Source organism: Capricornis sumatraensis, chromosome 14 (genome assembly GCF_032405125.1).
Source record: "Capricornis sumatraensis isolate serow.1 chromosome 14, serow.2, whole genome shotgun sequence".
In the NCBI taxonomy this organism is placed as follows: Eukaryota; Metazoa; Chordata; class Mammalia; order Artiodactyla; family Bovidae; genus Capricornis; species Capricornis sumatraensis.
In genome coordinates this window covers 14,571,967-14,708,060 of record NC_091082.1, presented here as the reverse complement: position 1 = coordinate 14,708,060, position 136,094 = coordinate 14,571,967, and the positions used below count along the sequence as shown (strand labels likewise).

At 38.1% G+C, this 136,094-nt stretch overlaps 1 protein-coding gene and 1 pseudogene across 2 annotated transcripts; both read left to right on the top strand.

The window, feature by feature from the left end:
• The first annotated feature begins 21,874 nt into the window (after nt 1-21,874).
• Nucleotides 21,875-85,106, top strand: LOC138090487 (complement factor H-like). 2 transcript variants are annotated; one of them, XM_068986106.1, is made up of 14 exons: nt 21,875-21,993; nt 27,533-27,721; nt 28,142-28,318; nt 45,333-45,509; nt 47,985-48,170; nt 48,281-48,460; nt 50,950-51,129; nt 56,461-56,643; nt 64,584-64,793; nt 65,490-65,663; nt 67,406-67,582; nt 68,640-68,813; nt 84,076-84,258; nt 84,693-85,106. In XM_068986106.1, the coding sequence occupies exons 1-14, from the start codon at nt 21,939-21,941 to the stop codon at nt 84,887-84,889; spliced, it is 2,442 nt and encodes an 813-aa protein (XP_068842207.1). In that variant the 5' UTR covers nt 21,875-21,938; the 3' UTR covers nt 84,890-85,106. The 2 variants fall into 2 exon arrangements, with proteins under 2 accessions (XP_068842207.1, XP_068842208.1); XM_068986107.1 differs by lacking the exons at nt 84,076-84,258; nt 84,693-85,106 and adding an exon at nt 68,994-69,184.
• A 47,344-nt stretch (nt 85,107-132,450) lies between these two features.
• LOC138090143 (ferritin light chain pseudogene) lies at nt 132,451-133,025 on the top strand (annotated as a pseudogene).
• Nucleotides 133,026-136,094: the final 3,069 nt, after the last annotated feature.

Sequence of the window (136,094 nt, the reverse complement as noted above, 5' to 3'; positions counted from 1 at the left end):
TGTTCAATAACCCCAGAAGAATCTTCTGCAGGCAATCCTCTTCATCAAACCCTGACCTCTGAGAACCATTAATTTGGCTTCTGTGGCTGTAGTTCTGCCTTTTCTGAAAAGAACAGCCACAACCTGGGAATAATTTAAGTGTCACAAAATGATCGCATCTTAATTTGATTGCATCTGTTAGACATCTAATTGCAAATAAAGTAAGACTTTTAGGTCTTGGCTGTAAGGATTCTAAAAACTCTTTGAGGACACTGTTTGACACATAACAGTACACGCTGCAGCTTCTCAGCTTCCTGTCTTTCCCAGCTTCCTGTCTTTCCCAAATGTCAAATATATTCACTCAATCCCAACATCTCCCAAAGTTTTCACCCTTTTCAGTGTTAAATCTAAGGCCCACATTTTATTAGATGTCTTCCAAATAAGCTATGGGTGAGACGCACTTTCTTGTCCATCCTTGGGAAAAATTCCTATTCACGTGTGACCCTATGAACCAGAAAACAAGAAATGTGCTTCAAAAGTACAATGTTAATACATACATAGAATAGACATTACCATTCAAAAATGGAGAAGGAGAAAGAGGAAAAAAAAATGAGTCTCAAGTCTTAAACTCAAAACCCATGAGGAGAAATCTCATTAGATTTCAATTGAGAAAACACATCTCTATGAAAAAAAAAAAAAAAAGTGAATGGGGGACAGCCACAACTTTTCAACCCACCAGAGAAGTGAGCCTACTTTCTCAGCTGAAAGAAGCCTTGTTATCAGAGCTCTATCTTTGGAGGCATTCTTCCTCTATGTATATAATGCCTGTCCCTTTCAGTCCATGCTGAATGCATTTCTGCTAATATAAAGTTCTCAAAAACCTTTTCAGTCTCTTGTGCTTTAATATGTATAAGTTCTTAGCCATGTGGATAAAACACAGATCATCCCTGGATAACAGTATCTCTGTTTCTGTCTTGTTCTGTGCCATGCTAAGTCACTTCAGTCGTGTCCAACTCTCTGTGACCCCAGGAACAGTAGCCTGACCAGGTCCTCTGTCCATGGGATGCTCTAAGCAACAACAGTAGAGTGGGTTGTGATTTCTTTCCCCAGGGGATTTTCTCAACCCAGGAATCAAATGCCTATCTTTAAGTCTCCTGCATTGTCATGCAGGCTCTTTACCACTAGCTCCACTGAGAAATTTTGAATTATCTCCCACTGACTTCTTACTGACTGATGATTCATTCTTCCATTTACAACTCATCTCATGTATTTTATGCAAGCAGCGAGAAGAAATTAGATGAATCTTCCATAATTGGGTTGGCAGTCTCCTGAACTAAATATCCAAGTTCACCTTAGATATTTTGTATAGTGGTTAATTTGGTATCAACTTGGCCGAGTCATAGTACTCAGTCGCTTGGTCAAACCAGTTTGGCTGTTTCTCTGAAGGTATCTTAAAGATGTGATTAAAATTTAATCACAGATTTTGAATAAAGTAAACTACCATTCATAACATGGGTGTACGTCATCCATTCTGTTGAAAGTTTTAAGAGAAAACACTGAACTCCTTCCAGGAAAAAGGAACTCTGTCTCAAGGCTTCCAAAGTAAAAACTGCAACACACACCCTTCCTGAATTTTCCAGACTGCCACCTACCATGCAGGTTTCAGACCTACCAGTCATCACAATCACATGAGCCAGATCCTTAAAACAAATCTCAATCTCTGTGTGTGTGTGTGTGGTGGGAAGATTGGGAACTGTGTATTTTCTGCTCATATTTGCTATGAACCTAAACCTGCTTTAAAACATAGAGTTCATATTCTAATGAAGTAATTTGAAGAATTATGTGTGTGATTTCTTAATCCATTCTCCACTATATTCTTCTTTATTTTAGAGTTAGGAAATCGCAGTTTGTATCTGGAGATATGACTTGCTAGTGAGGATTACGTTTCTATTTTCCCTTGAAGTTTGTATCCCCAGGAATGTTTAGTGGTAAGATAATTGCCTAAGAAGATATCAAATTAAGAAAAACTAAGTTTTCATAACAACTGAATACTTATCTATACTACATTTCAAGATATTGTATAATTAATATGTGTGATCTTCACAAAGGGCCTTATTACTGGGTATGGTGGTGGTTTAATTGCTAAGTCATGTCTGACTCTTGTGACTCTATGGACTGTAGAATGCCAAGCCCTTCTGTCCATGGGATTCTCCAGGCAAGAATACTGGAGTGGGTTGCCATTTCCTTCTCCCAGAGATCTTCATAACTCACGAACTGAACCTGGATCTCCTGCACTGCAGGCAGATTCTTTACCAATGAGCTATGAGGGAAGACCATAGAAAGGAAGCTCATATGCTGAGTATATGATTGTAGATATTTCGCAGATGAGATGGAAGTCACACAACTCATAGTATGTCACTGAAGACCTCACATCTATCCCATTGTTATGACACAACTTAAATTCTTATTAGTCTGTCTCTAAATACTGTGCCATTTACAAAAATGTTATGCTACTTCTTAAATGCACAGGATATTTTATATAGAATTCTACACAATTTTATATAATACAGCAATACATAAAAAGAAGTAGAAAAAAATGGCAGAGGAGTAAGATGGGGAGGTTTCCAGCTTCCCCACAAATACACCAAAAACTCATCAAGATATTGAATGATGCTTACAAAGCAGCCTCTAAGAGACAGCAGAAGACCCCAGGCCTCCATGGTGGCAAACTAAGCTCACTGGAATGAAGTGGGACAAAAGATAAGACATAAAAAATGAAAGGAAGAGATGGAGAATTTCAGGATGGGAGATTGTGCCTGAGACGGAAAAACTGAGGTGGGAGCATTGAGTCCAAGATCCGAGACTGCTAGAGAACTCCTAACTGCACCTGCCCTTCCCATGGAAATTAAGGAAATTAATTACTGAGAAAATCCATGAAGGCCTAGAACTGTAAACAGAGCCTGGTATCACTGGGCTGCCAATGGCATAGTCTGAGGACACCTTGCCCAATCAAATGGCAAGACAAAAGCACAAAAACAATATCAGCCACAGGATTCCCACAGACACTCCAAATTATACCACCTCACACAGCCTTCTCCATCAGGAAAGATAAATAAATAAATAAAACAACTCACTTCCTCCACTATGACACAGGCTCAAGTCACCCCTAACAAGAAATGAACACAAACCATGGAAACAACCTTTCCCACTGAGAGCAAAAGCCAAAAGGAAGAAGGGATACATCCCTAAAGTCTGGGAAAAGGAGACTTCAAATGGAGCAGAAAACACACGGAAATATAGAAGAAATGAAGAAACAAGGTAGAAACTCACAAGACCAAATAAACAAGGAGGAAATAAGCAAATTACCTGAAAAATAATTCAGAATAATGACAGTAAAGATGTTCCAAAGCCTCAAAAGTAGGATGTAGACTTTGCAAGAAACAATTAACACAATTAATACGATTACCAAGGACATAGAAGAAGTAAAGAATAAATAATGAAGAGAGATGAATAACACATTACTGAAATTAAAAATACTGTAGAAGGAACCAATAGTAGAGTAACTGAGGTATAAGAACAGATAAGTGAGGTAGAGGACAGAATGGCAGAAATAACTGCTGAAGAGAAAAATAAAGGAAAAAGAATGAGAAGAAACTTATGACAGTATTAAACTCACCAATGTTTGAGTTATAGGGGTCTCAGAAGAAGAACAGAAAAAGAAAGGCACTGAGAACATTTTTGAGGAGATGATAGTTGAAAACTTCCTCAACAGGGGAAAGGAAATAGTCAATCAAGTCCAAGAAGCACAGAGTCTAACACAGGATAAACCCCAGGAGAAAGATGCTGAGACACATACTAATCAAGCTAACAGATATCAAACACGAAGATTAAAAGCACAAGGTATAAAACACAATATTAAAAGCATCAAGGGAAGAGAAACAAGTAACACACAATGGAAAGCCTATTATACAAGTAACAGCAGATCTTTCTGCAAGCCAGCAGAAACTCTGCAAGCCAGAAGGTAATGTCAGGATATATTTAAAATACTGAAAAGAAAAAAAAAAAAATCTACCATCAAGTCTACTCTATCTAGTAAGGATCTCATTCAAAACTGATGGAGAAATGAAAAGCTTTACAGGAAAGCAAAATTTAAGAGAATTTAGGACCACCAATCTAGCATTACAACAAATACTAAAGGGACTTATTTTATATACATTGTAAACAAAAGAGAATGGAAAGACCTACAAAAACAATTAAGAAAATATCAATAGAAACATATATATCAATAATTATTTTAAATGTAAATGAATTAAATTCTCCAACCAAAACATATAGACTGGATGAATGGATACAAAACCAAAACCCATATATTTGCTGCCTACAAGAGACCCATTTCAGACCTAGAGACATGTACAGATTGAAAGCAAAAGGATGGAAAATGATACCCATGCAAATGAAAATCAAAGGAGGCCAGAGTGGCAATTCTCATTTCAGATATAATACTCTTTAAAGTAAAGAATATTGCCAGAGATAAAAAGGACTGTATATAATGATCAAGGGATCAATCTGAAAAGAAGACATAACAACTGTAAATATCTATGTATCCTAACAGATATAAAAATAGAGCTCGAGAAGAGCAAAATAATAGTAGGTGGCTTTAACACCCTGCTTATACTAATGGACAGAGCATGAAAAACAGAAAATCAATTAGAAAACACAAACCTTAAATGAAACATCAGGCCATTTGGATTAATTGATATCTTCAGAATTTTCCATCCAAAAATGAAGAAGAATACACTTTCTTCTCAAGTGCACATGGAACATTCATTCTCCATGATAGACCACAGCTTGGGCCACAAATCATGCCTCAGTAAATTCCAGGAAATTGAAATCATACCAAGCAACTTCTCTGACCACAATGCTATGAGACTAGATATCAATTACAGGGAAAGAACTGCAAAAAACACAAAAACAAGGATAATAAGCAATACATTTCTAAATAATAAAGAAGTTATTGAAGAGATCAGAAGGGAAATCAAAAGATTCATAGAAAGAAATGACAACAAAAACACAATGACACAAAACCTATGGGATGCCGCAAAGCAGATCTAAGAGGGAAGTGTATAGCAATACAATCCTACTTGAAGGCACAAGAAAATTATAAAACAGAGAACCTAACTCTACACCTAAATCAGCTGGTAAAAGAACAACAGCAACAACAACAAAAAGCCAAAAACAGTAAATGGAAATAAATTATAAGGATCAGAGCAGAAATAAATGAAAAAGAACTGAAGGGAGGCAGTCCTAAGATGGCAGAGGAATAGGACTGGGAGACCACTTTCTCCCCCACAAATTCATTGAAAGAACATTTGAACGCCGAGCAAATTCCACAAAACAGTTTCTGAATGCTGGCAGAGAACATCAGGCACCCAGAAAGGCAGCCCATTGTCTTCAAAAGATGGTAGGAGAAAATATAAAAGATAAAAAGAGAGACAAAAGAGGTAGGGACAGAGATCTGTCCCAGGAAGGGAGTCTTAAAAGAGAAAGAAGTTTCCAAACAGCAGGAAACACTCTCACCACAGGTCTGTGGCAAGTCTTGTAACCTCAGAGGGCAACATAACCAGGAGGAAAAATAAATAAATAAATACTTAAAACCCACAGATTACAAGCCAATGGCAACTCCCAACGGAGAAGCAGCCCAGAGGCTCACATTTGCCATTAGCAAGCAAGGGCTGGACAGGGAGGCACCAGCTGCATTGCATAGGGTAAGGCCTGGGCCTGAATGCCCTGAGGGCAATCTGAGGGAACTAAGGTAAGAAAGCAACCCAGACTGTGGGATAGCCAGAGAGAGACAGAAAAAGAGAGAGAAACTATCCCGTGAAAAGCCCTAACTTAAGACTCTGCCAGGCCTGCTCACAGAACAGAGAACTAAGCAGAGCTAGTGGACTGGCCCATCCCCCACCAGAGACAGGCAGGCGGGGGCAGCCAGAGTCAGAAGGGGGCAATAGTGGCCCCAGAGAGGCATCATCTACCAAACTGCCGGCAGGCTTTGTTGCTACCCAAGACTACTTGGGATTCTGCATGGCCGACATCTGCAGGGAGGGTCACAGCCAGAGATCAGCTCCCCAGAAGAGACACCTGGCACACCTGAGAAGGCGCGTCCATTGTACACTCAGAAAACCGAGCAGCTGGGATGGGGGAGGCGATAAGATGCACCTCCTACCTGGGAGTGACTGTGCTCGCCAAGGACCTGGTCACCTGAGCTGCTTGGACCTGGGAAGGGCACCAAACGAAGGCCCAACCAAGTCTGCGCCTTGTGGAGTACCCGAGAACCTGAACCTGAGCAACTTAGACCTGGGAAGTAAATGCAACCCAGGGCCCGCCTCAGATAGTTCCCAGCAGAGCAGCATAGAGCCTGAGAAGTGTAGAATGAAAGCACACACGCAGCGAGCGGGGGCAAACCCAGGGCGGCTGAAACCCTGTGAGCACTTCCCATACACGCCAGTGGTATTTGTTTGCAGTGTTGCTCCCTCCTGACAGCACGACTGAACAAGTGAGCCTGAAAAAGTGACCACCATCACCCCCTTGTGTCAGGGCAGAAATTAGATGCTGAAGAGACCAGTAAACAGAAAAAGCTAAAATAAACAGAGGAATCCGCTTTAGAAGTGACAGGTGCAACAGATTAAAACTCTATAGTTAGCACTGACTACATAGGAAGGTGCCTATAGATCTTGAGAAGAAGTATAAGCCAGATCAAGGAACTATCTGAAAATGAATTGACCCCACGCTGTCAACAACAGTGCCAGAAAAATTCCTAGATATATTTTTACTATTATAATTTTTTAATTAAAAATTTTTTAATATAAATTTATACATTTTAATTGGAAGTTAATTACTTTAAATATTGTATTGGTTTTGCCATACATCAACATGAATCTGCCACAGGTATACACATGTTCCCCATCCTGATTCCCCCTCCCTCATCCCTCCCCATACCATCCCTCTGGGTCATCCCAGTGCACCACCCCCAAGCATCATGTATCACACATCGAACCTGGACTGGCGATTTGTTTCATATATGATATTATACATGTTTCAATGCCATTCTCCCAAATCATCCCACCCTCTCCTCTCCCACAGAGTCCAAAAGACTGTTGGAATTTTTTAAAATTTTAAAGTCCTCTATTACTCCTTTAATTTTCATTTTTATAACCTACTATTTTTATAACCTTGCAAAAAAAAGACCATATTTTAAAAGAAAACTTCATATATATATTTCATAATTTTTTGACTTTGGTTTTTTTTTAATATCATATTTTTGAGAATCTAACCTCTACTCTAGATTTTTAATCTTTGCTTTTTGGTATTTGTTATCAATTTGTATCTATAAGAACCCAATACTCAGTACCCATTTTTACTTGGAAGTGAGATTACTGGCTTGATTACTATCTCCCCCTTTTGACTCTGCTTTTTCTCCACCAGGTCGTCACTATCTCCCCTCTCCCCCTTCTATTCTCTACCCAACTCTGTGAATCTCTTTGTGTGTTCTGGACTGTTGAGAACACGTAGGGAACTGATTACTGGCTGGATCTGTCTCTCTCCTTTTGATTCCCCATTTTTGCCTCCTGGCCACATCAGTCTCTTTCCTCCCTCTTCTCTTCTCTGTGTAACTCCATGAACATCTCTGAGGGATCCAGGCTGTGGAGAGCACATAGGGAAGTGATTACTGGCTAACTTGCTCTCTCCCCTTTTGATTCCCCATCTTCTCCTCCTGGTCACCTCTATTTCCCTCTTCCCTCTTCTCTTTTCCATGTAACTCTGTGAACCTCTCTGGGTGTCCCTCACTGTGGTGAATTTTTTCATCATTAACCTTTCTAGGTTAATTATCATTGGTGCTGTATAGATGGAGAAGTCTTGCGGCTACTGTAAGAATAAGACTGAAACCCAGAGGCAGGAGGCTTAAGTCCAAATCCTGAGAATACCAGAGAACTCCTGACTCCAGGGAACATTAATCAATAAGAGCTTACCAAAAGCCTCCATACCTACAATGAAAACAAGCACTACCCAAGAGCCAACAAGAACCAGAGCAAGACATACCATGAAAATTCTCCAGCAACACAAAAACATAGCCCTGAGCTTCAATATACAGGCTGCCCAATGTCACACCAAACCCACTGACATCTCAAAACCCACTACTGGACACTTCATTGCACTCCAGACAGAAGAAATCCAGCTCCACCCACCAGAACACTGACACAGCTTCCCTAACCAGGAAACTTTGACAAGCTACCTGTCCACCCCCACCCACAGTGAGGGACATCCACAATAAAGAGGAACCACAAACTGCCAGAGTAGGGAAAGGCCACCCCAAACACAGCAATATAAACAAATACTCAGCAGGTAAAGGAACAGGATAAATGCCCACCAAGCCAAACAAAAGAGGAAGAGATAGGGAATCTACCTGATAAAGATTTCAGAAAAATGAGTGAAAATAATCCAAAATTTTGAAAACAAAATGGAGTTACAGATAAATAGACTAGAGACAAGGATTGAGAAGATGCAAGAAATAAAGACCTAGAAGAAATAAAAAAGAGACAATATATAATGAATAATGCAATAAATGAGATCACAAACACTCTGGAGGGAACCAACAGTAGAATAATGGAGGCAGAAGATAGGATTAGTGAGGTAGAAGATAGAATGGTAGAAATGAATCAGAGAGGAAAAAAGAAAAAAGAATTAAAAGAAATAAGGACAACCTCAGAGAACTCTGGGACAGTGTTAAATGTCCCAAGAATCGAATCATCAGCGTCCCAGAGGAAGAAGGCAAAAAGAAAGACCATGAGAAAATACTTGAGGAAACAATATTTGAACACTTCCCTAAAATGGGTAAGGAAATAGTCACCCAGTCAAAGAAACCCAGAGAGTCCCAAACAGGATAAACCCAAGGCGAAACATCCCAAGACATATATTAATCAAATTAACAAAGATCAAACACAAAGAACAAATATTAAAAGCAGCAAAGGAAAAACGAATATAACACACAAGGGGATTCTCATCAGGATAGCAGCTGACCTTTCAATAGAAACTCTTTAGGCCAGAAGGGAATGGCAGGACATACTTAAAGTGATGAAAGAGAAAAACCTACAACCCAGATTAGTGTACCCAGCAAGGATCTCATTCAAATATGAAGGAGAAATCAAAAGCTTTACAGACAAGTAAAAACTGAGAGAATTCAGGACCACCAACAGAGCTCTCCAACAAATGCTAAAGGATCTTCTCTAGACAAGAAACACAGAAAGGGTGTATAACCTCAAACCCAAAATAACAAAGTGAGTGGCAACGGGATCATACTTATCAATAATTACCTTAAATATGAATGGGTTGAATGCCCCAACCAAAAAACAAAGACCAGTTGATTGGATATGAAAACAAGACCCCTATATATGTTGTCTACAAGAGACCCACCTCAAAACAAGGGACACATACAAACTGAAAGTGAAGGCCAGGGAAAGATATTTCATGCAAATGGAGACCAAAAGAAAGCAGGAGAAGCAATACTCATATCAGATAAAATAGACTTTAAAGTAAATGTTGTGAATAGAGACAAAGAAGGACACTACATAATGATCAAAGAATCAACCCAACAAGAAGATATAACAATTATATATGCACCCAACACAGGAGTACCACAATATGTAAGAAAATGCTAACAAGTATGAAAGGAGAAATTAACAATAACACAATAATAATGGGGGACTTTAATACCCGACTCACACCTATGGGTAGATCCACTAAACAGAAAATTAACAAGGAAGCAGAAACTTTAAATAATACAATAGACTAGTTAGACCTAATTGATATCTATAGGACATTTCACCCTAAAACAATGAATTTTACCTGTTTCTCAAGTGCACATGGAACCTTCTGCAGGATAGAGCACATCCTGGGCCATAAATCTAGCCTTGGTAAATTCAAAAAAATTGAAATCATTCCAAGCATCTTTTCTGACCACAATGCAGTAAGACTGGATGTCAACTACAGGAAAAAGAAACTACTAAAAATACAAACATATGGAGGCTGAACAACCTAGATGTCCATCAGCAGACAAATGGATAAGAAAGTAGTGGTACATATACACAATGGAGTATTACTCCGCCATTAAAAAGAATACATTTGTATCAGTTCTAATGAGGTGGATGAAACTGGAGCCTATTATTCAGAGTGAAGTAAGCCAGAAAGAAAAACACCAATACAGTATACTAACACGTATATATGAAATTTAGAAAGGTGGTATCAGTAACCTATATGCAAGAGAGCAAAAGAGACACAGATGTATAGAACAGTCTTTTGGACTCTATGGGAAAGTGCCAGGGTAGGATGATTTTGGAGAATGGCATTGAAACATGTATATTATCATATGTGAAATAGATTGCCAGTCCAGGTTTGATGCGTGAGACAGGGCTGATGCACTGGGATGACCCAGAGGAGTGGGAAGGGGAGAGAGGTGGGAGAGGTTTCAGGATGAGGAACACATGTATACCTATGGTGGGTCCATGTCAATTTATGGCAAAACCACTACAATATTGTAAGATCATTGGCCTCCAATTAAGATATATAAATTTATATTACAAAAAGAAAAAGAAGTGAAGGAAACAATAGTAAAGATTGATAACAAAAAGCAGGTTCTTTGAGAAGATAAAGAATCATTAGCCAGGCTCATCAAGAAAAAAAGGGTGAAAATAAAATCAACAGAATTAGGAATGAGAAAGGAGTGGTCACAACAGACAATGCAGAAATACAAAAGATCATAAGACTAATAAGAGCAACTGTATGCTAAGAAAATAGACAACCTAGAGAAAATGGACAGATTTTTAGGAAAGTTCTACCTCCTTCAATTCAAGACTGAACCAGGAAGAAATAGTAGTTATGAATAAGACAATTAGAAACACTGAAGTTTTGCCATACATTGACATGAAACCAATACAGTAAATAATAAATAAATAAATAAATAAAGTAAAAATAAAAATTAAAAAAAAAAAAGAAACACTGAAGTTGAAACTGTGATCAATAATCTCCCCCAAGACAAAAGCCAAAGGCCAGATGGCTTCACAGGTGAATTCCATAAAACATTAAGACAAGAGCTAATACCTATCCTTCCAAACTTTATAAAACACTATAAAACTCTTAAAAGAACACATAGGCAGAATACTGTATGACATAAATAACAGCACGATCTTTCATGACTCACCTCCTAAAATAATGGAAATAAAACCCAAAATAAATAAATGGGACCTAATTAAACTTATAAGATTTTTCACAGAAAAGGAATCTATAAACAAAGTGCAAAGACAACCCTCAGGATGAAACAAAATAAAAGCAAAGGAAAAAATTGCTGAATTATTAATTTCAAAAATATGCAAGCAGCTCATACAACTCAATACCAGAAAAACAAACAAGCCCATCAGAAAGTGGACAAAAGACTTAAACAGACATTTCTCGAAAGAAGACCTCTCAGTTCAGTTCAGTTCAGTCGTACAGTCGTGTCCTACTCTTTGTGATCCCATTAATTACAGCACTCCAGACCTCCATGTCCATCACCAACTCCCAGAGTTCACTCAAACTGATGTCCATGGAGTCAGTGATGCCATCCAGCCATCTCATCCTCTGTCGTCCCCTTTTCCTCCTGCCCCCAATCCCTCCCAGCATCAGAGTCTTTTCCAATTGGTCAACACTTCGCCTGAGGTGGCCAAAGTACTGGAGTTTCAGCTTTAGCATCATTCCTTCCAGAGAAATCCCAGGACTGATCTCCTTCAGAATGGACTGGTTGGATCTCCTTGCAGTCCAAGGGACTCTCAAGAGTCTTCTCCAACACCACAGTTCAAAAACATCAATAAACCCATGAACATCACTCATTATTAGAGACATGTTAATCAAAGCTACTATGAGATATCACCTCACACCAGACAAAATGGCCATAATCAAGAAATTCATAAAGAAGAAATGTTGAAGAGGGTCTGGAGAAAGGGAACCTTTCTGCGCTTCTGGTGGGAATGTAAATTGACACAGCCACTATGGAAGATAGTATGGACATTCCTTAAAATAAAACTAGGAATAAAACCACCCTATGACCTAGCAATACCACTACTAGGCATATACCCTGAAGAAATCAAAACTAAAAAAGAAACCTGTACCCCAGTGTTCACTGTAGCACTATATATGATAGACAATGCATGCAAACAACCTAGATATCCATTGACAGTTTAATAGACAAAGAAACGATGGTGCATATATACAATGGAATACTACTCAGTCATAAAAAGGAGTGCATTTGAGTCAGTTCTGATGAGGTGGAAGAACCTAGAGTCTATTATACAGAGCGAAGTAAGTCAGAAAGAGAAAAACCTATATAGTATATTAATGTACTTATAAGCGTGGTACTGATGAACTTGTTCACAGAGCAGCAATGGAGATACAGACATAGAGAACAGGCTTATGGACAAGGGTGGGGGAGAAGAGGGAGAGGGTGAGATGAATGGAGAGAGCAGCATGGATGCATATACACTAACATATGTAAACAGATACCAACAGGAATTTGCTGTATGACTCAGGGAACACTAAACCAGGGCTCTGTGATAACCTAGATGTGGTGGGAATGGGTGAGAGGTGGGAGGGAGATTCACGAGGGAGGGGATATATGTACAACTATGGTTACTTCATATGGAGAAGGCAATGGCACCCCACTCCGGTACTCTTGCCTGGAAAATCCCATGGACGGAGGAGCCTGATGGGCTGCAGTCCATGGGATCGCTAAGAGTCGGACATGACTGAGCAACTTCACTTTCTCTTTTCACCTTCATGCATTGGAGAAGGAAATGGCAACCCACTCCAGTGTTCTTGCCTGGAGAATCCCAGGGACGGGGGAGCATGGTGGGCTGCCATCTATGGGGTCGCACAGAGTTGGACACGACTGAAGTGACTTAGCATGGTTACTTCATGTTGATGTATGACAGATTCAAACCAATATTGTAATGCAATCATCAATCACTTAAAACAAATAAATATTTTTTAAAAAGAAAATAAGCAGGAAGTTCTCCCCTAAAACTTTAAGAAGTGGCACAGTTCAGTTACTCATACAAGGTCAGCTGTCAGGTTTGCTGTTGATCAATCACTAACCAGTGTCTGACTCTGTGACCCCATGGACTGTAGCACGCCAGGCTCCTCTGTCCTCTACTGTCTCCTGAAGTCTTTCATGTCCATTCAGTCTATGATGCTATCTAACCCATCTCATCCTCTGCCACCCCCTTCTTTTGTCTTCAATGTTTCTCAGCATCAGGGTCTTTTCCAACGAGTCAGCTCTTTGCATCAGGTGGCCAGAGTATTGGAGCTTCAGCTTCAGCATTATTCCTTCCAATGAATATTCAGGATTGATTTCCTTTACAATTGACTGGTTTGATCTTACACTTCAAAGACTCTCAAGAGTCTTTTCCAGCACTGCAATTCAAAAGCATCATCTCCTCAGTGCTCAACTTTCTTTATGGTGCAACTCTCAGATCCATCCATGACTACTGGAAAAACCATAGCTTTGACTGAATGGGCCTTGTCAGGAATCTGATGTCTCTGTTTCAGTACACTGTCTCAATGACTGCAGCCATGAAATTAAAACATGCTTGCTCCTTTAAAGAGGGTTGCAACAAACCTAGACAGGTGTCAAGTTAGTAAATGGTACTTAGGAAGGACAGGGAAGCCTGGTATGCTGCAGTCCATGGGGTTGCAAAGAGTCAGACATGACTGAGTGACTGACCAACAACAACAACAACAACAACCATATATGACGAAGACAGTGGAGGGAAGACAAGAAGCATAATTGAAACTGTGCAAAGTTCAGTTTGTGAAACTGAACATTTTCAGTTACCACACTTAGCTGTAAGTTTATTCCCACTGAGGACAAGTATTTGTTATCCCAATTGAAATACACTATTCAAGTAGTTTGATGATCTTTTCTATCATGATGTGTATGTGTATGTTTTCCATACATCCAAGCAATTCTCCAACACAAGCTGAGTATCCTACAATTTAGTACATACTATTATCATCTACCTGAAACAGCTTCAGATCCCAGAGGTTAAGGGCTCAGTCCCACAAACATGCCACCCTTCCCACTTCAGAAGCTGATGACAAATCCATGAGACCCTGCACTTCTGGTCTAATCATTAAGATTGGATGTAGCTACAACTTCATCTTCAGGTTCAGTTGCTTTGCTAGTGTGGCCCCTGGAACTCAAAAGAAACTCACTGGATTAACTCATGACCAGCCAGATGGAAGGGAGGCCCAGGGCAAGGTGTGATAGAAGTTAGTAGAAGACAGCAGGAAGCTACTAAGTGCAGAGCTTCCATGCTCTGTCAGGGCTCCACACTCTGAGTTCCTCTAAGCTATGAGTCCTGGAGGTTCTCAAACCAGCGCATCACTACATGGGCATAAATTATTTATTTATTCACCATTGCTAACTGATGAAACCTCCAGTCCCTTGCCCTTCGCTAGACATCAGGAGGGTAGGATCGTGGTTTTAACCATCTAGTCATATGGTTGGTTCCCCTGGCAACTAGCCTCCATCATTAGAAGATTTCTAAAAGTCACTGTATTAACAAAAGTGTTAACATATTAACGTAACAAAAGTGTTAACATATTAACATAACAAAAGACATATAGGAAATTCCAAGAGTTTCTGGAGTTCTGTGCCCAAAATGGGGATAAAGACCAACTATATCTTTTTTTATTGAAAATCACAACATCACAAACCCTAACATTGCTGCAAATTTGTTAGGATGGTACATATTGGCACTGTATCATATCAATGGCTGTATATTGAACAAAGAAAATTTCTATTTGTCTTTGCAATAACTTGATTTCTTGTATTTCTTTTTTACCAAGTATTAGTGTTTGTGTTAGTATTAGTATTAGTGTTAGGTTGTCTGCATTTGTTAAGATGTACAATCACTAATAGCATTCTTTTTCCAGGCTTACAAATTCTTATTCTGCCAAAGTGCAAGGTTTAGGTCATAGTATAAGATCTTTTCACCAGAAAAATGGATATTTCCCTTTCCTGGAAGTGGAAAGTAACTATCTGTTGTCTTAAGCCTTTTATGTCATTGAACTGTCAGGAACAGAAATCGATATGAACACAGGCTGGGGACATTGAACTCAGCCACCAAACGGCCATTGTCTATTGCTACATGATGTGGCCAGGAAACTATATTTGGATAAGGATATTCTCTGAGGCTTCTCCCTTGCACACTTTTCAATGTTCATATTAAGGTTAATAGAAGACAGCAGGAACCGATTAAGTATGAGATCCCTCTAGATTCTGACCACTTCGAAATGAAGTTTAAGTTAACCCCACAAGGTAAGGGACATGGACTTTTCCATTGCCAGCTGAAGACAAGGCAGATATATTATCAGGTGTATAAAAATGAATTTATAATTTCAACAGAGTCTACTTTTGAGTCTGCTTTGAGGATTGTTTCATTGTGCTTTCTAGTTTGACTCTTATAAACATACTTGTAAATTTTTAACCACATTTTCCTCTTTGACTTTATGGTTTTAAAGAAAAATCATTCCCTTTTTCAAAATACAAGACACCTGTGTGGAGTTGTGACTAAAGTAAAAAGGTAATAATGTCACCAAATAGAAATAAGGTGACTCTTGGAAGTTTTAACTTCAGTCTATAGAAAGAGAACAAAGGAATCTTCATTTTAGGAGACAGATTTAATATTGTTATGTAGAAGCATCATTGTTGTTATTGTGGTGGACAATGGTGAACTACACTGATTATTCACTGGTGTTGCCAAGCACCACATCCACCTTCTACACACTGCTATGCCCTCGTAGAGGTTAGCGCTTATAAACTGTTTCAGATTCTTTTGGTTTTCAGGTTTTCCCTGAGTTTTGCCCATAGATTGGAGTGGGAAATCAGAAACCAGAAGACTTCTCCAGCTCTACCAGTGAGGCAGATGCCCACAGTAGTTAGAGACAGAAATCTGGTGAGAGATCTCCACGTGGAGATGTGGTGATCCAGAGGGAAAATCCTGTTAGATCCCTGCTTGCCTGTTCCTCTTCTTCTCTAGACCCAGAAAGTGAAAGTGAGTGAAGTCACTCAGTCGTGTCCAACTCTTTGCCACCCCATGGACTGTAGCCTACCAGGCTCTTCTGTCCATGGGATTATCCAGGCAATAGTATTGGAGTGGATTGCCATTTCCTAGACCCAAAACTAACTGCAAAACCGTATCTCCAACAACAGAGGGGTGGTTGGAAGCTGAAGGTACATCCAGGAGCAGTAGAACCTCGTGTTTCTGGATCTAGCACAAGTTTCCCAGCCTGGTAAATCTTTATTGTGATTTGGACTTTTTGCATTGTGCAGTGTCCTTTGTTTCTCTGTGTGCTTGGCCGTGAGCTTATTCTCTCAGTTCTGTCAGACTCCTTGCAACCTCATGGACAGTAGCCTGCCAGGCTCCTCTGTCCATGGAATTCTTCAGGCAAGAGTACTGCAGTAGATTGGCATGCCCTCCTCCAGGGGATTTTCCCGAGCCAGGGATCCAACCTGCATCTCCTGTGTCTCCTGCATTTCAGGTGGATTCTTCACCTGCTGAGCCATTTGTTCCATTCAGTTCAGTTCAGCCGCTCATTCATGTCCAACTGTTTGCGACCCCATGAATCAAATTTACGGTCATAAATTTCCTTCCAAGGAGTAAGCATCTTTTAGTTTCATGGCTGCAATCACCATCTGCAGTGATTTTGGAGCCCAAAATGTTCTTGTTAAATCTCAATTCTGTCTTACCTCATAATACTCTGTCTTACTCCCCACGTCTCACCCTGTCTCTTTCTCCTCCAAGCCTGGCCAATTGCAGTGCATAAATCAGGTTTAGTTTCCTAGGTCACTCTGATTAGGTGTGCTCCTTGTATAAGGACAGAATAAAGTTAAGTCAGTTGAAGGACCCTTTCTTTAATAGACAGTTTCACACTGTACATGCTTATAAATATGACTCATGTTTGGTGGAAACTGCTATAGCATCTTATGTTGAAATATATACACTCCTCTTTCCTTTTGTGCTTTTACATTTACTTTGTTATCTGCAAAAGCTTTGTGCTTTTCTATATGTCTAAACCTGTATAGTACATTTCATAGAACACCATTCCTGTTTTCATTATACTCCACCTTTTGACATCTTACTACCAGTTGTTAAGTGGAATGTTTGAACACTCACCTACTTCTCAGTGGTCAGTGTTTTTATTCCACTCATCTCTTCCTTCTCCTACCAGGATTTGGTTACATTCTTTCTACTTTCCAGAATATTTAATTCATACAAATATAAGTCTATCCATGCCCCATTTCTTATTTCAGTCTCAGCTCTGGAAAAAAATATACAAAATGTTTAACATCATGACATTGCCTATTTCCCACATCATCTTTTGAAATGTATATTAAAGCAAAAAGAGTCTCAGAATCTTCAAGGCTCCTTCCTTCCTTGTCCACAGAATAATTAAAACAAACAAACAAACAACAACAACAAAAAAAAACACCTTCTTTAGAGGCTGAACAGTGCTATCTGGTGTAATAAGCTTCATTTTGTTGTTCAGTCACTTTTGTCCCACTATTTGCAACCCCTTGGACAGCACCTCACCAGGCTTTCTTGTCTCTCACTATCTCTAGGAGTTTGCTCAAATTCATATCCATTGGGTCAATGATGCCATCCAACCATCTCATCCTCTGTCAACCCCTTCTCCTCCTTTTCTCAATCTTTCCCAACATCAAGGTCTTTTCCAATGAGTTAGCTCTTCACATCAGGTGGTCCAAGTATTGGAGCTTCAGCTTCAGCATCAGTCCTTCCAATGAATATACAGGGTGGATTTCCTTTAGGATTAACTGGTTTCATTTCATCGCCCTCCAAGAACTCTCAGGAGAACACCACTGTTTGAAAGCATCAATTCTTTGGTGCACAGCCTCCTTTATGATCCACCTCTCACATCCGTACATGATTACTGGAAAAACCATAGCTTGAATATACAGGCCTTTTTTGGCAAAGTGATGCGTTTTAAAATTCTATCTACATTTGTCATAGTTTTCCTTTCAAGGAGCAGCTTTTTTTTCTTTTTAATTTTGAGGCTGCAGTAACTCTTGTCAGTGATTTCTGAGTCCTCAAAAATGAAATCTGTCTCTATTTCCATTGTTTCCCCATCTATTTCTCATGAAGTGACGAGACTGGATGCCATAATCTCAGCTTTTTCATGCTGAGCTTTAAGCCAGCCTTTTCACTCTATTTTTTCACCTTCATCAAGAGATTCTTCAGTTCATCTTGGCTCTCTGCAAAGAGCTGGTGTCATCGGCACATCTGAGGTTGTTAATATTTATCTGGCAATCTTGATTTCAGTTTGTGAGTCATCCATCCCAGCATTTCACATGATGTACTCCACATAAAGTTAAATAACAGGATGACAATATACAGCCTTGATGTACTTCTATCCCAATTTGGAACTGACTCATTGTTCTATGTCTGGTTCTAACTATTGCTTCTTGACCTGTGTACAGGTTTCCAAGGTGGTCTGGAATGCTTGTCTCCTGAATTTTCCACAGTTTGTTGTGATCCACAAAGTCAAAGGCTTTAGTGTAGTCAATGAAGGAGAAGTATATGTTTTTCTGGAATTCCCTTGCTTTATCTATGATGCAACAGATGTTGGCAATTTTCTCTCTGGTTCTTCTGCCTTTTCTAAATCTAGCTTATAGATCTGGAAGTCTCAGTTCAGTTCACATACTTTTGAAGCTTAGCTTGAAAAATTTTGAGCATTATATTGACAATATGTGAAATGAACATAATTATATGATAGTTTGAATATTCTATGGCATTGTCCTTCTTTGAGATTAGAAAGAAAACTGACCTTTTCCAGTCCTGGGGCCTCTGCTGAGTTTTCAAAATTAGATGGCATATTGAGTGCAGCAGTTTATTGCCATTATCTTTTAGGATTTGAAATAGCACAGCTGGAACCACATCAACTCCACTGGCTTTGTTTGTAGTAATGCTTCCTAAGGCCCACTTGACTTCACACTCTAGGATTTCTGGCTCTAGGTGAGTGTCACACCATCATGGTTATCTGGTTCATTAAAACTTTTTTTTTAATAGGTTTTTTTAAAAACTATATTTTACTTTACAATACTGTATTGGTTTTGCCATACATCAACATGAATCCACCACGGGTGTACACGTGTTCCCAATCCTGAACCCCCCTTCCACTTCCCTCCCCATACCATCTCTCTGGGTCATCCCAGTGCACCAGCCCCAAGCATCCTGTATCCTGCATCGAAGCTAGACTTGTGGTTCGTTTCTTATATGATATTATACATGTTTCAATGCCATTCTCCAAACCATCCCAACCTCTCCGTTTGCCATAGAGTCCAAAAGACTGTTCTATACATCTGTGTCTCTTTTGCTGTCTCGCATACAGGGTTATCATTACCATCTTTCTAAGTTCCATATATATGTGTTAGTATACTGTATTGGTGTTTTTCTTTCTGGCTTACTTCACTCTGTATAATCGGCTCCAGTTTCATCCACCTCATTAGAATGGATTCAAATGTATTCTTTATAATGGCTGAGTAATACTCCACTGTGTATATGTACCACAGCTTTCTTATCCATTCATCGGCTGATGGACAACTAGGTTGCTTCCATGTTCTGGCTATTATAAACAGTGCTGTGATGAACATTGGGGTACACGTGTCTCTTTCAATTCTGGTTTCCTCGGTGTGTATGCCCAGCGGTGGGATTGCTGGGTCATAAGGCAGTTCTATGTCCAGTTTTTTAAGGAATCTTCACACTGTTCTCCATAGTGGTTGTACTAGTTTGCATCCCCGCCAACAGTGTAAGAGGGTTCCCTTTTCTCCATACCCTCTCCAGCATTTATTGCTTGTAGACTTTTGGATCGCAGCCATTCTGACTGGTGTGAAATGGTACCTCATTGTGGTTTTGATTTGCATTCCTCTGATAATGAGTGATGTTGAGCATCTTTTCATGTGTTTGTTAGCCATCTGTATGTCTTCTTTGGAGAAATGTCTATTTAGTTCTTTGGCCCATTTTTTGATTGGGTCTTTTATTTTTCTGGAGTTGAGCTGCATAAGTTGCTTGTATATTTTTGAGATTAGTTGTTTGTCAGTTGCTTCATTTGCTATTATTTTCTCCCATTCCAAAGGCTGTCTTTTCACCTTACTTATAGTTTCGTTTGTTGTGCAGAAGCTTTCAATTTTAATTAGATCCCATTTGTTTATGCTTTTATTTCCAGTATTCTAGGAGGTGGGTCATAGAGGATCCTGCTGTGATTTAACTTTACATTTTATTCTGAAAATGGTAATTTTTAAAGCAATGTTAAACATAGAAATAGCTAAACACCTAAAGTTAATCTTAATGATAATTTTTTTAACACACATGTATGCCTGTGTAACTACTACCCAGGACTAAATTGAGTAAATGTCCAACACCTCCTCAGGTTTCCTTGTGTCTCTTCCAATTCTGTACCACACGTTACCTCATAGGCACCACCTTCATGATGAGGTTTTCAACCTTTCGAAAGCCTACCAGTGAAATTATAAGATATGTACTTAGTGAGTGTGTTTGACTTTTTTCCATTTACAAGAGCTGTGAGATTATCCCAAATCACTGTCTATCACTTTCTAAATTAGTGTGTATTAATCAGTCATATGAAAATGCTACAAATGTTTTATCCATTTTCTCAATGTTCATGGGAACAATTGCATTTTTGCCATTTATGAATAAAGCTGCAATGAACAGTTCTGTATGTGTCTTTTTAAGGGATGCACTCCAGATCCTCTGGTGAGGGAGAGATTAAGGGGAGAAACTTCCAGGTGCAAAATAGCTGAGTCATAAACATGAAATATTCAGTGTGGAGCATTTAGTCAATAATTATGCAATTTTTAAAATCTTGCTAGATTGTAACTAGACTTACTGTGGCAATTATTTTGAAATGGACAGAAACATGGAATCACTACACTGTGTAACAGTAAGTAACAGAATGTTGTAGGCCAACTGTACTTAAAAGAACAAACAAATACTTTGAAAAATAAATCTCATTTGTGATTACCATAGGCTAGGCCTGGAGATAGGGGAACTGGATGAAGCCAGTCAAAAGGTACCAACTTCCTGCTCTGAGATAGATTAGTACTAAGAATGTAGTGTACAACATGATTAATATGACTAATTCTGCTGTATCTTAAGTATGAAAGTTAATAGGATGGTAAGTCCTGAGTTTTCATCACAAATTCTTTTTTCTTTACTTTTATATCTGTATGAGTTGATGGATATTCACAAACCTTATTGTTGTAATCATTTCAGGATATATGTAAATTATATCATTAGGCCATACACCTGAAACTTATGCAGTGCTTTATGTCAATTATATGTTAACAACATTAGGAAATTGATAATCATAAAACCCATACATAAATAGCATGTAAATGAAGGGATTGTGCTATAATTTATATGATTGTTTTTAAGCTCTACTATAATTTTTTTTTTAAATTTATTCACTTTCCCCAGTCCATGAAAATATGGATGACCCAAATGGCTGGTAAAAACTTCACCTACTCTCTTGAAATATATTATTGAAAGTTAGTATCTGATTTACGGCTTTGGAGCTAGTCCGTATTAGCCACAGAAAGTTGTGCACATAGATAGCAGGTGATGAATACAATAACTTATTGTGAAACTACCAACAGAAACAAGTTAGGGACATTTCAAAACTTTGAACTTTGATATTTACTAAATGGCACTAATTAACTAGCTTCATTGTAATGCATAAATTCAGTCACACTAGGTGACTGCAAATGAAGCAGATTTTTGAACCCTAAACAGTGCAACTGGAGTATTTGCGTGAATGTACCATTGGGAAAATCTAACATGTTGTTAATCAATGTCCTTCTCACCTTGTGGTTTTACACTGCTCATGGACAGGGTAAGTTGAAACAGATGTGAACACTCAGCCTTCCTTCTAAATGTAACTATCTACTTTCCTTTGTGTGTATTTTTGATTGAATAAACTGGTTGAAATAGTCTGCACTGTGAGATAACCATAAGAATAACTTAATGGAAAAATGATCAGACATTCACCTAAAAGGGGAAAACAAAATGAATACTTTTCTATGTCATCTGAGTTCCACAGTGCAAAAAGGTACTCTATGTAGATTATGGGGTCATGTGAATATGCTCATGAAAATGTGAATAGAAAATGTGTCCCAGAAAAGTAGATTATAATTCCAGAATGTTTAGGAGAGTCTTACTTGTAATATGAGAAAGCTTTGGAGAACAATGGTTATTTTTATACTTTTACATATGGTGATTTTTACAGGTTCAAATCTCATTTTAAATATATTCAGTTGACTGTATTGTGATTATAGCTTAATAAATCTATTAAAGGTCATTAACATCACGTTAGTTTTTAAAAACCAGCTTAGGTACAATATATATTTTCCTTTTACAAAATGTGAAATACAGTCTTAATTTCCAGTGTAGTGTCAATATATTTAGAATTCTTTTCAGAGAGAAATGTAAATGTTGACAACCTTAAAAAAAACTTGTCACTTTTATTTTTAAACTTATAAGTTGTTTTCATTAGTTATCTATTTTTTACACTCCCCATTTCATCCCTCTACTCTTGGGCCCCCTTGTATCTATACATCCATTCTCTATGCCTGTATCTCTATTTTTGCTTTGCAATAAGTTCATCCATAGCATTTTTCTAGATTCCATATATAAACAATATTATACAATATTTATTTTTCTCTTTCTGACTTGCTTCACTCTATATGACAGTCTCTAGGTCTGTCCATGTCTCTGCAAATTGCACAGTTTCATAGCTTTTTATGGCTGAGTAATATTTCATTGTGTATATGTACCACTTCTTCTGCATCTATTCTTCTGTTGATGGACATTTAGGTTGATTCCATGTCCTGGCAATTGTGGATAAAATAGATAACTAAGGAGAACTTACTGTGTATCATAGGCAGCTCCACTCAGTGCTCTCTGGTGACCTAAATGGGAAAGAAATCCAAGAAAAGGGGATATATATATATATATATATATATATATTCATATAACAGATTCAGATTCGCTTTGATGTACAGCAGAAGCTAACCCAATATTTTAAAGCAACTCCAATAAAAATGAAAAGCAAAAATCAACTTATATACATGTATTAATATAAGTAATTAAATCATATTGAAAACAAAGATTTTACTCCCAAATATAAAACTTATATGTTTTTCATTATGATATTTTTGTCTTTCATTTTCTTAATAATCCATTTGTCTTCAAGTTTTTGTAAATGAAAACTCTAATGAGTTTTATGATCCCTCGTGACATTCAAGGTGTGAATAGAATATGCATCACTCTGCATTATTCATCTCATAATTTGTTGCATGCTATTTTAGTCCATTTGGTAATTTTCTACGTGAACAACATTTGCAGCACAATAAAGCTCCCTGTCTAGTCCTTAGTGTTACAATTAAAAGCAGCTCGGGCCCCAGATCACTTATAAGAAAGGCTGCATCACCATTATTCTTGCTGAGGAGCAGGCAGACATGAATTGTTTCTCCTGATTCTCAGGTACATGAATGATGGTTTATTAATCAGCTAGAATATGATTACTGGAGAAGGCAATGGCACCCCACTCCAGTACTCTTGCCTGGAAAATCCCATGGGCAGATGAGCCTGGTAGGCTGCAGTCCATGGGATCGCTAAGAGTCGGACATGACTGAGCGACTTCACTTTCACTTTGCACTTTTGGGCATTGGTGAAGGAAATGGCAACCCACTTCAGTGTTCTTGCCTGGAGAATCCCAGGGATGGGGGAGCCTGGTGGGCTGCCGTTTATGGGGTCACACAGAGTCAGACACGACTGAAGCGACTTAGCAGCAGCAGCAGCAGAATAAGACTACAGGCATATTTCCAAACAAGAGGAGAAAGAGTACACAATATGAAAGAGAAATGTGAAACTTTGACAAATCTTCACCAGATATTCCAGTGCAACCCTTCTCTTCTCATTAACAACTGAACTCTTTCCAAAAGTGGTCTTAAAGCTAAATGTTTGAATATTTAAGCAAAGTTTTTCTTCCATAATTTATGGGTGCACTTATGAAATTTTTAGCATGCAAAATAATTGTAATATCAGATTCAAACCATTAAGTAAAACTCACATCAACTAACACCTATTGTAGATACCTGCATGCCTGCGTGCTAAGTCGCTTCAGTTATGTCTGACTCTTTGCCTCCCCATCGGCTGTAGCCCACCAGGCTTCTCTGTCCATGGGATTTTCCAGGCAACAATACTGGAGTGGGTTGCCATGCCTGCCTCCAGGGGATCATCCAAACACAAGGATCAAACCTGCCTGTACTATGTCTCCTGCATTGGCAGGCGGGGTCCTTGTTTACCACTAGCACCAAGTGGGATGCCCATTATATTAGATACATAGTCCTAATTAACAAATTTTCCAGAAAACATTGGCTTAAGATAATACACCTCCATATTCTTAGAGCTCCTGTGGGTCAAGAATAAAGAAAGGGCTTCTCTGGCTAGTTATGTATCACTCTGTTTGGGAGGCAACTGGGTAATGGCCTGGGCCGCTGTTACCTGGACACTCAGCTGGGCTGGAGGCGTTGCTTCCAAGTTGGCTCACTCTCTTGGCTTTTGGGGGAGGCCTCAGCACCTGACCACGTGGTCATCTGCGCAGGTTACTTGAGAGATATCTAGCTTTCCTCAGGGCCAGTGACAGCAGACAGGGAGGAGGAAGCCGCCACCCCAGGTATGAGTTTGTCACACTGTCAAATCAGTCATGTGTAATCATGAGAAATGGTCACTAAGTCCTGGACACTCAGAGGACTTAGGCTCTAATATTTGGAGAGAGGAGTGTGGAAGGCGCTGTGGACTTTCCTAAAACCATCACATATAGAAAAATGTATTTTCTGGGGATGCTTCCTTTACTTCTCAACTTCTTTCCTGCCTCTTTTGTAACAATACTCTTTTTTCTAACAGTATATCATAAAATTTTGGCAAACTTAAACCAGTTATTACAGGAAAGAAAACTGTAACTTTATAAAACATGTCAATGACCTTAATAGCAATTGCAAGCATAAATCTAAAATGATTTTTCAAACCACAATTTCTTTTAAAATGAGAGTGTTGACAGTATTAAACAGATTTCAATCTACATAAGACTTATACTAAAGATATTTAAACTTGTTTAAGATGGATTTATGAAAATGGTGCTGTGTGCTTGGTCCCTCAATCATGTCCAACTCTTTGCAACCCTTTGGAGTATAGCCCTCCAGGCTCCTCTGTCCATGGAATTCTCCAGGCAAGATTACTGGAGTGGGTTGCCACTTCCTTCTGCAAGGGAATATGATTGACCCAGGGATCAAACCTGCATCTCCCTTGTTCTCTGCATTACAGGTAGATTCCTTACCCACTGAGCCATAGGGAAAGCCTATGAAAATGGCAGATCAACCCAAATGTATTTATATCACAGCAAAGTTATCCCACAACGGACCTTGTAAAGTTCATGTAGACAAGATGAGGAAATTGGCCAGTTAAATAGCTTATCAGATATTCATAATTTCATTAAATAAGCTGATTATCAGATGCAGGATTTTGTTCTCAGGCCTGCTCCATTGCTGTTTTGTATCATCAATCAGTTTAATGGAGCAAAGGAGATGTGCCTGGAATGATCCTGAGGTACTGAAAGTGAACCGACATTAGGACAGGTTCATCACTCAGAAAGATGCCCATGTGTGAGGTTGGACTCAATAACGTGATATTTAGCTGTGATAATTGTAAGAGCCTGGGCCTGGATCATAGGAATAAGCAGCACAAATACAGAAAGACTAGAAACACTTTTAAAACTTAGTGAATACTTTTCAGTCAATTTTGAGATCAATCTGAGCCAACACTATGATGGACAGCCAAGCCTGCTCATGAGACCAGAACTTATATTGGTAGAAGTGTGAGAGGAGAATGAGGTTGTTCTGAGTCCTGACAGAGTCACTGCCACTCTGACCATAGTGGACTATGTATGTGCTTCAATAAATGATCTGGTTAGAGAGACAAATACAGATTCACATGTGCCCAAATAAAAGAGAGGAGGAAAAGAGCTCAGGGCAGTGACAGCAATGATGTTTACTTTTAATTATGCCCTCTTTGTGTACCTTTTGGAAGTTAACCTCAGTGGATTATTGTACTAATTCGTGTTCTATGAGGCGTCAAAATGAGGTGAATAACTGTACTAGATCCAAACTCAGATAATCAGGACTCAAATCTCTCCTCTACAATGTAATGACAAAGTTAGTTGAGTTCTTTTCACTTGAGTCCTGGAAATATAAACACTCAAGCTTGCCCAACATGGTATTATTGTTAAATACACATATCTTGACACACATGGTGAAATTTGTAAAATTCAAGGATTAAGAGAAAGTATTCTAATCTACAGAAAGTAGTGGGAAGAAACCTAGACTGTTACTTAAGAGGAATCAAACTAAATAAGCATTTCAAACTAAAAAATGTAGAGAAGCTTCAAAAAAGTGTGGGAAATCCATCAGTGATGAGAGATGCAAGACTATAGGCCATGAGATTGTATAATTGACAAGTCTTTGTTAAAGGGATTAAGATATGCAAAAATTCAAAGTTTATAATTCACTTAGCATATAAGTGACAATTACTCAATATATATTAAAAATAAATTGTAATTATGTTATACCTCATTTAAAATATTTGTAAGAAATACTGAAAAAATGCATCATTCTCCAATTAAAATTAGACACAAGCATTCAAGGGTTTCCCTTAATCTTAACCATTTGGAAATTAAGAATTATTGATTGTCCATTTCTCCAATTAGACAAGCAAGGGAAAAGATGCCTAATATCTAGTTTGAGTGATAAACAATAATGTTCCTTTCCTGTGTGGTTAGAGCCATGAAAATTATTGTGAGTCTCTATATATATCACGTTTCCAATAAACAGAAAATTAAACTAATGAACGTTAATTGGAAAAGCAACAACACTGTTCTTTCTACGTTGATTTGGTTTGAGAAGAAGTGTCAGGATGTTGGTTTCTGATTAGAATGGAAAAGCAAGAAAAAGAAGTCAAATGAGCCACAAGATAAAATCTGTACTTTCATCTCTTGACTAAGATGCTAATTTAGTCAACTATGGTTAGCACTTCTCTATTTAAGGAGAATTCATTTATTAAGTCTCTATAGTTTTCAGCCAAGAGAATCTACATACAAATTTTATATGATATGACTCACAAGATATAATTTGACCTTCAATATCAAGGACCTCTTTATGTATTTCAATCATCTGAGTTTTCTATAACCTCTTTTCCTAGAAATCATAATGTAGTGAGTGTAATTAACTGAACAAGAATGTAATTCATAGAGATAATGTTAATTTCTTATATAATTTAATAATAAGGTAAAGCATTATTTCTACTTTTTTTACTCCAAGGGAAACACTGTAATTATCCAGTAATAAAACATGGACGGCTTTATCATTCATACAGAGGACGCTTTCCAGCACGTGTAAATCAACAGTTTCTCTATAACTGTGATCAGTATTTTGTGTCTCCTTCACAATATTCCTCAGATTACCTGACTTGCACAGCAGAAGGATGGTCTCCAGAAGAACCATGCCTCAGTAAGTAAACCTATTTAAGTTTATATGCATAAAGCTTTGAAAGAGTGAAGAGACAAAAGTAGACAACTGAGTACAGTTAAGTGTTGTGTAACAACAGTAAGGCCAAGGGATGAGTTCTATGAAAAAAAAAATCCAAATAGATCTTCCCTTTACTAGAGGCTCTTCATGTAAATCCTGTGAGATAGAGACTTTATAAGAATATATGCATCATGTATACATACTTTAATCGTAAATGAAATAAAAATAATCTGGAATGTTATTTTCATTTGTAACAATGGTGGTAGTAACTTTCATTTTTATTGTTACATATCATATTTGAATGCTAGTGCATTCACATTTAAATTCTAGAAGGTTAATCTTTAAGGTTCTATTTTAACAAATTTATGTTTTTTTCTACCATATTATTTTTATGATCCTTAGGAGAATGTATTTTCCATAATTTGGAAAACGGATATAACCCAAGTAGTGAAAAAAAAGTTCTACAGGGTGAAACTGTAAGGGTTCGCTGCTATCATGGCTACAGTCTTCAAAATTATCGGAACATAATGACCTGCACAGAGAGTGGCTGGTCTCCTCCTCCCAGATGCATCCGTGTCAGTGAGTAAACTGGGCTGAGATCCCAGTATGTTCATAATTTTCTAAGACTCAGCTGTTTTATTCACTCTAAAAGTTTATATCAACCTCTTGTTTTGCCAAAGGACCTATTTGATTTTATTTTTTACAAGTGTCTATGAGTGTACCTATGGACTTCCTGATAAGTATATAACAAAATACATGTACCTATTGATAGACATTGCTCAAGAAAATAGGAAAAGATCCACAAAGAAGAAACCTGTAATAACAGAGTGAGGTCAGAAAGATGTCAGGAGTCTCACTGTCTCTCCTGATATAAACACAGACTTTGACCGTCATTCGTGGATAAGAGAATCTTTGTGGGGGTCCAGGAGCCTAGCAGAGACACGACAGCATGCTGCTAGAGCACAAAGATGGAAGACTGCACGCATCACTGAGGGTTAGAGCAGTAGCCTCATTTTGCCCCTGAGGTGGCGCTGCTTAGTGCCAAGACAGACCCCTCAGCACAGGATTTTACCTGTGGGGAAAATAAGAGCATGTGAGCAAGTGCCGTGTCCTCATCTTCCAGCCCTCTTCTCTCTCCCCTTATCCAGGACACTGAGGTCACCTGCATGGCTGGGATGGGGAGAGGCCAGGAGCACAGCATCCAGGGCTAGAATTCTTCAAGGGACATGGGTTCTACTGACCATGTGGAGACCCCACCAGGGAGCCCCAAACTATTGCAGACACTGTGCTTGCGGTTCTGCTCACCCCTGGGCCCCTCATCTCATCCACATCCCCTCCCCAGGGCCAGCTCCCTGTGTAGGTCCCCATGGTGGCACCTAGACCTTTGCAGATGGCCTGTGGGACATCTAGAAGCCATCCTGTCCCCGTGGGTCTGTGAGAAAGCACACGAACGTGAGCATTTGGCATTGCCCCAGGGAAGCAGCCAGGAAACTGTCAGCACAGAGACTGTCTTTGCTGCGTTGGTAGAAGCATACGAGCTTCAGAATTCTCTCCTAGGAGGAATTGAGTACATGGGACAGGTGTGTCCTAAAAAAGGTCTGAAAAAGTCTCAAAATCCCTATCAGTGTGACAGTGTACTTCCCTCCCCAAGTGAGTCTGTAAAGACAGGAGGGAGTGACTGCTTTGTTAAATGCAAACACAGCTACCTGAGACTTTAAGGGACACAGACATCAAAGGACTAAAATGTCAACAGAGAAACACGATAGTTTTTCTGTTACTGCCCCCAAATAATGGATATGGATGATTTGTCTGATAAGTCAAAGTAATTGCTTAATAACTTCATTGAGATAGAAGACAACAGTGGAGAAGGAAATGGCAACCCACTCCAGTATTCTTGCCTGGGAAATCCCATGGACAGAGGAGCCTGGTGGGCTACAATCCATTGAGTCTCAATGAGTCAGACACAACAGTATCTACTTAGCATGCACTCATGCAGTCCTTTATATTTAGTGTAATTATTGATAGATAAATGTATTAATACTATCTTTTGTAACAGAATGTTTTATAGTTCCCTAATTCCTTTCCTCTGACTGCTTGCCTTTGTGAATTCATGATTTTTGTTATAGTAGTGTATCAATACTACTGTAATTTTTGTTATAGTAGTATGCATTTAATAAACTTCTCTTTACCATTTGTGAATCTAGTATGGATTCCTGCTTTGTTTACCATGAGATTTGCATCAAGCATCTTTCAGAGAGAGCAGTGTGTTTTATGCTGATAATATATGAACACAACCATATATTAAATCTCCTTCCTTTTTCCCTTCTCCATTTTATCTTTTTGATGTCATGATTTGCCTCTTTTTATAGTCTGTACTTAATTAAAAAATAATTGTAGCTATAGTTACTTTTATATTCTGGCACTTTAACTCTTAAATTGTTGTGTTTAACATTCCATATCAAAGTACTATAGTGTCCTGAGTGTGAGTGTGCACTTAAATTTACCAGTGTACTATGTACTTTCGTGGAATTAATTAACATTATTTTACTTTAGTTTGAATAATTCCTTTTAGTGTTTCAGTAAGAAAGGTCTGTGTGCCTGCTCAGTTACCCCAGTGTCTGATTCTTTGTGACCCTATGGGTGGCAGCCTGCCAGGTTCTCTGTCCATGGGCTTCTCCAGGCAAGAATACTGGAGTGGGCTGCCATGCCCTCCTCAAGGAAGGTCTAGCTGTGTTCAATTTTCTCAGTATTTTTTGGTCAGGTGAAGTCTTTATATTGTTTTCTTTTCTGAAGGATATTTTCAAATATTCTTCTTTGGCAGTTTTTTCTTTCAACACTTGGAATATGTCATCCCACTTTCTCCTGGCCCACTAGGTTTCTGCTGAGAAATACTCTTACATCCAAATGAAAGCTCCTTAGCAAATTCCAGGTCAGGAAGCAACATTTAGAACTGGACATGGAGCAACAGACTGATTCCAAGTAGGAAAAGGAGTACGTCAAGGCTGTATATTGTCACCCTGCTTATTTAACTTCTATGCAGAGTACATCATGAGAAACGCTGGGCTGGATGAAGCGCAAGCTGAAATCAAGATTGCTGGGAGAAATATCTATAGCCTCAGATATGCAGGTGACGCCACCCTTATGGCAGAAAGGGAAGAAGAACTGAAGAGTCTCTTGATGAAAGTGAAAGAGGAGGGTGAAAAAGTTGGCTTAAAGCTAAACATTCAGAAAACTAAGATCACAGCATCTAGTCCCATCACTTCATGGCAAATAGATGGGGAAACATGGAAACAGTGGTTGACTTCATTTTTGGGGGCTCCAACATCACTGCAGATGGTGATTGCAGCCATGATATTAAAATATGCTTACTCCTTAGAATTAAAGTTATGACCAACCTAGACAGAATATTAAAAAGCAGAGACATTACTTTGTCAAAAAAAGTTCCATCTAGTCAAGGCTATGGTTTTTCCAGTGGTCATGTATGGATGTGAGAGTTGTACTACAAAGAAAGCTGAGCGCCAAACAATTAATGCTTTTGAACTGTGGTGTTGGAAAAGACTCTTGAGAGTCCCTTGGACTGCAAGGAGATCCAACCAGTCCATCCTTAGAGAGATCAGTCTTGGGCATTCATTGGAAGGACTGATGTTTAAGCTAAAACTTCAATACTTTGGCCACCTGATACGAAGAGCTGACTCATTTGAAAAAACCCCGATGCTGAGAAAGATTGAGGGCAGGAGGAGAAGGCGATGACAGAGGATGAGATGGTTGGATGGCATCACCGACTCAATGGACATGGTTTGAGTGAACTTCAGGAGTTGGTGATGGACAGGGTGGCCTGGCGTGCTGCGGTTCATGGGGTCACAAAGAGTCAGACAAGACTGAGCGACTGAACTGAACTGAACTGAAGTAGTAAATTACAAGGTTTTTGTTTTGTTAGCTTGTTTGTTTTTTCTTCATGCTGCTTGAAGGCTTCTCATTTTTTCTTTGATTTTTGCAACTTTATTATAACATGTGATGTAGAGGATTTTTTAAGTTGACTTGATTTGGTCACCTGTAAGCTTCCTGAACGTAGATATTCAAATATCATCCTTGATTGGAGAAGTTCTCAGATGTTACTCCTTAAATATGTTTTCTGTCTCATCTCCTTTTCTCCTCCTAGAACTTCAATAATTTGCAAATTGTTCTATTGACAATGTTGCATAGATCATGCAACCTTTCTTTGTTCTTTTTCATTGCTTTGTTATAAGATATTTTGTTTTAATTTTAATCTCCTTTGACAGGATAACTTTGATATGTCATCTGTCTCACAGATTCTTCTGCTCTTTTCACTCTGTGGATGATGCTCTTTAATGAATTTTTTCATTTCATTCTTGGATCCTTCAGCACCAGAGTTTCTGTTTTTTTATGATTTGTACATTTTATTAAACTGTTTTGTCCATTGTTTATTGTTCATTTGTTTAATGTTTTCATGCTTTTGTTCAGTTCTCATAATGTTTTTTCTGTAGCACACTGAGTTATTTAAAACAGCTATTTTGAATTCTTCCTTGGACAAATCACAGATCTCCAATCTTCAGATGTGAATACTGAAGATTTTTATACTTTGTTGGTGTCATGATACTTTGGGTTCATGTTCCTTGAAGTTTTGTGGTGCTGTTTTTCTAATTAAAGTACCAGTCTCCTTTGGATGAGAGGTAACTTCCTTCAACCTGGCTAGAGACTCTGCAGCTTTCTCAGATCTTCTATAGTGGCACCTGCTGACACTTCTCATCCCTGTTTTGTCAGAATTACTGTGCTTCATGTCTTGTCTAGACACATTAGTGCACCAGAAATGGTACTGACAGCTTGTCATTTGTTTTCCCCAAAGTAGCACTACATCTTAAGCTCGTGTTCCTGTACTTGGTCACAGATTTAAGCCAAATTTCTGTGCAAACTCACTGGTGGCCTGTCAAAGGTTGCTCTTCCCTCTGAGTTAGTTGTAACCACAGGGATCTGGCCACTGGGTAGAAGGGTGTGTGAATGAAGCAGACAGAGGTCCTCCTGTGAAAACCTGGAATTTCACGGAAGGATTAGCTCCATGCATGAATTTTAAAGATAGGTTTTCCAGGACTCCTGAAGTGCAGCTGAGAGGGAATTGAGATGGTTCATGAGCCACTGTAGGCATCTCAGTCAAGACAGAGATCTGTCTGCCTTTTACCTTTTGCATGCATGAGCAAGGCTTCTCCTGGGCCCCTTGGCATATGGAATTTTGGGGTGGGTGGTTGTTTATTTTATATTTATTTATTTTTAATTGAAGGATTTACAGTATTATGTTGGGTTCTACCAAACATCAACAAGAATCAGCCATAGATTTACCCATGTCCCCTCCCACATGAACATCCCTCCCAACTCCCTGCCCATCCCACCCTTCTAGGTTGTTCCTGAGCTCTGGTTTTAGCTCCCTGATTCATACAGCAAATTCCCATTGACTGTCTGTTTTACATATGGTAGTGTAAATTTGCATGGTAACCCTCTCCATACATCTCACCCTCTACTTCCTCCCTGCCAGCCATGTCCATCAGTCTGTTCTCAGTGTCTGTGTCTCTATTGCTGCTGTGCAAATAGGCTTATCAGTACAATATTTCTAGATTCCATGTATGTGTGTTAGTATACGATATTTGTTTTTCTCTTTCTGACTTACTTCACTCTGTATCCTAGGCTCTATGTTCATCCACCTCTTTAGGATTGACTGAAGTGCATTCCTTTTTATGGCTGAGTAATATTCCATTGTATATATGTAGCACAGCTTCTTTATCTATTCATCTGTCAATGGACATCTATGTTGCTTCCCTGTCCTAGCTGTTGTAAATGGAACTGCAGTGACCATTGTGGTGCATGGGTCTTTTTCCATCTTGGTTTCCTCAGGGTGTATACTTAGGAGTGGGGTTGGTGGGTCTTACAGTGGTTTTATTCCTCGTTTTGTAAGGACTCTTCATACTGTACTTTATAGTGGCTGTATCAATTTACATTCCCACCAACAATGCAAGCAGGTTCCCTTTTCTCCACACCCTCTCCAGCATTTATTGTTTGTAGAATTTTTGATCATGGCCGTTCTGACTGGTGTGAAGTGACATCTCATTATAGTTTTGATTTGCATTTCTTTAATAGTGAGTGATATTGAGCATCTATTCATATGTTTATTAGCCATCATAGGTCTTTGGACAAATCTCTGTTTAGGTCTTTTTCCCACTTTTTATTGGGTTGTTTGTTTTATTGGTATTGATTTGTATGAGCTGCTTGCATCTTTTGGAAATTAATGTTTTGTCAGTTGTTTCATTTGCTGTTTTTTTTTTCCATTTTGAGCATTGTCTTTTCACCTTATTAATAATTTCTGGATAAGCTTTTAAGTTTAATTATGCCCCACTTGATTATCTCTTTTTTTTTTTTTTCCGACTACTCTAGGAGGTGGGTCATAGATGATCTTGCTGTGATTTATGACATAAGGTGTTCTGCCTGTGTTTTTGTGTATGGTGTTAGGAAGCAGTCTAATTTCATTTTTTTTTCTTGTAGTTGTCAAGCTTTCTCAGCAGCACTTATAGAAGAGACTCTCTTTGCTCCATTGTATATTCTTGCTCCTTTTCAAACATAAGCTATCCATAGGTGTGTGGGTTTATTTCTGGGCTTTCTGTCTTGTTCTATTGGTCTCTATTTCCATTTTTCTGCCAGTACCATACTGTCTGGATGACTATAGCTTTGTAGTCAGTTCACAGTCAGGAAGGTTGATTCCTCTAGCTCTATTTTTCTTTCTCAAGATTGCTTTGACTATTCAGGTCTTTTATGTTTCCGTATCAATTGTGAGCTTTTTGTTCTAGTTCTGTGAAAAACACCATTGGTAATTTGATACAGATGGCATTGAATCTGTAGATTATATTTGGTAGCATAGTTATTTTCACAATGTTGATTCTTCCGACCCCAGATAATGGAATAACTCTCCATCTGTTTGTGTTGTCTTTGGTTTCTTTCCTCAGCGTCTTATACTTTTCTGTATACAGCTCTTATTTCTCCTTAAGTAGGTTTATTCCTAGGCATTTTACTCTTTTTTGTTGCAATGGTAAATAGGATTGATACCTTAATTTCTCTTTCTAGTGTTTCATAGGGATTCAAGTGATTTTTGTGTATTCATTTTTGTTTCTTTCTTTCTTTCTTTATTTTTTACTTTACAATATTGTATTGGTTCTGCCACACATCAACATGATTCCACCACTGGCGTAAGCATGTTCCCCATCCTGAACCCCTCTTCCACGTCCCTTCCTGTACCACCCCTCTAGGTCGTCCCAGTGCACCAGCCCCAAGCATCCTGTATCGAACCTGGACTGGTGATTCGTTTCTTATATAATATTATACATGTTTCAGTGCCATTCCCTCAAATCGTCCTACCCTCTCCCTCTCCCTCTCCCACAGAGTCCAAAAGACTGTTCTATACATCTCTATCTCTTTTGCTGTCTTGCATACAGGGTTATTGTTACCATCTTTCTAAATTCCATATATATGTGTTAGTATGTATATATATAGTGTTTTTCTTTCTGGCTTACGTCAGTCTGTATAATACATTACATTTTGTATCCTATCACTTTGCTAAATTCACTGATTACCTCTTGTAATTTTCTGATAGTATCTTTTGGGTTTTCTATGTGTTGTATCATCTGTGTGCAAACAATGAGAGTTTTGCTTCTTCTTTTCCAATCCGGATTCCTTTTATTTCTTTTTCTCCTCTGCTGTAGCTAAGGTTTCCAAACAATGCTGACTAATAGTGGTGACAGAGGGCACCCTTGTCATTTCCTGATCATAGAGGGTATGCTTTCAGTTTTTCACCATTGAGAATGATGTCCACTCTGGTTTTCTCATATATGGCCTTTATTATGTTGAGGTAGTTTCCCTCTTTGCTCATTTTTCAAAGACTATTTGTCATAAATGGGTGTTGAAAATTTTCAGAATTTTTCTGTATTTATTTTGATTACCATATGAATTTATCTTGCAATTTATTAATATTGTATATAACATTGATGGATTTGTGTATACTGAAGAATGCTTGCATCCCTGGGATTAACCCAATTTGATGGTTGCTATCATGGTGTGCTGCTGCCACTGCTGCTGTCACTTCAGTCATGTCCGACTCTATGCGACCCCATAGATGGCAGCCCACCAGACTCCCCCATCCCTGGAACTCTCCAGGCAAGAGCGCTGGAGTGGGTTGCCATGTCCTTCTCCAATACATGAAAGTGAAAAGTGAAAGTGACTTAGTCGTGTCCAACTCTTAGCTACCCCATGGACTGAAGCCCACCAGGCTCCTCCATCCATGGGATTTTCTAGGTAAGAGTACCGCAGTGGGGTGCCATTGCCTTCTCCGTATTATGGTGTACTGTCTTTTTAATGTATTTTTGAACTCTGTTTGCCAGTGTTCTGTTGAGGATTTTTCCATCCATTTTCATCAGTGATTTTGGCCTGTAATTTTCTTTTTTGTGTTGTCTGTGTCTGGTTTTGGTATAAGAGTAATGATGGCCTTGTAGAATGAGTTTGGAAGTGCTTCTTCCTCTGCAGTTTTTTGAAAGAGTTTTGTAAGAATATTATTAGCTCTTCTCTAAATGTTTGAGAGAACTCACCTGTGAAATCATCAGGCCCTATGCTTTAATTTTTTGAGTTTTTTTTGTTGTTGTTGTCACATTTTCAATTTCAGTGCATGTAATTGGCTTGTTCATAATTTCTATTTCTTCCTCGTTCAATCTTGGAAGATTGAACCTTTCTCAGAATATATCCATTTCTTTCAGGTTGTTCACTTTATTGGCATATAGTTGCTCATGATAGCTTCTTATGGTCATTTGTATTTCTGTTGTAACCTCTCCTTTCTCATTCCTAATATTATTGATTTGATTCTTCTCCTATTTTTTCTTGATGTGTTTGCCTAATTGTTTGTCAATTTTGTTTATCTTCTCAAAGAAGCAGCTTTTAGTTTTATTAGTCTTTACTATTGTTCCTTCCTTTCTTTTTCATTTATTTCTGCTCTGATCTTCAGGCTTTCTTTCCTTCTACTAACTTTGAGTTTGTTTTTTGCCCCTCTTCACCAAGTTGTTTTAGGTGTAAATTAGGTTGGCAATTTGATGTTTTCCTTGTTTCTTCCTATAAACTTCCCTTTTAGAACTGTTCTGCTGCATCCTATAGGTTTTGAGTTGTTGTGTTTTCATTGTCATTTGCTTCAAGAATTTGTTGATTTCCCTTTTGATTTATTCAGGATCCAGTCTATTATGTAAAAACATATTGTTTAATCTCCAAGTGTTTGTGTTTTTACCATTTCCCCTCTATTTGACATCTATTCTCATAGTATTGTGGTCAGAAAAGATGCTTCATATGATTTCAGTCTTTAAAATTTACTGAAGCTTGATTTGTGACCCAAGGTATGGTCTTTCCTGGAAAATGTTCCATGCACACTTGAGAAGAAGGTGTATTCTTATGCATTTGGGTGGAAAGTTCTGAAGATATCAATTAGGTCCGTTTGGTCTAATGTTTCATTTATGGTTTATGTTTCCTTATTAATTTTCTGTTTTGATGATCTGTCCATTGTTAACATCCCTTACAATTATTGTGTGTTAACATCCCTTACCATTATTTTATTGTTGTCAATTTCTCCTTTTATGTGTGTTAGTTATTGCCTTATGCATTGAGGTGCTTCTATGTTGGGTGCGTAAATGCATAGAATTATGTCTTCTTCTTGGATTGATCCCTTGATCATTATATAATGTCCCTTCTCTATTTCATATAATATTCTTTATTTTAAAGTCTGTTTTGTCAGAAATGAGAATTTCGACTTCAACTTCCTTTTGGTTTCCATGTTCATGGAATATGTTTTTCCATCCTTTTAATTTCAGTCTGTATGTGTCTCTAAGTCTGAAGTGGGTCTCTTGTAGACAGCATATATATGGGTCTTGTTTTGTATCCATTCAGCCAATCTGTGTCTTTTGGTTGGAGAGTTTAATCCATTTACATTTAAAGTAATTATTTATATATTACTATTAGCATTTCTCTGTTATAATATAATATAATGCTATATGTTCCAATTAGCATTTTTAAAGTATTTTGTGTTTCTTGTAGGTCTTTCCTTTGTCTTATGCTTATAGGTCTCTTTAATATTTGTTGTAAATCTGGTTTGGTGGTGCTAAATTCTCTTAACTTCTGTTTGTCTGTAAAGATTTTAACTTTTCCATCAATGTTGAATGAAATCCTTGCCAAGTAGAGTAATCTTGCTTGTAGATTTTTCCCTTTCAGTACTTTAAATATATCCTGCCATTCCTTTCTGACCTGCAGAATTTCTGCTGAAAGATCAGCCATTAATTGAATGGCTTTTCCCTTGTGTGTTACTTGTTGCTTTTCCCTTACTGCTTTTAATATTCTTTCTTTGTTTTTAATCTCTGTTGATTGGTATGTGTCTTGACGTGTTTCTCCTTGGGTTTCTCCTGTATTGCACTCTGTGCTTCTTGAACTTGATTGGCTATTTCCTTTCCCATGCTGGAAAACTTTTCAACTATAACATACTCAAAAATGTTCTCAGTGACTTTCTTTTTTCTCTTTTTCCTCTGGGACCCCTATAACTCAAATGTTGGTGAGGTAAATACTGTCCCAGAGATCTCCAAAGCTCTCCTCAATTCTTTTCATTCTTTTTCTTTTATTCTGCTCATCAGCAACTACTTCCACCATTTACTCTTCCAGCTCACTGTTTCATTTTTTTGCTTCAGTTAATCTATCATTGTTTCCTTCTAGAGAACTTTTTTATTTCCATAATTGTGTTATTCATCTTTGTTGATTTATTCTTTATTTCTTCTATATCCTTGTTTATTGTGTTAATTTCTTGATTGCTTCTTGGCATTTTATCCATCCTCTTTTCAAGGCTTTGGAACATGTTTCCTATCATTACTGTGAATTCTTTTTCAGGTATTTTACCTATTCTCCCCTCCCCACGCCTTTTTTTTTTTTTTTTTTTTTTTGGTCTTTTGTGCTTCTAGTTTGTTTCTTCATGAGCAATATTTTTCTGCCCCCCCCCTTTCTTTTCTCATTATTGCATTTGATGTCTCCTTTTCTCAGGCTTTCAGGTCGAATTCCTCCTTCTTTATGGTTTCTGCCTTTGGTGTGTAAGACGGTGCCAGTGGTTTGTTTAGGTTCCTCTTGGTTGTTTTTGTTTGTACTCTGCTGAAAGGAGGTAAGATTTTTTTTTTATTTTTTATTTTTCCCCTCTAATGGGCAAGACTTTGTGAGGTGGCAATCTTATTTGCTGATGACTGGGTTTGTGTTTTTGTTTGTTTTTTGGGTGAGGCATCCTAAACTGGGTGCTGCTGGCAGTTGGGTGATGCCAGGTGTATACAGATGGAGGCCTTTATGGGAGTTCTCATTAATAAATACTCCCTGGGGTTAGGAGTTTTATGGCAGTCTAGAGTCTTGTCAGTTCTCCCACTTCAAGGGCTCTGGGCCTGATTTCTGGCCAGGGAAGTGAGATACCACTGGCGGTTTGTAATGGCATTAAAGGGGATTAAAACAAACACACTGAAACAAGAAAACAAAATGGAAACCCCATACAAATGGCAAATACAAAACAAGGCATGTATTCACAAAAATAATGGGATATAGACACATGCATGTACATGCGGGGTGGGGAACAAACAGTGTAAAAAAAAAAAAAGAAGAAGAAGAAAGTAGAAGAGATTGATCCAGTGAGAAAATGAAAGCAAAAATTATATGAACTAGTTATGAACAAAACTGACTAAAACCATAAACTGGAAAACAAAACCAAAGCCATGTGACAACTGGGGAATAAAGCAAATAAAGCAAAACAGACTAATAAACATAGTGAGAAAAGGAAGAAAAGAAAGAAAGACTAGAAAAGAAAATTTCAATAGAGGTAGATGAATGTTTATATATATATTAAAGAATAATTTGCCACAGGGAAAGAATAAGAAAAGCAAATGAAAGAATATATGTGGAAAAATAATAAATTTTTAAAAAACTTTGAAAATTAAAAGTAGGAAAAAGTCCATAAAACAACAAAAACCAATGTAGAGGAAGAAGTATTTAAAGGAAATTAAAAGTGTGATTTAAAAAATTTCTCAAAAGCATAAGTAGATTTAATGGTAGCATTAAAATCAACAACTAGAATAACAGGAATAAAAAGGTAAAAACCCAATAGCAACTACTGAATAAGTTAAAATGTAAAAATAATAAATTTTTTTTGATGGGCTGTCAGCATCCTCTTCCTCAGTGTGAGTCACAGTCCACCTCACCTCCCTGGGCTGGTCTCTGGACCTATTGTGGGGGCAGCTCAGACTCTAATCTGGTCCTACTCACATCTGCCAGTGCTAGTGTTTTTTGTTTTTCAGGAACTCTATATATTCCATAAATAGAAAGTCTGCCTACTTGATCATGTGGATTCAATCTTCAGCTTGTACCACTGGTGGGAATGTTTTGGTTCTATTCTTTAGCCACCTGCCCCTGGATTTCACTTGTGGTTTTATCTCCACCTGTGCATGTGAGTCGTCTACAGGAGTTTGCTTCTGAGGTTCGCTTGGACGACTTGGGTGTGCCCCAGGGAGGACCAAATGTGGAGGTGGTGCAGTTGCTTGGATTGCAGGGGCCCTGGCAGTACCAGGTACTAAGGGAAGCCATTGGCTATGACAGCAGGAAATATGAGGCCCTTAGGGTTTTTTGCAGCCTCTGGCTGCTCTGTCCTTGTGGGATTGAGCTAGGGAGTGACACAGGAGCTTGGATAATGGGGACCCTGGCAACACCAGATACAAAGCTGGTGGCTATCGTCAGGAGCTATGTGACTATTCGGGACTTTTCTAGCTTCTGACAGCTCTGCCCAGTGAGGATTGAGCATGGAGGTGACACAGCTGCTTGAATTATAGGAAGCCTGGCAGTGCTAAGAGTGCAAGGAAACCAACTGACTCAGCTGCAGGAGCGATGACCCTGTTAGAGTCTTTTCCTAGCTTCTGGCATCTGGCCATCAGAGGGCCTCTTTGGCTGGTCTTTCCCTGTTGCTTGGCCCCTTCAGCCGCTTACAGGGCCCCACACTTGGGGTAATTGTCTGTTGTTTATCTCATCAGGGACATAAAGATCACCCTGGCTGGGGTCCCTCTGTGTTGCTTTGCACATCAGGTCCTTATAGGGCTACCCTCCCTGGGTTGTTTCAGCTGTCTGGTGCTAATATGTTCAGACAGAGAGGCTGCAGAGATCACTCTATTGTCTGTGTGTGACTCAGCAGTATCACCCTTCCTCCAGGTTAGCTGGCTTTCCTTCAGAAGCATTTTCCACTGCAATCTTCTCCATCAGGTTGCCTCACAGCATCTCCCTTCAGTCAACAGTAGACCTTGCCCTGGGATTGTTTTCCAATCTCTATGTTCCAGCTCCAAACTACAGCACTTTCTAGGGGACTTGAATCCTTGTCTGGTGTGGGTACAGCTGTGGCAAGGATTGTCTGTGTGATCCTCATTCCATTCAGACTCTCACAGATCTGCTGCTTCACTCACCAACAGCCTCAATGCTTCAACTCTGTCTCAAACATTTGCCCTCCCGTGCAGCTCTGTCCCCATTCATCCAACCCCAGCTGCAGATCCAGTTCTACTCACTCTCCTTTTTTTCTGCCATCCTTCTTTTGTCCTGCTGACACACTGGTTGCGCCGCCCATGGACCATAAACGTCACCGTGGATACGTCAACTACAGTGTTGAATGCATAGGTTTAGCCAGGAGATGTACATGTGAGATTATCATTCTGTAAATGATGACATCAGATTGGAAATGAATGTAGAATGAAAATAGAAAAGAGCTCAAGACTGAGTCCTGAAGCTTCCAACACTGAGGCGTCTGATGAAAGAAGAATAGATGGCAAAGTGGACAGAAAGAAAGGAGGACCCAGAGAATTTAGGGTAAAAACATGTCAGAATGAATGATTCATAGTTGTGGACAGAAGAAAATGATATAATAGCAAGGAATAATAAATTGACTATCAGTAATTCCTGTGGAATCACCCTGAAATGGTTCTACATCCAATTCTACCATTATCTAACTATATCTAAGAGCAACGACCTATTTGAAGTTTGTTCACACCTCTGAATCTGTACAATGATTTAATATTTACAAGTGTTCTAATATTTCAAAAGATTTTTTAGTTAATAAAATAAGCTATTTGTGTAAGCATCTTGTCATAATGTCTACCATACAGTTTATTCAAGGAAAGTGTAATCTAATTACATTAGAATAGTTACACTAATGAATATTTCTAATTCAGTTAATAAGTCAGGTTAAAAGACTTAAAATGTGGTGGATTTGGCTACATGGAGGCCAACAATAATTGTAACAGAGACAGTTTCAGATGGAATAGACGGGAAAATCTACTTACAGCCTGCTAAATAAATTATTAGTAAGAAATGCAATACAGCATGAGGACATAATTCTTTCAAAAGGCTTGGTTGTGGCAGAGAACAAGAGGTTCAGGATATATTGCTCGGTGGATTATGTATTGTTTTAATGGGAGAGATGAGAGTGTAATGAAATTTGAAGAGGATGAGCCAGAGAGGGAAGCAGCAAAGACTGACCACAGGCTCCCTATGAAAGAAGTGGGAGAGGAACCAGCAGTTTTGAGAAAGTCCTGGACTTGGTGACAACTGGATTCTTTGCGTCTTCCTGTTAGGAGAAGGAAGGAAAATGGGTGTGTAAATACAATGCTGGAGAGAAGCAGGTGCTGATGGTTCCTCTCCTCATTTCAGGAAGGAGACAAAGTCAGGTGAGACTGAATGGTGCATGGGGGAAGGAGGAGAAGGAACACTGGGCAGTGTAGAAAAGATTGAGCACAGAGATTTCATATAGATACAGAGAGGGAGCTTGTTATAGAAATGGGCCAGGCTTGTTCAACAGTGTCCAGAGCCCAGGTAGTTTCAGTTTTCAGGCTGTAGGCAAGCATCTAATATGTGCCAGAAGTAAGCTAAGAGAAAATTGTGAAAGATACAGTGGCGGCCACTGGTTTGCCATTCAAGAGCTTTCATGCTAGTATGAAAAAAAGAAAAAAAAAAGATGAAATAAAATAAATAATTAACCAAACAGTAAAAATATTTCTATTATATTGTTCCAATAAATGTATTCTAAGAACAAAAGAATCCAAGTGCTTAGAAAGTAGGAGGGACTGCGGGTCAAGTTTATGTAGGAAGACGTCTATGCAAAGAAAGCCTGGAAACCATTCGTCAGCAGAGATACTTGCCTTTGCAGCAGCCGAGGCAGCAAAGAAATTGACTTATTTTTGAAAAGATTGATTATTTTAGTAAAGAATCCGCCTGCAATGCAGGAGACTTGGGTTCGATCGCTGGGTCAGGAAGATCTCTTGGAGAAGGGAATGGCATCCCACTGCAGTATTCTTGCCTCAAGAATTCCACAGACAGAGGAGTATGGTGAGCTATAGTCCATGGGATCAAAAAGAATCAGACATGCCTGAGAGACCACACTTTCCCTTTCAAAATTTCTGAGCCACCTGACAGTACTATATCTACCTGCATTGCAGGAGACCTGGATTGGATCCCTGGGTCGGGAAGATCCCCTAGAGAAAGGAAAGGCTAACTACTGCAATATTCTCACCTGAAGAATTCCATGCAATTTTGGCAAGCTGCAGTCCATTGGATCACAAAGAGATAGACACAACTGAGCTACTAACAATTCTAAGTAAAGGCAAAGGCTTTTAAGATGATCATGTCATTTTTACAGTCACTCTTTGTAAAGAAAGCAGTTAGAAAACAGCCTAATATTAAGATCTTTTTTTTGTTAAGGCAGCACTTTACATAGTAGGATAAAATAGGAATTTTATGTAAGTTTCTAGTGGTCATGTATGGATGTGAGAGTTGGACTGTGAAGAAAGCTGTGCACCAAAGAATTGATTCTTTTGAACTGTGGTGTTGGAGAAGACTCTTGAGAGTCCCTTGGACTGCAAGGAGATCCAACCAGTCCATTCTAAAGGAGATCAGCCCTGGGTGTTCTTTGGAAGGAATGATGCTAAAGCTGAAACTCCAGTACTTTGTCCACCTCATGCAAAGAGTTGACTCATTGGAAAAGACTCTGATGCTGGGAGGGATTGGGGGCAGAAGGAGAAGGGGACGACAGAGGATGAGATGGCTGGATGGCATCACCGACTGGATGGACGTGTGTTTGATCGAATTCCGGGAGTTGGTGATGGCCAGGGAGGCCTGGTGTGTCGCTATTCATGGGGTGGCAAAGAGTTGGACATGACTAAGCGACTGAACCGAACTGAACTGAACTGAAGCACAATATATGTAAACAAAGTCACATACCGTTAGAAATATTGCTATGTGGAAGTTTGGAATACAACTTTATGAAAGGAATCCCAGTGGTTCTCATCAAGAGTAACCTCACAGCTAAGCTACAAAACTCAACAGTAAAACAAAAGCAGAAATAAATTTATTGATTTTGGGGAGAGGGAGCATTACTTTTAAAACTAGTTAGCTTCTATATAATTTTATGATAATGTTTGAAGACTATTAGATAGTCCTTCTTTTGGGTGAGATTCTAATTCTTAAATTCCAGTTTTGAAGTTTATAAATTATTGAGCAATAGGAAGATTCCAAATAAGAATAATGAAATTTTTGATAATATGTAGCAATCCCTGGTGGCTCAGATGTAAAGAAACTGCCTGTGGTGCGGGAGACCTGGGTTTGATCCCTGGGTTAGGAAGATCCCCTAGAGAAAGGAATGAATTACTCCCTTCAGTATTCTTGCCTGGAGAATTCCACGGACAGAGGAGCCTGGCCAGCTATACTCCATGGGGTCACAAAGGCTCAGAAACAAGTGAACGACTAATCCACACACAGCAATGTCACAAATTTCATAGATTTTACACATTTTCAATGATAAGTTTACACATTTTTAAAAATGAATCAGAATAATTAAGCAGATATTAATAGTTAAGCTCATTTATGGGTACAATAAGATTAGATGTCTGTATTGTCCCATATATAATCAAGACATCTAGAATATGCTTATGTGACCTTGAACATGTTTACTCATTTTGTTTCATGTTTCAGTTTGATTTCTACACTTGTAGATAAAATTAAGTGATTTTTAATGTACCTGTAACTCAAATACAAGAGAAATGTCTCTCTTGTGTGTTCTAGTTTGCCAGTTATATTTTTATAATACCATTTTTTCATTTGTATTCAATTTAAAAAATGTGTCTTTTTTTTTATTCTGAGAGAATATTTATACATTTTGAGACCAAAAAAGCAGCATTATATTTTGTAAATGTCAGTGATAAAATCAGATCCAGTATTAACAAGTTGACTTTACAAATAAATTATCAGGACATATATGTTTCTGCTCAATACCTTAATATTTCTCAAAACCCCAGATGAGTGCAGAGGGTGTATAAAACCTAACATGTAATGTTTTTCAAGGAAGAGCATTAATGTGCATTAATGTATGTCCTCTGTTATGCAGTACCCAGCACCTCATTTTATGTGACACAAATAATATTTATCTTCCAATGGTTAAATATTCTCACTCATTATTTATCTTTTTCTATAGAAAGAGAATGCAGTATTCCCGAAATGGATACATATTTAAATGCTTATCCCAGGAAAGAAACATTTGAAGTTGGAGATGTGCTGAAATTCTCCTGCAGTCAAGGCCGAATTATGGTTGGAGCAGATTCAGTTCAGTGCTACCACTTTGGATGGTCCCCTAGACTTCCAACGTGTAAAGGTAAATATTTATCTGACCGTTGCTGGAGCAAGAATTGGGATTTCAGATAATAATCTTTTTATTTCCCTCCTTTAATTTTCTGTCCACTTCAAGTGCATCTATAGTCTAATGCATTAAGGCAGAGATATACCCACCAAGGTGGAGAAGGAAATGGCAACCCACTCCAGTATTCTTGCCTGGATAATCCTGGAGACATAGAAGCCTGGTGGGCTGCTGTCTATGGGGTTGCACAGAGTAGGACACGACTGAAGTGACTTAGCAGCAGCATACTCACCAAGGACATGTGCTGGGGAGTAGATACCTCAGATTTCCTTCTTTAAGAAATTGGCCTCCAGGAGCTTCTTGGAATATGTGGTGGAGAATCCACAGAAATGCATGAGGCACCTGACACTGGCAGGATTTCTTGTTAGTTTTCCTTTTTCCTGCAGTTCTACTATTAATATTGGAGAGAAAATCATGATGGTGTGATCACTAATCTAGAGCCAGACGTCCTGGAATGTGAAGTCAAGTGGGCCTTAGAAAGCATCACTATGAACAAAGCTAGTGGAGGTGATGGCATTCCAGGGGAGCTGTTTCAAATCCTGAAAGATGATGCTGTGAAAGTGTTGCACTCAATATGCCAGCAAATTTGGAAAACTCAGCAGTGGCCACAGGACTGGAAAAGGTCCATTTTCATTCCAATCCCAAAGAAAGGCAATGCCAAAGAATGCTCAAACTACCACGCAATTGCACTCATCTCACATGCTAGTAAAGTAATGCTCAAAATCCTCCAAGCCAGGCTTCAGCAATAAGTGAACCGTGAACTTCCTGATGGTCAAGCTGGTTTTAGAAAAGGCAGAAGAACCAGAGATCAAATTGCCAACATCTGCTGGATCATGGAAAAAGCAAGAGAGTTCCAGAAAAACATCTATTTCTGCTTTCTTGACTATGCCAAAGCCTTTGACTGTGTGGATCACAATAAACCGTGGAAAATTCTGAAAGAGATGGGAATACCAGACCACCTGACCTGCCTCTTGAGAAACCTATATCCAGGTCAGGAAGCAACAGTAAGACCTGGATATAGAACAACAGACTGGTTCCAAATAGGAAAAGGAGTACATCAAGGCTGTATATTGTCATCCTGCTTATTTAACTTATATGAAGAGGACATCATGAGAAACCCTGGATTGGAAGAAACACAAGCTGGAATCAAGATTGCCAGGAGAAATATCAATCACCTCAGATATGCAGATGACACCACCCTTATGGCAGAAAGTGAAGAGGAACTCAAAAGCCTCTTGATGAAACTGAAAGAGGAGAGTGAAAAAGTTGGCTTAAAGCTCAACATTCAGAAAACGAAGATCATGGCATCTGGCCCCATCACTTCATGGGAAATAGATGGGGAAACAGTGGAAATAGCATAAGACTTTATTTTTTTGGACTCCAAAATCACTGCAGATGGTGGCTGCAGACATGAAATTAAAAGACGCTTACTCCTTGGAAGAAAAGTTATGACCAACCCAGATAGTATATTCAAAAGCAGAGACATTACTTTGCTGACTAAGGTCCGTCTAGTCAAGGCTATGGTTTTTCCAGTGGTCATGGATGGATGTGAGAGTTGGGCTGTGAAGAAGGCAGAGCACCGAAGAATTGATGCTTTTAAACTGTGGTGTTGGAGAAGACTCTTGAGAGTCCCTTGGACTGCAAGGAGATCCAACCAGTCCATTCTGAAGGAGATCAGCCTGGGATTTCTTTGGAGGGTATGATGCTAAAGCTGAAACTCCAGTACTTTGGCCACCTCATGTGAAGAGTTGACTCATTGGAAAAGACTCTGATGCTGGGAGGGATTGGGGGCAGGAGGAGAAGGGTGCGACAGAGGATGAGATGGCTGGGGCATCCCTGACTCGATGGACATGAGTCTGAGTGAACTCCGGGAGTTGGTGATGGACAGGGAGGCCTGGTGTGCTGCGATTCATGGGGTCGCAAAGAGTCAGTCACGAGTGACTGAACTGAACTGAACTTACATCTAGTGTCTGCAAGTATGTCTAAAGAGTGGTCAAGTAACTTAAAGTCAATTCAGTCACAGTATCAAATCATATGAATCAAAGTTAAACTGTTCAAAAGCTTCTCTCAAATGATTTTTTTTTCAAAAAGATTTCATACAGTGTTTCTGTGGAATAAATGTATTGCTATGTTTGCTATGATATTTACAGTCATACCTGTGTTGAGTAACTGGTTTGCATATTTATTTACATGTCTGGATAATGAACATGCTTTCTGAGCATACATAGACTTCAATATGGTAGTTCAAGAAGAGTAACAGAATTAGTAAACACGAGTCTGCTGTAAACACTATTCTTTTTTCATTATTTAAGAATGCTAAAGTAAATTATATAACAAATAAAAGATCATTTAGCAAAATAAATTTCTGCATTAGCTGGGTTTTTCAGTTATAAGACAGACAATGTAACCATAATTTATGCAATATTTCTACAGTAAGGAAAGTAAAATCGTGTGCTCCACCTCCTCAACTTCTCAATGGAAAAGGGAAAGAAATACACAAAGAAGAATATGCACACAATGAGGTCGTGGAATATGCTTGCAACCCCAGATTTCTGATGAAGGGTTCTCATAAAATTCAGTGTGTTGATGGAGAATGGACAGCTTTACCTGTGTGTATTGGTAATGTATTAAAAATAGTAATATTAAAGGTAAATCATTACTCTTATTTTGTATTCATATACACATCTAAATAATATTTTAAAGATGAACATATTTTTGTGGATTTTCAGAGGAGGAGCATACCTGTGGAGATATACCTGACCTTGATCACGGCGATATCAAGCCTTCTGTCCCTCCCTATCACCATGGAGACTCGGTAGAGTTCAGTTGCAGAGAAGCATTTACAATGATTGGACCCAGATTTATCACGTGTATTAGTGGAGAGTGGACCCAGCCTCCTCAGTGCATTGGTCAGAATACACATCTCAAACTGACCTTTAGTATTTGCAGCCATACTGTTGAAATTTAGAGTTATCCTTGAAAAATGTCAGATCTTAAATTATAATGATCCCAAACAGTTGATTTTTATAGTTCAATATGTGTCTAAAGAGGAAAAATATAAATAGCAATAGAATTTTATCCATCTTTCTGTCCTGATATTAACATTGTTTATTTTGACAAGTGTGAAGCTAAATCTTACTGATAGTTGCTCATGTGATTAAAATGGGAGTACTAATTACCAGGAAAATACAACTATCATTGCAGAAATGCCATTTTTGCTTTTATATGATACTCTTTCTTTTAGAACATTTGAAACCAGGAATTACAGTTGAGGAAAATACCCATTTAATACATTTCTGTAGGAATCTTGCCTCTCTCAAGCTTCTAACAATGATTATTTCTCTGTCTGTTTCAAATTCTGCAAAGAGAAGTTACTGTGCTGGGGAGGGTGGGCTCAAGCCTTCCCTGCTAGTAGGTAACTCTGTCATGGGAGGCACTTGGGTGGGGCCAGGAACCTGCCCTGACATATTTCCCTGTAAGAGACTCATCCTGACTTTTGGATGACCAAGTCTTTGATGACTGACCAGGAGAATCAATGTTAGCTGCCTTATTTCATTTTCTCTTGAAATAGACTTTTTCCTGGAGTTTTCCTGGGCTCTGCATTCAAAGAGAGCCCTGGATGTCCAGGCCTATTAGCTCATTATATTTCTAGTCATTAATTATTCCAAGAAGAAGTTAGGGCTTTGGCTCAGGCCCTGAGTGAGGGCAAGGGACTGATAGCTGTTTTCTTTGCTGACAGTATGTCGAAAGACCCACACTCAAAAGACCAGTTGACAGTTGGGAGACGTTTAGTAGGAATTTGTTTAGTTAAATAGTAATATTTTTGCTGATTAATCCCTATAATTTTATGAACACATTCCTGTCCTAGGTATTGCCAGTTCTTCAAGACCAAACCTCATCTTTGTTCTCTTCTATCTCCTCAAATGACCTCACCTCATTTAACTTTTCATTCTACCTAATGCCACAATGCTTGGAAAATTATTACTCTTCAGACTTCAGAGTTTTCCTTGCAAAGGTTAATCCTCTACCTGTACTCAGTTTAATATAGTCCCATTTTGCTATAATAGACCTTATTCCAGTTTTCTTCTCTCAAGGTTTATTTTGTAACTCTGTCTAATCTAGCTCATCTTTCTTCCTACTATGCTTATTTTCTCCTCATAAAATAAGTCTGCTTTCCTTCCAGAAACCAGTCCATCATAGGATGAGGCCTGCAGCCACTATTTCTCCTTTTGAGTATACATCTTCCTTTGGCCACCATTCCTTGAAGAATACTACTGGTTTTATGTCCCTCTACACCCTGAACAAAACTTAAAAACAGGGCTAATTCTCAAGCCTTTATTGTATTTTCAATTCAGCTTGTAGTTTTATTCTTTCAGAGTTGCATTTTGAAATAATCACTTTTCTTTGACTACCTACTTGACTTTTCCTGATTTTATTCATTTCACTTAACCTTTATCGTTAACAAATCATTAACATACACTGCCAAAGACCTATACTAATATTTTGTCAAATTCAAAAAGAACTTCCACCTGCATTGAAATTATGAAATAGGTGTATATATATATATATGTATATATATAAAGGTATGGGTATAGGTATATATATATATATATATAGCTTTATATATATATATAGGTATATATATATATAAAGCTTTTTAAGTCCATATTTAACTTATCCTGGAGCTAGGAAAAATTGTTATCATTGTTTTATATTGCATTATAATGATCTGATATATAACATAGTGGTTCAAAGACTCTAAGTATATACACAAGATAGGTTGTAACTTTAAGTACCCATCTTCTTATTTCAAGTGTTTATTTATTTTTGTGTCAGGTAAAAGATTTGCTTAAAAGTTAAGATTCTATGCAAAACACCTTGGATGTAGTTTTCTTATTATGTTTCATTACATTTCTTGAAAAAACATTTATAAAGTAGCAACTTGGTATGCTTTGTCCACAGAAAATTGTTTTTATTTTATTGTTTTAAGATTGTGAATTACAAACAATGCAGAGATGCTTAAGGTCAATAAGCAAATTATATGAACATTTGCACAGATTTCAAGTTTGGAACCAAATTTATTCATGTGATAACTATTCGCTATGCAGATCATCAAAAAGGCAGAAATCTTTAGGATGGGTATTTTCTCTGAAATTTCAAAAGAAAGACTGGATGCAAGACTCAGGCTCTTGTATAATTTTTCATCTCATGAAATTTGATCAGCAAGAACTTGGCTGGTGGAATTTGTAGGCATAAATTCTATCATTATTTTATTCACTCCATAGCTATTTTGTTTGTTTATTTATTTATTACTTTACAATATTGCATTGGTTTTGCCATACTTAGCTATTTGGTTCTTTAGAATTAGTCTTTTCAAGAGAATGTTTTCATTTTATAGCAACAGATGAACTTAAGAAGTGTAAAGGGTCAACATTATTTCCACCTGAGGGAAAACCAGCACATACGATTGAATATGACCATAACACCAACAAAAGTTACCGATGTCGAGGAAAATCAGAACACAAACACTCAATCTGTATAAATGGAGAATGGGATCCTGAAGTAGACTGCAAAGAAGGTAATTTCTTGTCCATAATGTTTTTAAAAATGTATTCTATATCTCTCTAACTTGTAAAAATAGTATCTTTGTCTGCTTCAAGGAAATTTAGCTATTTATCATTCCAAATATTTTCCATCTGCAAGGTAATTTAGAAGCTAAACAAAATACTGTGTCTAAATATTAATTGTATAATGTGCCTTAGTCAGCTATGTGACAAACCACTCAGAGACTTTGTGACTTTAAATTACCATCTGGGCTATAGGTGTGCTCATTTCTATGGGAAAGCCATTGTTTCTGATTTTGTGTATTACACATAAATGTACTTAGGCTTATGCTGAACTATTATGCATTTATCAGCGTATCTATACGTATCAATCTATTTATCTATTTATATATATCTATGTATCTATCTAGTCATCTGTTTCTCTATTTGTTTAACTATCTTGAAAAGACTTGAGACATGTTTACCTGATGAATTCCAGTTAAATAGGTTCATTTCAATTTTCTACTTTTAATATCTGTTTCTCTTCTCTGACTCTATGACATCTTGATTCCCTATCCTCAATATGTTTACCAATTTCTACAAGCCTAGAATATCTATAAAGAAGTTTCAAATCAATAGAAAACCAGATCTACTGTCTAATGTTCAACCTCATGATTCATCCTTTTATAAAGATCCTAATATAAAAATCATACAACAATAAAGCTGTATCAATGGAGAATAAATTATTTAGAAAAGCATAACTATTTGGGAATTAAACAAGCTTCTAAATAACTGCCATGCCGATACATAGTGTACATTGTATATTATGGGCTTCCTTGGTAGTTGAGCTGGTAAAGAATCCGCCTGCCATGCAGGAGACCCCAGTTCAATTTCTAGATCAGGAATATCCCCTAGAGAAGAATTAGGCTGCTCACTCCAGAATTCCTGAGTTTCCCTGGTAGACCAGTCTACAATCTGCTTGCAGTGGGCAGGGTTGGGGGGGGGGTACCTGGGTTCAATCCCTGTATTGTGAAGATCCCATGAAGGCAACCCACTCCTGTATTCTTGCCTGGAGAAGCCCCAAGAACAAAGGAGCCTGGCAGGTTGCAGACCATGGGATCACAAAGAGTGGGACATGACCGAGTGGCTAAGCACAGCATTGTATATTAATCATTATATATTTATGATTGCTTGGTCCTTGTGAATTAACTTTTTTATAATTATAAAATATTTCTTAATATTTGACATGCACCTTGTCTAGAAGTCTATATTAGCTTATTAAAGATAGTTAAATTAAAACAATTTATTATTTCATATGATGAAGGAATTCTCAACAAATTTCAAGAAATTCACGTTTATAAATTATTCTAAATTAATAGCAAGTATAAAATTAAAAGAGCTTGCTACACAGCTTCATCTTTAAGGAAACGAATAACATCTACAGATAGTGAAGTACATATGTTCTACAGTTTCTTCTAGAAACTATAATTTTATGTGAGTATATTTAAGTATGTTATCTGTCTTATGTTAACATTTGAGGATTGCATAAAGCACGAGTTGATTTTTTATGGGTGGATTCTCAATTATTTTAAGAATATGTGTGGAAGAGCCATTGAAATGAAAAATCAGTTAACTATGAAAGTGTTGATTTATTTCTGAACTTTCTATTTAGTCATTTAACTATCTTCATTGCTGCCAAATTACCTTTGTAACTAGCTTTTTAGCAGGCTGAAAGTCTGATAATAGTCTCTAAGTATGTTCTTCTCACTCAATATAACTTTAGTTGTTTTGGTTTTGAACATAGAAATTTCAGGGGAAACTTACAAATTTTGATAAAATATTGGGTTGTATATCGAACGGGATGACTTTGTAATGAGAAACGAATTTTGGACAATTGGCTTCCTTACCATATTGAATTTTGAATTCATAAACATGATATGTCTCTATTTATTTCTGCTTCAATTTTTCCAGACATACAAATAGGGTCCCCTGGGGGCTTAGACAATAAAGAATCTGCCTGCAATTCAGGAGACCCGGGTTCAGTCCCTGAGTAGTGAAGATTCCCTGCAGAAGGGAATGGCTACCCACTCCAGTATTCTTGCCTGGAGAATCCCATGGACAGAGAAGCCTGGCAGGCTGCAGTCCATAGGGTTGCAAAGAGTTGGACACGACTAAGCACACATGAGATCTGATATGCAGTTTGCTTCTTCAAAAAATTCCCTTGATGAAGAATTCAATTTCTTTAATAGGGAGTATGCTATTCACATTTTCTACATTGTCTTATCACTGTGTGAAAGTTGCATTTTTCAAGAAATATCTCTATTTTACCTAACTTATGAAATTGATTGATGGAAAATCATTTCTAATAGACATTTAGCATTCTATTTTTCTTCTAATCCTATAGTATATTTGGTAATATCACCTCCTTCATTTTTGGTATTGAGAGTTGTTCCCTCCTTCATTTTGTGAATAAAGTTTTGTTTTTCAAAATTATCATTTTCAAATTAACCTTTTAAATGCACTCAGCTTCTTCCATTTCCTCTCTTGTCTAATTTTTACCTTGTTAATATTTATGATTTTTAACTTTCTTGATTTTCTGTTTTCTATTAATCTTTCTCAATTTTTTCTCTCTTGTGGACTTAATTTTCCTTTTTTATGATCGCTTCATTGTAATTTCACCCTCTCATTTTTTAAGATAAAAAATGAAAACATTGATTCAAACCATCCTGTTTTTCAAATCTAAACCTGTAAAACTACCTTTCTTTACTTCTAAGTATTGCTTTATCTGTGTAAAACTACCTTTGTTCACTTCTAAGCATTGGTTTACCTGTGCCTCAAAAATGCATAAATATATATCAATTTTATTTTCAATTAACTGTATGTGAAATATTTTCTAATCTTCCTAGTGGCTTCTTTGATGTAACAGTTGTTTGGAAATATGTTTTTTAATTCTTACATGTTTGTGATTTTCTAAATAATTCATTCTCCATTAACAGTAATACTGTGGTATGATTTTTATCTAGAGAGCTGCATGTACACAATTTGAGGATTATCATCAGTGATTACATAGATAATTTATTCTTATTGATTTCTAATCTAATTCCCTTGTAATAGAACACACTGTAAATTTTTAATATTTTGAATGTTATTCTTTGTTGCACAGCATATTGTCTATCTTTGTGATGTTTCCATTTCATATAAAGTATATGCTCATTCTAGTTTCTGGATCAGGTTAACTTGTTCATAGTGTTCTAAAATGTCCCTATGTCTTAAAATAGCTTTTTCTAGTTGTTCTATCCATCAGAGTAGGAAGGCGCTCAGAATTGCTAAAAAGAGGTGTGGATTCATCTATTTCTTCTTTTAGCTTTGCCCATCTTTGCTTCATGTATTCTGATATATTCTTGGATACATTATATATTTATAATGGCTTAGTCCTTGTGAGTTACCTTTTTAATATTTATAAAATAGGTCTTCATAGTTTTCATAGTATGCCTTCTCTGGAAGTCCACATTAATTTATTGAAATATAGATAATTAATTTAAAACACCTGATTATTTTCATGTGATAAAAGAATTCCTAATCAGTTTCATGATATGTGTCCTCAAATTATTCTCTATAAATTAAAAGCAATTGTAAATTAAAAGAAAGCTAGCTAAACAACTTATTCACCCATATCACAAAACTTGAAAATTAAAAAAAAAAATTCTGTGATTTACTGGCAGAAACTATGTTAAATTAAGTAAAATGTAAACTGTATACTTTGGAATCTATGGTATACAGCAAAAACCAAAGATATTTATAGATTAAAACTTGCTTTACAAAATGAAGGGACTTAAGTAATAGGTAGTACAATCTAGAATCTAGAAAAGAACATACATCCAAAGAGCATAGAAGAAAAGAAAAACTAAAATTAAATGTCAATTTTTATAATAAGCTAAAAAGTATAAGTAGCTGATTTGCAAAATATTCAGTTTATGGGGAAATGTAGTGTATAAACTAAATTTTGCAAGACTTTTAACAAATTAAATTAGGACAAAAATCAACATAAAACATCAAACATAAAAGAAAATAAATTCTTGAAAATGCATTGATAAAAATGTCAAAATAGTTAAAACAGAAATAAGAGAAATATTTTTGATGAAACATAAAAGATTCCAAGTCTTTCCTGGTGGCTCTGATGGTAAAGAATCCACCCGAGTTGCAAGAGACCTCGGTTCGATTCTTGTGTTGGGAAGATCCACTGGAGGAGGGCAAGGCAACCCACTCCAGTGTTCTTGCCTGGAGAATCCAGAATCCCCATGGACAAAGGAGGCTGGCAGATTATAGTCCATGGGGTCACGAAGAGTCTGACATGACTGAGTGACTAAGCACAACACGGCACAAAAAATACTCCTATTGACTTAGATCAGAATAGAAAATCTGATGATATTACTATGTATTCAGTCAAACATTTCCCTGAATTTAATACAAAATGTTGGATCGCTGGAAGGATTTATGAGTTTCCAGCCTATACTTGCATAGTGTTTCTAATGAAATAGAAATGAAGTATGACAGGAGAAAGCAAAACCAAGGAGTCATAGAGGGATCCAAATTCTTCCAGGTGTATTCACGCAGTCTTCCCTCAGTTGAGCAGAACAGGCTTTGTCTTCAGATTATGAATTGGATATTTAGGTATCTCTATTTGATGGACTCAGACAGTCTACAGAGGGATCCTTTATACCCTCTGGTCACGTAGAAAAAGCCAGGCTTGCTAATCCGTTAAAGAAGGTTCATTCTTCTGTGTATATATCATTTGACAGTGCAGGCGAGCTAGTGAATTGTACCTCCAGGAGAGTACTGAACTGTAAACAATACACTTTAAATCCCACTGAACATATCTAACTTACGTTGTTCAAGAATCAGCATCAAATTAATAGGTTATTAACTAAATGTAGTTTCTCATATGGCTAAACAACTCCCATGGTAGAAAAATTTGCGAGGGCTTCAATCCAATTCCAATATATCTGATCATGAATACCTGCTTAAAAAAAAAAAAAAGGCCCTGATAACAGTTTTTCCTCAGTACCTATAACTGAGTGAGCAATTCAATTAGGGCATTTTAAAGGCTAGAAAAAAAATAAAATCCCTTTTACATAAATCATGCAAGATTGAGCACAGAAGAATAAAAAGAAGAAACTAAGATCATGAGACAATGAACCAAATGTGATATACTGAAGTGCTAAACAAGCTTAAGAGTATAATTACAGAGTATCATATTATTTGATCATTTATGATATATCATTAGAGCTTTCTGTTTATTGAAAAATTTTCCTTTAATATTTGGCCTTATGCTTTTTAATCAAGAAATCTAAATTTAATATTTTCAGAAGCACAAATACAAACATGCCCACCTCCACCTCAGATTCCCAATGCTCGAGATATGACAACTACTGTGAAATATCAGGATGGAGAAAAAATATCAATTCTATGTAAAGAAAATTATTTAATTCAAGATGCAGAAGAAATTGTGTGCAAGGATGGGAGATGGCAGTCAATCCCACGTTGTATTGGTAAGCAGTGCATGCATAAGTTTGTTTAAAATATTCTTTAAAGAAGATTAATACTCCTCTAAGCTTTGTATCCTTCCATGGCGGCTCAGTGGTAAAGAAACCTCTTATAATGCAAGAGATGCAGAAGATATGGGTTCAATCCCAGGATGAGGAAGATCCCCTGGGGGGGAGGGTGGCAACCCACTCCAGTGTTCTTGCCTGGGAAATTCCATGGACAGAGGAAGCTGGTGGGCTAGAGTCCACTGGGTCGCAAAGAGTTGGACATGACTAAGTGACTGATCATGCACACAATCTTTGTATGGATCAGCAAGATGAAGTCCTCTCTGTCTCTTCCAATTTATCTTGAAAGAGTAAATCACAGTTTCAGTTTATGAACTGATGAACACTCTTTCACTTCTGATGTGAAACGCAGACAAACTCCTTGGGCTACTGTGCAAATAACAGGTAAAATTTATGTTTATGCAAACTTTATTCCTAATGATCAAATGGACGAGAATGAAGGGACAACTGGGCTACCCAGCCTGGGAGTCATGGTCCTAAAAAATAATCCCCCAGAAATGCTAACTTAGAAGTCCAGAGTAACTTGTGCACAAGAAAGCCAGAGGGCTTTAGGAAACAGAGCTTCTTCTGTTCTTTAAAGGCATACAAAATCTCACATACTCTGTGTCCAAGTGAAGAGGCATCAGTGGGAAAGAGGCTTGGGTTAGACTAATTTGTTTATCTTTGTAAAACTTCTAGAGAGATAGGAGACAATTGGGATCATAGATACTGGTGCCAGCCATCATGAGAAACAAGTACCACTTTAGAGTTCTCCTTAACACACATGTACATAGCTTACTAGCACCAGAGGCTTAACAACTCACCAGCATGACAACACCAACCAACCCCAGACTCCACTGGGCTCCACAGCTGCTACACCTGCATCTCACCCTGCTCTTGGATGTGATATCAGCAGCTCAAGTACGCTTAGGCCCTGAAGCCAGCTCCATCAACACTTCATCCTGCCTGTGAGTGGGCTGGCAGCCACCACATGAGGCACAGTCCTCCTGGGGAGGAGGTGGGACCCTTGCCTACCAGTGCACCCAGAGTAGTTGGCATTGACACAACAAAAGGGCACCCCTATATCATCTAGATCTGCTGCACAGATCCTACAGAGGAGACCATTCTGTTGGGCCCCATAGACTTCTGCATAAGACCACTTCTCTAAGATCAGGAATACACCTAACTCTTAGAAATAAACACAGTTAGGTAAAATCAGGAGACAGAGAAATGCATTCCAAATGAAGGAATAAGACAAAATCTCAGAAAAGTTAGTAAACAAAGTTAAGATAAGCAGTCTACCCAATAAAGTATTCAAGGTAATGACCATAAAGATGTTCAGTAGACTCTAGAGAAGAATGGATGAAAGCAGAATTTTAAGAATAAGAAAATATAAAGGATTAAACAGTGCTGAAGGATACAACAGCTGAGATGAAAAATACACTAGAGAAAATCTATAGTAGTTTAGAGGATTCAGAAGAATGGATCAGAGATGTGGAAGACAGGGTAGTGGAAACTTCCCAAACAGCATAGGAAAAAGAAAAAAGAATTTATAAAATGAGGATAGGTTCACAGACACCTGGGACAACATCAGTACCATTCTCATTATGGGAATCTAAAATAGAGAGAGAGAGAGAGAGAGAGAGAGAGAGAGAGACTTATTTGAAGAAATAATAGCTAACCTTTTCTAACCTGGAGAAGGAAAGAGACATTCAGGTCTCAAAATCAGATAGTCCCAAAAAGAGATGAACCTGAAGAGGTCCATACCAGGACACAGTATCATTTAATGGATAAAAAAATTAATAATGTTGTTGTTCCAAAGTAAATGGCAATGGGATCATACTTATAAATAATTACCTTAAATGTAAATGGGTTGAATGCCCCCAACCAAAAGACAAAGACTGGCTGAATGCATACAAAAACAAGACCCCTATATATGCTGTCTAAAAGAGACCCATCTGAAAACAAGGAACACATACAGACTGAAAGTGAAGGGGTGGAAAAGATATTTAATACAAACTGAGACCTAAAGAAAGCAGGAGTAGCAATACTCATATCAGATAAAATAGACTTTTAAATAAAGCCTGTGAAAAGAGACAAAGAAAGACACTACGAAATGATGCTAAAGCTGAAACTCCAGTACTTTGGCCACCTCATGAAGAGTTGACTCTTTGGAAAAGACTTTGATGCTGGGAGAGATTGGGGGCAGGAGGAGAAGGGGATGACAGAGGATGAGATGGCTGGATGGCATCACTGACAGAATGGACGTGAATCTGAGTGAACTCCGGGAGTTGGTGATGGACAGGGAGGCCGGGCGTGCTGCGATTCACGGAGTCGCTAAGAGTCGGACACGACTGAGCAACTGAACTGAACTGAATGATCAAAGAATCAATCCAAAAAGAAGATATAACAATTATAAATATATATGCACCCAACATAGGAGCAGCTCAATACATAAGGCAAATGACAACAAGTATGAAAGGAGAAATGAATAATAACACAATAATAGTGGGAGATTTTAATACCCCACTAACACATATGGACATGTCATCCAAACAGGAAATTAGCAAGGAAACACAAACTTTAAATGATACAATGGACCAGTTAGACCTAATACATATCTATAGGACATTTCACCCCCAAACAGTGTAGTTCACCTTTTTCAAGTGCACAAGGGCCATTTTTCAGGATACACCACATCCTGGGCCATAAATCTAGCCTTGGTAAATTTAAAAAAAAAAAAAATTGAAATCCTTTCAGAGATCTTTTCTGATCACAATGCGGTAAGATTAGATGTCAACTATAGTAAAAAGAAACTATTAAAAATGCAAACATATGGAGGTTAAATGACACAATTCTTAATAACTAACAAAATAAGGGAAGAAATAAAAAAATAAAAATATGCATAGAAACAAATGAAAATGAAAACACAACAACTGAAGACATACGGGAATCAGTAAAAAGAGTGCTAAGGGGAAGGTTCATAGCTTTACAAGCTTACCTGAAGAAACAAGAGAAAAATAAATAGCCTAACTTTACACCAAAAGCAACTAGAAAAAGAAGAACCCCAGGTTTAGTATAAGGAAGGAAATCATAAAAATTAGGGCAGAAATAAATGAAGAAGAAACAAAGGAGACCATAGCAAAATTTAAAAAAATCTAAAAGCTGGTTCTTTGAGAAGATAAATAAAATAGACAAACCATTAGCCAGACTCATCAAGATAAAAAGGGAAAAGAATCAAATCAATAAAATTAGAAATGAAAATGGAGAAATCAGAGCAGGTAACACAGAAATACAAAGGATCATAAGAGACTATTATCAGCAAATATATGCCAATAAAATGGACAACTTGGAAGAAATGGATGAATTCCAAGGAATGTATAACCTTCCAAAACTGAACCAGGAAGGAAGAGAAAATCTTAACAGACCCATCACAAGCATGGAAATGGACACTGGAATCAAAAATTTTCCATGAAACAAAAGCCCAGGACCAGATGGCTTCATAGGTGAATTTATCAAAAATTTAGAGACGAGCTAACACCTATCCTTCCTTGGTGGCTCAGAGGGTAAAGCATCTGCCTGCAATGTGGTAGACCTGTGTTCAATCCCTGCGTAGGTAAGATCCCTTGGAGAAGGAAATGGCAACCCACTCCAATACTCTTGCTTAGAAAACCCCACAGATGGAGAAGCCTGGTAGGCTACAGTCTACGGGGTTGCAAAGAGTCGGACATGACTGAACAACTTCACTTTCACTTTTCTTTTCAACACCTATCCTACTCAAACACTTCCAGAAAAATACAGAGGAAGGTAAACTCTCAAACACATTCTGTGAGGCCAACATCACCTTAATTCCAAAACCAGACAAAGATGCCACAGAAAAAAGAACACTAAAGGCCAATATCACTGATGAACATGCATGCAAAAATCCTTAACAGTATTCTAGTAAAGAGAATCCAACAACATATTAAAAAGATCATACATCATGACCAAGTGGGCTTTATCTCAAGGATGCAAGGATTCCTCAATATTCACAAATCAATCAATGTCATACACTACATTAACAAATTGAAGGAAAAAAACCACATATGATTATCTCAATATATTCAGAGAAAGCCTTTAAGAAAACTCAACATCCATTTATGATAAAAACCCTCCAGTAAGAAAGCATAGAAGGAACATACCTCAACATAATAAAAGTGACATATGATAAATCCACAGCAAACATTATCCTCAATGGAAAAAATTGATATCATTTCCCATAAAGTGAGGAACAGGACAAAGGTGCTCACTCTCACCACTACTATTCAACATAGTTTTGGAAGTTTTATCCACAACACTCAGAGAAGAAAAGGAATCCAGATTGGAAAGGAATCCAGATTGGAAAAGAAGAAGTAAAATTCTCATGGTTTGCAGATGACATGATCCTCTACATAGAAAACGCTAAAGACACCATGAGAAAATTAGTAGAGCTAATCAATGAATATTTGCAGGATAAAAAATTGCAAGATATAAAATTAATACACAGAAATTCCTTGCATTCCTATACATTAACAATGAGAAAACAGAAATTAAGGAAACAGTCCCATTCACCACTGTGATGAAATGAATAAAATACTTAGGAATAAATCTACCTAAAGAAACAAAAGACCTATACATGGAAAGCTATAAAACATTGATGAAAGAAATCAAAGATGACACAAATAGATGGAGAAATATACCATGTTCATGGATCGGAAGAATCAATATATGAAAATGAGTATACTACTCAAAGCAATCTATAGACTCAGTGCAATCCCTATCAAGCTCCAACAACATTTTTTTTCACAGAACTAGAACAAATAATTTCACAATTTGTATGGAAATCCAAAAAAACCTCGAATAGCCAAAGCAATCTTGAGAAATAAAAATGGAACTGGAGGAAACAACCTGCCTGACTTCAGACTATACTATAAAGCTAGAGTCATCAAGATAGTATTGTACTGGTACAGAGCCAGAAATATAGATCAATAGAACAAAATAAAAAGCCCAGAGATAAATCCATGTACCTGTGGACAACTTATCTTTGACAAAGGAGGCAAAAATATACAATGGAGTAAACGCAATCTCTTTAACAAATGGTGCTGGGAAAAGTGGTCAACCAACTGTAAAAGAAGGAAACTAAAACACTTTCCAACACCATACACAAAAGTAAACTCAAAATGGATTTAAGATCTAAATGTAAGATCAGAAACTATAAAACTCCTCGAGGGAAACATAGGCAAAACACTCTTTGACATAAATCACAGCAAGATCATCTATGACCCACCTCACAGAGTAATGGAAATAAAAGCAAAAATAAACAAATGAGACCTAATTAAACATAAAAGCTTTTCCAGAACGAAGAAAACTCTAAGCGAGGTGAAAAGACTGCCTTCAGACTGGGAGAAAATAATAGCAAATGAAGCAACTGACAAAGAACTAATCTTAAAATCATATAAACAACATATGCAGCTCGATACCAGAAAAACAAACGACCCAATCCAAAAATGGGCCAAAGCACTAAACAGACATTTCTCCAAAGAAGACATACAGATGACAAGCACATGAAAACACACATGAAAAAATGCTCAGCACTCATTGTCAGAGAAACACAAATCAAAACCACAGTGAGGTACCATCTCATGCCAGTCAGAATGGCTGCTATCTAAAAGTCTAATGGAGGAAAAGTTGTAGAGAAAAGGGAACCCTCTTACACTGTTGGTGGGAATGCAAACTACTACAACCACTATGGGTAACAGTGTGGAGATTCCTTAAAAAAACTGAAAACAGATCTGCCATATGACCCAGCAATCCCACTGCTGGGCATACCCATTGAAGAAAACAGAACTGAAAGAGACATATGTACCCCAATATTCATCATAGCACTGTTTACAATAGCTAAGACATGGAACCAACCTAGATGTCCATCAGCAGATGAATGGATAAGAAAGTTGTGGTACATATGTACAACAGAATATTACTCAGCTATTAAAAAGATTGCATTGGAATCAGTTCTAATGAGGTGTATGAAACTGTAGCCTATTATACAGAGTGATGTAAGTCAGAAAGAAAAATACCAATACAGTATATTAATGCATATATATGGAATTTAGGAAGATGGTCACGATGAAAGATGGTCTCCCTATATGCGAGACAGCAAAAGATACACAGATATAAAGAACGGACTTTTAGACTCTGTGGGAGAAGGCAATGGGGGGATGATTTGAGAGAATAGCATTGAAGCATGTATATTATCATCTGTGAAACAGATCACCAGTCCAAGTTCAATGCATGAAACAGAGCACTCAAAGTTGGTGCACTGGGCCAACCGAGAGGGGTTGAATAGGGAGGGAGCTTGGAGGGGGTTTTGGGATGTGGGTACACCCGTGGCTGATTCATGTCAATGTATGGCAAAAACCACCACAATACTGAAAAGTAATTAGCCTCCAATTAAAATAAATAAATTAAAAAATAAAATAAAATAAAAAATTAATTAAAAGAAAGTTGTTGTTCAGTTGCCAATTCATGTCCAACTCATTGCTACCCCATGGACTGCAACATGCCAGGCTTTCCTGTCTCTCACCATCTCCCAGAGTTTGCCCAAGTTCATGTTCATTGAAACGGTGATGCCACCCAACCATATCATCCTCTGTCACCCTCTTCTCCTTCCAGAGAAAAGGCAGTAGTTACCTACAAGGAGACCCTAACAACTATCAACAGCTTCTGAAGAATATTTTTTAGGTCACAGTGGACTGGCACAACATATACAAAGTAATGAAAGGAAAAAAAAGCTTTCAGGCAAGACTACTGTATCCAGGAAAACCATATTGCAGCCATAGTGTGATGTCCCTTCACACTTGTCATAACGGCTGTCAGGAAAAGGACAACATCAAGTGTTGTCAAAGATGTGGAGAAAAGGGACTCTTAGTGCACTGTTGGGATCGTAAACTGGCAGAGTTGCTATGAAAAAGAATGTGGAATTAGATTTAAAACTTAAAAATAGAACTGTTATATGATCCAGCTATTCCACTACTGGGTATTTATTCATAGGAACCAAAAACACTCATCTAAAAAGATATATGCACTCCAACGTTCACTGCAGCATTACACACAATAACCAAGGTTTGGAAGCTACCTAAAGAGTCCACTGATATATACATAGATAAAGAAGGTGTGTTCTATATACACACTATATGAACTATGACTGAGCCATAAAGTATGAAACATTTCCATTTGCAACAACGTGGATGTGTCTAGGATGTATTTATTCTAAGAGATGTAGGTAAGATAGAAAAAGACAAATGCCACATGATTTCACTTATTTGTGGAATCTAAAAATAAAACAAAATCCAAGGAAAACAGGCTCATACAGATACAGAAAATTAATGAGTTGCAAGAAAGGAGGAGGGGGTTGGCAAAATAGATACTGGGGATTTTGAAGTACAAACTCCAGTTATGTAATAAGGAAGCCAGAGGGATGTAATATAGGCATACAGAATATGGTCAATAATATTGCAATAAATTTGTTAGGAACTATTGTTACTAGACATACTGTTTGTCATTTTACAATGTATGTAAAAGTAAAATCATTTTGCAGCCCATTTGAAGCTAACATACTGTTATACATCCAACATTTCAATAAGAAATCCATTTAAAAAAGGATGAAGGGGCATTCTGAACCAGTGGTATTAGCATAGTGTTTATGGAGACAAATAGTTTGCAAGTTTCAAATATCTGTCAGTTTTAAAATTCTGTAAATTGTTCTGAGTATTCTTTTCTTTTTATTCTTATTTTAAAATCCAAAGTAATATTTGATTGTATTAACATGTTAAATTTAAAGATTATATTTGTACTTTACTCTTTGACCTCTGTACTTCATATAGAAAAAATTGGATGTTCTCAACCACCTCAAATAGACCATGGAACCATTAACTCATTTAGCTCTGCAGAAGAAAGGAGAGAAATACGTGAACAAAGGCTGTATGCACATGGCACGAAGTTAAGTTATACTTGTGAAGAAGGCTTCAAGATATCTGAAAATAATGTGATAATATGCAACATGGGAAAGTGGAGCTATCCACCTCAGTGTGTAGGTGAGGACACTAGGCAAACCAAAATCTATTTTCAGTACCATTCATTAAAACTAATCAATTGTCATCAAAGTCATGAGACTCAATCCATTAGATTTCTAAATACATCAAGTAACTTATCTATTTACAGATCATTTATGTATTAAAATAAAATCTATATTTTATACATTAAATCGTTTGACATAAAATTAATCACTTTGTTATTAATAATTTCTTTTGTTCTATAGAGTATCACTTTTCAATCTGGCAATTATTTTGTGTTAACACTGGATATGCAATAAAACTAAACCTAACTATTTATATTACTCAACCTATTTATATTCCTATCTATTTAAGTTTCAAAAAAATGTTCCATGTCTTCCCTAAAATGTCCCTTTTAATTTCTTACAATATATAGTACGTTTCCTAAGATGATGTGTGGAGTCTCAATGTGTTTTTCTTTCATTATTCATGTTTGGTTAGAGAAGCACTGATGGTTTCTTTCATATATTGGAAATTTCAGTTTCAAGTTCTTGCTCAAGTGGACACACACCAGAAAGGTAATTTTAGGAAAAATTTGTGCATTTTCCTCCCATGTCATGGAAGTTCCTGTATAAGGATTTATTATTTTCAAGTAAAAATACCAAATATATTGACCAGTACATCAAATTAAATTTCAAAGATAGCAAAACATGAATTCATTCTTTCATGTCTTCGCAGGACTTCCCTGTGGACTTCCACCTTATATTCAGAATGGTGTTGTATCTCACAAGAAAGACAGTTACCAATATGGAGAAGAAGTTACTTACAACTGTGATGAAGGGTTTGGAACTGATGGACCTGCATCTATAAGATGTTTAGGGGGGCAATGGTCTCGTCCACAAGATTGCATAAGTATAGTATTTTTCCTTTTATTCTAAAGCTGACAAATATCTTTTAATTCAAAGCATAAATGGCCCAAATATGAAATTAAGCAGTAATTCTAGAATTTAACAAGGTATCCATGAAAAGTTCTGAATTCTGGCAGAGAATTAATAACCCTAGAAATAATAAGTTTGGTTTGTTGTTGTAGTTCAGTCAATCAGTCGTTTCTGACTCTTTGCGACGCTATGGACTGTAGCAAGCTAGGCATCCCTGTCCTTCACTGTCTCCTGGTGTTTGCTTAAACTAATGTCCATTGAATCAACCATCTCATCGTTTGCTGTCCCCTTCTCCTCCTGCCCTCAATCTTTCCCAGCTTCAGGGTCTTTTCCAATATGTTGGCTCTTCGTATCAGGTGAACAAAGTATTGGAGCTTCAGCTTCAACATCAGTACTTCAAACGAATATTCAGGGTCGATTTCTTTTAGGACTGACTGCTTTGATCTTGCAGTCCAAGGTACTCTCAAGAGTCTTCTCCAGCACCATAGTTCGAAAGTATCAATTCTTTGGAACACAGCCTGACTCTTCTGAACTGTCCAACTCTCAAATCTACATGACTGTTGAGGTTTGTCATAGCTTTTCTTCCAAGGAGCAAGCATCTTTTAATGTCATGGCTTCAGTGACCATCCACAGTGCTTTTAGAGCCCAAGAAAATGAGGTCTGCCACTGTTTCCATTTTTCCCCCTCTATTTGCCATGAAATGATCGGACCAGATGCCATGATCTCCATTTTTTAAATGTTGAGTTTTAAGCCAACTTTTTCAGTCTCTTCTTCCACCTTCACCAAGAGGCCCTTTAGTCTGTCTTTACTTTCTGCCATTAAGGTGGTGTCATCTGAAGCATAGCTGAGGTTATTGGTATTTCTCCCGGCAATCTTGATGCCAGCTGGAGCTTCATCCAGCCAGGTATTTTGCATGATGTACTCTGCATTTAAGTTAAATAAGCGGAATGACAATATACACCCTTGAAGTACTCTTTTTCCAATTTTGAGCCAGTCAATTGGCCATGTACAGATCTAACTGATATGTCTTCACCTGCATAGTTTTCTCAGGAGGAAGGTAAGGTGGTCTGGTTTCCCATCTCTTCAAGAACTTTCCACAGTTTGTTGTGATCTACACAATCAAGTGCTTTAGTGTAGTCAATGAAGCAGAAGTAGATGTTTTTCTGGAATTCCCCTGCTTTTTCTGTGATTCAATGGAGGCTGGCAATTTGATAACACTGAACGATCTCTTTCTCATCATCTTGGGTGCAGTTTGAACATCCTCTGATGTACATCTCAGATTTCTGGTCTCTGTTCCTGTCCTATGGCTGAACTCTGCTCTTATCACTACTCAATTTGCTGTTAATTTGTCAATCATCTCTTTGTAATATGCAGTTTTCTAAGACATTTAACATAACTCAAGGTAACATTTTGATAAAAGCAAAAACAGAAACATTCATAATTTAGGTGGGCTGTCATGGGAGAAGAGAATTTAAATTTGAGAAGTATGCGCTCCACCTCTTAGAATGTCACCATTCCCATGGTATATTTTTGATAATTTAGAGATGGTCAACGTGACTAAATCAAGATTTCTAACATTTGTCACAAGGTATAAGAGAAATGCTGTAGAATATTTGTTGGTTTGATATGTAATTATTTATTTTCTGGAATATAATCAGTGGTCACTATGAATCTTTAAAGATGTACTAAACAAATGCATATTCTTTTTTCTTTCAGGCACAAATTGTGTTAACTTGCCCACCTTTGATGATGCTGTACTCATAGATCGGGAGAAGGATTCCTATAAGTCAGGAGAACAAGTGGCTTTTAAGTGTTTATCATATTATCAGTTGGATGGAGCTAATACTATACAGTGTATTAAGGGCAAATGGATAGGAAGGCCAGCATGCAGAGGTACTTTGGTAAAATTTTGAAATTTATATAAGTATCTGAAGTATTATAATGTAGAAAATTGCCTCCACTATCATTAAATGGACATAGATTACTTTTAGGCCAGGTCAAAACCAGTTTGTGCCCGAACATAACAAGGGATGGACTTGTGTTCCCAGTGTTTGGAGTTGTAGCCCAATAGTTCTCAAAGCACAGTCCTGGCAGAGCATTCTCAGCACATTCTGTAAACTGTTAGATATGCAACCAGATTCACAGGCTCACTCAGACTTGTTGAATCTAAACCTCTGGGGGTGCAACTCTGCCAATGTCTTGATGATCCCCAAGGAATTCTGTTTATATTTCAGTTTAAGACCCATGGCTACAGCCTCTGGTAGTCACAGCCTCTTCATTCCCTGAATCACACTGAGGAATGCACATCACTGATGGTGGTGTCCTTAGCATTTGCCCCCAAAATATCATTAAAGTACAGTTTTGTAAATTTACATTTTATTTTTCTATTATTTTTCCAGATTTTCTGTTCAAATCTTTAATTAATCATCTTCTCTTTGCAACTATAGTATTCTTCAGAGTGTGTTAATTCTTGATCAATTCTCTAAAGAAGAACCTCCTGTGCTTATTTTCTGAAAGGCCCTAAAGTTATATCTCATAAACAGGATGAATGTAAACCAAATCTTGATGTTAAATGATATTTTTATTATGTTTTGCTTATGGCTTATAAATACATTTTGAATTTATACACTTTATAATTTTTATTTTACTAATCTCAGAAAGAGATTTCCAGGAAAACTCCTTTTTTTTTCAGTGCCCTAAAAATTGTGTATTACTTTTATAGTGAAGTATAGGGGAGAGATTTAAGATACAGAAGTTTAATTCATGCTGAAAAATATTGCTTTATTTCCTTTCCCTTAACCTTACATATAAACTGATGACAATTAGCAGTCTTTCATGACAGATTAACTGTTCAATCGAAACAACCATGGAATATATTTGACATTCTAATTTCTCCTTGCTATTCATGATAATCATTATATTAGAGATACTTTTTTCCCTTTCTATTCAGATGTTTCCTGTGTGAATCCACCTCAAGTGGAAAATGCTATTATACAAAATCAGAAGTCTAGATATCAAAGTGGTGAGAGAGCCCGTTACGAATGCATTGGGAATTATGACCTTTTTGGGGAAATAGATGTCGTGTGTTTAAATGGAACTTGGACAAAACCACCTCAGTGCAAAGGTAGAGTATCTTACTCACCATGTCCACCCAATTTAGAGAATATAATTACAAATTACATGGAATCAAAATTAGGATGAAGTAGCCTTTCTGGAATGATTTTTAGTTGCAAAAAAAAATGGTGCTGAAAATCCAGTTTTTTGTGGTCTGAATATGTAATCTAACATATTTATTGTATGACAGTGTTGACCAGATTTGAGCAGTTGGAATCATGGGACATTTCCTGTCTTAAAACATTAAGATAGTTGTTTTCTGAAGATAAGTGTGAAAAAGATACCATAGATACATTTAACAGCCCAAGAAATTCCACTTTGAGACATGGAATAAGCAGCTGGGGCCTGATCACAAAATCTGACATAGATGTGGGCAGCTGTACCTATGGATGATATTTAAAGGTAGGTTACTAGCTGAGTTCCAGCAGAGCTATTTAAAATCCTACAGGATGATGCTACAGTGCTATACTCATTACGTCAGCAAATTTGGGAAACCCAGCAGTAGTCACAGGAGTGGAAAAGGTCAATCGTCACCAATTCCCAAGAAGGGCAGTGCTAAACAATGTTCAGATCACCAGACAATTGCAGTCATCTCCCATGCTAGTAAGGTTATGTTCAATGTCCTCAAGCTAAGCTTGATATGAATAGCTGATTCCTTGGAAAACACCCTGAAACTGGGAAAGGTTGAAGGCAAACAGAGAAGAGGGTGACAGAAGATGAGATGTTTGGGTGACATCACCGATTCAATGGACATGAACTTAGGCAACTCCAGGAGAGGTCAGGGACCTGGAAACGTGGCATGAGCAGTCCGTGGGTAGACACGATTTGGCGACTGAACAATAACTAGCTGAACTCACTCAGGAAATTAGTGTACACATAAAAATAAAGAGTCTGAACTTGGTACCTGGACACTTCAGTGTTTAGAGATCAGACAGGATGGGAATCCAAACCAAGAAGTACATTCAGTTCAGTTCAGTTCAGTTCAGTTGAGTCGCTCAGTCATGTCCAACTCTTTGTGATCCCATGAATCACAGCACACCAGGCCTCCCAGTCCATCACTGACTCCTGGAGTTCACTCAAGCTCATGTCCATCGAGTCAGTGATGCTATCCAGCCATCTCATCCTCTGTCATCCCCTTCTCCTCCTGCCCCCAATCCTTCCTAGCATCACAGTCTTTTCCAATGAGTCAACTCCTTGCATGAGGTGCCCAAAGTATTGGAGTTTCAGCTTCAACATCAGTCCTTCCAATGAACACCCAGGACTGATCTCCTTTAGGATGGACTGGTTGGAACTCCTTGTAGTCCAAGGGACTCTCAGGAGTCTTCTCCAACACCACAGTTCAAAAGCATCAAATCTTTGGCACTCAGCTTTCTTCACAGTCCAAATCTCGCATCCATACATGACCATTGGAAAAACCATAGCCTTGACTAGACGGACCTTTGTTGGTGAAGTAATATCTCTGCTTTTTCAATATACTATCTAGATTGGGCATAACTTTCCTTCCAAGGAGTGTCTTTTAATTTCATGGCTGCAATCACCATCTGCAGTGATTTTGGAGCCCCCCAAAATAAAGTCCAACACGGTTTCCACTGTTTCCCCATCTATTTCCCATGAAATGATGGGACCAGATGCCATGATCTTAGTTTTCTGAATGTTGAGCTTTAAGCCAACTTTTTCACTCTCCTCTTTCACTTTCATCAAGAGGCTTTTTAATTCCTCTTCACATTCTGCCATAAGGGTGGTGTTATCTGCATATCTGAGGTTATTGATATTCTCCCGTCAATCTTGATTCCAGCTTTTGCTTCTTCCAGCCCAGCGTTTCTCATGATGTACTCTGCATAGAAGTTAAGTAAGCAGGGTGACAATATACAGCCTTTTCCTATTTGAAACTAGTCTATTGTTCCATGTACATTAGCCACTTCTAATTTTTTAAGTTAACTTTTGCCTGGTGTGTAATTTTTGCAGTCTTCACTTGAACATATTTTCATGTTTGAAGCAACTTTTGTTTTAGACAACATACAGCTCAGTCTTGTTTAGGTGACTACCCTGACATTTTCAGGTTTTTAATTGATGTATTTACCATTTATATTTTGAGAGACTTATTAACTATTAAGGACAGGTTGCCATTTTCTTATTTGTTTTGTGTGTGTTTCCTTCAATTCTCAACGTTTTTCTTTTCTTGACTTCCTTGTGGATTTTTGAACATAAAGTAATTTGACTTGGATCTACATTGTTTTTGAGTATATGTCTTTGCATGGTTTTCTTAGTCTCTCTAGGTATTAAGATACACATAAGTAGTTTATCCGGAGAAGGCAATGACACCCTACTCCAGTACTCTTGCCTGGAAAATCCCAGGGACAGGGGAGCCTGGTCGGCTGCTGTCTTTGGGGTCAGATACAACTGAAGTGACTTAGCAGCAGCAGCAGGTAATTTATCATTCCCTACTGTTGCTGACATTTTACCACCTCAGATAAGATGTGGAATGCTTACTTCCATTTAGACTTGTTGGTTCTCTCAACATTTTTAACATAAATGTCTGTAGTATCCTCTATATATACATTGATCACCATATCAGATGACAGTTTTGTACAACTATAATAAAATCAACAGGAAGATTATACTCTTATTATATCTACCCTTTAAAAAAAACCTCCATTCTAAAATCTCAATTCTTTTTCTATTTTGCTTGCTTTTGAAAAATTCTTAAGTATAGTTCTGCTGGAGACAAATTCTCTCAGTTTTGCTTTGTTCAGGAAATTCTTTCTTTCTCCCATTAATTCAAAAGGATAGTTTACAAGATATAGAATTTGGAGTTGACAATTATTTTCATCCAGCTTTGGAAAAATGTTCTCAGTTCTTTCTGGCTCTATGCTCATTGATGAAATTTCCACCAATGCTTGAATCCTTTTTTCCAGATACTTATTGCATAATATTTATCCCAAATAAGTATTGCATATCTATCAAGCTGCTTATGAGACTTTTTTCTGTAAGTTTCAGGAATTTGAACATGATGTATCTTGTTTAACTTTTTATTTAGTATTAGCTTATAGCCGATTAACACTGTTGTGCTCACTTCAGGTAAACAGAGAAGGGACTCAGCCACACATATGCATATGACCATTCTCACTCAAACGCCCTTCCTGTCATATCTGCTACATTACACTCCACAGAGTTCCCTGTGCTATACAGTAGGTCCTTATTTGTCATCCACTTTAAAAATAGCAGTGTGTTCATATCCACCCAAATTCCCGAACTGTCTCTTCTCCCATCATTCCCCCTGGCAACCATAAATTCCTTCTCTAAGTCTGTGAGTCTGTTTCTGTTCCACAAATAAGTTTGTTTGCAAAATTTCTTTTAAGATTCCATATATAGGGGATGTCTTACAATTTTTCTCCTTTTCTAACTTCACTCAATATAACACTCTCTAGGTCCATCCATATTTTTGCAAATGACATTATTCCATTCTTTTAGTGGATGAGTAATATATATATACCACATCTTCTTTACCCATTTCTCTGTTGATGGACATTTAGGTTGATTCCATATCATGACTATTGTAAATAGTGCTTCAGTGAACATTAGGGTGTGTGTTTCCTCTTAGACCAAGTTTTTCACCAGATCCATGCCCGGGGAAAGATTGCAGGGTCATATAATAGCTCTATTTTTAGTTTTCAAAGGAGCATAAATACTTGTCTCCATAGTGGCTGTATCAACTAACAGTGTAGGAGGGTTACCTTCTCTCCACATACTCGCCAGCATAGCTCTTTGGACTCATGTTAAAGGATATCATGCTGTAGTTTTGATTTGAATCTCTAACAATTACTGATATGAACATCTTTCCATGGGTGTCTTGCCCTTCTGAATGTCTTCTTTGGAGAATAAACCTAAGGAGACCAAAGATCTGTAATCTGAAAACTGTAGTACACTAATGAAAGAAATTGAAGACAAAAACAGATAGAAGGATATACCATTATCTTCGGATAGAAAAATCAATATTGTCAAAATGACTGTACTACCAAAAGCAATCTATAGATTCAATGCAATCCATATGCAATTACCAATGGCAATTTTTCACAGAACTAGAAAAAAAAAAACCCTTAAAATTTGAATGGAGACACAAAAGACAAAAAATAGATGAAGCAATCTTGAGAAAAAAAAATGGAGCTGGAGGAATGGTACTCCTTGACTTCAGACTATACTACAAAGCTCTACACATTAAAAAAAAAAAAAAGGTACTCATTATGACATCAAGACTTAATGAATCAGTGAACTGAAATGGACAGGAATGGGCAAATTTAATTCAGATGACCATTATATCTACTACTATGGGCAAGAATTCCTTAGCAGAAATGGAGTAGCCCTCACAGCCAACAAAACAAACTGAAATACAGTACTTGGGTGCATTCTCAAAAACGACAAAATTATCCCCATTGATTTCCAAGGCAAGTCACTTAAAATCACAGTAATCCAAGTCTATGCTCCACCCACTAATGTCAAAGTATATGAAGTTGACTGGTTCTATGAAGACTTATATTACATTTTAGATCAAAACATCAAAACCAAAAAAATCTGCTTTTCAAACAGGGAACTGGAATGCAAAGGTATGAATAAAAAGATACCTGGAGTAACAGGCAAGTTTGACCTTGGAGTACTAAATGAAGCAGGGGAAAGGCTAAAAGAGTTTTGACAAGAGAAGACATGGGTCATAGCAAACACCCTTTTCAAAACACAAGAGACAATTCTACACATGGACATCATGAGATGGTTAGTACCAAAATCAGAATGACTATATTCTTTGCAGTCAAAGATAGAGAAGCTCGATACAGTTGGCAAAACCAAGACTGGAAGCTGACTGTGGCTCAGATCATGAGGTCCTTATTGTGAAATTCAGACTTGAATTGAAGAAAGCAGGGAAAACCACTAGGCAATTCAGGTCTTTTATGATTATATAGCAGAAAGGATAAAAAATATTCAAGGGATTAGATCTGAGACAGTGCCTGAAGAACTATGGATGGAGGTTTGTAGCTGTGTACAGGAGGCAGTGAGCAAAACCATCCCCAAGAAGCAGAAATGCAACAATGCAAAATGGCTTTCTGAGAAGGCCTTACACGAGATGAAAAAAGAAGAGAAGCAAAGTGCAAAGGACAAAAAGGAAAATATACCCATCTGAATGAAGAATCAAAAGAATAGCAAAGAGATAAGAAAGCCTTGTTAAGTGAGCAATGCAAAAAACTAGGGGAAAGCAATGGAATGGGAAAGACTAGAGATGTCTTCAAGAAAATTAGAGGGAGCAAGGGAACATTTCATGTAATGATGGACACAGTAAAGGGCAGAAAGAGTATGCCCCTAAGAGAAGCAGAAGGTATTAAGAAGAGGTGGCAAGTATATACAGAAGAGCTGTACAGAAAAGGACTTAATGACCCAGATAACCACAAGTCACCTAGAGCCAGAAATCCTGGAGTGTGAAGTCAAGAGGGCATCACTACAAACAAAGCTAGTGGAGGTGATGGGATTCCAGTTAAGTTATTTCAAATGCTAACAGATGATGCTGTGAAAGTACTGCACTTAATATTCCAGCAAATTTGGAAAACTCAGCAATGGCTATAGGGCTGGAAAAGGTCAGTTTTTATCCCAGTCTCTAGAAGGGCAACACCAAAGAAAGTTCATACTACCACAACACAACTGGGCTCATTTCACATGCTAGCAAGTTAATACTCAAAGTCCTTCAAGCTAAATTTCAATAACATGTGAACTGAGAACTTCAAGATGTACAAGCTAAATTTAGAAAGACAGTAGAACTAGAAATTAAATTGACAACATCCGTTGGATCATAGAAAAAGCAAAGGGATTGAAGAAACACTCTGCTTCATTGACTACACTAAAGTCTTTGACTGTGTGGATCACAGCAAACTGTGGAAAATTCTTACAGAGATGGGAATACCTGACCACCTTGCCTGCCTCCTGAGAAACCTGTATGGAGGTCAAGAAGCAACAGTTAGAACTGGAATGGAACAACAAACTGGTTCAAAATTGGGAAAGGAGTGTGTCAAGGCTGTATATTATCACCCTGGTACTTTAACATCACACAAAATAGCAGGCTGGAAAAAGCACAAGCTGGAATCAAGATTGCCAGGAAAAACACCAACAACCTCAGATACACAGATGACATCACACTAATGGCAGAAAGCAAAGAGGAACTAAAGAGCCTCTTGATAATGGTGAAAGAGGAGATTGAAAAAGCTAGCTTAAAACCATTTCAAAAAACGAAGATCATGGTATCGGGTTCCATCACTGACTGTCAAAAATGGGGGAAAATGGAAACAGTGACAGACTTCATTCTTTTCAGCTTCACAGTCACTGTGGATGCTGACTGCAGCCATGAAATTAAAAGACTCCTTGGAAGAAAATCTATGAAAACCTCGACAGCATGGTAAGAAGCAGAGACATCAATTTACCAACAAAGGTTCATATTTTCAAAGTTAGGGTTTTTCAAGCAGTAATGTATGGATGTGAATGTTTGACCACAAAGATAACTGAGTACCAAAGAATTGATTTTTTGGACTGTGGTGCTGGAGAAGACTCTTGAGAGTCCCTTGGAATGCAAGGAGATCGAGCCAGTCAATCCTAAAAGAAATCAGTCCTGAATATTCATTGGAAAGACTGATGCTGAAGCTGATGCGCCAGTATTTTGGCCACTTGAGAAGAGCTGACTCATTGGAAAAGAACCTGGTATTGGAAAGATTAAGTACAGAAGGAGAAGGGACATCAGGGGATGAGATGTTTGGATGACATGGTCAACAGAATGGACATGACTTTGAACAAACTCCGGGAGTTAATGAAGGACCGGGAAGCCGGGCTTTCTGCAATACACGGGGTTGCAAAAAGTCAGAAACAATTGAGCGACTGAACAACACAACAGGAACTGATTATGATGTATCTTGACATTAAGTTCTTAGCTCCATCCCATTTGGAAATATCTCTGTTTGTCTCCAAGGCAAACCATTCAATATCAGAGTTATCCAAGTCTATGCCCCAATGAGTAATGCTGAAGAAGCTGAAGTTGAACGGTTTTATGAAGACCTACAAGACCTTTTAGAACTAACACACAAGATGTCCTTTTCATTATAGGGGACTGGAATGCAAAAGTAGGAAGTCAAGAAACACCTGGAGTAACAGGCAAATTTGGCCTTGGAATGCGGAATGAAGCAGGGCAAAGACTAATAGAGTTTTGCCAAGAAAATGCACTTGTCATAGCAAACACCCTCTTCCAACAACACAAGAGAAGACTCTACACATGGACATCACCAGATGGTCAATACCGAAATCAGATTGATTATATTCTTTGCAGCCAAAGATGGAGAAGCTCTATACAGTCAACAAAAACAAGGCCAGGAGCTGACTGTGGCTCAGATCATGAACTCCTTATTACCAAATTCAGACTCAAATTGAAGAAAGTAGGGAAAACCGCTAGACCATTCAGGTATGAGCTAAATAAAATCCCTTATGATTATACAGTGGAAGTGAGAAATAGTTTTAAGGGCTAGATCTGATAGAGTGCCTGATTAACTATGGAATGAGGTTCGTGACATTGCACAGGAGACAGGGATCAAGACCATCCCCTTGGAAAAGAAATGAAAATAAGTAAAATGGCTTTCTGGGGAGGCCTTACATAGCTGTGAAAAGAAGAGAGGTGAAAAGCAAAGGAGAAAAGGAAATATATAAGCATCTGAATGCAGAGTTCCAAAGAATAGCAAGAAGAGATAAGAAAGCCTTCTTCAGCAATCAATGCAAAGAAATAGTGGAAAAGAACAGAATGGGAAAGACTAGAGATCTGTTCAAGAAAATTAGAGATACCAAGGGAATATTTCATGCAAAGATGGGCTCGATAAAGGACAGAAATTGTATGGACCTAACAGAAGCAGAAGATATTAAGAAGAGGTGGCAAGAATACACAGAAGAACTGTACAAAAAAGATCTTCACGACCCAGATAATCATGATGTTGTGATCACTCATCTAGAGCCAGACATCCTGGAATGTGAAGTCAAGTGGGCCTTAGAAAGCATCATTATGAACAAAGCTAGTGGAGGTGATGGCATTCCAGTTGAGCTGTTTGAAATCCTGAAAGATGATGCTGTGAAAGTGCTGCACTCAATATGTCAACAAATTTGGAAAACTCAGCAGTGGCCACAGGACTGGAAAAGGTCAGTTTTCATTCCAATCCCAAAGAAAGGCAATGCCAAAGAATGCTCAAACTACCACACAATTGCACTCATCTCACATGCTAGTAAAGTAATGCTCAAAATTCTCCAAGCCAGGCTTCACCAATATGTGAACCGTGAACTTCCAGATGTTCAAGCTGGTTTTAGAAAAGACAGAGGAACCAGAGATCAAATTACCAACATCCGCTGGATCATGGAAAAGGCAAGAGAGTTCCAGAAAAACATCTATTTCTGCTTTATTGACTATGCCAAAGCCTTTGACTATGTGGATCACAATAAACTGTGGACAACTTTAAAAGAGATGGGAATACCAGACCACCTGACCTGCCTCTTTAGAAATCTGTATGCAGGTCAGGAAGCAACAGTTAGAACTGGACATGGAACAACAGACTGGTTCCAAATAGGAAAAGGAGTACATCAAGGCTGAATATTGTCACCCTGCTTATTTAACTTCTATGCATAGTACATCATGAGTAATGGTGGACTGGAAGAAGCACAAGCTGGAATCAAGATTGCTGGGAGAAATATCAATCACCTCAGATATGCAGATGACACCACCCTTATGGCAGATAGTGAAGAGGAACTAAAAAGCCTCTTGATGAAAGTGAAAGGGGAGAGTGAAAAAGTTGGCTTACAGCTCAACATTCAGAAAATGAGGATCGTGGCATCCGGTCCCATCACTTCATGGGAAATTGATGGGGAAACAGTGGAAACAGTGTCAGACTTTATTTTTTTGGGCTCCAAAATCACTATAAATGGTGATTGCAGCCATGAAATTAAAAGACGCTTACTCCTTGGAAGGAAAGTTATGACCAACCTAGATAGCATATTCAAAAGCAGAGACATCACTTTGCCGACTAAGGTCCGTCTAGTCGAGGCTATGGCTTTTCCTGTGGTCATGTATGGATATGAGAGTTGGACTGTGAAGAAGGCAGAGCGCCAAAGAATTGATGCTTTTGAACTGTGGTGTTGGAGAAGACTCTTGAGAGTCCCTTGGACTGCAAGGAGATCGAACCAGTCCATTCTGAAAGAGATCAGCCCTGGGATTTCTTTGGAAGGAATGATGCTAAAGCTCAAACTCCAGTACTTTGGTCACCTCATGAGAGAGTTGACTCATCGGAAAAGACTCTGATGCTGGGAAGGATTGGGGGCAGGAGGAGAAGGGGAGGACCAAGGATAAGATGGCTGGATGGCATCCCTGACTCGATGGATGTGAGCTGAGTGAACTCCGGGAGTTGATGATGAAGACGGAGGCCTGGCATGCTGCAGTTCATGGGGTCACAAAGAGTCAGACACGACTGAGCGACTGAACTGAAGTGAGCAGTTTTAGCATGTAGTTGTTCTTTTTGGTTCGTCGCTAAGTCATATGCCCTATTTGAGAAATTATCAGCCATTATTTAAAAAAAATTTTTTTGGAGTATATTTCCTATACAGTAGAGTATTAGTTTCACTGTACATCAAAGTGAATCAGCTACACATGTAAACATATCCCCATATCCCCATTCTTTTGTATTTCCTTTCCATTTAGACCATCACAAAATGATGGCACAGGGAACTCAGACATTATTTTTTTATCTCTTATTCTTTATTTTCAACTTCATATTCAACCTTCTTTGCTATCTTCCACAGGTCCTTGAAGCTATGTCCATTTTCTTTTCAGTCTATTTTCAAGGTTAGTTAATATTCAAACTTGTTGATCATTCTGCCAACTGCAATATATTATCAAACCATGTGGTTTTCTAATCGATTTTCTAGTTCTACCAATTGGACTAGATTTTTAAAAGCCATCATCCAATGATTTCAATATCTGTGTCACCTCAGTGTTGTCTTCTGGTAATTGCTTTTACCCTTTGGAGGTTTTTCCTGGACTTTGGTCTGATAAATGATTTTCAATTGTATTCAGACACTTGAGCTTTTATATCTTGAGACTAAGGATGTTATTGGTCTCCTTCATTAAATAGGCCTCCATTACTGCCATGTAGGGTGGAAGTCCAAGGTTCCCACCTGGCCTCCTCTGACACCAGGAGAAAGGACAGAGGTTTCTTATTCGATCATTCAGCTCAGTTCAGTTCAGTCGCTCAGTCATGTCTGACTCTGCTATCCCACATATTGCAGCATGCCAGGCCTCCCTGTCCATCACCAATTCGGAGATTTCACTCAAACTTATATCCATCGAGTTGGTGATACCATCCAGCCATCTCATACTCTGTCATCCACTTCTCCTCCTGCCCCTAGTCCCTCCCAGCATCAGGGTCTTTTCCAATGAGTTAACTCTTCACATGAGGTGGCCAAAGTATTGGAGTTTCAGCTTCAACATCAGTCCTTCCAATGAACACCCAGGACTGATCTCCTTTAGGATGGACTGGTTGGACCTCCTTGCAGTCCAAGGGACTCTCAAGAGTTCTCTCATTATGTGGGTGGAAATAGGGGCTGCTTCCTTGGACCCTGTAGATCAAGGCATGGAAAGGATTGGTCTGAGGTTTCTGTCATCGTGTGTTTCTAGACTAAATTAGTCCAGCTGAGTCGCTCAGTCATGTCTGACTCTGCAACTCCATGGACTGCAGCACACTAGGCTTTCCCATCCATTACCAACTCCCAGAGCTTAACCAACCTCATGTCCAGCAAGTCAATGATACCATCCTACCATCTCATCCTCTGTTATCCTCTTATCCTTCTGCCTCCAGTCTTTCCCAGCATCAGAGTTTTCTCCAAAGAGTCAGTTCTTTTCATCTGCTGGCCAAAGTATTGGAGCTTCAGCTTCATCATCAGTCCTTCCAATGAATATTCAGGACTGATTTCCTTTAGGATTGACTGGTTTGATCTCCTTGCATTCCAAGGGACTCTTAAGAGTCTTCTCCAACACCACAGTTCAAAAGCATCAATTTTTCGGCGCTCAGCTTTCTTTATAGTCCAACTCTCACATCCATGCATGATGACTGAAAAAATCATAGCTTTCACTATGTGGAATTTTGTTAGCAAAGTAATGTCTCTGCTTTTTGATATGCTGTCTAGGTAGGTCATAACTTTTTTCTAAGGAGCAAGTGTCTTTTAATTTCATGGCTGCAGTTACCATCTGCAGTGATTTTGGAGCCCCACAAATAAAATCTCTCACTGTTTCCATTGTTTCACCTTCTGTTTGCTATGAAGTGATGGTACCAGATGCCATGACCTTAGTTCTCTGAATGATGACTTTTAAGCTAACATTTCCACTCTCCTCTTTCACTTTCATTAGGAGACTCTTTAGTTCTTCACTTTCTGCCATAAGAGTGGTGCCATCTGCATATTTGAGGTTGTTGATATTTCTCCTGACAATATTGATTCCAGCTTGTCCTTCATCCGGCTTGGAATTTTGCATGATGTACTCTGCATATAAGTTAGTAAGCAGGTAACAGTATACAGACTTGATGTGCTCCTTTCCTGATTTGGAACCAGTTTTTCTTCCATGTCTGATTCTAACTGGGGCTTCTTGACCTGCAAACAGATTCCTCAAGAGGCAGGTCAGGTGCTTCCATCTATTTAATTTCCACAGTTGTGATCCACACAGTCAAAGGCTTTGGTGTAGGCAATTAAACAGAAGTGGATTTTTTTGTGGAACTCTCTTGCTTTTTGGATGATCCAATGGACGTTGGCAATTTGATCTCTGGTTTCTCTCCCTTTTCTGAATCCAGTTTGAACATCAAGAATTTCATGGATCACGTGCTATTGAAGCCTAGCTTGGAGAAGTTTGGGCATTACTCAGTGTGTGAGATGAATGCAATTGTACGGTAGTTGCAACATTCTTTGGGATTGCCTTTCTTTGGGACTGGAATGAAAATTGACATTTTGTAGACCTTTGTTTACTGCTGAATTTGCTGGCATATTGAGTGCAGCACTTAAAGAGCATCATCTTTAGGATTTGAAATAGCTCAACTGGAATACCATGACCTCAACTAGCTTTGTTCACAGTGATGCTTCCTAAGGTCTACTTGACTTTGTATTTTAGGATGTCTGGCTCTAGGTGAGTGATCACACCTTTGTGGCTATCTGGGTCATGAAGATCTTTTTTTGTATAGTTCTTCTGTGTAGTCTTGCCACCTCTTCTTAATATCTTCTACTTCTGTTAGGACCATATCATTTTTATCCTTTATCATGTCCATCATTGCATGAATTGTCCTTGGTATCTCTAATTTTCTTGAAGAGACCTCCAGTCTTTCCCATTCTATTGTTTTCCTCTATTTCTTTGCACTGATCACTAAGGAAGGCTTTCTTATCTCTCCTTGCTGTTCTTTGGAACACTGCATTCGAATCATTTTTCTTTCCTTTTCTCCTTTGCCTTTAGCAGCTCTTCTTTTCTCAGCTATTTGTAAGGCCTCTTGAGGCAATCATTTTGCCTTTTTTATGTTTCTTTCTATTGGTGATGATTTTGATCCATTCCTCCTGTACAAAGTCAAGAACCACTGTCCATAGTTGTTCAGGCGTTCTGTCTTATCAAATCCTTTGAATCTATTTGTCTCTTCCACTCTAATTGTAAGGGATTTGATTTAGGTCATGCCTGAATGTCTAGTAGTTTTCACATCTTTCTTCAATTTAAGTCAGAATTTGGCAACAAGGAGTTCATGATCTGAGCCACAGTCAGCTCCCAGTCTTGTTTTTGCTGACTGTATAGAGCTTCTCCATCTTTGGCTGCAAAGAATATAGTCAATCTGGTTTGGGTATTGTCCATGTGTATGTAGAGTTTTCCATGCACATTTGGTGATGTCCATGTGTAGAGTTTTCACTTGTGTTTTTGGAAGAGGGTGTGTGCTATGACCAGTGTGTTCTCTTGGCAAAACTCTGTTACTCTTTCTCCTGCTTCATTTTGTACTCTTAACTCCAAACTTGCCTGTCAGTCCAGATATCTCAACCTCCCACTTTTGCATTCCAGTCCAATATGATGAAAAGGACATCTTTTTGCTTGTTACTTTTAGAAGTCCTTGTACGTCTTCAGGAAACCATTCCACTTCAGCTTCTTCAGCATTACTGTTCAGGGCACAGACCTGCATTACTGTGCTTGTAAATGGTTTGGCTTGGAAATGAATAGCAATCCTTCTGTCATTTTTGAGATTGCATACAAGCACTGCATTTCAGACTGTTTTGTAGACTATCATGGCTACTGCATTTCTTCTTGGGGATTCTTGTTCACAGCAGTAAATACACTGGTCATCTGAGTTAAATTCACCCATTCAAGTCCATTTTAGTTTGCTAATTTTTAAAATGCCAATGTTCACTCTTGCCATCTCCTGTTTAACCACTTCCAATTTGCCTTGATTCATGGACCTAACATTCCAGGTCCCTATGCAATAATGCTCTTTACAGCATCAGATTTTACTTCCATCACCAGTCACACCCACAATTGGATGTTGTTTTGCTTTTTCTTCATCTCTTTCTGGAAGTATTTCTCCACTGATCTCTTGCATATTGGGCACCTCCCCACCTGAGGAGTTCATCTTTCAGTGTCCTATTTTTTTTGCCTTTTCATACTGTTCGTGGGGTTCTCAAGGCAAGAATAATGAAGTGGTTTGGCATTCCCTTTTCCAGTGGCCCACGTTTTGTCAGAATCCTCCGCTATGACCCGTCCAACTTGAAGGCCCTATATGGCATGGCTCAGAGTTTCATGGAGTTTTACAAGGCTCTTATCTGTGTGATCAGATTGGTTAGTTTTCTGTGATTGTGGTTTTCATTCTGTCTGCCCTCTAATGGATGAAGATAACAGGCTTATGGAAGCTTCCTGATGAGACAGACTGACTCAGGGTTAAACTGGGTCTTGGTCTGATGGAAGGGGCCATGCTCAGTAAATCTTTAGTTCAATTTTCTGTTGATGGGTGGGGTCGTGTTCCCTCCTTGTTTTTTGACCTGTGGCCAAACAGTGGTGGAGATAAGGAGGATACTGGTGAGCTCCTTCAAAAGGTCTTATGCATGCACTGCTGCACTCAATGCCCCCAAACCTGCAGCAGGCCACCACTAGCCCATGCCTCTGCTGAAGACTCCTAGATACTGACGGCCAAGTCTGGGTCAGTCTCTTGTGGGGTCACTGGTTCTTTTTCCTGGGTTCTTTTGTGCACAAGGTTCTGTTTGTGCCCTCTAAGAGTCTGTTTCTGCAGTCCTGTGTAGGTTCTGGTGGCTCTGTGGTGGAGTTAATTGCAGCCTCCTCCAAGAGGGCTTATGCAATACGGAAGTCTACTGCACCCAGAGCCCCTGCACCTGTAGCAGTGCACTGCTCACCCGTACTTCTGCAGGAGACACTCAGACATAATTCTGGCTTAGTCTCTTTTGGGTCTCTGGGTCCTGGTGCACACAAGAAGTTAGTGTGCACACTTAGTGTAGTATTTCTAGGCTAATTCAGTATTGTGAAAACTGTTTGTATCTTGCTAGGCTACTCTTTTCTGGGCCTTTTCTTAAAGAGATCAACTGCTTCATGAGACTTTCTTTTTTCTGGACTTGTATTATTTCTGGGTTCCTGTCTCAGTGGCCCATTCAGGGTACATAGAGGGCAAAATGAAGATCCCAAGGACTCTCTTCAGTGTAACTCTTTGAATCCCAACGTCCTTAAGCAGATTGACTTACTACTTGTTTCACAGTCATCTGTTTTGGTTTTTATAATATGTTCAGGACCTTTATATGGCAGAAGGAATACTTAGCAAATGCTGTAAGCACAAATATTTTTACCTCATCTTGTCCAGAAGTGGAAGCCAAAGTTTCCTTTCACAGGCACTGCCACATGTTGTATAAAAGGGTGAAATTTTTTTAATATTAGCTATCCATCTTCCCAGCATATACTCTGAAAGGAAACATGTTTGAACATCAGGACACTGCAAAGCAGACATATTCGTTAAAGTACTATATGTGCTTCCATGGTAGTAAAATAAGGTCTTAAAATGTGTGTTTCTGATTAAGTGATTAAAATTCCTTCTATAAATCATTTCTGTCATCAGAAATCTTAAGTTTTGATATGACATATTTGGCTGCATTTTTATTTTATTTGTTTAAAACTGTAGGAGTTGTCTTTGAATAAAGCAAACACCATTATTTTTTAGACTCTCAAGGAAAATGTGGGCCTCCTCCACCAATAGACAACGGAGACATTACCTCACTCCTGCAATCGGTATATTCTCCAGGAATGATTGTTGAGTACCGGTGTCAGGCCTACTATGAACTTCAGGGAAACAGAAACGTAGTATGTCGGAATGGAGAGTGGTCAGAACCACCAAAATGCTTAGGTAAATGCTTTAAACTTCTCTTGGATCCTGGGATAGTCCTTGTACACAGCATAATATTTAACTGTTTATAATAGAGTTTTTATGGATTAAATAACAACCAGTTAATGCTTGTGCACCAAGGATTAATATCTGTATATAGAAATAAAGTTAGAAAACTTCATGTTCAAGCAACAATGGCTCCTTTATGAAAGCTCTTCATATGATAACTGACATTATGAATCTTATAACACTTAATGATTACACTAAACAAGGTATCTCATGCTTATAACATTAATTTTTTAAATATGATGAAACCTACATTATACATTTCAAGTGTATTGGTTTGGAAAAGGTTTGAGGAAGAATTTTTGAACCAAAGTTCTTGAAACCCTGAAATTCTGTAGAAAATATTTGCATATTACTCAAAGGTTGATGTTAATTTTCTTTAATTTTAGAGGCATGTGTAATTTCAGAAGAAACAATGAGAAAACATCACATACAGTTAAAATGGAAACACGATAAAAAACTTTACTCCAAAACAGAGGATACTATTGAATTTACGTGTCGATATGGTTATCGTCCACGGACAGCACTACATACATTTCGAACAACTTGTCGGGGAGGAAAGGTGGTGTATCCTCAGTGTGGATAGACTAAATGCAGTTGTAAAACTGAAATATGTACATGTATTCAGATTTTTCCTTATTAATTCAATTTTGTTTATTTTGTCAATATTTTTAAACTCATCTTGAAACATAAATCAGATTTGTGTTAAATATTATGGGGACAGTGTAATTGAGAGATGGGTCCAATGAATCACTTCTTAAAAGTACCTCATTAAACTTGGCAAATCAAAATGTTATGTGTCCTGTTCATGAAACATTTACAGCAAGAAATGAGATTCAATCACTTCCATGCCTCCTTCCATCCATCAGTTTCCTAACTTTCTTAAAGGTTTCTCCATTACTTCTGAGTGTTTCTGAAACTCTGTTTTAGAAGACATGGGAAAAAAGTGTGGAATGAAATGGAAAACATTCAACATATTGATAATATCACTTATCAAACATATAAAAGCAAACTGTCATACTTATGTCAGCAATTAAATATAAGTAGTTTATCTTACTTTTGCTCATCAGTAGATGAATAAACCAAAAATGATGAAATACATAATATTTTCAGTTCAGTTCAGTCACACAGTCATTTCCGACTCTTTGCGACCCCATGCACTGCAGCATTCCAGGCCTCCCTGTCCATCAGCAACTCCCGGAGCTTACTCAAACTCATGTCCATTGAGTCAGTGATGCCATCCAACCATCTCATCCTCTGTCGTCACCTTCTCCTCCCTCCTTCAATCTTTCCCTGGATGAGGGTCTTTTCAAAGGAGTCAGCTCTTCACATCAGGTGGCCAGTATTTTGGAGTTTCAGCTTCAGCATCAGTCCTCACAGTGAGCATTCAGGACTGATTTCCTTTAGGCTGGACTGGTTGGATCTCTTAATATTTTACAAGATGCTTATCAAAGTACATGTAATTCAAATAAAGAACAATGACAATCACATTGCATAACTACTATAACATGGCATATAAGTGATTTAAAAGTTCAACATTAAATATACACACACACACAGACACTCTGCTTTAAACACTGAATAACTTTTATAGAAAAATACTGGCAAGAAATGTAAGAAACTATTTAGTATAGCTAGAGTTGAATTCACAGATAATCGGTGTAAAAGGTGTTTTACTTCTTTTTACTTACATGAATTCTTGAATTTTTCTCTCTTCAGTGTATATCAACTTTGAACCTCAAAATAGTTTCTAAAATAAATATGCAAAGTGATACAACAGGAGCTTTAGAGATCAATTTGGTAATAAACTCCAGGTCTAGTAACGTTTTCCTGATTTTGCTGGTACAGAGCATTTTAGAAACATTCACCACCAGTCTGAAAGGTGATTTTTCTGTTCATACATTTTAAACAGCATATTAAGCTTAAATCAGTTAACTATAAACATTTTAAATTTCTAAATATCATAAAAATTTTATTATTAAAATAGATTTAAATAATCAAGCTAGAATATTTAAGGTGATATCTTATTACTTTGTACTGCATCAAGTCAAGTGACCTTGTTAGTCTAAGAAGCATGGCCATCAGCATTGGTGCTAATTGATTTAAATCTGAATTGCTGGTAACAGCTGGTTTTCTCACCCTTTAATGAAATTGTTAAAGTTGACAAGTTATCTTTGCTATAAATGTCAACATTTTTGAAGATATTATTTCTCCAAATTTTTCAACTAATGGTTGTAGGATCTATTTATGATCCAAGGCTGCAAAGTTATTTCACTGTTGTCTAGAAAATGGTGATTTTTAAAGATCAGTTCTATCATTTTTCTGCATTTATTGTCATTATGTGTAAAGATGAGTGTTAATTTGCAGACTCTGTTCATGATCAACTTTCACCTAAAAAGTTTTAGCAAATCTTGATTTTTGCTATGGTCTCTTTTGTTTCTTTAGCATTTATTTCTGCCCTAATTTTTAAGATTTCTTTCCTTCTACTAACTCTGGGGTTCTCCAATTCTTCCTTTTCTAGTTGCTTTAGTTGTAGAGTTAGGTTATTTATTTGACTTTTTTCTTGTTTCTTGAGGTATGCCTGTATTGCTATGAACTTTCCTCTTAGCACTGCTTTTATAGTGTCCCACAGGTTTTGGGTTGTTGTGTTTTCATTTTCATTAGTTTCTATGCATATTTTGATTTCTTTTTTGATTTCTTCTGTGATTTGTTGGTTATTCAGAAATGTGTTGTTCAACCTCCATATGTTGGAATTTTTAGTAGTTTTTCTCCTGTAATTGAGATCTAATCTTAATGCATTATGGTCAGAAAAGATGCTTGGAATGATTTCGATTTTTTTAAATTTATCAAGTTTAGATTTATGGCCCAGGATGTGATCTATCCTGGAGAAGGTTCCATGAGCACTTGAAAAAAAGGTGAAATTCATTGTTTTGGGGTGGAATGTCCTATAGATATCAATTAGGTCTAATTGATCTAATGTATCATTTAAAGTTTGCGTTTCTTTGTTAATTTTCTGTTTAGTTGATCTGTCCATAGGTGTGAGTGGGGTATTAAAGTCTCCCACTATTATTGTGTTATTGTTGATTTCCCCTTTCATACTTGTTAGCATTTGTCTTACATATTGCGGTGCTCCTATATTGGGTGCATATATATTTATAATTGTTATATCTTCTTCTTGGATTGATCCTTTGATCATTATGTAGTGGCCTTCTTTGTCTCTTTTCACAGCCTTTGTTTTAAAGTCTATTTTATCAGATATGAGTATTGCCACTCCTGCTTTCTTTTGGTCTCTATTTGCGTGGTATATCTTATTCCAGCCCTTCACTTTCAGTCTATATGTGTCCCTTGTTTTGAGGTGGGTCTCTTGTAAGCAACATATAGAGGGGTCTTGTTTTTGTATCCATTCGGCCAGTCTTTGCCTTTTGGTTGGGGCGTTCAACCCATTTACGTTTAAGGTAATTATTGATAAGTATGATCCCGTTACCATTTACTTTATTGTTTTGGGTTCGGGTTTATACACCCTTTTCGGTTTCCTGTCTAGAGAATATCCTTTAGAATTTGTTGGAGAGCTGGTTTGGTGGTGCTGAATTCTCTCAGCTTTTGCTTGTCTGTAAAGCTTTTGATTTCTCCTTCGTATTTGAATGAGATCCTTGCTGGGTACAGTAATCTGGGCTGTAGGTTATTGTCTTTCATCACTTTAAGTATGTCTTGCCATTCCCTCCTGGCCTGAAGAGTTTCTATTGAAAGATCAGCTGTTATCCTTATGGGAATCCCCTTGTGTGTTATTTGTTGTTTTTCCCTTGCTGCTTTAAAATAATTTGTTTTTAAGTAATTTGTAGTTGACATATAGTTGATTTACACATTTCAGGTGTATAGCACAGAGATCCACAATTTTTAAAGATTATACTGTTTTTAGAGTTATTGTAAAATATTGGTTATGCTTCCTGTGTTGTATGATATATCCTTGGAGATTCTTCATTTTATACATAATACCTCTTAATCAAATATGGCTATTGTCCCTCCCTGCTTCCTTTTCCCCACTGGCGACCACTTGCTCATTATCTGTATCTGTGAATCTGTTGCTGTTTTGTTATATTCATTCATTTAAAAAAAATTTTTTAAATATAAACTTATTTATTTAAATAGGAAGCTAATTACTTTACATTATTGGTTTTGCCATACATCAACACGAATCTGCCATGGGTGCACACATGTTCCCCATCCTGAACCCGCTCCCACCTCCCTCCCCATATCATCCCTCTAGGTCATCCCAGTGCACCAGCCCCAAGCATCCCATATCCTGCATCAAATCTGAACTGGTGATTCATTTCATATATGATATTATACATGTTTCAGTGCCATTCTCCCAAATCATCCCACCCTCTCCTTCTCCCAGAGTCCAAAAGACTGTTCTATACATCTGTGTCTCTTTTGCTGTCTCACATACAGGGTTATCGTTACCATCTTTCTAAATTCCATATATATGTGTTAGTATACTGTATTGGTGGGGAAGGCAATGGCACCCCACCCCAGTACTCTTGCCAGGAAAATCCAATGGACGGAAGAGCCTGGTGGGCTGCAGTTCGTGGGGTCATCAAGAGTCGGACACGACTGAGTGACTTCACTTTCAATTTCACTTTCATACATTGGAGAAGGAAATGGCAACCCACTCCAGTATTCTTGCCTGGAGAATCCTAGGGATGGGGGAGCCTGGTGGGCTGCAGTCTATGGGGTCGCACAGAGTCGGACACAACTGAAGCAACTTAGCAGCAGCATACTGTATTGGTGTTTTTCTTTCGGGCTTTCACTCTGTATAATCAGCTCCAGTTTCATTCACCTCATTAAAACTGATTCAAACATATTCTTTTTAGTGGCTGAGTAATACTCCATTGTTTATATGTACCACAGCTTTCTTATCCATTGATCTGCTGATGGGCATCTAGGTTGCTTCCATGTCCTGGCTCTTATAAACAGTGCTGCGATGAACATTGGGATACATGTGTCTCTTTCAATTACTTTTTTTTAAATTCCACATATAGGTGATATCATACGGTACTTGTATTTCTCTGTATGACAAATTTCACAAAGAATAATACCTTCCAAGTCTAGTCACGTTGTATAAAATGACAAAAATTCATTCTTTTTTATAGTTACTTTAGCCCCTTGTGTAAATACATACATATACATATATGTATACGTATGTATATATATATATATATATATATACATAATTAGTGGTTTTAATTAAATCTACTACAAATACAAGAAAAGCATCATATCTTTTATCAGTGTAGCCCTTGTTATTGAAGGTAAGCTAGGGAATAGGAGATTTAAATTTGATTCATATTCATCCATATTTATATGCTTCCACTGAGTAAGGAGTATTAATTTCCAAACTGTGATGGCCTTTGACTAAGCATATTTGAGGGTTTTGTTTTTAAAGAAGTCAAAATAATGCTGTGTAGCTTATTTTGCATGAATCTGGTGTGCAGGTGTGGGAGGTAAAACAGCGGAATTGTTTTATAATTGTCCCAGTATTTCAGAAGGCCACTTATAAATAAAATATGTTGCAATTTTCTTTTTAGTCTTTTCTTAATTGTACTAAAATATCTAATCTTTTTGGAAAACATAGAGCAAAAAATATATATCTATAAATATGTACCTCTAGGAGATAAATGAAAGCATCATCACTTGAGGTACTAGAGAATAGACTATGATCTGGCACCTTAAATAAGTTCTAGAGAGGAGAATCTAGACATATTTTGTAAGTCTGCAATGTGAAACACCAGGGGAAAAAGGATTACATACAAGATGCAAGTCTGGAAAAAATAATGAAGAGTGAGTCTAAGGAAGTAACCTGGACAGTAAGAACACAAATTGTTTTTTCAGTTTCAGTGAAAGGTTATGATTTTCTAAGCTAAAAATGAGATGAGTATGTACGATGCATGGATCATTACATGCAAATATGAGAATCGTGAACAAATCTCAGACTTAAATTTTTATTTTAAAAACAATTTTTATTGGAGCATAGTTGATTTATAATGTGTAGTATCAGATGCCTTGCAAAGTGACTCAGTTAAAGATACACACGTTTTTAAGATTCTTTTCCCATATAGGCTGTAACAGAGTATGGAGTAGAGTTCCCTGTCTTCCATGGTAGGTCCTTATTAGTCATCTAGTTTATGTATAGTAGTCTGTATATGTCAAACTTCTTTTTCTTTTTAATTAAAGAATTATGAACAGATCTTACACACAGTCAATTCTCTTTGGGAGAAGTGGCCTTATACACATACTAAGATGCAAATGATAAATTATACAGCCCAAGTCTAACACCTGGAAGGAAATTTAGGTTTACACTAATGCCTTATGAGAAATCAGTCTTCTAAATCCATCAAGGATAATTAAGTCCAAGATCTTTTATTAATTATGAAAATATATTGAATAAAATATAATGTTTTCAAAATCACTCTTAAAAGTAATTATTTTTAATGGAGGAATTGAGTTGCACAGAGTTGAAGAAATTTTGACCAATGTATACAGTTGCATAAGAATCATCTAGTCAAAATACAGGCTGTTGTGCATTCAGCCATGTCTGACTGTGTGACCCTATGGACTGTAGGCTGCCAGGCTCCTGGATCGATGGGACTCTCCAGGCAAGAATACTGCAGTGGGTTGCCGTTTCCTCCTCCTGGTGATCTTCCCCCACCCAGAGATCAAACCTACGCTCTTACATCTCTTGCATTGGCTGGTAGGTTCTGTACCACTAGCACCATCTGTTCAATAACCCCAGAAGAATCTTCTGCAGGCAATCCTCTTCATCAAACCCTGACCTCTGAGAACCATTAATTTGGCTTCTGTGACTGTAGTTCTGCCTTTTCTGCAAAGAACAGCCACAACCTGGGAATAATCTAAGTGCCACAAAATGACCGCATCTTGATTACATCTGTTAGACATCTAATTGCCAATAAAGTTAAGACTTTTAGGTCTTGACTGTAAGGATTCTAAAAACTCTTTGAGGACATTGTTTGACACATAACAGTATACACTGCAGCTTCTCAGCTTCCTGTCTTTCCCAGCTTCCTGTCTTTCCCAAGTGTCAAATATATTCACTCAATCCCAACATCTCCCAAAGTTTTCACCCTTTTCAGTGTTAAATCTAAAGCCCACATTTTATTAAATGTCTTCCAAATAAGTTATGGGTGAGACGCAGTTTCTTGTCCATCCTTGGGAAAAATTCCTATTCACGTGTGATCCTATGAATCAGAAAACAAGAAATGTGCTTCAAAAGTACAATGTTAGTACATACATAGAATACACATTACCATTCAAAAATGGAGGAGAAAGAAAAATGAGTCTCAAGTCTTAAACTCAAAACCCATGAGGAGAAATCTCATTAGATTCCAATTGAGAGAACACATCTCTATGAAAAAAAAAGTGAACGGGGGACAGCCACAGCTTTTCAACCCAACAGAGAAGTGAGCCTACTTTCTCAGCTGAAAGAAGCCTTGTTATCAGAGCTCTTATCTTTGGAGGTATTCTTGCTTTATGTATATGATGCCTGCTCCTTTCAGTCCATGCTGAATGCATTTCTGCTAATATAGAGTTGTCAAAAACCTTTTCAGTCTCTTGTGCTTTAATATGTATAAGTTCTTAGCCATGTGGATAAAACACAGATCATCCCTGGATAACAGCATCTCTGTTTCTGTCTTGTTCTGTGCCGTGCTAAGTCTCTTCAGTCGTGTCCAACTCTCTGTGACCCCAGGAACAGTAGCCTGACCAGGTCCTCTGTCCATGGGATGCTCTAAGCAACAACAGTAGAGTGGGTTGTGATTTCTTTCCCCAGGGGATTTTCTCAACCCAGGAATCAAATGCCTATCTTTAAGTCTCCTGCATTGTCATGCAGGTTCTTTACCACTAGCTCCACTGAGAAATTTTGAATTATCTCCCACTGACTTCTTAATGACTGATGATTGATTCTTCCATTTACAACTCATCTCATGTATTTTATGCAAGCAGCGAGAAGAAATTAGATGAATCTTCCATAATTGGGTTGGCAGTCTCCTGAACTAAATATCCAAGTTCACCTTAGATATTTTGTATAGTGGTTAATTTGGTATCAACTTGGCCGAGTCATAGTACTCAGTCGCTTGGTCAAACCAGTTTGGCTGTTTCTCTGAAAGTATCTTAAAGATGTGATTAAAATTTAATCACAGATTTTGAATAAAGTAAATTACCATTCATAACATGGGTGTACTTCATCCATTCTGTTGAAAGTTTTAAGAGAAAACACTGAACTCCTTCCAGGAAAAAGGAACTCTGTCTCAAGGCTTCCAAAGTAAAAACTGCAACACACACTCTTCCTGAATTTTCCAGACTGCCACCTACCATGCAGGTTTCAGACCTACCAGTCATCACAATCACATGAGCCAGATCCTTAAAACAAATCTCAATCTGGTGTGTGTGTGTGTGTGGGGGGGGGGGGGGGGGAGTTTGGGAACTCTGTATTTTCTGCTCATATTTGCTATGAACCTAAACCTGCTTTAAAACATAGAGTTCATATTCTAATGAAGTAATTTAAAGAATTATGTGTGTGATTTCTTAATCCATTCTCCACTATATTCTACTTTATTTTAGAGTTAGGAAATCACAGTTTGTATCTGGAGATATGACTTGCTAGTGAGGATTATGTTTCTATTTTCCCTTGAAGTTTGTATCCCCAGGAATGTTTAGTGGTAAGATAATTGCCTAAGAAGATATCAAATTAAGACAAACTAAGCTTTCGTAACAACTGAATACTTATCTATACTATATTTCAAGATATTGTATAATTAATATGTGCGATCTTCACAAAGGGCCTTATTACTGGGTATGGTGGTGGTTTAATTGCTAAGTCATGTCTGACTCTTGTGACTCTATGGACTGTAGAATGCCAAGCCCTTCTGTCCATGGGATTCTCCAGGCAAGAATACTGGAGTGGGTTGCCATTTCCTTCTCCAGGAGATCTTCATAACTCACGAACTGAACCTGGATCTCCTGCACTGCAGGCAGATTCTTTACCAATGAGCTATGAGGGAAGACCATAGAAAGGAAGCTCATATGCTGAGTATATGATTGTAGATATTTCGCAGATGAGATGGAAGCCACACAACACATAGTATGTCACTGAAGACCTCACATCTATCCCATTGTTATGACACAACTTAAATTCTTATTAGTCTGTCTCTAAATACTGTGCCATTTACAAAAATATTATGCTACTTCTTAAATGCACAGGATAGTTTATATAGAATTCGACACAATTTTATACAATACAGCAATACATAAAAAGAAGTAGAAAAAAATGGCAGAGGAGTAAGATGGGGAGGTTTCCAGCTTCCCCACAAATACACCAAAAACTCATCAAGATATTGAACGATGCTTACAAAGCAGCCTCTAAGAGACAGCAGAAGAGCCCAGGCCTCTATGGTGGCAAGCTAAGCTCACTGGAATGAAGTGGGACAAAAGATAAGACATAAAAAAGGAAAGGAAGAGATCGAGAGTTTCAGGATGGGAGATTGTGCCTGAGACGAAAGCACTGACATGGGAGCATTCAGTCCAAGATCCGATTCTGCTAGAGAACTCCTAACTGCACCCCCCTTCCCATGGAAATTAAGGAAATTAATTACTGAGAAAATCCATGAAAGCCTAGATCTGTAAACAGAGCCTGGTATCACTACGCTGTCAATGGCATAGTCTTCAGGACACCTTACCCAATCAAGTGGCAAGACAAAAGCACAAAAACAATATCAGCCACAGGATTCCCACAGACACTCCAAATTATACCACCTCACACAGCTTTCTCTATCAGGAAAAAAAAAACAAAAAACAAATAAATAAAACAACTCACTTCCTCCACTACAACACAGGCTCAAGTCACCCCTAACAAGAAATGAACACAAACCACTGAAACAACCTTCCCCACTGAGAGAAAAAACCAAAAGGAAAAAGGGATACATCCCTAAAGTCTCAGAAAAGGAGACTTCAAATGGAGCAAGTTAGAAAAAAAAAAAAAAGACAGAAATATAGGACAAATGAAGAAACAAGGTAGAAACTCACAAGACCAAATAAACAAGGAGGAAATAAGCAAATTGCCTGAAAAATAATTCAGATTAATGACAGTAAAGATGTTCCAAAGCCTCAAAAGTAGGATGTAGACTATGCAAGAAACAATTAACACAATTAATACAATTACCAAGGACATAGAAGAAATAAAGAGAAATGAATCTGAAATTAAAAATACTCTAGAAGGAACCAATAGTAGAGTAACTGAGGTATAAGAACAGATAAGTGAGCTAGAGGACAGAATGGCAGAAATAACTGCTGAAGAGCTAAATAAAGGAAAAAGAATGAGAAGAAACCTATGACAGTATTAAACTCACCAATGTTTGAGTTATAGGGGTCTCAGAAGAAGATCAGAAAAAGAAAGACACTGAAAACATTTTTGAGGAGATGATAGTTGAAAACTTCCTCAACATGGGAAAGGAAATAGTCAATCAAGTCCAAGAAGCACAGAGTCTAACACAGGATAAACCCCAGGAGAAAGATGCTGAGACACATACTAATCAAGCTAACAGATATCAAACACAAAGATTAAAAGCACAAGGTATAAAACACAAAGTATAAAACACAAAAATAATAATAAAACACATAGTATAAAACATCAAGTGAAAAGAAACAAGTTACATACGATGGAAAGCCCATACACATAACAGCAAATCTTTCTGCAAGCCAGCAGAAACTCTGCAAGCCAGAAGGTAATGTCAGGATACACTTAAAATACTGAAAGGACAAAAAAAATCTACCATCAGGTCTACTCTATCTAGTAAGGATCTCATTCAAAACTGATGGAGAAATCAAAAGGTTGACAGAAAAGCAAAATTTAAGAGAATTTAGGACCACCAATCCAGCATTACAACAAATACTAAAGGGACTTATTTTATATGTCATAAACAAAAGAGAATGGAAAGACCTACAAAAACAATTAAGAAAATGTCAATAGAAACATATATCAATAATTATTTTAAATGTAAATGAGTTAAATTCTCCAACCAAAACATATAGACTGGATGAATGGATGCAAAAACAAAACCCATATAATTGCTGCCTACAAGAGACCCATTTCAGACCTGGAGGCAAATACAGATTGAAAGCACAAGGATGGAAAATGATACCCATGCAAATGGAAATCAAAAGAAGCCAGACTGGCAATTCTCATTTCAGATATAATACACTTTAAAGTAAAGAATATTGCAAGAGATAAAAAAGGACTCTACATAATGATCAAGGGATCAATCTGAAAAGAAGACATAACAACTGTAAATATCTATGTATTCAACATAGAAGCACCCCCTTGCATGAGGCAAATACTAAGAGATATAAAAATGGAGCTCAAGAAGAGCAAAATAATAGCAGGTGGCCTTAACACCCTTCTTACACCAATGGACAGAGCATGAAAAACAGAAAATCAATAAGAAAACACAAACCGTAAATGAAACATTAAGCCATTTGGATTATTGATATCTTTCGGATTTTCCATCCAAAAATGCAGAAGAGTACACTCCTCAAGTGCACATGGAACATTCATTCTCCATGATAGACCACAGCTTGGGCCACAGATCATGCCTCAGGAAATTTCAGGAAATTGAAATTGTACCAAGCAACTTCTCTGACCACAACGCTATGAGACTAGATATCAATGACAGGGAAAGGACTGAAAAAAAAAAAACACACACAGAAAGAAGGATAATAAGGTATACATTTCGAAATAATAAAGAGGTTACTGAAGAGATCAGAAGGAAAATCAAAAGATTCATAGAAACACATGACAACAAAAACACAATGACACAAAACGTATGGGATGCAGCATAGTAGTTCTAAGAGGGAAGTGTATAGCAATACAATCCTACTTGAAGATACAAGAAAATTATAAAACAGAGAACCTAACTCTACACCTAAATCAGCTGGTAAAAGAACAATAGCAAGAACAACAAAAAGCCAAAAATAGTAAATGGAAATAAATTATAAGGATCAGCACAGAAATAAATGAAAAACAAGTGAAGGGAGGCAGTCCTCAGATGGCAGAGGAATAGGACTGGGAGACCACTTTCTCCCCCACAAATTCATTGAAAGAACATTTGAACGCTGAGAAATTCCACAGAACAATTTCTGAATGCTGGCAGAGGATACCACACACCCAGAAAAGCAGCCCTTTGTCTTCAAAAGGACGTAGGAGAAAATATAAAAGATAAAAAGAGAGACAAAAGAGGTAGGGACTGAGATCTGTCCCAGGAAGGGAGTCTTAAAAGAGAAAGAAGTTTCCAAACACCAGGAAACACTCTCAAGGCGGGTCTGTGGCGAGACTTGTAACGACAGAGGGCAACATAACCAGGAGGAAAAATAAATAAATAAAACCCACAGATTACATGCCAATGGCAACTCCCAGCAGAGAAGCAGCCCAGAGGCTCACATCTGCCATTAGCAAGCAGGAACTGGACAGGGAGGCACCTGCTGCATTGCTTAAGGTAAGGGCTGGGCCTGAATGCCCTGAGGGCAATCTGAGGGAACTAAGTTGAGAAAGCAACCCAGACTGTGGGATAGCCAGAGAGAGACAGAAAAAGAGAGAGAGAGAAACTATCCCGTGAAAAGCCCTAACTTAAGACTCTGCCAGGCCTGCTGCTCACAGAACAGAGAACTAAGCAGAGCTAGTGGACTGGCCCATCCCCCACCAGAGACAGGCAGGCGGGGGCAGCCAGAGTCAGAAGGGGGCATAGTGGCCCCAGAGAGGCATCATCTACCAAACTGCAAGCAGGCTTTGTTGCTAACCAAGACTACTTGGGATTCTGGATGGTCAACATCTGCAGGGAGGGTCGCAGCCAGATATCAGCTCCCCAGAAGAGACATCCGGCACACCTGAGAAGGGGCATCCATTGTACACTCAGAAAACCGAGCAGCTGGGACTGGGGAGGCAATAAGATGCACCCCCTTCCTGGGGGTGACTGCGCTTACCAAGGACCTGGTCACCTGAGCTGCTCGGACCTGGGAAGGGCACCAAACGAAGGCCCAACCAAGTCTGCGCCTTGTGGAGTACCCGAGAACCTGAACCTGAGCAACTTAGACCTGGGAAGTAAATGCAGTCCAGGGCCCACCTCAGATAGTTCCCGGCAGAGCAACATAGAGCCTGAGAAGTGTAGAATGAAAGCACACATGCAGTGAGTGGGGGCAAACCCAGGGAGGCTGAAACACTGTGAGCACTTCCCATACACGCCAGTGGTATTTGTCTGCAGTGTTGCTCCCTCCTGATAGCACGACTGAACAAGTGAGCCTGAAAAAGTGACCACCATCACGCCCTTGTGTCAGGGCAGAAATTAGATGCTAAGGAGACCAGTAAACAGAAGAAGCTAAAATAAACAGAGGGACCCACTTTGAAGTGACAGGTGCAACAGATTAAAACTCTATTGTTAGCACTGACTACATAGGAAGGTGCCTATAGATCTTGGGAAGAAGTATAAGCCAGATCGAGGAACTCTCTGAAAATGAATTGACCCCACATGTCCACAACAGCTCCAGAGAAATTCCTAGGTATATTTTTACTATTATCAGTTTTCAATTAAAAAATTTTCAATATAAATTTATTTATTTTAATTGGAGGTTAATTGCTTTACAAAATTGTATTGGTTTTGCCATACATCAACATGAATTTGCCACAGGTATACATGTGTGAAAGGGTGAAAATCAAATCAACAGAATTAGGAATGAGAAAGGAGTGGTCACAGCAGACAATGCAGAAATACAAAAGATCATGAGACTAGTAAGAGCAACCGTATGCTAAGAAAATAGACAATCTAGAAAAAATGAATGGACAGATTTTTAGGAAAGTTCTACCTCCTTCAATTCAAGACTGAACCAGGAAGAAATAGTAATTATGAACAAGACAATTAGAAACACTGAAGTTGAAACTGTGATTAAAAATCTCCCCCAAGACGAAAACTCAAGGCCAGATGGCTTCACAGGTGAATTCCATAAAGCATTAAGACAAGAGCTAGCATCTATCCTTCCAAACTCTTCCTAAAACTTGCAGAGGAAAAATTTCCAAATGCATTCTATGAGGCCACAATCAAACTGATGGCAAAACCAGACACTGACACACACACACACACACACACACACACACACACACACACACACACACACACAATTAGAGGTCAATATCACTGATGAACATAGGTACAAAAATCCTCCACAAATTATAGCAAACGGAATTCATGAACAAAATAAAAACATCATACACCATGATCAAGTTGAGTTTATTCCAGGGTGCAAGGATTCTTGAATATATGCAAGTCAATTAATATGACGCACCATTTTAACAAATTGAAAGCTAAAACCAGATGATAATTTCAATAGATGCAGAAAAAACTTTCAACAAAATTCAACACCCATTTATGATTAAAAAAAAAAAAAACCCTCCAAAAAACGGGCATAGCAGAAACCTACCTTAACATAATAAAAGGCATGTACAACAAGCCCACGGCAAACATTCTCAATGGTGAGACACTGAAAGCATTCCCTATAAGATCAGGAACAAGAAAAGTGTGCCTACTCATGCCACTAATATTTAACATGGTTTGGAATTCCTGGCTACAGCAATCAGAGAAGAGAAAGAAATAAAAGAAATCCAGATTGGAAAGGAAGAAGTAAAATTCTCACTATTTGCAGATGACATGATACTGTACATAGAAAACCATAAAGATACTATCAGAAAATTTCTAGAAATTATCAGTGAATTTAGTAAAGTCACACATTATAAAATCAATACACAAAAAATCACTTGTATACCTATAGGATAAGAAAAATCAGAAGAGAAATTAAGATATCAATCCCATTTACCATTGCAACAACATGAATAAAATACCTTAGAATAAGCCTATCTATGGAGAGAAAAGAACTATATAAAGAAAATTGTGAGACACGGATGAAAGATGACATAAAGGGATGGAGAGAGATTCCAGGCTCCTGGGTTGGAAGAATCAATATAGTGAAAATGATTGCCTTACCAAACGCAATCTAGAGATTGAAAGCAATGTCAAATTACTGGTGGCATTTTTCACAGAACTAGAACAAAAAATTTCACAATTTGTATGCAGACACAGAAGACCCTTAAAAGCCAAAGTAATTTTAAGAAAGAAGAATAGACATTACAGAGAAATGCAAATAAATCTACAATGAGGTACCATCTCACACCTGTCTGAACGGCTGCTATCCAAAAGTCCACAAGCAATAAATCCTGGAGAGGGTGTGGAGAAAAGGGAACCCTCTTACACTGTTGGTGAAAATGCAAACTAGTACAGCCACGATGGAGAACAGTGTGGAGATTCCTTAAAAAACTGAAAATAGATCTGCCATATGACCCAGCAATCCCACTGCTGGGCATACACACTGAGGAAAGCAGAATTGAAAGAGACATATGTACCCCAATGTTCATCACAGCACTGCTTATAATAGCCAGGTCATGGAAGCAACCTAGATGTCCATTGGCAGATGAATGGATGAGAAAGTTGTGGTACATATACACAATGGAATATTACTCAGCTATTAAAAAGAATGCATCTGAATCAGTTCTAATGAGGTGGATGAACCTAAAACCTATTATACAGAGTGAAGAAAGTCAGAAAGAAAAACACCAATACAGTATACTAACCCATATATATGGAATTTAGAAACTTCATAATGATAATCCCATATGTAAGACAGCAAAAGAGACACAGATGTATAGAACAGTCTTTTGGCCTCTGTGGGAGAAGGTGAGGGTGGGACGATTTGAGAGAATATATTGAAACATGTATATTTTCAGAGGTGAAACAGATCATCAGCCCAGGTTCGATGCATGAGACAGGGTGCTCAGGGCTGGTGCACTGGGATGACACAGAGGGATGGCGTGGGGAGGGAGGTGGGGTGGGTTCAGGATGGGGAACACATGTAAACCCATGTCTCATTCATGTCAATGTATGACAAAAACCACTACAATATTGTAAAGTAATTAGCCTCCAATAGATAAATTTTTAAAAAAGAATGAAGAATACAGCTGGAGGAATCAACTTATGTAATTTCAGACTATAGTACAAAGCTATAATCATCCAAAGCATGGCACTGGCACAAAAACAGAAGTATAGACCAATGGAACAAGACAGAAAGCCGAGAGATAAACCCCCACATCCATGGGCACCTTATCTCTGAAAAAGGAGGCAAGAATATACAATGGCAAAAATATAGTCTCTCCACTAACTGATGCTGGAAGAACTGGACTTCAATGTGCAGAAGAATGAAATTAGAACACTTCATAACACTATACACAAAGATAAACACAAAATGGATAAAAACTAAATGTTTTCAATTTAAGACCAGACACTATTAAACTCTTAGAAGAACATTTAGCAGAATACTGTATGACATAAATCACAGCATGATCTTTCATGATTCACCTCCTAAAATAATGGAAATAAAACCAAAAATAAATAAGTGGGACCTAATTAAACTTATAAGATTTTTCACAGCAAAGGAATCTATAAACAAAGAGAAAAGACAACCCTCAGGATGGGACAAAATAATAGCAAAGGAAAAAATTGCTGAATTATTAATTTCCAAAATATGCAAGCAGCTCACACAACTCAATACCAGAAAAACAAACAAGCCTGTCAGAAAGTGGGCAAAAGACCTAAACAGACAATTCTCCAAAGACCTCAGTTTAGTTCAGTTCAGTTCAGTCACTCAGTTGTGTCCGACTCTTTGCAACCCCATGCACTGCAGGACTCCAGGCCTCCCTATCCATCACCAACTCCCGGAATTCACCCAAACTCATGTCCGTCGAGTCGGTGATGCCATCCAGCCATCTCATCCTCTGTTGTCCCCTTCTCCTTCTGCCCCCAATCCCTCCCAGCATCAGAGTTTTTCCAGTGAGTCAACTCTTCGCATGAGGTGGCCAAAGTACTTGAGTTTCAGCTTTAGCAACATTCCTTCCAAAGAACACCCAGGACTGATCTCCTTTAGAATGGACTGGTTGGATCTCCTTGCAATCCATGGGACTCTCAAGAGTCTTCTCCAACACCACAGTTCCAAAGCATCAATAAACCCATGTACATCACTCATTATTAGAGACATGCTAATCAAAGCTACTATGAAATATCACCTCACACCAGACAAAATGGCCATAATCAAAAAATTCATAAAGAAGAAGTGTTGAAGAGGGTCTGGAGAAAGGGAACACTTCTGCACTTCTGGTGGGAATGTAAATTGAGACAGCTACTATGGAAGATAGTATGGACATTCCTTAAAATAAAACTAGGAATAAAACCACCCTATGACCTAGCAATACCACTACTAGGCATATACCCTGAAGAAATCAAAACTAAAAAAGAAACCTGTACCTCAGTCTTCATTGTAGTACTATATACGATAGACAATGCATGAAAACAACCTACATATCCATCGATGGTTTAATAGACAAAGAAACTATGGTGCATATATACAATGGAATACTACATAGTCAGAAAAAAGGAGTGCATTTGAGTCAGTTCTGATGAGGTGGAAGAACTTAGAGTCTATTATACAGAGCGAAGTAAGTCAGAAAGAGAAAAACCTATATTGTATATTAATGTACTTATAAGCGTGGTACTGATGAACTTGTTCACAGAGCAGCAATGGAGATACAGACATAGAGAACAGGCTTATGGACAAGGGTGGGGGAGAAGAGGCAGAGGGTGATGAATGGAGAGAGCAGCATGGATGCATATACACTAACATATGTAAACAGATACCAACAGGAATTTGCTGTATGACTCAGGGAACACAAACCAGGGCTCTGTGATAACCTAGATGTGGTGGGAATGGGTGAGAGGTGGGAGGGAGATTCACGAGGGAGGGGATATATGTACAAATATGGTTAATTCATGTTGATGTATGACAGATTCAAACCAATATTGTAATGCAATCATCAATCACTTAAAACAAATAAATATTATTTTAAAAGAAAATAAGCAGGAAGTTCTCCCCTAAAACTTTAGGAAGTGGCACAGTTCAGTTACTCATACAAGGTCAGCTGTCAGGTTTGCTGTTGATTAATCACTAACCAGTGTCTGACTCTGTGACCCCATGGACTGTAGCAAGCCAGGCTCCTCTGTCCTCTACTGTCTCCTGAAATCTTTCATGTCCATTCAGTCTATGATGCTATCTAACCCATCTCATCCTCTGCTACCCTCTTCTTTTGCCTTCAATCTTTCTCAGCATCAGGGTCTTTTCCAATGAGTCAGCTCTTTGCATTAGGTGGTCAGAGTATTGGAGCTTCAGCTTCAGCATTATTCCTTCCAATGAATATTCAGGATTGATTTCCTTTACAATTGACTGGTTTGATCTTACACTTCAAAGACTCTCAAGCACTGCAATTCAAAAGCATCATCTCCTCAGTGCTCAACTTTCTTTATGGTGCAAATCTCAGATCCATACATGACTACTGGAAAAACCATAGCTTTGACTGAATGGGCCTTTGTCAGGAATCTGATGTCTCTGTTTCAGTACACTGTCTCAATGACTGCAGCCATGAAATTAAAGCATGCTTGCTCCTTTAAAGAGAGTTACAACAAATCTAGACAGGTGTCAAGTTAGTAAAAGATACTTAGGAAGAACAGGGAAGCCTGGTATGCTGCAGTCCATGGGGTTGCAAAGAGTCAGACATGACTGAGTGACTGACCACCACCACCACCACCACCAACAACCACATATGAAGGAAACAGTGGGAGGGAAGACAAGAAACATAATTGAAACTGTGAAAAGTTCACTTTGTGAAATTGAACATTTTCAGTTACCACACTTAGCTTTAAGTTTATTCCCACTGAGAACAAGTCTACTTGTTATCCCAACTGAAATACACTATTCAAGTAGTTTGATGATCTTTTCTATCATGATGTGTATTTTTTCCCCCATACCTCCAAGCAATTCTCCAACACAAGCTGGGTATCCTACAGTTTAGTACATACTAATATCATTTACCTGGAACAGCTTCAGTTCCCAGAGTTTAAGGGCTCAGTCCCACAAATATGCCACCCTCTGCACTTCAGAAGCCAATGACAAATCCATGTGACCCTGCACTTCTGGTCTAATCATTAAGATGGGATGTAGCTCCAACTTTGTCTTCAGGTTCAGTTACTTGCTAGTGTGGCTTGTAGAACTCAAAAGAAACTAAATAGATTAACTCATGACCAGCCAGATGGAAGGGAGACCCAGGGCAAGGTGTGTTAAAAGTTAATAGAAGACAGCAGGAAGCTACTAAGTGCAGAGCTTCCATGCTCTGTCAGGGCTCCACACTCTGAGTTCCTCTAAGCTATGAGTCCTGGAGGTTCTCAAACCAGCGCATCACTACATGGGCATAAATTAATTTATTCGCCATTGCTAACTGATGAAACCTCCAGTCCCTTGCCCTTCGCTGGATATCAGGAAGGTAGGATCTTTGTTTCAACCATCTAGTCATACGGTTGGTTCCCTGGGCAGCTAGCCTCCATCACTGGAAGATTTCCAAAAGACTCTGTATTAAAATAGCAAAAGACATATAGGAAATGCCAAGAGTTTCTAGAGTTCTGTGCCCAAAACGGGGACAAAGACCAACTATACCTTTTTTTTTTATTGAAAATCACATCACAAACCCTAACATTGTTACAAGTTTTTTGGGATGGTAACATATTGGCACTGTATCGTATCAATGGCTATAAATTGATTGAACAAAAACATTTTCTATTTGTCTTTGCAAGAACCCGATTTCTTGTATTTCTTTTTTAACCAAGTATTACTGTTAGGTTGTGTTGATTATAATTTTGTCTGCATTTGTTAAGATGTATAATCACTAATAACATTCTTTTTCCAGGCTTACAATTTCTTATTCTGCCAAAGTGCAAGCCTTAGGTTATAGTATAAGGTCTTTTCACCAGAAAAATGGATATTTCCCTTTCCTGGAAGTGGAAAGTAACTATCTGTTATCTTAAGCCTCTTATGTCATTTAACTGTCAGGCACAGAGATCGATATGAACACAGGCCGGGGACACTGAACTCAGCCACCAAGCGGTCATTGTCTTTTGCTACATAATGTGGACAGGAAACTATATTTGGATGAGAATATTCTCTGAGGCTTCTCCTTTGCTCTTTTCCATGTTCCTATTAAGGTTAATAGAAGACAGCAGGAACCGATTAAGTGTGAGATCCCTCTAGATTCTGACCACTTCGAAATGAAGTTTAGGTTAACTCCACAAAGTAAGGGACATGTACTTTTTCATTGCTGGCTGAAGACAAGGCAGATATATTATCAGGTGTATAAAAACAAATTTATAATTTCAACAGAGTCTGCTTTTGGGTCTGCTTTGAGGATTGCTTCATTGTGCTTTCTAGTTTGATTCTTATAAATATATTTGTAAATTTTTAACTACATTTTCCTCTTTGCCCTTATGGTTTTAAAAAAAAATCATTCCTTTTTTCAAAATACAAGACACCTGTGTGGCATTGTGACTAAATTAAAAAGATAATAATGCCACCAAATATAAATAAGGTGACTCTTGGAAGTTTTGACTTCAGTCTATAGAAAGAGAACAAAGGAATCTTCATTTTAGGAGACATTTAATATTGTTATGTAGAAGCATCATTGTTGTTATTGTGGTGGACAATGGTGAACTACACTGATTATTTACTGGTGTTGCCAAGCACCACATCCACCTTCTACACACTGCTATGCCCTCTTAGAGGTTAGTGCTTGTAAAGTATGTTTCAGCCTCTTTGGTTTGCAGGTTTTCCCTGAGTTTTGCCCATAGGTTGGAGTGGGAAATCAGAAACCAGAAGATTTCTCCAGCTCTATCAATGAGGCAGTTGCCTACAGTAATTAGAGACAGAGATCTGGTGAGAGATCTCCACGTGGAGATCTGGTGATCCTGAGGGAAAATCCTGTTAGATTTCTGCTAGCTTGTTCCTCTTCTTCTCTAGACCCAGAACTAACTGCAAAACCGTATCTCCAACAACAGAGGGGTGGTTGCAAGATGAAGGTACATCCAGGAGCAGTAGAACCTCATGTTTCTGGATCTAGCACAAGTTTCCCAACCTGGTAAGTTTTTATTGTGATTTGGACTTTTTGCATTGTGCAGTGTCCTTTGTTCCTCTGTGTGTTTAGTCATGAAATTTTCGTTCAGTCCTCTCAGACTCCTTGCAACCTCATGGACAGTAGCCCACCAGCCTCCTCTGTCCATGGAATTCTTCAGGCAAGAGTACTGCAGTGGATTGGCATGCCCTCCTCCAGGGGATCTTCCCGAGCCAGGGATCCAACCTGCATCTCCTGTGTCTCCTTCATAGCAGGCGGATTCTTTACCTACTGAGCCATTTGTTCCTTTCAGCTCAGTTCAGTTCAGCCGCTCATTCGTGTCTGACTCTTTGAGACCTCATGAATCACAGCACGCCAGGCCTCCCTGTTCATCACCAACTCCCGGAGTTCACTCAAACTCATGTCCATAGAGTTGGTGATGCCATCCAGCCATCTCATCCCCTGTCCTCCACTTCTCCTCCTGCCCTCAATCCCTCTCAGCATGAGGGTCTTTTCCAATGAGTCAACTCTTCGCATGAGGTGGCCAAACTATTGGAGTTTCAGCTTCAGCATCAGTCCTTCCAATGAACACCCAGGACTGATCTCCTTTAGAATGGACTGATTGGATCTGCTTGCAGTCCAAGGGCCTCTTAGGAGTCTTCTCCAACACCACAGTTCAAAAGCATCTATTCTTCAGTGGTCAGCTTTCTTCACAGTCCAACTCTCACATCCGTACATGACCACTGGAAAAACCATAGCCTTGACTAGACGGACCTTTGTTGGCAAAGTAATGTCTCTGCTCTTCAGTATGCTATCTAAGTTGGTCATAACTCTCTTTCCAAGGAGTAAGCGTTTTTTAATTTCATGGCTGCAGTCACCATCTGCAGTGATTTTGGAGCCCAAAAAATGCTTGTTAAATCTAAATTCTAACCTCATAATACTCTGTCTCACTCTCCATGCTTCTCCCTGTCTCTTTCTCCTTCAAGCCTGGCCAATTGCAGTGCATAAATCAGGCTTAGTTTCCTAGGTCACTCTGATTAGGTGCGCTCCTCATATACGGACAGAATAAGGTTAAGTCAGTTGAAGGACCCTTTCTTTAATAGACAATTTCACACTGTGCATGCTTATAGATATGACTCATGTTTGGTGGAAACTTTGCCATAGCATCTTATGTTGACATATATACACTCCTCTTTCCTTTTGTGCTTTTACATTTACTTTGTTATCTGAAAAAGTTTTGTGTCTTTTCTATAGGTCTAAACCTGTATAGTACATTTCATAGAACACCATTCCTGTTTTCATTATACTCAACTATTTGACATCTTACGGCCAGTTTTAAGTGGGATGTTTGAACACTCATCTACTTCTCAGTGGTCAGTGTTTATATTCCTTTCATCTCCTCCTTCTCCTGCCAGGATTTGGTTACATTCTTTCTACTCTGCAGAATATTTAATTCATACATATATAAGTCTATCCATGCCCCATTTCTTATTTTAGTCTCAGCTCTGGAAAAAAATATACAAAATGTTTAACATCATGAGATTGCCCATTTCCCACATGATCTTTTGAAATGTACATTAAAGCAAAAAGAGTCTCAGAATCTTCAAGGCCCCTTCCTACCTTGCCCACAAAATAATTAAAAAAAAAACCCTTTAGAAACTGAACAGTGCCATTTGGTGGAATAATCTTCATTTTGTTGTTCAGTCACTTGTGTCCCACTATTTGCAACCCCTTGGACAGCACCTCACCAGGCTTTCTTGTCTCTCACTATCTCTAGGAATTTGCTCAAACTCACACCCATTGCGTCAATGATGCCATCCAACCATCTCATCCTCTGTCAACCCCTTCTCCTCCTGCCCTCAGTCTTTCCCAACATTAGTGTCTTTTCCAATGAGTTATCTCTTCACATCAGGTGGCCCAAGTATTGGAGCTTCAGCTTCAGCATCAGTCCTTCCAATCAATATACAGGGTGGATTTCCTTTAGGATTGACTGGTTTCATTTCATCCCCCTCCGAGAACTCTCAGGAGAACACCACTGTTTGAAAGCATCAATTCTTTGATGCACAGCCTCCTTTATGATCCAACTCTCACATCCATACATGATTGCTGGAAAAACCATAGCCTTTTTTGGCAAAGTGATACTTTTTAAAATTCTATCTACATTTGTCATAGCTTTTCTTTCAAGGGGCAGGCTTTTTTTTTTTTTAACTTTTGAGGCTGAAGTAACTCTTGTCAATGATTTTTGAGTCCTCAAAAATGAAGTCTGTCTCTATTTCCATTGTTTCCCCATCTATTTCCCATGAAGTGATGGGACTGGATGCCATAATCTTAGCTTTTTCATGCTGAGGTTTAAGCCAGCCTTTTCACTCTATTCTTTCACCATCATCAAGAGATTCTTCAGCTCATCTTGGCTCTCTGCAAAGAGCTTGTGTCATCAGCACATCTGAGGTTTTTAATATTTATCTGGAAATCTTGATTTCAGCTTGAGTCATCCATCCCAGCATTTCACCTGATGTACTCCACATAAAATTAAACAACAGGGTGACAATATGCAGCCTTGATGTACTCCTATCCCAATTTGGAACTGGCTCATTGTTCCATGTCTGGTTCTAACTATTGTCTCTTGACCTGCATACAGGTTTCCAAAGCGGTCTGGAATGCCCGTCTCTTGAATTTTCCAAAGTTTGTTGTGATAAACAAGGTCAAAGGCTTTAGTGTAGTCAATGAAGCAAAAGTATACGTTTTTCTGGAATTCCTTTGCTTTATCTATGATCTAATGGATGCTGGCAATTTGATCTCTGGTTCCTCTGGCTTTTCAAAATCCAGCTTATAGATCTGGAAGTCTCAGTTCAGTTCACATATTGTTGAAGCTTAGCTTGAAAGATTTTGAGCATTATATTGACAATATGTGAAATGAACATAATTATGTGATAGTTTTAACATTCTATGGCCTTGTCCTTCTTTGAGATTAGAAAGAAAACTGACCTTTTCCAGTCCTGGGGCCTCTGCTGAGTTTTCCAAATTAGCTGGCATATTGAGTGCAGCACTTTATTAGCATTATCTTTTAGGATTTCAAATAACACAGCTGGAACTGCATCAACTCCACTAGCTTTGTTTGCAGTAATGTTTCCTAAGGCCCACTTGACTTCACACTCCAGGATTTCTGGCTCTAGGTGAGTCATCACACCATCATGGTTATCTGGGTCATTAAGACCTTTTTTGTACAGATTATCTATATAATCCTGCCACTTCTTAATATCTTCTGCTTCTATTAGGTCTTACTGTTTCTATCCTTCAGTGCCCATCTTTGCATGAAATGTTCCTTTTGTATCTGTAATTTTGCTGAAAAGATCTTTAGTCTTTACCATTCTATTGCTTTCCTCTACTTCTTTGCTTTGTTCACTTAAGGATGCTTTCTTATCTCTTCTTTCTATTCTTTCGTACTCTTCATTCAGGTGGAATAAGGTAGAATCCACATTTAAGGTGCTCCTTACATGCATGGAGGCAGTTCCCTGATGGCTCAACGTTTAAAGAATCTGCCTGCAAGGCAGGAGACACAGGAAATACTAGTTTGATTCCTGGCTTATGGAGAGTCTATGGAGGAGGAAATGGAAATCCTCACCCTTATTCTTTCCTGGAAAATCTCATGGACAGAGGAGACTGGTGGGCTAAAATCCAAAGGATAGCAAAAGTCAGACACGACTGGGTGACTAAGCATGTAGCTATAGACATGGAATTTGTGCATCTGTATATCAATAGTGTCCTATGAGTTCTTACACATTTAAAATATTTTCTGTAGTTTAATTTTTGGCTGTCTGGTTGTATGGATATAAAACTCCTGGTTTTCATTTTCTTTTCTTAACTTTTACGAAATGCTTTTCTATTATTGCCTTGGTCTTTTAGTTTCTTTGGAGAATTCCAAAGTCCTTCTATTTTTCCCTTCCTTATAGTCACCTAGAGCTCTGAGGAACTTCCCATTACCTTTACAGAGAAGACATTTTTAACCTGTCTATTCTAATTATGCAATATGATGAGTCTTATAAAATATATATAGTTATGTCATGGTTTAGTTGACAAGCTGTGTCTAACTCTTGCAATCCCATGGACTGTAGGCTGCCAAGCTTCTCTGTCCATGGTATTTCCCAGGCAAGAATACTGGAGTAAGTTTCCATTTCCTTCCCAATACATCTATACAACTACTCTATAATCAAGATGTAGAATATTTTCATCATCCCAAATGTTCCTTCATGCCTTTTGAAGTCTCTCCATATTCCATAACTACACTATTTCTTTTTGGAGTGGAGGTTTGTGTTCAATGAGAAATGAACTTTTGAAGAAAAACAATAACTTTTAACTTTACATTTTATTCTGAAAACGGTAATTTTTTAAGCAAAGTTAAACATATAAATAGCTAAAAACCTAAAGTTAATCTTAATCTGATTGATGATTTTTTTTAACACACATGTATATCTGTGTAACTATTACCCAGGACTAAATTGAGCAAATGTCCAGGACATCATCAGGTTTCCTTGTGTCTCTTCCCATTCTGTACCACACCATACCTCGTAGGCACTACCTTCATGATGAGGTTTTCCACCTTTTGAAATGCCTACCAATGAGATTATAAGATACATACTTAGTGAGTGTTTTTGATTTTTTCCATTTACAAGAGCTGTGAGGTTATCCCAAACTGCTGTCTATAGCAGTACTTCATTTTGTTTTCTAAATTAGTGAATATTAATTGCTTGTATGAAAATGCTACAAATGCTTTATCCATTTTCTGAATGTTCATGGGAACCATTTGCATTTTTGCAATTTATGAATAAAGCTGCAATGAACAATTCTGTATGTGTCTTTTTAAGGGGATGCACTCCAGATCCTCTGGTGAGGGAGAGGTTAAGGGGAGAAACTTCCAGGTGCAAAATAGATGAGTCATAAACATGAAATATTCAGTGTGGAGCATTTAGTCCATAATTATGCAATTTTTAAAATCTTGCTAGATTGTAACTAGACTTACTGTGGCAATTATTTTGAAATGGACAGAAACATGCAATCACTGCACTGTGTAAAAGAAAGTAACACAATGTTGTAGGCCAACTGTACTTAAAAGAACAAACAAATACTTTGAAAAAAGATCTCATTTGTGGTTACCATAGATTAGGCCTGGAGATAGGGGAACTGGATGAAGCCAGTCAAAAGGTATCAACTCCCTGCTATGAGATAGATTAGTACTAAGAATGTAATGTACAACATGGTTAATATGACTAATTCTGCTGTATCTCTTAAGTATAAAAGTTAATAGGATGGTAAGTCCTGAGGGTTTTTTTTTTTTTTACTTTCTTAAATTTTTATTTTTACTTTATTTTACTTTACAATGCTGTATTGGTTTTGCCATACATTGACATGAATCCACCACGGGTGTACATGCGATCCCAAACATGAACGCTCCTCCCACCTCCCTCCCCACAACATCCCTCTGGGTCATCCCCGTGCACCAGCTCCAAGCATGCTGTATCCTGCATCGGACATAGACTGGTGATTCGATTCTTATATGATAGTATACATGTTTCAATGCCATTCTACCAAATCATCCCACCTTCTCCCTCTCCCTCTGAGTCCAAAAGTCTGCTATACACATCTGTGTCTTTTTTGCTGTCTTGCATACAGGGTCGTCATTGCCATCTTTCTAAATTCCATATATATGTGTTAGTATACTGTATTGGTGTTTTTCTTTCTGGCTTACTTCACTCTATATAATCGGCTCCAGTTTCATCCATCTCATCAGAACTGATTCAAATGTATTCTTTTTAATGGCTGAGTAATACTACATTGTGTATATGTACCACAGCTTTCTTATCCATTCATCTGCTGATGGACATCTAGGTTGTTTCCATGTCCTGGCTATTATAAATAGTGCTGTGATGAACATTGGGGTACATGTGTCTCTTTCAATTCTGGTTTCCTCGGTGTGTATGCCCAACAGTGGGATTGCTGGGTCATACGGCAGTTCTATTTGCAATTTTTTAAGGAATCTCCACACTGTTTTCAATAGTGGTTGTACTAGTTTACATTCCCACCAACAGTATAGGAAGGTTCCAATTTCTCCACACCCTCTCCAGCATTTATCGCTTGCAGATTTTTGGATTGCGGACATTCTGACTGGTGTGAAGTGGTACCTCATTGTGGTTTTGATTTGCATTTCTCTAATAATGAGTGATGTTGAGCATCTTTTCATGTTTGTTAGCCATCCGTATGTCTTCTTTGGAGAAATATCTATTTAGTTCTTTGGCCCATTTTTTGATTGGGTCGTTTATTTTTCTGGGATTGAGTTGCATAAGCTGCTTGTATATTTTTGAGATTAGTTGTTTGTCAGTTGTTTCATTTGCTATTATTTTCTCCCATTCAGAAGGCTGTCTTTTCACCTTGCTTATATTTTCCTTTGTTGTGCAGAAGATTTTAATTTTAATTAGATCCCATTTGTTTATTTTTGCTTTTATTTCCAGAATTCTGGGAGGTGGATCATAGAGGATCCTGCTGTGATTTATGTCAGAGAGTGTTTTGCCTATGTTCTCCTCTAGGAGTTTTATAGTTTCTGGTCTTACCTTTAGATCTTTAATACATTTTGAGTTTATTTTTGTGAATAGTGTTAGAAAGTGATCTAGTTTCATTCTTTTACAAATGGTTGACCAGTTTTCCCAGCACCACTCGTTGAAGAGATTCTCTTTACTCCATTGTATATTCTTGCCTCCTTTGTCAAAGATAAGGTGTCCATATGTGTGTGGATTTATCTCTGGGCTTTCTATTTTGTTCCATTGATCTATATTTCTGTCTTTATGCCAGTACCATACTGTCTTGATGACTGTGGCTTTGTAGTAGAGCCTGAAGTCAGGCAAGTTGATTCCTCCAGTTCCATTCTTCTTTCTCGAGATTGCTTTGGCTATTCAAGGTTTTTTGTATTTCCATACAAATCGTGAAATTATTTGTTCTAGTTCTGTGATAAAGCTCGCTGGTAGCTTGATAGGGATTGCATTGAAATTGCTTTGGGAAGTATATTCATTTTGACTATATTGATTCTTCCAATCCATGAACATGGTATATTTCTCCATCTATTAGTGTCCTCTTTGATTTCTTTCATCAGTGTTTTATAGTTTTCTATATAAAGGTCTTCAGTTTCTTTAGGTAGATATATTCCTAAGTATTTTATTCTTTTCCTTGCAATGGTGAATGGAATTGTTTCCTTAATTTCTTTTTCTACTTTCTTATTATTGGTGTATAGGAATGCAAGGGATTTCTGTGTGTTGATTTTATATCCTGCAACTTTACTATATTCATTGATTAGCTCTAGTAATTTTCTGGTGGAGTCTTTAGGATTTTCTATATAGAGGATCATGTCATCTGCAAACAGTGAGAGTTTTGCTTCTATTTTTCCAATTTGAATTCCTTTTATTTCTTTTTCTGCTCTGATTGCTGTGGCCAAAACTTCCAGAACTATGTGGAATAGTAGCGGTGAAACTGGGCACCATTGTCTTGTTCCTGACTTTAGGGGAATGCTTTGAATTTTAACCATTGAGGGTAATGTTTGCTGTGGTTTTGTCATATATAGCTTTTATTATGTTGAGGTATGTTCCTTCTATTCCTGCTTTCTGGAGAGTTTTTATCATAAATGGATGTTGAATTTTGTCAAAGGCTTTCTCTGCATCTATTGAGATAATCATATGGCTTTTATTTTTCAATTTGTTAATGTGGTGAATTACATTGATTGATTTGCAGATATTGAAGAATCCTTGCATCCCTGGGATAAAGCCCGCTTGGTCATGGTGTATGATCTTTTTAATGTGTTGTTGGATTCTGATTGCTAGAATTTTATTGAGGATTTTTGCATCTATGTTCATCAGTGATATTGGCCTGTAGTTTTCTTTTTTTGTGGCGTCTTTGTCAGGTTTTGGTATTAGGGTGATGGTGGCCTCATAGAATGAGTTTGGAAGTTTACCTTCCTCTGCAATTTTCTGGAAGAGTTTGAGGAGGATAGGTGTTAGCTCTTCTCGAAATTTTTGGTAGAATTCAGCTGTGAAGCCGTCTGGACCTGGGCTTTTGTTTGCTGGAAGATTTCTGATTACAGTTTCAATTTCCGTGCTTGTGATAGGTCCGTTAAGATTTTCTATTTCTTCCTGGTTCAGTTTTGGAATATTGTACTTTTCTAAGAATTTGTCCATTTCTTCCATGTTGTCCATTTTATTGGCATATAACTGCTGATAGTAGTCTCTTATGATCCTTTGGATTTCTGTGTTGTCTGTTGTGATCTCTCCATTTTCATTTCTAATTTTATTGATTTGATTTTTCTCCCTTTGCTTCTTGATGAGTCTGGCTAATGGTTTGTCAATTTTATTTATCCTTTCAAAAAACCAGCTTTTGGCTTTGTTGATTTTTGCTATGGTCTCTTTTGTTTCTTTTGCATTTATTTCTGCCCTAATTTTTAAGATTTCTTTCCTTCTACTAACTCTGGGGTTCTCCAATTCTTCCTTTTCTAGTCGCTTTAGGTGTAGAGTTAGGTTATTTATTTGACTTTTTTCTTGTTTCTTGAGGTATGCCTGTATTGCTATGAACTTTCCTCTTAGCACTGCTTTTATAGTGTCCCACAAGTTTTGGGTTGTTTTGTTTTCATTTTCATTAGTTTCTATGCATATTTTGATTTCTTTTTTGATTTCTTCTGTGATTAGTTGGTTATTCAGAAGTATGTTGTTCAACCTCCATATGTTGGAATTTTTAATAGTTTTTCTCCTGTAATTGAGATCTAATCTTAATGGATTACGGTCAGAAAAGATGGTTGGAATGATTTCGATTTTTTTAAATTTATCAAAGTTAGATTTATGGCCCAGGATGTGATCTATCCTGGAGAAAGTTCCATGAGCACTTGAGAAAAAGGTGAAATTCATTGTTTTGGGGTGAAATGTCCTATAGATATAAATTAGGTCTAACTGGTCTAATGTATCATTTAAAGTTTGCATTTCTTTGTTAATTTTCTGTTTAGTTGATCTGTCCATAGGTGTGAGTGGGGTATTAAAGTCTCCCACTATTATTGTGTTATTGTTAATTTCCCTTTTCATACTTGTTAGCATTTGTCTTACATATTGCGGTGCTCCTATATTGGGTGCATATATATTTATAACTGTTATATCTTCTTCTTGGATTGATCCTTTGATCATTATGTAGTGGCCTTCTTTATCTCTTTTCACAGCCTTTGTTTTAAAGTCTATTTTATCTGATATGAGTATTGCCACTCCTACTTTCTTTTGGTCTCTATTTGTGTGGAATATCCTTTTCCAGCCTTTCACTTTCAGTCTGTATGCGTCCCTTGTTTTGAGGTGGGTCTCTTGTAAGCAGCATATAGAGGGGTCTTGTTTTTGTATCCATTCAGCCAATCTTTGTCTTTTGGTTGGGGCATTCAGCCCATTTACGTTTAAGGTAATTATTGATAAGTATGATCCCGTTATCATTTACTTTATTGTTTTGGGTTCGGGTTTGTACACCCTTTTTGTGTTTCCTGTCTAGAGAATATCTTTTAGAATTTGTTGGAGAGCTGGTTTGGTGATGCTGAATTCTCTCACCTTTTGCTTGTCTGTAAAGCTTTTGATTTCTCCTTCATATTTGAATGAGATCCTTGCTGGGTACAGTAATCTGGGCTGTAGGTTATTTTCTTTCATCACTTTAAGTATATCTTGGCATTCCCTCCTGGCCTGAAGAGTTTCTATTGAAAGATCAGCTGTTATCCTTATGGGAATCCCCTTGTGTGTTATTTGTTGTTTTTCCCTTGCTGCTTTTAATATTTGTTCTTTGTGTTTGATCTTTGTTAATTTGATTAATATGTGTCTTCGGGTGTTTTGCCTTGAGTTTATCCTATTCGGAACTCTCTGTGTTTCTTGGACTTGGGTGATTATTTCCTTCGCCATTTTAGGGAAGTTTTCAACTATTATCTCCTCAAGTATTTTCTCAGGGTCTTTCTTTTTGTCTTCTTCTTCTGGGACTCCTATAATTCGAATGTTGGAGCGTTTCATGTTGTCCTGGAGGTCTCTGAGATTGTCCTCATTTCTTTTAATTCTTTTTTCTTTTTTCCTCTCTGATTCATTAATTCCTACCATTCTATCTTCTATTTCACTAATCCTATCTTCTGCTTCCGTTATTCTACTATTTGTTGCCTCCAGAGTGTTTCTGATCTCATTTATTGCATTATTCATTATATATTGACTCTTTTTTATTTCTTCTAAGTCCTTGTTAAACGTTTCTTGCATCTTCTCAATCCTTGTCTCTAGGCTATTTATCTGTGATTCCAGTTTGATTTCAAGATTTTGGATCATTTTCATTATCAATATTCGGAATTCTTTCTCAGGTAGATTCCCTATCTCTTCCTCTTTTGTTTGGTTTGGTGGGCATTTCTCCTGTTCCTTAACCTGCTGAGTATTCCTCTGTCTCTTCATCTTGGTTATATTGCTGCGTTTGGGGTGGCCTTTTAATATTCTGGTAATTTGTTGATTTCTCTTTATTATGGAGCTGCCTTATTGTGGGTGGGGTTGTATCAGTGGCTTGTCAAGGTTTCCTGGTTAGGGAGGCTTGTGTTGGAGTTCTGGTGGGTGGAGTTGGGTTTCTTCTCTCTGGAGTACAGTGGAGTGACCAGTAGTGGGTTATGAGACGTCAAAGGTTTTGGAGTAGCTTTGAGCTGCTTGTCTATTGAAGCTCAGGGGAGTGTTCCTGTGTTGCTGGAGAATTTGCGTGGTATGTCTGTCTCTGGAACTTGTTGGCCCTTGGGTGGAGCTTGGTTTCAGTGTAGTTATGGAGGCATTTGATGAGCTCCTATTGCTTAATGTTCTCTGAATTCAGGAGTTCTCTGGTATTCTCAGGCTTTGGACTTAAGCCTCCTGCTTCTGGTTTTCAGTTTTGTTTTTACAGTAGCCTCTAGATTTCTCCATCTATACAGCACCAATGATAAAACATCTAGGTTAAAGATGAAAAGTTTCTCCACATTGAGGGACACCCAGAGAGGTTCACTGTTTTCGAAGACAATGATCTACTTTTCTGGTTGCCTGATGTCCTCTGCCAGCATTCAGAAGTTGTTTTGTGGAGTTTGCTCAGCGTTGAAATGTTCTTCTGAGGAATTTGTGAGGGAGAAAGTGGTCTTCCCGTCCTATTCCTCCGCCATCTTAGGACCGCCCCCAAGTCCTGAGTTCTTATCACAAATTCTTTTCTCTTTAAATTTATATCTATACGATTTGATGGATAGTCACAAAACTTATTGTTGTAATCATTTCAGGATATATGTAAATTACATCATTAGGCCATACACCTGAACTTATGCAGTGCTTTATGTCAATTATATGTTAAAAAATTTGGAAAAATTGATAATCATAAAACCCACACATAAATAGCATGTAAATGAAGGGATTGTGCTATAATTTATATGATTATTTTTAAGCTCTACTATAATTTTTTTTTAATCTATTCACTTTCTTAAGTCCATGAAAATATGGATGACCCAAATGGCTGGGAAAAATTTCACCTACTCACTTGAAATATATTATTGAAAGTTAGTATCTGATTTACGGCTTTGGAGCTAGTCCATATTAGCCACAGAAAGTTGTGCACATAGATAGCAGGTGATGAATACAATAACTTATTGTGAAACTACCAACAGAAACAAGTTAGGGACATTTCAAAACTTTGAACTTCAATATTTACTAAATGGCACTAGTTAACTAGCTTCATTGTAATGCATAAGTTCAATCACACTAGATAACTGCAAATGAAGCAGATTTTTGAACCTGAAACAGTGCAACTGGAGTATTCGTGTGAATTTACCGTTGGGAATATCTAACATGTTGTTGCTAATCACTGTCCTTCTCACCTTGTGGTTTTACACTGTTCATGGACAGGGTAAGTTGAAACAGATGTGAACACTCAGCCTTCTTCCTAAATATAATCTACTTTCTGTTGTGTGTATTTTTGATTGAATAAACTGTTTAAAATAGTCTCCACTGTGAGATAACCATAAGAATACCTTAATGGAAAAATGATCAGACATTCACCTAAAAGGGGAAAACAAAATGAATACTTTTCTATGTCATCTGAGTTCCACAGTGCAAAAAGGTATTCTATGTAGATTATGGGGTCATGTGAATATGCTCATGAAAATGTGAATAGAAAATGTGTCACAGAAAAGTCGATTATAATTCCGGAATGTTCAGGAGAGTCTTACTTGTAATATGAGAAAGCTCTGGAGAACAATGGTTATTTTTGTACTTTTATATATGGTGATTTTTGCAGGTTCAAATATCATTTTAAATATGTTCATTTGACTGTATTGTGATTATAGCTTAATAAATCTATTAAAGGTCATTAACATCACTGTTAGTTTTAATTTTTTTATTTTAATTAATTTATTTTAATTGGAGGCTAATTACTTTACAATATTGTATTGGTTCTGCCACACATCAACATAAATCTGCCACAGGTGTACACGTGTTCCCCATCTTGAACCCCCCTTCCACCTCCCTCCCCATACCATCCCTCCAGGTCATCCCAGTGCAAAAACCAGATTAGGTACCAGATATATATTCCTTTTACAAAATGTGAAATACAGTCTTAATTTCCAGCGTAGTGCCAATACATTTAGAATTATTTTCAGAGAGAAATGTAAATGTTGACAACCTTAAAAAAATCTTGTCACTTTTATTGTTAAACTTATAATTTCTTTTCATTAATTATCTATTTTTACACAATAATGTATATATGTCAGGCTCAATCTCCCAATTCATCCCTCTACTTTTGGGCCCCACCGTATCCATACATCCATTCTGTACGCCTGTATCTCTATTTTTGCTTTGCAATAAGTCCATCCATAGCATTTTTCTAGATTCCATATATAAACAATATTATACAATATTTATTTTTCTCTTTCTGACTTGCTTCACTCTATATGACAATCTCTAGGTCTATCCATGTCTCTGCAAATTGCACAATTTCATTGCATTTTATGGCTGAGTAATATTTCATTGTGTATATGTACCACTTCTTCTGCATCTATTCTTCTGTTGATGGACATTTAGGTTGATTCCATGTCCTGGCAGTTGTGGATAAAATAGATAACTAAGGAGAACTTACTGTGTATCATAGGCAGCTCCACTCAATGCTCTCTAGGGACCTAATGTGAAGGCAATCCAAGAAAAGGGGATATATATATATATATTATATATATATACACATATATATATAATATACATATATACATATAACAGATTCATTTTGATGTACAGGAGGAGCTAACCCAACATTTTAAAGCAACTCCAATAAAAATTAATGAAAAACAAAAATCAAATTATATAAATATATTAATATAACTAATTAAATCATATTAAAAACCAAGATTTTACTCCAAAATATAAAACTTCTATGTTCTTCATTATGATGTTTTGTCTTTAATTTTCTTTAATAATCCATTTGTCTTCAAGTTTTTGTAAATGAAAACTCTAATGAGTTTTATGATGCCCTCATGAAATTCAAGGTGTGAATAGAATATGCATCACTCTGCATTATTCATCTCATACTTTGTTGCATGTTATTTTAGTTTATTTGGTAATTTTCTTCATGAACAACATTTACAGCACAATAAGGCTCCCTGTCTAGTCCTTAGTGTTACAGTTAAAAGCAGCTCAGGCCCCAGATCACTTATAAGAAAGGCTGCCTCATCATTATTCTTGCTGAGGAGCAGACAGACATGAATTGTTTCTCCTTATTCTCAGGTATATTAGTGATGGTTTATTAATCAACTAGCATAAGACTACAGGCATATTTCCAAACAAGAGGAGAAAGACTATACAATATGAAAGAGAAATGTGAAACTTTGACAAATCTTCACCAGATATTCCAGTGAACACTTGTCTTCTCATTAACAGCTGGACTCTTTCCAAAAGTGGTCTTAAAGCTAAATGTTTGAATATTTAAACAAACTTTCTTTTCATAATTTATGGGTGCACTTATGAATTTTTTAGCGTGCAAAATAATTGTAATATCAGATTCAAGCCATTAAGTAAAACTCACATTACTTAACACCTATTGTAGATGCCTGCATGCCTGCATGCTAAGTCATTTCAGTCATGTCTGACTCTTTGCCTCCCCATCGGCTGTAGCCCACCAGGCTTCTCTGTCCATAGCATTTTCCAGGCAACAATACTGGAGTGGGTTGCCATGCCTGCCCCCAGGGGATCATCCAAACCCAAGGATCAAACCTGCCTGTGCTATGTCTCCTGCATTGGCAGGCGGGTTCCTTCATTACCTCAAGCACCAACTGGGATGGCCATTATATTAGATACATAGTCCTAATTAACAAAATTTCCAGAAAACACATTGGCTTAAGACAATACACCTCCATATTCTTAGAGCTTCTGTGGGTCAAGAATAAGGAAATGGCTTCTCTGGCTAGTTATGTATCACTCTGTTTGGAGGGCAACTGGGTAATGGCCTGGCCCGCTGTCACCTGGATGCTCAGCTGGGCTGGAGGCTTTGCTTCCAAGTTGGCTCACTCTCCTGGCTTTTGGAGGAGGCCTCAGCACCTGACCATGTGGGCATCTGTGCAGGTTGCTTGAGAGACAGCTAGCTTTCCTCAGGGCCAGTGACCACAGACAGGGAGGAGGAAGCCTCCACCCCAGGTATGAGTTTGTCACACTGTCAAATCAGTCATGTGTAATCATGAGAAATGGTCACTAAGTCCTGCACACTCAGTAGAGAGGACTTAGGCTCTAATATTTGGAGAGAGGAGTGTGGAAGGTGTTGTGGACTTTCCTAAAACCCTCACATATAGAAAAATGTCAGGTCAACTGAACAGAGTATTTTCTGGAGATGCTTCCTTTACTCCTCAACTTCTTTCCTGCCTCTATAGTAACAATATTCTTTTTTCTAACAGTACATCATAAAATTTTGGCATACATAAACTGATTATTCCAGGAAAGAAAACTGTAACTTTATAAAACAGATCAATGATCTTAACAGGAATTACAAGCATAAATCTAAAATGATTTCTTGAAGCATAATTTCCTTTAAAATGAAGGTGTTGGCAGTACTAAATGGATTTCAATCTACATAAGAATTATACTGCTGCTAAGTTGCTTCAGTCGTATCCGACTCTGTGAAACCCCATAGATGACAGCCCACCAGGCTCCCCCGTCCCTGGGATTCTCCAGGCAAGAACCCTGTAGTGGGTTGCCATTTCCTTCTCCAATGCATGAAAGTGAAAAGTGAAAGTGAAGTCGCTATGTCGTGTCCAACTCTTAGCGACCCCATTGACTGCAGCCCACCAGGCTCCTCCATCCATGGGGTTTTTCAGGCAAGAGTACTGGAGTGGGGTGCTGCCGGCAGCCAGCGTGAGGAATTCCGCCCTTGGCAAAGGTCATGAGGAAGGAGGCTCAGCATACGAAAAGGCGTGATCAAGCCTCAGGAAACCCCCTGTTCCTGAGCATCTACCCCCAAAGCCAGAGTCTACCTAGAAATTATTAGTATAGTGGGTTGATTAGAACTTATATTGGTGAAGGGTTTTTTCATTTGTTGTGCCAATAATTGCTGCTAATTCCCTGCCCTGGGTGGGACAAGGGTGTCTCAGGTCAAACCTCTCTGCTGGCAAACTAGCTTGTGTGACAGGATTATCCATACTCCTGCCACTACACACATGATTGTCTACTACCTCTCAACCATAAAGCACAGAGAGTTTGGAGTATTTTGAGAGTCTTAATTAGCATAGGGCTTTTCTCATTGTTGAGTCAATGATTGCCGCCAGGCCTCCATATCCTTAGGCACCTGGGAATATATTAATCAATGTATTTGGAATATAGAAAAGGAAATATAGTAGTTTTTAAGGTTAGCAATACTAGACCTTTTGAGTTAATGAATTTTCTCTTTTGTAATAGATCACTGTACTTTGTTATAAATCACTGTGTCCTTGCTATGTAAAAATGTAACTTTATCACTATCTTAAGACTAAATAGATCTTAAGGGGAACATTGGTGAAAGGATTTTGATTTGTTGGGCTGATGTTTGCTGCTAAATCTCCATATTCCCTGCTTTTATAATGAATATAACTAGCATATAGGAGAAATAAGTATTAACCTTTAAGATTAATCATGTTAACCTTAGGTTAAATAAATTCCTTTCTTGATTGTAACTCACTACACCCTCACCCTATAGGAATGCAACTTTATTTGGAGGGTGGTGCCTGGTTTAAGAAAAAACATCCTTGGAAAAAATAAGTTTTTTGGTTATCAAAAAGAAAGGATCATAAAATGTCAGCAGGCCTCATGGCCAGAAGATGATGTAAAACCCCTAAGACTTTTTTTATGTAAAGCACCTGATTTTGATAAAGGTCAGGACTGCTGACCCCCGCATGACTCTGTATTCACCCCTATGTGTGACAAAATGTATATAAGCAAACCTAAAAAATAAAGAAATGGGATCAGTTTCTGGAAAGACTGATTCCCCCATGTTGTTTCTTTCTTGCTCCCCATTTTTCTGGATGAATTAATGTGGGTACTCACCAAGCCTGCTAATTTTGCCTGGGCTTCTAAGATTGGACCAGGGAGGCCTCAGTGCCTCCTCTCCTTTGGGAGAATGGGAAGACGCCTGTGGCCTACGTAGGTGGTGATTGGTATCCCACGTAAACCAAGTTATTCAGCCTCTTTTCTCCACTAATTTTCCTACTACACTATCCGTTTCTAATCTCTCTCTATATCTATAATTAAATAAGCTTTTTCCTAGGACGCCAACTCCATCCCCATCTTTGAATTACCCCGGACCCACCGGGGCTGGACCCTGGCAGGTGCCATTGCCTTCTACGAAGAACTATACAAAAGATATTTAAACTTATTTAAGATGGATTTATGAAAATGGTGCTGTGTGCTTAGTCCCGCAATCATGTCCAACTCTTTGCAACCCTTTGGACTATAGCCCTCTAGGCTCCTCTGTCCATGGAATTCTCCAGGCAAGATTACTGGAGTGGGTTGCCACTTCCTTCTGCAAGGGAATATGATTGACCAAGGGATCAAACCTACATCTCCCTTGTTTTCTGTATTACAGGTAGATTTTTTTCCCACTGAACAATAAGGGAAGCCTATGAAAATGGCAGATCAACCCAAATGTATTTATATCACAGAAAAGTTATCCCACAAGGGACCATGTAAAGTTCTTGTAGACAAGATGAGGAAATTGGCCAGTTAAATAGTTTATCAGATATTCATAATTTCATTAAATGAGCTTATTATCAGATGCAGGATTTTGTCCTCAGGCCTGCGCCATTGCTGTTTTGTATCATCAACCAGTTTAATGGAGCAAAGGAGATGTGCCTGGAATGATCCTGAGGTACTGGAAGTGAACCCACATTAGGACAGGTTCATCACTCAGAAAGATGCCCATGTGTGAGGTTGGACTCAATAACGTGATATTTAGCTGTGATAATTGTAAGATCCTGGGCCTGGACCATAGGAATAAGCAGCACAAATACAGAAAGACTAGAAACACTTTTAAAACTTAGTGAATACTTTTCATCAATTTTGAGATCAATCTGAGCCAACACTATGATGGACAGCCAAGCCTGCTCATGAGACCAGAACTTGTATTGGTAGAAGTGTAAGAGGAGAATGAGGTTGTTCTGAGTCCTGACAGAGTCAGTGCCACTCTGACCATAGTGGACTATGTATGTGCTTCAATAAATGATCTGGTTAGAGAGACAAAGACAGATTCACATGTGACCAAATAAAAGAGAGGAGGAAAAGAGCTCAGGGCAGTGACAGCAATGATGTTTACTTTTAATTATGCCCTCTTTGTGTACCTTTTGAAAGTGAGTCTCAGTGGATTATTTTACTAATTCATGTTCTATGAAGCATCAAAATGAGGTGAATAACTACTAGATCCAAACTAAGATAATCAGGACTCAAATCTCTCCTCTACAATGTAATGACAAAGTTAGTTGTGTTCTTTTCACTTGTCTTGCAAATATAAACACTCAAGCTTGCCCAAAATGGTATTATTGTTAAATCCACATATCTTGACATACATGGTGAAATTTGTAAAATTCAAGGATTAAGAGAAAGTATTCTAATCTCCAAAAAGTAGTGGGAAGAAACCTAGACTGTTACTTAAGAGGAATCAAACTAAATAAGAATTTCAAACTAAAAAATGTAGAGAAGCTTCAAAAAAGTGTGGAAAATCTATTAGTGATGAGAGATGCAGACTAAAGGCCATGAGATTGTATAAATGACAAGTCTTTGTTAAAGGGATTAAGATATGCAAAGATTCAAAGTTTATAATTCACTTAGTAAGCATATATGTGAAAATTACTCAAAATGTATTAAAAATAAATTGTAATTATGTTATACCTCATTTTAAATATTTGTAAGCAATACTGAAAAATGCATCATTCTCCAATTAAAATTAGACACAAGCATACAAGCGTTTCCCTTAATCTTAACCATTTGGAAACTAAGAATTATTGATTGTTCAGTTCTCCGATTAGACAAGCAAGGGAAATGATGCCTAATACCTAGCTTGAGTGATAAACAATAATGTTACCTTCCTGTGTAATTAGATCCATGGAAATTATTGTGGTTCTCTATATATATCACACATTTCCAATAAACAGAAAATTAAAGTAATGAATGTTAATTGGAAAAAAAAAAAGAACACTGTTTTCTTTGGTCTGAGAAGAAGTGTCAGGATTTTGATTTCTGATGAGAATGGAAAAGAAAGAAAAAGAAGTCAGATGAGCCACAAGATAAAATCTGTACTTTCATCTCTTGACTAAGATGCTAATTTAGTCAACCATGGTTAGGACTTCTGCACTTAAGGATGATTCATTTAATAAGTCTCTATAGTTTTCTACCAAGAGAATCCACATACAAATTTTATATGATATGACTCACAAGATATAATTTGACCATTAATATCAAGGACCTTTTTACATACTTCAATCTTCTGAGTTTTCTATAACTTTTCTTTTCCTAGAAACCATAATGTAGTGAGTGTAATGAACTGAACAAGAGTATAATTCATAGAGGTAATGTTAATTTCTAATTTGATTGTATAAAGAGGTAAAACATTTTTTCTACTTTTTTTATTCACAGGGAAACATTGTAATTATCCAGTAATAAAACATGGATGGCTATATCATTCATACAGAGGACAATTTCCAGCACGTGTAAATCAACAGTTTCTCTATAACTGTGATCAGTATTTTGTGCATCCTTCACAATATTCCTGGGATTATCTGACTTGAACAGCAGAAGGATGGTCTCCAGAAGAACCATGCCTCAGTAAGTAAACCTATTTAAGTTTATATGCATAAAGTTTTCAAAGAGCGAAGAGACACAAGTATACAACTGAGTAGAGTTAAGTGTTGTGTAACAACAGTAAGGCCAAGGGATGAGTTCTATGAAAAAAAAATCCAAATAGATCTTCCCTTTACTAGAGGCTCTTCATGTAAATCCTGTGAGACAGAGACTTTATAAGAATATCATTTATACATACTTTAATCATAAACTAAATAAAAATAATATGGAATGTTGATTTTCATTTGTAACAAAGGTGGTAGTAGCTTTAATTTTTATTGTTACATATATTTGAATACTAGTACATTCACATTTAAATTCTAGAATATTAATCTTTAAGGTTCTATTTTAACAAATTTATGCTTTTTCTATCATATTATTTTTATGATCCTTAGGAGAATGTATTTTCAATAATTGGAAAATGGATAAACCCCAAGTAGTGAAAAAAATGTTGTATAGTGTGAAACAGTAAGGGTTTGCTGCTATCATAGCTACAGTCTTCAAAATAATCAGAACACAATGATCTGCACAGAGTGGCTGGTCTCCTCCTCCCAGATGCATTTGTGTCAGTGAGTAAACTGGGCTGAGATCCCAGTATGTTCATAATTTTCTAAGACTCAGTTGTATTATCCACTCAAAAAGTTTATATCAACCTCTTGTTTTGCCAAAAAACCTATTTAACTTTATTTTTTACAAGTGTCTGTGAGTGTACCTATAGACTTCTTGATAAGTATCTAACAATGTACCTATTGATAGACATCACTCAATAAAACAGGAAAAGATCCACAAAGAAGAAACCTGCAATAACATAGTGAGGCCAGAAAGATGGCAGGAGTCTCACTGTCTCTCCTGATATAAACACAGACTTCGACCATTATTCGTGGATAAGAAGATCTTGTGGGGGTCCACGAGTCTAGCAGAGAAATGAGAGCATGCTGCTAGAGCACAAAGATGGAAGACTGCACGCATCACTGAGGGTTAGAGCAGTAGCCTCATTTTGCCCCTGAGGTGGCACTGCTTAGTGCCAAGACAAGACCCCTCAGCACAGGATTTTACCTGTGGGGAAAATAAGATCGTGTGAGCAAGTGCCGCGTCCTCATCTTCCAGCCCTCTTCTCTCTCCCCTTATCCAGGACACTGGGGTCACCTGTATGGCTGGGGGGTAGGGAGAGGCCAGGAGCACAGCATCCAGGGCTAGAATTCTTCAAGGAACATGGGTCCTACTGACCACGTGGAGATCCCACCAGCGACCCCAAACCACTGCAGACATGTGCTTGTGGTCCTGCTCACCCCTGGGCCCCTCATCTCATCCACATCCCCCTCCCCAGGGCCAGCTCCCTGTGTAGGTCCCCATGGTGGCAAATAAACCTTTGCAGATGGCCTGTGGGAAATCTAGAAGCCAACCTGTCCCCGTGAGTCTGTGAGAAAGCACACGAATGTGAGCATTTGGCATTGTCCCAGGGAAGCAGCCAGAAAACTGTCGGCACAGAGACTGTCTTTGCTGTGTTGGTAGAAGCATATGAGCTTCAGAATTCTCTCCTAGGAGGAATTGAGTACATGGGACAGGTGTCTCCTTAAAAAAGGTCTGAAAAAGTCTCAAAATCTCTATCAGTGTGACAGTACTTCCCTCCCCAAGTCAAAAGACAGAAGGGAGTGACTGCTTCTTTAAATGCAAACACAGCAACCTGAAACTTCAAGGTACACAGACATCAAAGGACTAAAATGTTAACAGAGAAACACAATAGTTTTTCAGTTACTGTCACCAAATAATAGATATGGATGATTTGTCTGATAAGTAATTCACAGTAATTGCTTAATAACTTCATTGAGATAGAAGACAACAGTGGAGAAGGAAATGGCAACCCACTCCAGTATCCTTGCCTGGGAAATCCCATGGACAGAGGAGCCTGGTGGGCTACAGTCCATTGAGTCTCAATGAGTCAGACACAACAGTATCTACTTAGCATGAAAACATGCATTCCTTTATATTTAATATAGTTATTGATAGATAAGGATAAGATAATACGATCTTTTGTAACAGGATGTTTTATAGTTCCCTAATTCCTTTCCTTTGACTGCTTGCCTAGTGAATTCATGATTTTTGTTATAGTAGTGTAACAATACTACTATAACTTTTGTTATATGCATTTATGCATTTTGTTATATGCATTTATGTTATTATGCATTTAATAAACTTCTCTTTACCATTTGTGAATCTAGTATGGATTCCTGCTTTGTATACCGTGAGATTTACATAAAGCATCATCCAGAGAGAGCAGTGTGTTTTATGCTGATAATATATGAACATCAACCATATGTTAAATCTCCTTCTTTTTTCCCTTCCCCATTTTATCTTTTTGATGTCATGATTTGCCTTTTTTTATAGTGTGTACTTATTTTTTAAAAATTTACTTTATTTTACTTTATATTACTGTATTGGTTTTGCCACACATTGACATGAATCCGCCATGGATGTACATGTGTTCCCAAACCTGAACCCCTCTCCCACCTCCCTCCCCATATCATCTCTCTGGGTCATCCCAGTGCACCAGCCCCAAGCATCCTGTATCCTGTATCAAATTAAAAAATAATTGTAGCTATAGTTACTTTTATATTCTTGCACTTTAACTATAAATTGTTAAGTGTTTAACATTCCATATCAAAGTACTATAGTGTCCTGAGTGTGAATATGCACTTAAATTTACCAGTGTACTATACATTTTCATGGAATTAATTAGCATTATTTTTCTTTAGCTTGAATAATTCCTTTTAGTGTTTCAGTAAGGAAGGTCTGTGTGCCTGCTCAGTTACCCCAGTGTCTGATTCTTTGTGACCCTATGGGCGGCAGCCTGCCAGGTTCTCTGTCCATGGGCTTCTCTAGGCAAGAATACTGGAGTGGGTTGCCATGCTCTCCTCAAGGAAGGTCTACCTGTGTTCAATTTTCTTAGTATTGTTTTTGTCAGGTGAAGTCTTTGTATTCTTTTCTTTTCTTTTCTGAATGATGTTTTCAAATATTATTCTTTGGCAGTTTTGTCTTTCAACACTTGGAATATATCAGCCCACTTTCTCCTGGCCCATTAGGTTTCTGCTGAGAAATGTTCTTAGTTCTTAGATCCAAATGAAGGCTCCTTAGTAAATTCCAGGTCAGGAAGCAACAGTTAGAACTGGACATGAAGAAACAGACTGGTTCCAATTAGGGAGGCTGACAATACAAGGCTGTATATTGTCACCCTGCTTATTTAACTTATATGCAGAGTACATCACGAGAAACGCTGGGCTGGAGGAAGCACAAGCTGGCATCAAGATTGCCAGGAGAAATATCAATAACATCAGATATGCAGATGACATCACCCTTATGGCAGAAAGTGAAGAGGAGCTAAAAAGCCTCTTGATGAAAGTGAAAGAGCAGAGTGAAAAACTTGGCTTAAAGCTCAACATTCAGAAAACTAAGATCGTGGCATCTAGTCCCATCATTTCATGGCAGATAGATGGGGAAAGAGTGGGAACAGTGGCTGACTTTATTTTTGGGGGCTCCAAGATCACTGCAGATGGTGATTGCAACCATGATATTAAAATATGCTTACTCCTTAGAATTAAAGTTATGACCAACCTAGACAGAATATTAAAAAGCAGAGACATTATTTTGTCAACAAAGGTCCGTCTAGTCAAGGCTGTTTTTTCCAGTGGTCATGTATGGATGTGAGAGTTGGACTATAAAGAAAGCTGAGCGCTGAACAATTGATGCTTTTGAACTGTTATTTTGAAGAAGACTCTTGAGAGTTCCTTGGACTGCAAGGAGATCCAACCAGTCCATCCTTAAGGAGATCAGTCTTGGGTGTTCATTGGAAAGACTTCAATACTTTGGCCACCTGATGTGAAGAGGTGACACATTTGAAAAGACCCTGATGCTGGGAAAGATTGAGGGCAGGAGGAGAATGGGATGAGAGGTGATGAGATGGCTGGATGGCATCATCGACTCAATAGACATGGGTTTGAGTGAACTCCGGGAGTTGGTGATGGACAGGGCGGCCTGGCATGCCGCGGTTCATGGGGTAGCAAGGAGTCAGACACGACTGAGCAACTGAGCTGAACTGAACTGAAGTAGTAAATTCCAAGGTTTTTCTTTTGTTAGCTTGTTTTATCCTCATGCTGTTTGAAGGCGTCTCAGTTTTTCTTTGATTTTAGCAACTTGATTATAATGTGTGTTGTAGAGGATTTTTAAAGTTGATTTGATTTGGTCACCTGTAAGCTTCCTGAATTTAGATATTCAAATATCATCCGTGATTTGGGAAGTTCTCAGAGATTACTCCTTAAATAAGCTTTCTGCCTTTTCTCCTCCTGGAACTTCAATAATTTGCAAATTGGTTCTGTTGACATTGTAGCATAGATCATGTGGCCTTTCTTTGTTCTTTTTCATTGCTTTGTTATGTTTTTTTTGTTGTTGTTGTTTTGATTTTAATCTCCTTTGACAGGATAACTTTGATATGTCATCTATCTCACAGATTCTTCTGCTCTTTTCAATCTGTGGATGATACTCTTTAAAGAACTTTTTCATTTCATTCTTGGATCCTTCAGCACCAAAGTTTCTGTTTTTTTATGATTTGTACATTTTATTAAACTGTTTGTTTTGTCCATTGCTTATTGTTCATTTGCTTAATGTTTTCCTGCTTTTGTTCAACTCTCTTGCTGCATTTTCTGTAGCACACTGAGTTATTTAAAACAGGTATTTTGAATTCTTCCTTGGATAAATCACAGATCTACAATCTTCAGATGTGAATACTGAAGATTTTTATACTTTGTTGGTGTCATGATACTTTGGGTTCATGTTCCTTGAAGTTTTGTGGTGCTGTTTTTCTAATTAAAGTACCAGTCTCCTTTGGGTGAGAGATAACTTCCTTCAACCCAGCTAGAGACTCTGCAGCTATCTCAGATCTTCTATAGTGGCCCCTGCTGACACTTCTCATCCCTGTTTTGTCAGAATTTCTGTGCTTCATGTCTTGTCTAGATACATTAGTGCACCAGGAATGGTACTGACAGCCTGTCATTTGTTTCCCCCAAAGTAGCACTACATCTTAATCTTGTGTTCCTCTACTTGGTCACAGATTTAAGCCAAATTTCTGTGCAAGCTCACTGGTGGTCTGTCAAAGGTTGCTCTTCCTCTGAGTCAGTTGTAACCACAGGGATCTGGCCACAGGGTGGAAGGGTGTGTGAATGAAGCAGACAGAGGTCCTCCTGTGAAAACCTGGAATTTCACGGAAGGATTAGCTCCATGCATGAATTTTTAAGATAGGTTTTCCAGGATTCCTGAAGTGCAGCTGAAAGGGAATTGAGATGGTTCATGAGCCACTGTAGGCATCTCAATCAAGACAGAGATCTGTCTGCCTTTTACCTCATGCATGCATGAATGAGCCTCCTCCTGGGCCCTTTGGCATATGCAATTTCAGGGATGGGTGGTTGTTTATTTTATATTTATTTATTTTTAATTGAAGGATTTACAGTATTATGTTGGGGCCTACCAAACATCAAGAATCAGCCATAGATTTACCCATGTCCCCTCCCACATGAACATCCCTCCCATTTCCCTGCCCATCCCATCCTTCTAGGTTGTTACTGAGCTCTGGTTTGAGTTCCCTGAGCCGTACATCAAACTCCCATTGACTGTCTATTTTACATATGGTAGTGTAAATTTGCATACATCCCACCCTCTACTTCCTCCCTGCCAGCCATGTCCATAAGTCTGTTCTCAGTGTCTGTGTCTCTATTGCTCCTGTGCAAATAGGTTTATCAGTACAATATCTCTAGATTCCATGTATATGTGTTAGTATACGATATTTGTTTTTCTCTTTCAGACTTACTTCACTCTGTATACTAGGCTGTATGTTCATCCACCTCTTTAGGATTGACTGAAGTGCATTCCTTTTTATGGCTGAGTAATATTCCATTGTATATATGTAGCACAGCTTCTTTATCTATTCATCTGTCGATGGACATCTATGTTGCTTCCCTGTCCTAGCTGTTGTAAATGGAACTGCAGTGACCATTGTGATGCATGTGTCTTTTTCCATCTTGGTTTCCTCAGGGTGTACACCTAGGAGTGGGGTTGGTGGGTCTTACAGTGGTTTTATTCCTCATTTTGTAAAGACTCTCCATGCTGTTTTTTATAGTGGCTGTATCAATTTACATTTTCACCAACAATGCAAGCAGATTCCCTTTCTCCACACCCTCTCTGGAATTTATTGTTTGTAGACTTTTTGATGATGGCCATTCTGACTGGTATGAAGTGATATCTCATTATAGATTTGATTTGAATTTCTCTAATAACGAGTGATGTTGAGCAAATTTTCATGTGTTTCTTAGCCACAGTAGGTCTTTGGACATAGGCCTGTTTAGGTCAGTTTCCCACTTTTTGATTGTGTGTGTGTGTTTTTTTTTTTTTTTTTGTATTGATTTGTATGAGCTGCTTACATCCTTTGGAAATTAATCTTTTGTCAGTTGTTTCATTTGCTGTTATTTTTTCCCATTCTGATTATTATCTTTTCATCTTATTAGTAATTTCCTTTGCTGTGGATAAGCTTTTAAGTTTACTTATGTCCCACTTGATTATCTTATTTTTTTCCAACTACTATAGGAGGTGGGTGATAGAGGATCTTGCCATGATTTATGACATAAGGTGTTCTGCCTATGTTTTCCATCCATTTTGAGTTTGTATTTGTGTGATCACTAATCTAGAATCAGACATCTTGGAATGTGAAGTCAAGTGGGCCTTAGAAAGCATCACTACGAACAAAGCTAGTGGAGGTGATGGAATTCCAATTGAGCTGTTTCAAATCCTGAAAGATGATGCTGTGAAAGTGCTGCACTCAATATGCCAGCAAATTTGGAAAACTCAGCAGTGGCCACAGGACTGGAAAAGGTCAGTTTTCATTCCAATTCCAAAGAAAGGCAATGCCAAAGAATGCTCAAACTACCACACAATTGCACTCATCTCACATGCTAGTAAAGTAATGCTCAAAATTCTCCAAGCCAGGCTTCAGCAATATGTGAACCATGAACTCCCTGATGTTCAAGCTGGTTTTAGAAAAGGCAGAGGAACCAGAGATCAAATTGCCAACATCTGCTGGATCATGGAAAAAGCTAGAGAGTTCCAGAAAAACATCTATTTCTGCTTTCTTGACTCTACCAAAGCCCTTGACTGTGTGGATCACAATAAACTGTGGAAAATTCTGAAAGAGATGGGAATACCAGACCACCTGACCTGCCTCTTGAGAAATCTTTATGCATGTCAGGAAGCAACAGTTAGACCTGGATATAGAACAACAGACTGGTTCCAAATAGGAAAAGGAGTACGTCAAGGCTGTATATTGTCACCCAGCTTATTTAACTTATATGCAGAGTACATCATGAGAAACGCTGGACTGGAAGAAACACAAGCTGGAATCAAGATTGCCGGGAGAGGAAGTGCGCTCAGCGGCCCCGCGGATCTGTATCTTGCTTCAACAGTGCTTGGACTGAACAGACCCAGGGACGCCCCTTGCTGCAGCCTCCGACCACCCTCCAACCTTTTTTCTAGTCGCAACCTCCGGAGTCAGCCACTCAGCTGTCCGCGATCACCGGGACCAGCCACCATTTTTTAACTCCTTATTATTACTGACCAATCATGAGCTCCCAGATTCATCAGAATTATTCTACCGAGGTGGAGGCCGCCATCAACCGCCTGGTTAACATGCAACTGCGGGCCTCCTACACCTACCTCTCTCTGGGCTTCCATTTCGACCGCGACGATGTGGCCCTGAAGGAGTGGGTCACTTTTTTCGCAAATTGGCCAAGGAGAAGCGCGAGGGTGCGGAGCGTCTCTTGAAACTGCAAAACCAGCGTGGCGGCTGCGCCCTCTTCCTGGATGTGCAGAAGCCATCTCAAGATGAGTGGGGTAAATCCCAGGATGCTATGGAAGCCGCACTTCTCGTAGAGAAGAACCTGAATCAAGCCCTGCTGGATCTGCATGGCCTGGCTTCTGCCCGCGGAGACCCCCACATCTGTGACTTCCTGGAGAACCACTTCCTAGATGAGGAAGTGAAACTCATCAAGAAGATGGGTGACCACCTGACCAACCTCTGCAGGCTGGCTGGTCCCCAGGCTGGGTTGGGCGAGTATCTCTTTGAAAGGTTTACCCTCAAGCACGACTAGGAGCTTCTGGAGACCAGTGGCCATTGAAGAACCCACCTAACATCAGGGCTGCCTGAAGCCCCTCTCTGCAGCCACTAGGCAGCTTTTTTAACACCCTGGAGCCCTCTCTCAAGCCTTGGACCAAATGGAAACAATAAAGCATTTTGCAGCAAAAAAAAAAAAAAAAGATTGCTGGGAGAAATATCAATCACCTCAGATATGCAGATGACACCACCCTTACGGCAGACAGTGAAGAGGAGCTAAAAAGCCTCTTGATGAAAGTGAAAGGGGAGAGTGAAAAAGTTGGTTTAAAGCTCAACATTCAGAAAACGAAGACCATGGCATCCAGTCCCACCACTTCATGGGAAATTGATGGGGAAACAGTGGAAACAGTGTCAGACTTTATTTTTGGGGCTCCAAAATCACTGCAGATGGTGACTGCAGCCGTGAAATTAAAAGACACTTACTCCTTGGAAGAAAAGTTATGACAACCTAGATAGCATATTCAAAGGCAGAGACATTACTTTGATGACTAAGGTCTGTCTGGTCAAGGCTATGGCTTTTCCTGTGGTAATGTATGGATGTGAGAGTTGGACTGTGAAGAAGGCTGAGTGCCGAAGAATTGATGCTTTTGAACTGTGGTGTTGGAGAAGACTCTTGAGAGTCCCTTGGACTGCAAGGAGATCCAACCAGTCCATTCTAAAGCAGACCAGTCCTGGGATTTCTTTGGAAGGAGTGATGCTGGAGCTGAAACTCCAGTACTTTGGCCACCTCATGTGAAGAGTTGACTCACTGGAAAAGACTCTGATTCTGGGAGGGATTGGGGGCAGGAGGAGAAGGGGATGACCGAGGATGAGATGGCTGGATGGCATCACGGACTCGATGGACATGAGTCTGAGTGAACTCTGGGAGATGGTGATGAACAGAGAGGCCTGGTGTGCTACGATTCATGGGGTCGCAAAGAGTCAGACACGTTGAGTGACTGAACTGAACTGAACTGATGGTGTTAAGAAGTAGCCTAATTTCATTTTTTTCCCCAGCAGCACTTATAGAAGAGACTCTCTTTACCCCATTGTATATTCTTGCTCCTTTTCAAACATAAGCTATCCATAGGTGTGTGGGTTTATTTATGGGCTTTCTGTCTTGTTCCATTGGTCTCTATTTCCGTTTTTCTGCTAGTACCATACTGTCTGGATGACTATAGCTTTGTAGTCAGTTCACAGTCAGGAAGGTTGATTCCTCTAGCTCTATTTTTCTTTCTCAAGATTGCTTTGGCTATTCAGGTCTTTCATGTTTCCCTGTGAATTGTGAGACTATTTGTTCTAGTTCTGTGAAAAACACCATTGGTGATTTGATACAGATGGCATTGAATCTGTAGATTATAATTGGTAGCATAGTCATTTTCACAATGTTGATTGTTCCGACCCCAGATAATGGAATAGCTCTCCATCTGTTTATGTTGTCTTTGATTTCTTTCCTCAGCGTCTTCTACTTTTCTGTATACAGCTCCTATTTCTCCTTAAGTAGGTTTATTCCTAGGCATTTTATTCTTTTTGTTGCAATGGTAAATAGGATTGATATCTTAAATTCTCTTTCTGATGTTTCATTGTTAGTACATAAGGATTCAAGTGATTTTTGTGTATTCATTTTGTATCCTGTCACTTTGCTAAGTTCACTGATCACCTCTTGTAATTTTCTGATAGTATCTTTTGGGTTTTCTATGCAGTATCATCTGTGTGCAAACAATGAGTGTTTTGCTTCTTCTTTTCCAATCTGGATTCCTTTTATTTCTTTTTCTCCTCTGCTGTAGCTAAGGCTTCCAAACAATGCTGACTAATAGTGGTGACAGTGGGTACCTTTGTCTTTTCCTTATCTTAGAGTGTATGCTTTCAGTTTTTCACCATCGAGAATAATGTCTGCTCTGTGTTTCTCATATATACCCTTTATTATGTTGAGGTAGCTTCCCTCTTCGCTCATTTTTTGAAGAGTATTTATGATAAATGGGTGTTGAAAATTTTCAGAAACATTTTTCTGTATTTATTTTGATTACCATATGAATTTATCTTGCAATTTGTTAATATGGTATATCACATTGATGGATTTGTGTATACTGAAGAATGCCTGCATCCCTGGGATAAACCCAGCTTGATGGTTGCTATCATGGTGTGCTGCTGCTGCTGCTGCTGCTGCTACGTCGCTTCAGTAGTCCAACTCTATGCGACCCCATAGATGGCAGCCCACCAGGCTACCTCATCCCTGGGATTCTCCAGGCAAGAGCACTGGAGTGGGTTGCCATGTCCTTCTCCAATGCATGAAAGTGAAAATGAAAGTGACTCAGTCATGTCCAACTCTTAGCGACCCCATGGACTGAAGCCCACCAGGGTCCTCCATCCATGAGATTTTCCGGGCAAGAGTATTGGAGTGGGGTGCCATTGCCTTCTCTTTATCATGGTGTACTATCTTTTTAATGTATTTTTGAATTCTGTTTGCTAGTGTTCTGTTGAGGATTTTTCCATTAATTTTCATCAGTGATATTGACCTGTAATTTTCTTTTTTGTGTTGTCTTTGTCTGGTTTTGGTATAAAGGTGATGATGGCCTTGTAGATTGAGTTTGGAAGTGCTCATTCCTCTGCAGTTTTTTGAAAGAGTTTTGTAAGAATGTTACTAGCTCTTCTCTAAATGTTTGAGAGAACTCACCTGTGAAATCATCAGGCCCTGTGCTTTAATTTTTGAGTTTTTTTTAATCAAATTTTCAATTTCAGTGCATGTAATTGGCTTGTTCACAATTTCTATTTCTTCCTGGTTCAGTCTTGGAAGATTGAAGTTTTCTCAGAATACATGCATTTCTTTCAGGTTGTCCATTTTATTGGCATATAGTTACTTATAATAGCTTTTTATGATCACTTATATTCTTGTATTTCTGTTGTGACCTCTCCTTTCTCATTCCTAATATTGTTGATTTTATTCCTCTCCCATTTTTTCTTGATGCGTTTGCCTAATTGTTTGTCAATTTTGTTTATCTTCTCAAAGAAGCAGCTTTTAGTTTTATTAGTCTTTACTATTGTTCCTTCCTTTCTTTTTCATTTATTTCTGCTGTAATCTTCAGGCTTTCTTTCCTTCTACTAACTTTGGGTTTGT

What these genes read in the sequence shown, in the direction of transcription:
- LOC138090487 (XM_068986106.1), top strand. Translation starts at nt 21,939, where the DNA reads ATGTTGTTAATCAATGTCCTTCTCACCTTGTGGTTTTACACTGCTCAT. An exon ending in TCCCAGATGCATCCGTGTCA is followed by an intron (nt 28,319 to 45,332) that starts GTGAGTAAACTG and finishes CTTTTTCTATAG; the next exon opens with AAAGAGAATGCAGTATTCCC. An exon ending in CTATCCACCTCAGTGTGTAG is followed by an intron (nt 64,794 to 65,489) that starts GTGAGGACACTA and finishes ATGTCTTCGCAG; the next exon opens with GACTTCCCTGTGGACTTCCA.